Genomic DNA, 116,818 nt, shown 5'->3' with positions numbered 1-116,818 from the left:
TGGACAAATTATTTTAGAACCTGATAAAGACCACATCAGGCTTTAGATGGAGCCCACTGGTGGTAAATTCAGATGATTGGACTTGATTTAGAAAGGCACGCACCTTTCTAGACAATGTTCCACATTTTATAAAACATGTCAGAGGTCAAACACCAGGCATGAAATCGAAGGAATTATCAGAAGACCCCTGAGACAGGATTGTTTTGAAGCACAAGTGTGAGGAAAGATCCAGAAAAAGTTCTGAGGCTTTGACTTGAACTCAATGGTCTCATTCATCAATGAAAGAAATTCAGAACCACCTGGACTCTAGAGCTGGTTGGCCATCTAAACTGAGTGATTGGGGCAAAAGGTCCTAAGTCAGGGGGGTGACCAAGAACCCAATGGTCACTCCAGCATTCCTCTGTGAAGAGAGGAGAGCCTTTCAGGAGGAGAACCATGTCTGCAGCAATCCACCAGTCAGGCCAGCGTGATAGAGCAGCCAGATGAGGGTTAAGAGGATCCTCCTCACCCACAATTCAAAATCGATCAAGCAGATGTCTTAGAGCCAGTTCCTAAATGTGACTGGTGTGTGTCTAACTGCTGGAAAAATACTTACTCTCTATAAAACCTGTGCTTTTATTATTTTAATTGTTTATGAGTATTCTCATAGGTAAAATCTCAGATTTTTACATGTATGTATGAGTCGGAAAACAGGAAAAATATAAAATTTACATTTACGCACATTTGTTAACTTACATTTACAAAATTAGATGTCTATGCATGCATTTTTAATGGACAGTAATCTTATCCCATACATACCTCTTTGTGTTTCCATAGCAACTAAAACAAACAAGAACCTGACACAGATTGTTTGACATCTTTATCATTCCAACTAATTGGAATGATTGATATGTTTTTTTAATAGTGCAAATAACATTTGTTTCTCCTATAAGCCATCTCTGAAGAGATTTGAAAATGGCTGCACAAACACCTCCCATCCACCTGATGAACTGTAAAGAACACTTCAAACTGTAATTGCTCTTAAACGTGGATCAACAAAGTATTAAGCAAAGGTTGTGAATACTACTGTAAATGTGACTTTTTGGTTTTCTATTTTTAATTAATTTGCAAACAACTCAAATGCCACTTTCCACATTGCGGAAACTTATGTGTAGAATTTTGAGGAAAGAGATTAATTTACTACAACTTGGAATATGGCCTAACAATAGAAAATGTGGAAAAAGCAAAACACTGTAAATACTTTCTGAATGCACTCACAATCAGACATGTTTATGCAACAATAAGGACAAAAGGTTTCTAAAATAATAGGTTTTTCCAAAATTGGGGTCAGGACTCCGACTGAGATCCATTGTAGGATCTTGACAAAAGACAAAAGGTATCATGACAAATGCATGATACCATTTGTAAAACAAATTACAACAGATAAAATAAAGCAGTGTTGATTGTAATTATAATCTTGTTCAACTAATTTAGTAATAAATCAGTTGATAGCAGGTGGAACAACTCTCTCATTTTGTAGGTGAGAAGCTGAAAGGTTTGGGAGCCAGTACAACAACACAGGCAGCCCAACACAATTTTTGGAGAAATCCTGTGGAAACCAGTTAATTATCTATAAGTGGTGTTTTAATGCATTACAAGTTCTTGGAATTGTTATGCTTAAATGTGCAAAATAATAATAATAATAATAATTAAAGCTGCAAGCAGCCTCGGGCGGCCCTCGCAGCAAGCGCCGCTCCGGCCTATTGGCCACCGCGGGGGTTCCGGCCACCGCAGAAGCTCTCGCGCGTTTTCCAGAGCCGCAGCCCGCTCCCCACCGCAGAAGCTCTGCCGCAGTTTCCAGCACTGCCGCCCGCTAGCCGCTGCAGAAGCTGTCGCGCATTTTCCCCAAATTACATCTCAAACCCGTTGGGCTCTTTAGAGCAGAACAAAGGTCATACATATCCAGTTTGGCGCCAATCGGATGATCTATGCGTGAATAAGAGCCAAACGTATGCATATGGCGAGGGACTGATGTTCGCCGTTTGGCCACGCCCACACGGTTCAGCCAGAAGCGAGCATTGACAGAGCTCATCATCCAAATTACCTTGATTAGGTCAAGAGAGCCATAAACAGAGCTTTCCAAGGAAAAAAACGGCACTTCCGGTTCCGAGGGGGCGGGGCTTAGATGACGTCATAATGTGATGACGTAGGATTGACGGGCAAGCCTCCAGGATCACTCAGGCCAAGTTTGATGCAGCTCGGTCAAAATATGTGGAATGTAGAGGCAAACGTATAGGAACGGCGTTGCCGCCATTGAAAACTCTTGGCACTTTAAAGCAAGCGAGACCAACTTCCTATCTGTCATCCAACACATAATCACCTTGATTAGGTCAAGAGAGCCATAAACAGAGCTTTCCAAGGAAAAAAACGGCACTTCCGGTTCCCAGGGGGCGGGGCTTAGATGACGTCATAATGTGATGATTTAGGATTGACGGGCAAGCCTCCAGGATCACTCAGGCCAAGTTTGATGCAGCTCGGTCAAAATATGTGGAATGTAGAGGCAAACGTATACGAACGGCGTTGCCGCCATTGAAAACTCTTGGCACTTTAAAGCAAGCGAGACCAACTTCCTATCTGTCATCCAACACAGAATCACCTTGATTAGGTCAAGAGAGCCATAGATGAAAGTTTCCAAGGAAAAAAATAGCACTTCCTGTTCTGAGGGGGCGGGGCTTAGATGACGTCATAATCTGATGACATAGAATTTTCAGGTATCACACCAGCATCACTCAAGCCAAGTTTGGTTCAGCTCGGTCGAAACATGTGGAATCTAGAAGCAAACGTATGGCATCGGCGTTACAGGTCACTTCGCCATGCCGCCGCACCCAGCTGCTTCATCGCAGCCGGTCAGGGCTTGAATCCACAACACACCAACATGTCTTCTGTCTCTGGACACAGTTTCATGTTGATGAGGTCAAAGGGCTAAGATAGCGACCGTTCACAGTAAAACATGACATTTCCTGTTCTCAGGGGGCGTGGCCTAAGTGATGTCATCATTTCACCACAGGGTATTTTAGGACACCTATTGATGATCAATAACTGAAAGTTTGGTGTCTCTGTGAGTTTCTGTGCAGGATATATAAGAGTTTCGTGTTTCATGGCGAGTAGGTGAACTTTGACCCCTGGTAACCCCCCTTCAGCAATCTCAGACAGTCACCAATTTGATAACTTTAAATCAGACATGCCTTATGATCAGACTGACCGAGTTTGAAGCCGATCAATCGAAATCCCTAGGAGGAGTTCGATCAAATGCAAAGGCTGTAAACGTCAAAATCGAGGTCAAATGAACTTCAATCTAAAATGGCCGACTTCCTGTTGGGTTTCGACCATGGCTGTAATAGACTTTTTTGTACGTCCTGACAAGATACACATGTGTACCAAGTTTCGTAATTCTAGGTTAAAGCATGGCTTAGGGCTGTTCATTTAAAATACTCTAGGGGTCGCTATAGAGAAATTAGGCCACGCCCACCACATTTTGTTATGAATTCCTGTCGGTGGGTGGATAAGGATCCATCCTAGTGAGTTTGGAGCAGCTGGGCCTGAAATTGTGGAATTCAGAGCCAAACGTATGGCAACGGCGTTACAGGTCACTTCGCCACGCCGCCACGCCCACCTGCTATGTCAAAGCCGGTCAGGGTTGGAATCCACAACACACCAACATGTCTTCTGTCTCTGGACACAGTTTCATGTTGATTAGGTCAAAGGGCTAAGATAGCGACCGTTCACAGTAAAACATGACACTTCCTGTTCTCAGGGGGCGTGGCCTAAGTGATGTCATCATTTCACCATAGGGTATTGTAGGGCACCCGATGCCGATCAATCAATGAAAGTTTGGTCCCTCTATGTGTTTTTATATAGGAAATATAAGAGTTTCGTGTTTCATGGCGAGTAGGTGAACTTTGACCCCTGCTAACCCCCCTTCAACATGCTCCAAAACTCACCAATTTGATAACTTTAAATCAAACATGCCTTATGATCAGACTGACCGAGTTTGAAGTCGATCAATCGAAATCCCTAGGAGGAGTTCGATCAAATACGAAGGCTGTAAACGTCAAAATCGAGGTAAAAAATGGACGTTCAATACAAAATGGCCGACTTTCTGTGATAGTTGGCTTATAACATTAAATGTAAGTTCTGAGTCTTTTGGTGAGCTCTACAAGTGTACCAAATTTCATGTCTCTACGATGAAGTACGTTCATACCATTGTGTCAACAGAAAATTGCTAGTTGCCGCCGTTCAGCAATTTTTTTTGCGATTTTTGCGACGACCTTAAAATTCAAAATTTTTAAATTTTCTAGTTGCGACCGCCAAGTTTGGTGAGTTTTTGAATATGATAAAGCCCCCAAAAAGGCACACGAAGAGGTGGGAAGAATCGTAATAATAATAATAATAATAAACAGTACAGATACAATAGGCCTTCGCAGCGCTTTGCTGCTCGGGCCTAATAATAATAATAATAATAATAATAATAATAATAATAATAATAATTTATTTGAAAAGTCTAAGTCAGCATAAATTTGCATATTATTGCTGGGTTTAAAGTTGTTTGGTTTTTAATATCCAACTTTTTTTGGTTCTATTTTGATTTTTTTTATTTTTTTTATCACTTTTCTCTGAAAATTAGATTAAGAACGTTATTTTGTTGAAGGGAAAAAAATCAGTCTGATATATTTTCATTTTTATTGTACGTCTTCCCACTTGTTGGTGATAAAATAATTTTAAAAGCAAATATTACTGGAACACCAGCATATTTGATATCTTTCGTATTTGAATAGCGCTCCCATGTAGACAGTCTGGTAGACTTTCCCATTTTTGGCCCCTGCTCCTTCACAGATCCATTTTCCAGAGTTTTCAATCATCTTGTTCTTTCTATGTTTATAAACAGAGAGTAGAGATAAAAAATGAAAAGAAAAAAAAGATGTGGGTAAACCAGGTCCTGTGCTTTAACATCATGTAAAATGAGCTAGATGTAATCTAAATGTCTAATATTTCACCAGAGATCTAAAAAATATACTTCTTTTATTCACCGCTCAAACTGCATACATTTGCTAAGACTTTTTTTGCAGAAAAAATAACTATATTCTAATTTGCAGGCAGAAAGTGGCTTGGAAGAGATTAAGTTAATAATCAGTAGTAATGCTTTTAGAGCTTTTATAAAAATCTCAACAAACCACTGAAGAAAAACATGAGTTTCCTGAAGTGAAAACATGAACTGTAGCTGAACTACAGGCCCAGATGTGACGTTCATGAAAGAAAGGATGTCATGAATCTGTAGTCTTGCTACAAAAATACTACATGATATATTTGTTATTGGGACTATCCTAACATGTCCACTTTATTCACTTCTGCTCCTAGCATCACTGTGAAGAACTGAGAGGTTCCTCCGCAAGGCAAGAGCAGAATAGACTGAATCAAACTAAGCTGATCTGTAAATCATTAAATGTTATAGGCCTTTCTCTTGAACAGTGCACTACATGTAAGACAGTTTAACTCATTATAGTCAAAGTTCTGCCTTTGCCCTGCTCTTTATTCATATTATGACATGATTTGTTCCTATTTAAAAGAAATTGTATGGTAGTAAAAAACATGAATATTTTCTCAAAATTATCAAATTAGTTTTCTTGTTTCAATGGACTTTTTTGAAAACACATTTCTGTCGTGGATGTTTCAGTGGGTTTTTTTCCCTTTAAGGTGACTGATTTAGATGGATAAATAAGTTTTTGGTTCTAACTGGCTCCAAAATGAATAATGCAGGACTTACATGTCAAAAAAGAAGCACAGTACCCAAAATAATACACAAAAATAAATTACCGGTAATGCAATGTTCCATACAGTCATAGGGTATCTCTCATTGCTGTCACTGCTTGGACCAAATTTATCTTTACAAGCTGAACTTCGACGTAAATCATACACAAGCACCTAAAATATAGAAGAAGAAAAAAATTAAGATCTCCCTTGTAAATGAGTCTCAAAAGACCTTTATGTATAAATATAGGAATAAAATGAACTGTGTTCACTATGCTTTTCAAAACATAATTACAAAAAGCAATATCTGAGCGAAGTCCAGACAAATATGTATAATTTTGTGATTTTCATTCGCTAAAGAGTAAAAGTCATTAAGATGTCAAAGAACCTATTGAAATACACTGCTCACAAATTAAAGGAAACACTAAAAATAACATCCTACATCTTAATTAAATATTATCAAAACTTTATTATTAACACAGTGAAATTGATTTGAGAAGGAAAAACAAAAATTATCAATGTACTACCTAACTGCTAATGACATTGATTCCACAAAGGTGTGACTGACTGGGAGTTACATTGTTCTGTTTAGGTGTCCCCTTTATTTTTTGAGCAGTGTATTACACTATGTAAAAATATGCAAAAGTATTTTTTGGTTATAATTTCTTAGTTTATTACGTTTTTATTATTTGTTACATATTCATTCACATACACGTTCACAAGCGGACAGTGGCAAGCCAGTAGCCTAAAGCCTAAAGTCTGACAAGAGAAGCTGTCATGCAGGGGCACCACCAGGCTCTCTGACCACCACCTGCAGGGAAGAGGATGAAGTGTCTTGCCCATGGACACAACAATAAAGGTGGATGGAGTGGGAATCAAGATATTATTTGATCCCTGAATTAAATGAAATTACTCATCTAATACAAGTGAGGTAGCTATAACATGTAACATGTAAGATATAATATTTTCACAAAATCACAGTTCATGAAATCCAAACAATCCCTTTATGTGTGTGGTCAGCCGTATTGGATTTTGGAGTCCTGAAATCACGCCAAATCCTTAAATTAAACATTTCAAAATGTGTGTCCATGTTTATGACAAAACACAATAAACTGAAAAATTTAAAAACCTGTTTTGTTCTTTTTTCAAAGCAGTGGAAGTCGTTTTTCTTTGGAAACGTAGTATTTACAGAGGTGGCAGTTGTCACGAATCTTTTGAAAACCACTACACATTATAGGTCTCAAAAAGGGTCTTTGAACGCAACAGCACTCCGATTCCTGGAAAATCCGCTCCGGGTCTTCCTATGATCCGACCGGACTCCATGTTGTTCTGTCAGCTTCAGAGCGAGCAAGTGCACTGGCCGAAAACTCTCACGTTGCAGCTTTCGGTGCCTGACAAGAAAAAGTTGTTGCAGACTCTCCCCGAGTGTGTAGCCCCTTCAGAAAAATATGGCAGACTACCGGGACGACAACGGAGCTCGGGCTCTGCTTGCATTACAGTCGGCGCCGTGTAGCCCCGTGCGCGTCGCGGTGACCTCTCACTCCTATCACCAGCCCTCGATCTCCGTCTTGGGTCCTCCAATAATGGAAGCTCGCTGCGATGCCGGAGGTTTTCCTGCAAGGCTCTCTTCGACGCCTCCGCAGGCCCTTGCGAGGCTCGAGGGCCGGGACTTTGAGTTTGTCATGCGCCAGAGGACGGTCACCATAGGCCGGAACTCGTCCCACGGCTCGGTGGACATCAACATGGGTCACTCGAGCTTTATTTCAAGGCGACACCTGCAGATAACTTACGACGAGGCGGGCGGCTTCTCTCTGCGGTGTCTGGGGAAGAACGGCGTGTTTGTTGACGGAGTGTTCCAGCGGAGAGGAGCTCCGCCGCTACCGCTGCCCAGAGAGTGAGTGTAGTTAGCTTAACTGTTAGCAGCGCCTTGCAAAGTTTTAATATGCCATAAATACTTACCCAACAATGAACACATCATGGTTTATGACGTCTCTAATCAGTTTGCACACTTTGCGCTTAAATTAAAAACTATGTGTGTATTTTAAGAAGTTTACTGCACGTTTATTTTTCTGGTAAAATAAAATTGAAGCCTAGCATACAACTTTCTAATGTTCACATTTACACGGTCAAATGGGGGGGGAGCGTTTTTTGTTTGATCGTACAAAGTTCGTCCCATTGTTTACTATAAATTACATTTCAATTTCATTTATAAATGGGCTCTTCCTGATAATATATGCTCTATAGCTATTGTGTTTTAGTTCTGAGCAGATTTTGCTTCATTCGTTCTGGCCTACTGGCTCAGTACCCAAAGTATGTGGATACTGTTTTCAACAATGTGTGCAGATTGTTCAATGATTTTTTAAATTATTCGTGCAATCCCATCCAAAACTATTTTATCAACGTTTAATGGCCCGTGTCGGCTTTAAAAAAAACAAAACAAAAAAAAAACATTAGCCTATCACGTTAGCTTCATATTAGCTGCGTGGCTCTAAGTCAACGTGTCACCGTCACGTAAACATTAATGTAAACAAACGCACCCCTGACAACTCCTCTCACGTGTTAAGTGGAAACAGTTCGAGTTTCTATCTGAAACCTGGGTTACGTATGCTTCTAATGAAATCACCTACTTAGTGAGTGTACTTTGGTCTTTACTATAAATATCTTTGCATTATGTTTTAGGTTTTTAAAAAAAATCCTGACCAGTTTTGGTAAATAAACAAAGGTAACCTGCAGAACTGATAGGTGTATCAGTTCTGCAAATCACTGAAAAGGTTAGTTGTTCTGTTTGATTGGCTCCTTTGACTGTTTAGGGGCGTGTCCGCTGCTGAACCGGAAATGTTGCCTGGAAGACCCACATGGAGAAACTATAGCACCTTATCCACCAGAGCCATGTTTGCATGTGGTTTTCCAAGTAGTACATGATTTGACAATAATCTGGGTGATCTTTTGTGTAGTAGAAGAAACCTATGTTTATTAAAAAATATTAACTGACATGCAGCTGAGTTTATAGTAATTTTACATTTAGATTTTAGGGTTATTTAAAATTATATGTACACATGTACACTTCATTGTGCTGTAGTTGTTCTGAAGCAGGATAAATTGGAAATTCTGCCAATGAAGCAGAACTGTAAACAGAATTGCTATTTAGTTTTACATTTAGTTGTAGCAGTCATAAAAGTTAAATGAACAAAGTCCTTTATTGTGAAATTAACAATTACCAAGAAACTGAGCAAACCTCATGTGTTATGTTTAATGCTAGCTGTGCTGCAAGCATGTTAAAAAGTTTAGAATTACATTTTTCCCCTATGACATTAGATACAACTTCTCTGTAAAAGAAACATTCTAATAAATTAGGTTGGGGAGTTGTTGACATCAGTCTTTTTTTGACAATTGTACTAGTTATTTAATCCATAGTTATTCATCTATTCAAAGGATCTTTTCTGTTTCTGAATTTGCCTATTATTTTTCCAGGATCAACAGTTGAGTGTTACTCAGACACGTGCCAGCTGAATAGTGTAATTTACATCTGATCAGTTTAACAGGATTTTGTTCATGAATGCTGACTCAGGTAGAGTCTTTACTTAATCTTTGGGTAACTGGATTCTAAGAGGTCCCAGCAGATTTCCCATGCAGTCCTTTCATTATTCCCTTCTCAAGTCATTTTATGAAGTCAAGTCAAAAAATGACTTGCAGTGGCCACAGGTCAACACAGCACAACGGTGTTCTGCAAATTCGTGTTTCATGTGATGCTACATTAGATCACATGGACTGATTAGACTACTAAACCTTTGACCTTTTGTCTCAGAGCTGCCTGTGCCCATTTCATTTATTTGTTGGATTTTCTCTTGATTTAAGTTTTTGCTACTTCAGCAAAAAAAAAACAAAAAGCCTCCACTTCCTTTATATGATGAGGAAAATAAAACCAGCCATCATCCTCTTACTGTAAAATATTTAACACATCATTTAGATATCGTTTCTAAAGGTTTCTTTAGGTTTGAACTGGGATGGCCTGGTGGCGATTCTCTGTTATTCAGGCATTTGTTCAGACCTGCTAAAAGTATAAAAGAAGAGAGAGATTTAGGAAAACAGGTTTTTCTGTAAACTTAACACCAGTGCAGTGTGTTTGCCCACAAACCGCTTGGTTATTATATAAACACACTTTTGAGGTAACTTTAACATGTAGCCATCTTTTATTTGTATGTTGTGTGACATATTTGGTAGATTTATATTTTGTGTTTCCAGTTGCAGTAAATTCTAAATGTTTCGAACTTCTTGCAGACCTAACATCTTCAAAAGTTTGCAATGCTTTGCTTTTCAGGTGATATTTGATGTTTTTCTGGGAGTTGACTTGTGTTGATCTGAATGTTGTTAAAGGATCTGTTTTCTACTGATCATGTGATAGCTAAGCTATGTTTCTGTAAGCTAACTCAAGCTTTTGATCACTGAAGGTCTTTGTTGAGGAGAGAATGAACTAAGTTCCTGGCTTTTTAAAATTTTTTATTTATTTATTTTTTTCCCCTCATGCCTTTCCCCTCACTGCTGTCCTTCTTTCTTCTAGGTGTGTGTTTCGGTTTCCCAGTACCGTCATCAAGATCCAGTTCACGTCACTCCTGGAAGTGGAGGAGCACAGGGAGAAGGAGCAGCCCTCTCCCCCGCCCCGCCCGCTGCTGCCCCACATCTCCCCTCTTAAGATCAGCATTCCCACCGTGCAGCAGCATGAAGAGCACATCAGGGCGTTTGGCTCACCGCTGCCGTCACCCACCGGCACAATCAGGTGAGCCGCCAATACATGTGGGGAACATTTGGCTGACAAGTTTGCATTCAGCTTTGATCCCAGTTAAGTGTTTTCATAGTTGGTTCATTTCTTAATTGCTTCCATTCTCCTGCTTAAAGACTTCTCTCTGTGTCTTATGGTGCACATTTGTTAGACATTTTGGTGATATGAGACTTTGAAAATTGATTATAAATTGACAAAGCACATGCAGATATTGTTACTTTTCACTTGAACCTAATTGTTGCACTTGACTGACTTGTGTTTTAATCTGAATACATGACTGCATTAAATGTAATTTATTTCAAAAATATAATGTAGCAATTATTTTACTCAACTCATGATTTTTAGGAATTTGTTTATTATCTTAAAATATTCAACAGAAGTTTCAACTGTTTAAAAAAATGAAGTTTTTCAGGTTAGGCTTCTGTAAACGGCGACACTGTGAGGTTTTGTTGCAGCATAGGGTTGGTGATGAGCAGCTGACCTGATGACAGCCATGAGCTACTGAAGGAAACACACAACCTGCAGACAGTTTGTTTTTTTTAATTTTTAATTTTAATTTTATTTTTTAGCTGCCTTATGCGTTCTATGAAGCTAAACATGTCTACATTGTGACTGATTACCTTGAAGCCTGTGGGTTCAAGGATTTATGCAGCATCTGTAACGGCCTTTACCGAGAAGACCCAGTGTATGATTGATCAGTATAATGAGTACTACTGGGAAGAACTACTGGGAAGAACTTCCCAGTAGATCTAGATAGATCTTTATCTAGATCTATCTAGATATAGATAGATAGATAGATAGATAGATAGATAGATAGATAGATAGATAGATAGATAGATAGATAGATAGATAGATAGATAGATAGATAGATAGATAGATAGATAGATAGATAGATAGATAGATCGATCATAACTGAGCAACCAGTTTGATTTCTGTTCAGTGCCCTCTGGTGGTGGATGCTTGCCTGTACAACAATCATACCCACCAATGTGGGCCTGTGTGTCCATGCCTTATATGGGGTGGCTGCAGCTATGGGGCATGTGATTGGTTATTGGGCAGAGAGTTTTGCCTGTAAGCCACTTTTCAGTCCATTCTGGTTTCCCTTACACCCCTGCCTCACCTCCCCCACTCGGGTCCTCGGGTAATGTTTCCTCACATGTGGAGTCAAAACAAACCAAATATAAATATGATTGCTCATGCTTCTTTGCTCCACTTCCCTTGTGGCCTTTTTTAGGTTCATACTCATAGCAACATGCAGCTCAGAGAGAAACTTCTGCTTCCTCCTGAAACACCAACATGGTCTCATTCAGGCAGATTGCTTACTTTTGTTGTCTGGCAGCTTCAGTGAATGACACAATACTAAACATTGTTCCTCTCTTTACGGACACACAGGAGGGCTGGAGAGTTTTTTTTTTAAGATACAGAATTGACTCTTGTTCAGTTATTATCCACTTTATTCTTAAGAAGTTTCTTTTCAAAATTTTATTTGTTTTCCTTTCCTCGTTTTTTTTAAGCTCTAAACTTTGAGCGGTTGTGAAAAACGAATCCTGCAGCCACTTCCCCCTGCAAAGAAATGTAAACAAACCATATTCTGTCCCTCTTGTGAGTCTTGATGGAACTGTGTCCATGGCTCTCTGTTGTCAGAAGCAAATCAGAGCTTATGGACTCCCAGAAACTCCTGTTTACTTTCCCCACAGAGGCAGGTGTGTGTAATACCTTGTGGGGACCATTTTCCTGACACATAGTACGTTGTGGGGACCAACTGCTCCTTGTGGGGACAGAAGTCTGATCCCCACAAGGGGAAATGCTGTTTTTTGGTCAGGGGTTAGATTTAGGGATAAGGTGTTAATTTTGGTTAGGGATAAGTATGTAATGGTTAGGGTTAGGATAAGGGTAAGGTTTAGTCTGTAGAAATGAATGGAAGTCAATCAAAAGTCCCTACAGCGATTGTCACGCAAACGTACGTGTGTGTGTGTGGGGCGGGGGTGCACGTGTGTGTAATAGAAGCTACAGGACTTGCTGGTGCAGCAGATCAAATCCAGTTAATAGTTAACTTGGTTCTCAGTATCGTTGGCTCATTGTTGGATCGTTTTAGTTGTGATTGTGTTGATCTGTCCAGATTGTTAAATCGGTATAAAAAGACTGGATGAGGATGTGAACAATACTAATTTTGGATTCCCTGCTCTTTTCTGTTATTTTTTTGTTTTTTTTATGCTTCCTTTGGGCTTCATTATTTTAAACAGGGGAATATTTTATTTGCTTCACACATTAAATAAATCTTTTTTGCATTTTGTCCCATTATATCTAAAAACATCCATGTTGTTATGGTTCCACTTGACAGACCAACAAAGATAAATGATGCATGGATTTTAAAATGTTATTTACAAATATAAATGGCATGTATTTGTTTTCATCCTTCTTGAGTCAGTATCTTGTAGGACCACTGTTTTACTGCTGGACACGTTCGTCAACCAAAACAAGAGCAGAGACGGTTAGCCAAAGTGAGATCAGGTCCTCAGGGGCCCTAAATCAGTAAGCAGTTTAGCATCTGAATCCCAAACTCCCACTAGGGTGGTTACAATGGTTCTGGTGTGTTCAGGATGATGCTCAAGGTTAGTTTTCCATTTAGACCAGAAATAGCCAGAACACCTTTTGTTAGATAACCCCAAACGAGATGACCTGAGGCTCTTTCTCACAGTTTTTCCATAAATTCCAGCTTCATTCTTTTTTTTCCTTTTATTTAACCAGATAAAACCCCATTGAGATCCATATCTAATTTTTCTCTGGGCAGAAATCTGCAATGCTAACACCCTGGTTACACAAACGTAAAATAAAACATATGCACAAGTTTAAACCAAATTACAAAGCAGTTTACAAGCAATGACACCGATTGATAGAATCACGTTGCTCAAAAAAAAGTCCATTGAAATTAGATCCAAATCAACTCCAGTCTTTAGTTCGGACTGAAGCTGATTCCGTGCTATAGGAGCCATTTATGGAGTAAAAATGAATTATGCAATTCTTTCACCTAGACTTTGACTGCAGTTGCTGCAGAGTAACCAGGACTCACACAGCCATGTTTCAGCAGGTTTAGCTTCCAATTCCAGATAGTGAATTGAACAGTTTCATGAGATTTTCAAAGCTAATCCTCCTTTAAACTTCTCCAGTTCCTCCCAGCACCCCTTTCTTTTAATGACAGCAATCGGTCTGATTGGTGTAATCTATGTAACGACCATTAATACAAACAAAATGAAAATATTTTGGAAACTTGAAAATATTCTCTATTAATGTTCCATAAAATATATGTATATATCTCTTAAATAAATCTATATTTATCTACTGGAGGAGAATATTTCATCCTGAAATATTCACCCTGACCAGGTCACACTTTTTATCTGGTGACCAGTGGATTTTTGCTGCATGTCAAGAGCAGAGCCATCAGGCCTTTCTACTCTTACCTCCTCCGGATGAACCAGGAGTAGGAGAGTTACTCCAGCTGTTACTTGCAGAGAGCAAGCTGCTACCATCGAAGCAAAATTATTTGGGACATTTAAAAAAAATGCAGATATCCCGGCTGCTGGTTTTTTGCGACTGTTTTTTTCTGTACGCTCTCTGTTTGCTGGTTGGTTTGTGGGTTCACCCGCTTGCATGTGCAGCTGACTCAGCGCGTGTGAGCGTTGGACACACAGTAGAAGTGCCTGTTTTCATCCAGCTTTTGTCAACTTTGACGTTGGTGCTTTTGAAAATTCAGATGACGTCGTGCAAGCGGTGTGGTTTGGTGCTCACACCCTGGGGCTATGTTAGCTGTGTTAATGAGACGAGCGACCACATGTGGACACAAATCACTCAAGGTGTGGCTTTACTTTGACAGGCTAATAAGATCAATAACTTTACCCGTGAAGATCTTGAATTACTATATGTCGTGATTTTGGTGGGGATCTTGGAGGACAGGTGATGGTAGAGGAAACACTGCAGTCTCCATGATGCTGTTTGTTTCTTCTTCCTTACCAACCTCTGAAACTTTGACAGAACAGTTGAATTTACTGTGACATTAATAGGGTTTTGCTGTAAACCCTGTTTACTTATTAGGTGTCTATTCAAATATTAGGTGTCTAGTTTTCTTCTACTTTACACACATGTAACTATTTGATGGCCTATCACATCCTGGAGTGATTGTTGATTAGTAAGCCACTGCAAGTATTCAGATCTCTCAATGATGTGAAAAATCTTTAAGGATTTAAAAATCTTTCATCAGTAACTGTTTTAATTTTCCTTTTTTTATCCATTTAAAAGCTACAGACCATATGAAAATGCTGCAGTCAAACAAATTACTGCTTCCCTGTGTGTCTCTGTTGACACATTCTCCAGGTTATATTCACTTATCCATGGTTACATAACTTTTGCTGTCTATCAAGTCATAAAATATTGACTTCATATGCAGTGAAAGTGAACAGTTTACATTGCTCAAATCAGCATTAATCATGATAACCATTGTTGACTATCATGTTTGTATGTCAGTTTCTCTTTGCATATTTACTCCTTGTTGTTTTGGTGGCAGAGTTTCTGTGAGGAAGTTGAAGCTGGAGATCAGCTGAACATTTAGTGGAAGTGTGAAACCTCCGTGGTTTGTTCTGCTCCGCTTCCATGAGCCTGCAGGAAGCTGTGTGTGAACGTAGCACTGCACAGCTCATCTGGAGCATTACGCAAACGCAGCGAGAGGAAACTGATCCAAACAACCTCACGCTGCCATTGGCTGATATATACACACCCTCTGCAAAATAACCTAGGAAAACATAAGCACACAACTTTCTCTTCTCCACAGCGTTCCCAACTCCTGTCCTGCTAGCCCTCGAGGGGCGGGGTCATCGGGGTATCGCTATGGACGCAATGTGACCTCCGACCTCCAGTTAGCTGCAGAATACGCTGCGAAGGCTGTATCTGAGCAGAGGCGAAGTCTTGCTGAGCACAGAGGTGGGGGAAGTGAGCAGCGTGTGGAGTCGGTGGGCGGAGACAGCCCCAAGGTACAAATAATGTCTGTCCCACACAGACCTGTCCTTTTTCTAGCAGGGGACAGGTTTGTGATGCATATTCATAGGTCCTTTATTTGAACAGGAGAAATCTCTTGAGACTCATTTACAAGAGATTGTTGCTCTGTTTGTCCAGGATGAGTCCAAGCCTCCGTATTCCTATGCACAACTGATTGTCCAGGCCATCTCTTCAGCTCCAGACAAACAGCTCACCCTCAGCGGGATTTATGCCCACATCACCAAACACTACCCCTACTACCGCACTGCAGACAAGGGCTGGCAGGTACAGTGCTCCTCATCCGTCTGGGAGGCTGTGAGCCAAACCTAGGGTGCTTCCTGGTGAACTGGAACATTGTCAAAAATAGAATAAATTTCAGTAATTCACTTTAGAAAGTGAAACTTACAGATTCATTACAGAGTGAGATAATTTTATTCCCAAAATTCAAGACCAATGAAAGACCAACAAACCAGGTTTTGTAGATCTTTTTAATATAATGTTTAGTGGAAGGAAAATATGGTGATAGGAAAAGCTGGACAAGCATCAAAATGACCAGAACATCCAAATCTTCATACTTTCAATGGGATTACAGAGAGAAATGGACTTCTCCATAATGCACCTATGCTGTGTGTCTACAAAAACTAATGGTGGAGAGTAGAACATTATTGACTTTAATGTCTTTCCTCCTCATTAGCCAGTTTTTCTCTTATCTCCATGGGAGGAATGTGTTTTTACAACGGCTTTCTGTGTTTTGTCCAGAACTCAATCAGACACAACTTGTCTCTGAACCGCTACTTCCTGAAAGTAGCCCGTTCTCAGGACGAGCCTGGGAAGGGAAGCTTCTGGCGCATCGACTCGGCCTCTGAGAGCAAGCTGGTGGAACAAGCCTTCAGGAAGAGACGACAGAGAGGCGTGGCCTGCTTCAGGACTCCGTTCGGACCTTTGTCGTCACGGTACAATCCTAAATGATTAATTTTTAGTTGTCAGTGGCGCCAACATGAACACTGAACTGAGTGGGGTTAACCTTTATCCCCTTTGTCTGCTTCTGTCACTTGCTGTCATGTGATTGGACAGAACCAAGTAAGTGTTGTGTTTTGGTGAAAGATGGCCGCAGCAACTGTGCGCCTCATGACATCACAGCTGTTTGTCAGTAATGTGGCTGAGTTTTCTTCTCCTTGTCTTTCTGATTCAGGAGTGCACCGGCGTCTCCCACCCATCAGGGCCTGCTGTCCCCTTCGTCCAGTGGGCTGCAGACTCCCGAGTGTCTGAGCAGAGAGGGCTCTCCCATCCCTCAGGACCACCATGAGCAGCTGGCCAGCAAACTGGCGTCTGTGCCGGAGTACAGGTACTCCCAGAGCGCCCCAGGTAAGCCCAGATAAACAAACTCCAAGCATTCTGCCCACTCTAAGGCAGTGTGAGAAATGAATGAAAATGTGTGTGAACAGGCTCTCCAGTCAGTGCTCAGCATGTCATCATGGCTGCCCCCCACCACCCAACCGTCCTGAAGCCCATCCATATGCTTCAGAGCGCACCGCAGCCTTCTGTCACCATGGTGCGCGTGGTCACCAGCGCCCCTCCAATCTCCGCCCCCCCTAATGGCTACAGCACTTTGACTGTTGGTGGACTGGAGAGCAACAGCGACATCAGAGGTGAGGACAGGAACTGCTGAAGCTTGTAGTCTGCAGGTGATATTAGCCTGGTAAGAACCACAGCCTTGTTTCCTCAAGAGGGTCTGGGCTCTCTGCTGTTGAGAAACCATTGCTTCCTGGAGGTGTGGCCTGTGTTCAGGTTTTAAATTTCTCCCAGTTGCTAATGCTTCCATGTGCCGAATGTAACTGTAAGCATCCATCCTACATAGAGAACTGATCTGAACTAGGCAGCTGTTAATGTTAATTTAATATTTAGAGTGTGACCAACACAGACTGACCGCTTCATTCACTTCCTCTGCTGCCATTGCTAAAACTACAGACTGACAAATGTAAAGCAGCGCATCATTCTCAACTTCTCCTTCTGTTCACTGATTGGCCAGCATAAACTCTCCCAGAGACTGTGCTGGAAACATTTTTCTTTTCTATCAGAATTGCACAGGAAGGCAACGGTCAGGCTAGGTGGACATACAGCATTCCTTCTTAGTTATCTCTCAAACTGTGTGAAAAGACTGAGAATGAGTGTGCATGTTATTGAGTTAGCATGTTGTGAATTCACACCTGACATTTGGTCCGCTTTAAATGGACCACAGCTCATTCCCCAGTCTCCTAGGACTTTGTGTGCAGGTGTGAATTCACTAATGACATCAACTGATGTTAACGAAGAGAATCAATTTTCCGTCACTTTTCTGAAAGCTAAATGCATCCAGGTGGGATGTTGACGTGAGTCGTTTATTTCCTCTTCAGATGCCCAGCAGAACAGAGAGTTGGTGATCCAGACGCTGGACAGCGTGGTGCAGGCTGGAGAGGGACGCCATGTCACACCGGGGTTACACCAACTTCCTGTCCGTCCTGTTACCCAGAATGGCAAACACATCACTGCTGCTGTTTCCACAGTAACCAGCTTTGCTAATTCATCTGGTAAGCTTTTCAATTTCTCTAGGTACAGCTGTTCTGATCTGTGTAGATCAGAATGTCAATAAAAAGTTAATTTAATTCAAGATGGTCATGGAAAACCTGGAAAGTCATGAAATTTCGGTAATAAGCTATAAGCATTAGTGAGTCATTTCTCACGATGGCTGACAACAGAAAATACGACAGCGGAGCACAGGACAGAAAAAGAAGAGCGAGACAAAGAGGTGATAAAGAAAATATCCAAGCTAACAGGGTTAGGGGATAATCCCTGCTGATCTTCGGGTAAATATTGATGAGTTCGTGTTACTGGGCTGACCAAAAAGCAAGGTGCTGTCAAAATATGGATGTTAATTTTAAAGCATCGGAACAGGTTCACAAGTTCACCTGGTGCTCTGCTTGCGTGCGCACCACGCAAACTTAAAAAAGCAGAACTAACTTCATGGTGCATTCACAATAAAACGCACTTTGAACATCCAACGTGTCTGACTCTCCACAGAGACTTTGAGTATAAACCAGAGGCGCCTGACGCTCAAAACGCGTTTGGTGTGAATGCTTTTCTAGCCTCCAGCTAGGAGCAGCAGGAGGAAGAACTGTCCTACTGCTACAGGCGAAGGTCCAAAGTTATCAAAATAACTAAAGTGCCTCCTGCCCAGCCCTGACACAGCTAAAATCCAGTCATCAGAATAAAAGTTTGGACCAGGTTTGACTGTCAGAGGGGAAATACTCACTCTGGCTATCTGAGCTTGGTAAGGAAAAAAAACTGATAATTAGAGAGAAAGATACAACTGATTAAAATTGAAAGAGAATTGAGACAGATATAGAAAAAAGATAGATATAAAGGATAAATAAATACATAGAAGATGAATAAAGAACATTGTCAAGTTTTTCTTAGGAATCTTCTGTCAAATATGTAGACATATTCAAGACGCTCAAGTACTTCTTTAATAACCACTAAATATATTTTGTTTGCAGTAATGGTCTTTACATTAATTACATTAATCAACTGTTCTGTAGACAGATGAAAAAGAAAGCAGCGGTGCACTGGTTGGAATTTTCTGGCCGATCACCGATCTTTAAAAAACCTGACTTGATGATTTTTTTTGTGTGCACAAAATATAGTGAAAAAGTCATTAACTTGAGGTGATTATTGTAAACCGTGAAAATGGAGAGTTGACCTGGTGGGTGGGATTGTCCATTAGCCCTCTCTCATGGCAGAGCAGTAGGAGACAGTGGCTGATTACTGTATAGGGCCCACACATTGGCTCAAGCCCAGGGGCCATTGTGCGGGCCCAGGGGCCCACACCCTCCTAAGTCCGGCCCTGTGGACGTTTGGCAATACTGTCTACAATATAGTGGTGTGACATTCACGATCGAGCCGATTCTTCTGAACGGCTCTTTACATCAATAATAGTAAAGAACGGTTCTCTGTGCACTCTGCAGTAGCACAGAGAACTATGAACAATAGTTTATATTGTTCATAAAATATTCTATTTTATGAACAATATATATTTATTTAATCATTGAATAAGCCTCCAATTAAAAACTAGTGGTGTTTCGGTGTGTGTGCCTGTCTGTTCTGAACTTTTGTAGAAACATTAGTTCTACATACATATACAATCTTGTGTTTTGCATTACTGTCAATATGTTTTTGTTTATGACATTATCATCAGATGATTCCTCAGTTAATTGATATTTTTCAATTCATACCTGTCTGTGTGGGCTTCATTTCCACATTTTTGTCATTTATGTTTCCTTCCTATCTGCCTGCACCTTTACATGTTTGCTATAGTTCAACTTGGTGGGGTTAGGTCTTTCAGTCTTATACTTTTCTTTATGGACCTGTTGTATGTGGGTCATGGAAAATTATACTGAAGGTCCTGGAATAGTCATGGAATAATTTTTTCTTAATGCCAATGGGAACCTTGAGAAGGGGACGCTCATACAGTAGATTGACTTTATACACAGCGCCATATTTCAATTAGTTATTACTGTCAGTTTAGCTGATTGTCTTACAGCTGATTAAAAACACAGTTTCTCTAAAATCCGAAGATCCTTTCAGAATGTTAAAGGGCTTTTAATCTAGACATGTTAGCCTGCTGAAATGTTTGTAAAGTGTTTGCACTCAGTACTCAATCTGGACTCCTTTTGTATTAATGAGTATAACATGGCATGGAGGATGTCAGTCTGTGGTTCTTCATTGTTAAGTCTGGTGTTGCTCATTTTTCTCTGGTTTTTACGAATATAATTCAGTTCAGTTTATTTCTAAAACATGTTCTCTCAAGACACTTTACAAAAACATCCAATTCAAGCTAAGGTAATATTTTTATTTTCTGAGACATTTTTAATCTGTTGGTTATTTAATTGTTCTGAATTATCCATAAGCAATGACAGATAAAAAAAAAAAAAATCTGTATTTTTCCTACTGTGAAACATTCCATGTGTTTTAATTGGAGTTGCAACATTTTGGCCCAGAACTGATGAGAGATGCTGTTCTGCTGCTCCTAGCACCATCCATAAGAGCTAAACTCTGCTTTCTGCCCCCCAGGCCTGAGCAGCCCCCTGCAGATCCTGGCTGCCCAGGCATCCAGCTCCCCCCCGGTGCTGGTGGGCCGGCAGCCCGGCGGCGACGCCTCCTCTGGATCAGCAGGTGAGCCGCTGGCCAAGCGGCCAAAGATGGAGGATGAAGGAGAGACTGAATCTGCTCAGCACCAAGCTACATCTGCCCCGCAGCCTGTTATTGTTGCTATGACGTCACAAACCCACGAGCCCCGTCAATGAAGCCTGGGGTCTCTCACCAGGTGTCCAGCGGGCATCCTCTGTCATCTCCTGAATGTTTTGCCTTTTGACATAAATACAACTGTATTTGTTGAAGGGAATGAATTTGGTCAAAATGACATAAAATGTAGATTTGTTCTACATTTTAGAGGTGAGTGACTCTGGCTTCAGTTTGTTTCATCTTACGTTAATCAAAGGAAACTGAAGATACTTTGGCCTGATGAGCAGAATGGTTTAGCACTGCTTTAACTTTCTAAACAATTGAGATGTGAGGAATGTGGTGGAACTAGAGCCAAAGACCCATCCTTGACTGCTGCATTGGTTAGTTAGTTTAAATATGGAGACTCAGTGCAGCCTGTGGAAGCTGGCAGTACATTAACCAGGTTTATGTCACCTGGGAGACCAGGATCATGACTGTAGTTTTATAAAAGAAGCGATATTCCTAGACAGTAAATGAGACTGAACCCCCCCAAAAACAAACAGGCTCAGAGAAATAAAAGTATGAATATTAACCTTAAGAATAGAATGTAATACCTCTTGCCTTCTCACAGAAGCAGAAAAAAAACTGATGTTGAGGAAATGCAGGAAAGACAAAAAGACAAGCCAGCTGTTTCAGAGTGAAGCTCCTCACATTCAGGCCCAACAGACTGATGATGGAGGACAGAGAGGCAGCTACTGGAGGCTGACTGAAGTGGAGGGCTAACCCAATGCTGACAAACTGATTGTTTTTCATTTGTTTAGTTTGTGTAGTGGTGTGAGGAGAGGTGAAATGGCCTCTGCGCAGATTTGTTTTAGCACAAAGAGGAGCTATTGTAGTAATCCTTAAAGCCTTAAAATATTTCTACTTATCTGAAATTTTATTTTAGCAGCTTTACTGTTTTAGACTAGTATAGCGCTTAAACAGTACACAATCAGCAACACTACGGCAGCAGCAGTTACGTTGCGTCAATTAACTTGTTTCAGTTTTCTTAAGAGAATAAAAGGACGGGACCAACATGTGACCAGAAATTTTACCTGTTCTCAGCTTTCTTTCCAGAACTTTCTGCATATTCTTTTCTTTCAGCTTGCTTTTCTCGCACTCTTCATTGACTGTTCTTCCTTCGTGATTAATCTCTCCTTGCAATCTCTGCAGAGGCATCAAGCTGTCGCAGATGCTGCTTTAATTAGATTTGTTCTAGCACTTTCTCCCCTGTTCTTTTGTCTCCTCACTCTGCCTTTAGCACCTCAGAATGTCCTCACACAGGCTTCATGCTCAAGATTTTACCAATTGTTGTTGCACAACAGATGGATGCATTATGATTGTATGCTGCTCTGCTAAGTAACAAAGCTAATTAAAGTCCTTATTTTGGAAAAAAAAAAACAAAAAGCATTTGTGTAAGAGCAGCTGTCATCAACAGGTAAACATGGGAATAGAGGTATAGGTATTTTTTAATGTCCCTGTTTCTGTGATTTGTTAAAATGTGTAGCACAAATTAAAATTCTTATTGACATAACTCCTTGTCTTCTCTTACATAAGACAAAACATATTTAAACAAGTTGATTTATTGTCAAAGAATCCAACAATATCTTGTTTCCTTGTGTACCATCGTTCTTAATATAAATACTGATCAGATTACATGCATGAGGTGATGCACCATACAAACTAGATACAAAATTGAAATATTTCCAAAAAATAAATAAAAAGCAGATGAATAAAGTTCGCAAGGAAAAAAGTAACTTTGTGTTTAATGGGGAAAAAGATGGTCTAAAATCCCACATTTTTAAATTCCAACATGTAATACTTTCCAAATTTGACTCAAATTTGGTTTTGGACCTAAATTTCTCCTATAATGAACTTTTCTAGAGTGAGAGCAGATGGTGTGGTGTTCCATGCAGGAGGTGAAGCTCTGGGTCTAGTTGTCACTTTGGTCAGTTCATGACCTCGTCTCCGTCCCTACGGACATTTCGTCATCCCACTCTGAATTCTAAAATGCTGAACATATCGTTTAGTTGGACATTTTATAACTTTGTATTTCACCCTTTGTTTCTTGATTATACATCTGATCGTTGTTTGTCAGATGACTGATCAGAATTCTGATCAATTAGGAACCCTGATCAAACCAAAATAACTCTAAAGTAACCTTCTGCTAGGTGTTATTTATTGAACTCATAGCTTCATATTTATGACAACTGAGTAGATTATAGAAAATGACCAGTTGGTATAAGACATCTCACAGGTTAGTACAAATTGACAGTCTGAAATCTCCCACAGCAAAGGGTTTACATAACCAGCCCCCAGTTTGGCCCCTTGTCAGTTTTTTTAACAACCTTGTTACGATGTGTTGCCCTATCAGGCACAGAATGATGAAATATCTAACATAGCGCTTTTAATTCTCACATTTATCCAGCTTCTTTACGTATGAAAGGCAGCGTTGATGCAGTGCTGTCAGGTGTTTGGACTGAACGTCTCCATGACCTGCAGAGCCAATAAGACGGCGCTGATGGAGCAGCGAAGTCATGACTTATAGTGGAGAAAAAAAGTTTTTATCATTTGTAGATTTACAAATATGTTTGCAAGTTTACTTGCTTCACTTAATTTTTATGGTCATTTTTTTTGGTCAACAAATCCAAGCACAACAGATTACATAAGTTCAACTGGGGAACGCACCAATGTGAGAATTTGATATTATTGACAATCGATATTTTCCCTACCGTAAATCTTATCTGGAATTATTATTTTGACTCCACATTAAAATCAAGTAACCATAAATATTATGCTTTGTTGATTTCTGCATGAGCAAACTTACATAAGTATGGGATTGAATACTTATTTACCCAACTGTGTCTAGGTTTTTTTTGATAAGCATCGATAGTTTTATCTTTAGAATGGCAGAAACAAACACATGATGCTCTTTAATGACCCAACTGAGTGGTTCCATAATGCTGCTTTGTTTCTGGACGCTCACATTTCTGAGATATGGCTGCCAATAGAAGAGCAGATTCAGTTTGCTCTTCTATTGAAGTCTTGGAATACCAGAAGTCTTGGAAGCTTCCAGGAATGTGCTAAAAGGTAACAGGCTAAGATAGTGTTACTGCCATGAAATGGTTCTAGACTGGACAAGGAGGCAATCCTTCCTTCAAATTGTGTATACTGCAACTCCAATGTGCAGCAAGACACCAAAACATTGCTAAGGGAACTTATGCAGGCATCTCTCACCCAACAGGGTCACCCCGAGATTAATGTTTTTTTTCCCCTTTCCAAAAAGTCTTTTCAAGTTAATAAACAGCATTCGCTCACCTTCCTTCAGATCCAGTTAAAATGTATTTGTCTATCAAAGGCAACTGGTTTCAGCAGAAGATTCCTCCACGTGGATTCTATTTAAAAGTTTTTGTTCTGTTCTAAACATGAACACTCAAGTGTTTTGTGTAATTGTACATGTTGTAGCAGCATGTAAAAAAATGCTGTACTGCACAAACCAGAATAAAGAAGTGGAAATAAATACAGAAGTTTAAAAAAAGGACACAAATAATTAAAGTCCCATCATTCCATAAAACATTTTCCATCAATAGGTCTTTGTTTTTTTTCTCCTCACAAACAGGAATAAATCCCAAATTGCTTTCTGTTCATCTGGCTGATAAAATATTTACAACTATTTACAGTGTGAACAGAGCGGCACTGAGGACCTGAAGCTCAATGTTTCCACCAAGACTCAGCTTCCTCAGCCAAAACCTTCAGGTGTTTTACATCCAAAGCCTGGTACAAAAAGTAAACATTCAATCACAAAAGTTTGATGGTGTCAAGAACTCCTAACAAACAACTTTATAAAACATTCCTTTCCAAAAGCACGTCATCAAATGCTTTGACATAAACAGAAGGATGTCTCTCCAGTTTTACAAACTGCTGCTTCAGAGCGACAGCTGAGCAATGAATCAAACTATTTCCATCTGGATTTAGAGCTGGAAATATTCCACAGATTGAGGAGAATCTCCTGTGCTTTAAACACCAGGCTGCCTGGAAATGATTAATGAACATCCCTCTCATGCTATTTACAAACTCAGGATTCCCAACCTGATATTTACATGTAAGCCATAGCTGTGTGAACCCTGCTGAGCTTTGCACATGTGTCAGCGTCATGGTGCTAGCGGGGCTGTGGTCAGCAGGACGAGGCACTGATCTTCTCTGAGACCTCGGGGTCCGACTTGGCTACCAGGAAACGCAGTCGACCCCCTCCCAGACGAATCAGGTCCACAGCGCTGTCGGGGTGAGCAAACGGAAGTAAGAGAGGGAGGAGAGGAAGAGTCTGGTTACATGGAGCTCAGCAGAGACGGAGTAACAATAAACAGCACTGTTTATTGCTCACTGTGTGAGCTTGAACCAATCAATCAGCTTAAGAGGTCAACAGCAGAGAGTATGAGGAACACTGAGGGAAGACTGCTCTCTCCACCGCTTCTTTACCTCTGGTAGTCGGCTCCGATCAGACTGGTCCCATTCACTGCCAGGATGCGGTCGCCGATTCTCAGCCTGCCGTCGGATGCAGCCGGCCCGTCGGGGATCAGGGTTCGGATGTAAATACCGGGAGCGTTAAGGGGGGTGTGCTGCCAAATGGAGAGTTAGTTACTGCAGGTCAAGAGGATATAAGTGGGTTTAAAAGGCAGTTTGGCTAAAATACACACTGGTTACTAAAATAAGATCAGATTTAGTTTTGATTCTTTGATTGTTTATAATTGATAATTTATCTAAAAATGTACATTTTAGACATTTTTTACTTGGTAAGATTAGAACTGTGAAATTTCAAATTCCTGCCTGCTGCTTTTAATTTACAGTCAGTCCCAATGTTCAATCAGAAATGAGTAATAACTTCCATACTGCACCGCTTACATATAGTGACACACCTGGCTTAAAATACATTCACATTTTATTGCAGCAGTATAATCTCACGACAACAAAATCAGAACAATACAACCCTTTAACTTGAAAAGATTTATCCAGGAAGTAAAAAAAAGCAACTGGATCTTGCAGTCACCAAGTCTCCATAACAACCAATAGACGCCTACTTGCCTACCCATGTTCTACCATCACAGTTGTAATCATATGACTTTAACTTGTTCTACAGTTGCAGTATTGTGGTTGTGAACCTCTAAGTAACAAGCAGTCCAGCTGAGCTTGGTGTAAAACAAAATAATTATATGGAAAAGTACAATATGTCCACAGTTTGTGACATTAATCACACTTCTTCCAGTATGTAGCGTCCTGAAGAAGCTCATTTCAAATCACAATATTTTTCAAGAGAAGAATTTATGTTTGTGATGCTATGAATTCTGTGCCATGCAGTCACCTGAAAAAGTAATACTTAATTTTTTTTAATCATAATTTTGTATTATCATCACAATAGTACTAAAACATTTTGTGATAAAATTCTGAATCTATATCGCTCACTCCTAAGTGTCGCTTGGTCCTACAGTTGGACTGTGATCCAAAACTCATGACCAGATCAACACAAATTGATCCAGAAGGTAAAGAAGTGAGCCGTCTTCCAGAGTGAGGGAGGCAGGACTCAAAGCTCCGACTCTGCTCCAACTTAACACTAAATGCCTTCCTGTTGGTAAAGAGAGGCTTCATGAAGAATTGACAGCAGTGGTAACAATAATGTAGCACCACTGGTTTTATCAGTCATTTCTCATATTTTGTCCACTGAAGAAGCATACACATTTAAAGGTTATACTTTTCAGTGTGAGATTCTGAAAAAAAAATGATTTTAAGGGTTTCTGTACATCATTTATATGCTGTAAATGCCTTTGCCTTGTAGCTCTGCAGCACTTTCACAAAATCAACTGTATCTTATACTAATATGATGCTCTAAAATTTTAAAATGTTTAAAAATCAGATATCAGATACTTCCTAACAGTAACAGACCACAGGAGATTTGATCTGGAAACTTACCAGGCCGTCTATGAGTCCCATTCCCAGTCCGTAGGGTCCCTTGTCGAGTTCCACTACAAACACCACACACAAATCATCAGCAAGGGAAGGAGCGCCGGGGGAGGAGACAGGGAAAGGAAACTCACAGCCACTAATACATCCTGCAGAGGATACACACACACACACCCGCACGCACGCGCGCACACAGACATACACACACAACCAAAGGCACAAAAACACACAGAGCAGTTTGCTGTGGGGTTTGACAAACATCAGACAACTCATCAGAAGGGTTGCTGTTGACCTAGAACAACACAAATGAGAGTCTACAGCCATCACTACTGTAGCACAATTCACACAGTCGACCTCTCCACACCCTGCAGCACAACCTGACAGCTGAGATCAGAAGAGTGACGGATTCTATTGGCTCGTTTTGACTCTGAGGTTTAACACAAACACACAGCTATCAAAGTCCAGGTTCCAGAGTGCAACTAACGCCCTACCCATGATTTCAATAGAACATACAAATATCTGATTAATTTATATAACGGATTTAAATAGTGAGGGTAGTGGCTGATCACTTCACCCAATGGTAATTAGGGTTAAGTTTCTGCTGCTGTTAGTGTGTCAGCTGCCAGTTGGGGGAAATTTAGGAAAAACTTCCAAGTACAAAACAGTTCAGTTGCACTGAGAAGGCACAAATCCAAAATCAAGCTCTACCAGTAAAAATAATTGGCCAGTAGGGGGAGACAAACCCTAAAAGTAGTGATGAAAATCCAATTTCATTCCGAATATGGCCAGGCACCAATTTATTGGCAACGAGAAAAATAAAATGTGGCAAAAAAGCAAAGAATTCAAATCTAAAAGTACTTTCTTGACCCCCAAAGGGAAATTAAAAGCTACCAAACCTAATCAAACACATTTTCCTTAATTTATTACATACAAACATTTGATCTAGCTTCAACTCAATTCAGAAAATAAGTTACAAAATATTTGAACACAGTAAAAATAAACTGCATTGTCTGTCTGATGTGTTATTCTGTAGCAGATAATGTTCTGAAACCAGTGAAATGTGAAGACTCACATTTCCATCCAAATCTAAACGGTTTCTTTCAGCATCTCTAATTAGCCTGCAGCTGTTCAAGTGTGACATTTTGTTCCATTTTTTCCTTCATTACCTGACTTGTCTGTTACTGCAATTTTAATTTTGTTATTAGAATTTCAACACTAATATGAATGATTTTCAAAAATCTGAATATAGGGTAGCTGAGCATCAGCACCCTATATTCAGCTATTAACCCTGAAAAACATCCAGTACAGCCAACTGTCCTCACAGGTCACATAATAAATATTGCCCAGCTGTGTGTTTTTATCTCTGCTCTGTGATGAGTTCTGTAATAAAACAAAGCAATATTCTAACCTCTGAACATCTCATGGATCACTGCTGAATCCATCACCAACAGTGATGGAAGAGTTTTCATGAATTCTGATTCACTAAACTTTCAGGCCAGCCAAGCAGAGTTTTAAGGAGGAAACCAAGAGACCCAGGGCAACTCTGTAGGAGCTGCAGAGATCTACGACTCGGGCAGAAATTTCAGTCTCTAAATGTGCAAACCTGATTGAGATGGGAGACAATCACTTGCAGCTTTAATTATTCCAAATGTGGTTCTGCAAAGTATTGTCTCAAAAGGGCTGTATACAAATATATGCTGCACTTATTAGTTTACTTGTTCAAAGTTTTGAAAACCATTTATTTTCCTTACATTTGTTTATTATGTTGTACTGAATGTATCACTTTACATTCAAATAAAATATGTCAAACTCTGAAAACATTCCAAGGGTATGAATAATTTTGCATGGAAGTGTGAATGGTCAGTGTGAAAGAATGGCTTCTACTGTATGTTATGTTTTTATTCACCCTGGACTTTGTGCTTGGTCCTACCTTCCAGTCCATTTGTGAGGAGTCCGTTTGTCTTTTTACATTCTGCTAGAGTTCTGGCTGAGCAGCCATTAGCCTGAATGCTGGTGCAGAGAATGGGCCCCGCTACACCTCCCCCCTCTGGGTACAGGGGGGTGTTGGGTGGGGTCAGGAGGCAGGATGGGTCCGAATTGGCTGCACGAGGATGGTGAATGGTTCCGTTCCTTCTGAGGCTGTGGGTTTGTGTCTGGCCCGGGGGCCGGTCTCGTCCCCTCTCCTCTGCTGCCGTCTCATCCCCGGCGCCCCCCCCAGAGCGGGGGCTGCTGTGGGCCGGAGGGAGCAGCTCCCTCTGGGTTGTCAAAGCAATGACAGACTTTAGAGGACAAACTTAATGATATGACAGATGGAATTGAGTTTGTCTCTCACCACTGATACAGGATGCACTTTGTTTCTAAAAATAAGACGTCAGTTGATATGATTAAAGTTTCAATTTATAATCCTTTTATTTACAAACCTTCCTCTTAGTGCATCAGGGACTGTATGATTCTCTGGTGTACATAGAAGGTGTTCTAACACCGAAGATTATGGTCTAGTCAGCTGTTCCCAATAATTAGACATCCTAAAGTCTAATCAGATTAACCATGATTTAACCATGTCTAGGTTTGTGTGAGTGCATGTGTATGTGAGCCGGAGAAAAAGGTTTTGTCTTTTGATTGAGAAGTTCTTTATAATCCCACAACTACTGCAGCTGCTGGGTCACATGACCTGGATTAGTGGGAGGCGTTCTTACACATGGATTTTTCTGACCTGGATGTCCGGCCAGTCGGCCGTGTTGGTTCCATTGGACTGTGTGTGCACACTGGGAGTGGTGGTGTGAGTTTGAGTCTTGGTCCTCAGACCCCACAGGTAGTGTCGGACATAGAGCAGCTGTCTGTAGATGCTGTCCTCCACACACTCGCTGTCCAGGTCCACTCTGAACCCTGAGCTGGGCAGGACGATGGGCGGGTGGTTCTCAAAGCTTTCCAGGAGGTCAACTGAACACGCAACAAAAACATACAGTTAAGCACAAAATGATTCATACCTCTTTACAATATTTTTGTTCTGATGGAAGATATTTTAGAGAGACCCAGTCAGAGTCCTAACTTAAATCTCAGAGTGGTCAGAATACTTCGAAGACCTCCTCAATCCCACCAACATGCCTTCCTGTGAGGAAGCGGAGCCTGGGGTCTCTGGTGTTGAAGTCACTGAGGTGGTTAAAGATCTCCTCAGTGGCAAGGCCTCAAAGGGGGATGAGATTCTACCTTAAAGCTCTGGATGTTGTACGGTTGAGTACAACACTCTAGAGAGGAGTGTCCGTCAGATAGTCAAACCTCTGATCCAGGAAGAGCAGTGTGGTTTTCGTCCTGGTCATGGAACACTGGACCAGCTCTACAGGGTCTTGCAGGGTACCTGGGAGTTCGCTCAACTGGCTACATGTGCTTTGTGGACTTGAAGAAGGAATTTGACCGTGCCCTTCAGGGACGTTCCTACGTTCCTACACTCATTTATAGTCACAAGTTTTGTGTTATGATCGTACAAACAAGATCACTGACACAAAAGGCCAAGCCAGTTGAGGTGCCTCGGTCATCTGGTCAGGATGCTTCCTGACCACCTGGTGAGGTGTTCAGGGTACGCTCCACTGGGAAGAGACCCAGAGGAAGACCCAGGACACACTAGAGGGAACGCCTTGTGATTCCCTGTAGAAGCTGGAGCTGTGGCTGGACAGAGAGTAGTGTGGACTTCCCTTCTTAGGCTGCTGCTTCTGTGACCAGACACCAGATCAGCAGAAACAAATGGATGGATTTAATTCTATATAAATATATATGAAGAGCTAACACTTATTTTATTGTATTGATTATTCTGGCGTTGAATCATAAAAAAATTGGCACGTTCTTTCAACCACTTGAGTCCTTTTTTTACACAGTATTAGAAATATAAAAAAGGAACTGAAGCATTTATTTGAATGTATAAGAAAATGGATTGACGCCATTTTATTGGCGACAATCCAATAATAGCATTACTTTAGTAAATGGCTTGGTCGTTTGAAGCAAAAGATGCATCTTCTGCTAAAAATTACTTCTAACATTGATAACATCAACATGTGAAAAACTCAGCCCTTTCTGCTCGACTTAACATCAGTACAGTAGTCTGCTGACAATTTTATTTGATTAACCACTTAATAATTGGATAGCAAAAAGTGCCTAAGAGGCGTTTTTTTCTCAGAACCGGAACCAGAAGAAGCTAAAACTATGCCACTTGAAGAGTTCTGGGTAAAACATATTATGAAGAGTAAATGGTTCTTTTTTTAAATCTACACGCAGAATGTTAAGATTTTTTATACACTTTTGGTTTATTACTACTCTGAGTATGTTGGTTTTTCAGCAATGGACGTTTTGAGTATATACTTCAGTTAACGATTAATCTATTACTAATTTAGTTGATGATTATTTCAATAATTAATTCATCATGTTTTATTTTTTCAAGCCCTAACATATACAAATATATACAGTGCAGACCAAAAGTTTGGACACACCTTCTAATTCAATGGGTTTTCTTTATTTTCATGACTATTTATAAGGCAAGAAATCCCACTTATTAACCTGACAGGGCAGGTTGACCTATGAAGTGAAAACCATTTCAGGTGACTACCTCTTGTAGCTCATCAAGAAAATGCAGAGTGTGTGCAAAGCAGTAATCACAGCTAAAGGTTGCTACTTTGAAGAAACTAGAATATAAGGGGTATTTTCAGTTGTTTTACACTTTTTTGTTTAGTGCATATTTCCACATGTGTTATTCATAGTTTTGATGCCTTCAGTGTGAATCTACAATGTCAATAGTCATGAAAATAAAGGAAACTCATTGAATTAAAAGGTGTGTCCAAACCTTTGGTCTGTACTGTAGATAATGTAAGTATGGCTATCAGCTTCTTCAACCTGTTATCCAAAAAATAAAGCCAACCGCCATCATTCAGAAATGATGAGCGCAATCATTTAACAATAATGGGCCTTTATGTCATCGTTACTTGGTGGAGTCACACTTGTACCTGATCTATAGATATAAGCTTCGTCCTCACTGCTGGGCTGCCATACTGGGACAGGACCTATCTCTGCTGTCAGCTGGTACTGGGTGAGGATCCTGTGGAGCTGGACTGGTTTCAGAGATGGGTGCTCACTGGACAACACTCGCCAACTCAACTGCAGACAAAGCAGGGAAAAAAATAATCTGACTTTATTCAGATTAAAGTCAGATTATTTAATCTGAACCTTTTGTTTACCTTAAACAAAAAGTTTAAGATAAACTTTATGTGTACCTTAAAGATGACAAACATGAGGTTCTTGAGATGCTGCCTGACTTGTTTAGGACTAATAATGATGTGGTACGTTTCTTCAAACAATACCTCGATTAAGTATGAGCATGCTTTTGTGTGGGTCACCTGTGTGAGCTGCTGTGGGGGCGTGGCCACTATGGACACAGTACTGTTGAGTTTGGTGAAGAACTTTTCAGCCAGATGTCCCAGACCGGACTTGGTTGCCCATTCCATCAGCATTCGCAAACACGCCTGGATTTGCAGTGACTTTGAACGCTGGAACCAACCCCGGGCTGGACCTGTTCACACGCACGCACGCACGCACGCACGCACGCACACACACACACACACAGTTGGACACTACATCAAATTCTGTGCACCAGAAAAAGGCAGAATAAAACACAAACTTGTGCTTATGTAAATTTCTGTCTTGGCGTGTTGCTCTGTATCACAATAGACATAAGTTTTCAATTAAGCTTTGATTGAAGAAAGTGAAACAATAGCAACACCCACTAACCACTTACAGCCTTAAATGTGGTGTTGCACAAGGCCTCAGCTGGCTGCAGAGAAGACCAGCTCCAGTCTGCAGCTCTGCTGTACTGGTGCTATCAAACACTGATAGCAGCCAATAGACTTTTTGTTTCACCACAAAGTGAAATAGATGGCTAACTTTGCAGTAACAATAACACATTTATGGTATCTGGGCTAATCATTGTGAAGCTGCATGACAGAGGGTTCCCGTTCCTCTAGGAAAGCTTGCAGTGTTCTGTAAGAGAAGAAAAACCATGCAACAAAAGCATCTCCCTGAAAAAAATTCCAGGCTTCAAATTTTGTGGATGCAACAAAAAAACAGAACAATACACTGTGCAATGTAAATAAAAATAGCTTGGACTGAAACACATGGTCAGCTATGATTCCCCAACTTCAATGCGTTCAACCACTGAAAGCAGCCAATAGACTTTTTTGAGATAAATGATGTCCTCTGTGCTTGGTGCTCATACTCAGAAGAAGTGATAGCTACTGTACTGTACTTTAGCAATTACAAAAAGCAGGTTTTACACAATTAGCCAGAATATATATGCCACACAGAATGATCTCCTTACAACAGCTTTGGATGAAGGAGATGAAAATCAGGGATAGGAGATGGAGACCAGTCCTGATCTGTTTTTTTCCTGGTATTGGGCTCAGTCTTGGAATGTTATGCCTCGGTTTTGTTCTTGTTTTGTCAGGCTTTGAGAAATTAGGTTCAGCTCTTCCTCCACTTGTTTCTCCTCATCTTTGTCACCTCTTATGATTTCTACATTCCGATCGATTTCAACATGTTCTGGTTCAAAAATAAAAAGGCTTAATGACATTACTCATAGCTGTTTTGGCAGGAGAAAGGTAGTTCAGTTAGACCTATAGATGTCACTTACCCAGAATGCATCGCAGCACGAACAACATGGCAATGTTTGTGTGACAATATTTTATTGAAATTCATAAAAACTAAACAACCTACAGTATTATTACTGTGTTGATTTTACATCCAAGATAAATATTTCTCAACTAAATTCTATTGTAACAACTAATTATGGATCCCTTTAAGATGCAAACAAAGATTTGAAAGAATAATATTTCTGTTTTGACTTTGGTATAAATTATTGGGCACAAACAAACATGATCTAAACTCCTCTAAGCCTAAGGACATCTCAGCGGCATGACTTCTGTGTGTGATGGGCAAAGACACAGAACAGAACCATCACAGAAGAGGCCCATTCAAATGTATTAAATTGGGCTCAACTTGGTTAAAATTTGAACTCAGGGCTTGTATTGACTGTAACTTTCTGTTTTTGTTCACCTTCTAATCTTAATTTCAGCCAGATATATTTTGCCTGCTGTAAAGAATTCAGCTTCTCCAGAAAGCTTGACATTTGAGAGGAATTGTCCAGAGTGTGCCACAAAACCAACAGTCTCCTCCTCATAGTGACCTCTCTGTAACCAAATCAGACACTTCCTCCATCTTAGGTTTCTGAAGTAACCCAAACTCAAGACAAAGTAAACTGACATCTCACCCAACAGGTTAGTCTTTTCTGTTTCTAGCACCATAACAATTTCTCAAGACCCCACTTCTGTTTTTATTTCCTTATATTTTCTCTCCAAACTTGGAGCTGGGCCAGGAAATTAGATTCCACCTATGCACAGAAACCTTGAGTTTACCTTTCAGAGAGAAGAACAGGCAAACATACTTTGTGAATGTTTATGAATGAAACTCTGAATGTTCATTTTCAATTAATTTAGGAATTTCCTTTCAAGTAGTTAGACTTCATGATTGTTTGTGTAGATTTATGTTCTGCTTCTTAATCATTGAACTATGTGATTACTAACAAAATATTTATTACACCGTTTATAGAGTACACAGCTAATTTAAAGACCCGATATTGTGCCAGTTTTATGCAAATACCAATGATGCTTATAGTGCCACACAGCCCTAGGCAGATTACATCACAATTTGGTTTTCATCCAACCCACTACACTCCCAGAGTAGTATTACTGCCTGTAACAACCCGTTCCTCTAGGAAATTGACCAGAGTCTAGTAGGGCTTTACACTGGAGAACAATACAGACGAGGACATGGAGAAGAAGGCGGACATCATAAGTTACATCAACTTCTGCAGGAATGTTGGGATACCAGTGAGGATTGCACATTGTTTTCCAAAAAATAATCCATGGATCACCCATGGCATAAAGGAGCTTCTCAATCATGAAAAGCGGCTTTTGAGAAAAAGGAGAAGCTGAATTTTGTTCTATAAGACCTGAAGAAGAGACAGAAACAGTCAAATATAGATAATAAAAAATGGGTATTGACTTCTCCCTGATTTTGTGGATAACAGCTTACCTTACTAAGAGACCGCAGATTGTCCAACTGCAAAAATGTCTGGGGAATCATTTAGAGCAACACATTAGCCTGCGGTACAATCTGGACCCATTTCTGTTCACTCTATACCCAGGAAATTGTAAATATATCTCAGAGACCTGTCACATTGAAAACTATTCTGACAGCAACTATTGTTCTGGTGTTTCACACTGTCGATGCAAACCTCCGACCAAATGCTGACCGTTGCTGCACCGTTTCTCTCTTCCTTATTGCTGTTCATTCTTCATGGAGATGAGCTGCTAAATCACAGCTGTCAATCAAATCACTTCCGTGCAATACTTGGCTCAGTACTGAAGAACAATACAGAACAATATAGAGTACTACCCCTGAATACTACTACCCCTGAAGTAGGTACAAAAATCTAAGAACAGTCAGGCAGAGCCACTCCAGATTTGCTAATGGAAATGAATCTGGCAGTGGTGGACCGGGACCGAACCGGTTAGAGTAGAACTAGTGGAGAAGTACCTTTACTGTTGCAGAAAAACTGTTTATCTGCCATTATTAGCAGACATACTGACTAGCTTGAGCAATCATGGACGGTTCCGTTACGCTTCGCTCTGCTGTAACGTAGCAGAGATAAAGAGGGAGGGCAAGCAGCATGTACACAAGGGAGACTGGCAGCACTAAGACCCTCCTCCTGGTTCTGATTGCTTGTTTCTGACAGTGATGGATTTCTTCTGCAGTTAAAACTGGGAGCACTGGGAGAGCAGAAGAGCTTGATTTTTTTTTTCACAGATTATCTTATACTGTCGAGACATAATGATAATTTGAACAAATATATATATATATATAAAGTTTTTTTTAGTAAAGGTTACATACTGCAGCTTAATACTTCCAAAGCACAAGAAATATTGTTGGACTTCTGAAGATAGAGATTCCCCACCCTCTGCTTTCCCTCCTTGAAGTAGTGCAGAACAAGTGATTGGTGAAATACTTGCAACTGGATAAGCTAATGAGAAAAGCTAGCTCAGCGCTTGGCAATAGACTGATGTCAATGCATATGCTACAATATGTAATGACACCTGCTTCACAGCTTCCTGGTCAGCCAGAAAATCAGCTGTAGCAAAGCCTGGTGCTTATGCCGACTGCTCTTCAGAACTGAGAGCAGATCTTTTGTTCCCAGAACACTTAGACTTTTTAATACTCTCTGATACTACATGTATGGCATGGTATTTAATATGTTTTTCTTTTTATATCTTTTAAAAAAACCTATTATTTATTACATATCTGTAGGTGCATTTGTGGTTGGTGCTACTGGATATGTAAATTTCCCTTTTCTGCATTAATAAAGTATCTATATGTGCATCTATCTAGAACGCAGACATGTCTGTGCAGAAACTGCACATGACAGGAAGCTGCAAGCAGACAATGAACTGTGAGTATTATCTGCTGACTGCACACACATTACCCTTTACAATACTCCACCATATGTTCTGGATGCACACACACAGAGACACCCACATCGAAGTAATAGGCTTATGTCTGGGCATACAGTAATCTATGTTGGGATGAAGGATCTTATACAGACAAGACATCACATAGCATCTTGTGAAGGTGGGATAATGCTTTAGAACAGCTGTTTACACTCAGACCCACATGCACACATTTAGATAACCCAATCAAGCAAGTCAAACTAAACACACACTATCCTGATCTGGAATGTAACATAATGTGAGCTGTGTTTATGGGGCCTCTGAAGTGATGTGATGGAGTTATTGTGTGAGTGTGAGCCTTGTGGAGTGCCTGGTGCAAACGTCAGCTATACCTGCCATAAACTCACTCCCTTGTTTCCATGGACACCATCAGCAGTGAAATATCAATGAGTGACGGAAGAGGGTATGAAGGAGGGAGGAGGTAGGGAGAAAAGCTGCCAGCAAAATGGGGAGTGATGAGATGGAGTTGGGGAGGAGATGGAAGACTGTGTAAAGGCATTTCTCCTTTTGCCAGACTTTAACTCTGTCTCACCAGTTAATGAAGACATATGGCATAATTCAGAGTGTGCTTGTGTGTGTGACAAAAGATATAAGGTGAGTTGTCCGGAAATGTTGAAAATTGCTGGTGGTAAATACTGTTTCTGTACTTGAAGCCAGTAATACACAATTAGTAAGGTCATCATAACAACTCAACCAACCAAACCCTCACCCTGCCACTTTTTCAACTCTATCTCTGCTCTTCTTTGTCAAACCCCCTGATGACCAGATGGAAAGAACGAGGGAGGAGGGGGAGAAAGCCGAGGAGGAGGGGAAACAGAATGCAGATCGGAGAAGGGCACAGAGGACAAATCTTTGATAGTCCCTGTCAAAATGCTGGCAAGGACGAAAGGGCACACACTCACATATACTAAACAACTATGTACACTAGTAAGGATATTTAATAGACAGGAGTGTGAAACTGTGGATGTTATTTTTTTGTCTTACCTTTGTCCAGTAACTGGTTAAGCAGTGAAACATTGGAGAAGAAGAAGAGGTAAGCAAACATCTGAGCATGGATCTCCGGGTGAACCAGGTAACCGTGCAGAAGCTCCTGTGCACTCTGAAAAACCTGCAGACACAAAGAAATCTACTTTTTAGAACAGAAATGTCAATACCACTGATGCTTTGTGACATACAGTATTCTACAATATACTGTATATTCAGTCTGTTCTATGATCGCTGATCTGAAGACACTTGTAGCAGTTTTACTTGAATTTGATGAGTAAAACTACCACAAGCACCCAACAATATTGATCATTAACCAATTTTCAGTTTGAAAGAAAATAGGCACAGTTGTGTGCTGTGCTTCTTTAGAATATGTTTATTTGTTTAATTTGTATCATTTCCTCAGAGTTCAAGAGTGCACACTTCTACATTTATGACATTTTGTTGCAAAATTCAATGTGGTTTCTGTGCAATGACAATAAAGTAAGTCTAAGTCTGCTGTATAACTCAGATGCTTACCTGCAGGACTCTGCGGACAGGTTCAGGAAACCCGACACCTCCTTTCCAGCAGGGCTCAGAGCTGTCGACTGGGAATGGATTACAGTCTAATAAACCAGGCAACACCACATAAAGAGCCTACACACAAACACAAACATGTGCCATGATCAAGATGATCTCAATCTACAGATGCACCACTTTTATATCAGGAATGTTCAATACAAGGATAATATAGACAATTTATGTTTGCAACCAGCTCAGTTTTTAAAACGTAAAGAATATAGTGCCAAAGCAATAGTGACAGAGAACCTTAGTGATATAATAGACACACTGCTGGAATGTGTACATGATAACTTCCTCCAAGATAGCCATAGCCTCTTCATTGGCTGTTATGGTCGCCGATAACAACGACTCCTTTGACCCTGGACAGAGATGACAAGAGACACAGGGACCTTTAAGAGGTTGCAGGAAAAAGGAAAGTGATGCGTACAGATGTGTCATTTCTGCTGCATGTCTGTGAGTAATGACTCCTCAGCTAGGCCATTTCCACTCATCATTCAGACTGAGTGTGTGGTGTGTTACCTTGCAGCGTCTCTATGCTGTGTGTGTAGGCTGGCGCCCTTTGCTGGATAAAGTAGAGGATCTCAATTGAGTTTGACATCCAGAAGAAGATGGTCTGCAAGTCTGGGATCAGGTCTGAGATGCTGAGTAAAGACAAGGAGGCTGGGTCCTGACTACACACACGCAAGGTGACGCGTTACGTTGTTATGAAGACACAGTGACACAAACAGCATACAGACAGTAACACATTAGTACACATTAGTTCTTTCTATGCAGCATAAGTTAGAAAGCGATACTCACTGCTGAGCTTGCTTCTGAGCCAGCTCCTTTGTCTTCTCCTGCAAGCCACACACACACACACACACACACACACACACACACACACACACACACACACACACACACACACACACACACACACACACACACACACACACACACACACACACACACAGAAACCCACACCAATTAAGTTCCCATTAAACTTGCAGGATCTGCGTAGGTGAATTACACTTCTTTTAATGCCTTAGCAAGCTTTCTAAAGAAACATCATTGACATTTACAAAAGCCTGGCAGACTCAGAATACTGAATTTACATAATTTAATTCTTCATAAATGCCTTTGAAAGCCTGTATGACACTTTTGCTATGTTTAACTAGTAACTCTAAAATCTGATCATCAAATTTCCAAAAGAATATTTGTTTGAATTTGATGCTGTAGAAACATATGAAAAACAATTAGCTTTTATTCTGAATACAAACTCTGTAGCTTTATATTTCCCAGTTGAATCATTGTACTACAAACACAAAGATTTGCTTTGTAACCAATAGCTAAATCCGTTTTTGCCATTACAGCAACTTAATGGCCTTTATAACTGCTTAGTAACCTAATGTGTGTTCTCACTAAGATTTGAAAGACTCCTTCAATGATTTCTATATGAAAACATACATCCTAAAATTAAAACCTCAATTAATCTAGGTCTCACATAACATTGGCCACTTTCTGTCTCATCTCTACCAGCGGTTCTGAGTGGAGGCATGGCCTTAACCAGAGTCAGTGAATGCTCAACAACAACTTCATTTAATGAAATAACTACGGTGCAAATAAGAGGAAACATCTCAGAGGAGAATATGTGTATGTAAACTTCTGGTTTCAACTACAATGATCAGTTAAGGTACAGAGAAATTTCTATGGGGAAAAAAGTAATAAACAAAAACACACTAGGATCTAGTATAGTTTGAATTCTAGATCAAACTATACTAGTATTCAAACTATGCTCATATAAAGCATGTTGAATGCAAGCCCTATCAGGGTATTCCTCTAATCTGGGATAAAAATGTACAATTTCACCAAAAGAATAGTCCATGTACTGACACCAACCCATGCAATGGTTTGGATTCGACGGACGATCTTCAGCAGCAGTTTGCCGAAGCTGCCAGGAGGGAAGGTCAATGCAGAGTGTTGTATACACAGACACAATAGGTAGGCAGGCGTCAGCTTATGGTCGTCTCCTGGGGGGCAGAAATTTAAAAAAGAAAAGAATACTATTGACTTATTTTCATGTTGAGGTGTATATCCAATCTACACATTCATAATGTAATCATCACAATATTTATAGACACATGCAAACTCTTCCTACATGAGAATAAGGTGATGTAGTTGACAAAATGGGAGCATATAGTTAACTGTCATGGATGAAGACAAATACTGTGTGACTCCTGTCTTTTTTAGGTAGGAAGACGTCAACCAAGCTGACACTAGAGAGATGTCACTTGTGTATTTGACTTTCTGTAACTTTCTTTGCTGGAGCCCGTTTTAGCATAAAACAGAACTAATTGTTTAAAAATCAGAGGTTTGCTTTTTCTATTCTGCAGGGCAGGAAAACATAGGCACCAACTTGAAAGGCATGATTACCAAGTTCCTGATGCAAAAAGTACATTTTTATGTTTTGTCAAAGTAATTGCTGCCATCATTGATTATCAAAATTAGTATCAATATTGATATCAAATATAGACTGATTTAGAATTCCTCTGGGGAAACAGTCTATATTTGATATATGAAACAATTAATACAAATATTTTGCAATAAATAAATAAGCTAAGCCAGATGTTGTGCTTACACAAAATAAAATAAATAAAATTCTAAAAAATAGTTTCTAATCTGTGTTTAAAGGGTTACATAAAACAATACAGCAATAATTCAACACTGTGCTGCAGTCTCCAAACTATCCAAATCTCAGAGTAGAATTCTTCGAAAAAAATTACACATTTTCATATTAGACATGATCTCAGATTCCACTAATCACTGGATTCATTAATAGCATCAGACATTTCTTTCCACATCATGGTGCCAGTATTGTGATAATTATCTTGTAATAATTTTTGAAAATCTGTTTAATACAACAGAACTAAAAAATATATAATCTAGGATTTCTTAACACATATACTTGAACCATTTAAAGCAACATGTTAATAATCTAATTAGACATAATACCATTTAATCATTATAATTGTATTAATGTCATCATTATTATCAATAGTAATACATGAATGATAAATTCTAGAATTGTGCTGCTCAGGGTGGCAGCACACTGGAGTAGCTCTGCACTTATATTGAGATTATTTTTTTAAAGGTACTGACCTCCAGGTTCAATGAGAGAGACGATTCTATTCAACAGCTGGTCCTCATGAGCTTGGTCAAACTCCAGCTGTAGCTTTCTTTTTTGACCTCCTCCTCCTCGTCCTGCTGTTTCACCTCCTGACACCATCCCAACACCGCGAGGTTTCACCAGCTGTGGCTTGAAGCTACGTCTAACTGCCGGGACACTAACCACTTGTGCGGTTTTGTCCTTCAGTACAGAACCGCACATTTTACAAGTCTGAGTCCCATCCTCCCCCTCATCTACCCCTGAATCATAAAGCTGCCCCAATGTGCGCAGCCGTGCCAAGGTTTGAGCAGGCAGGGGCTTGGCGCCCGTGGGGTCCTTGTAGAGGAAGATGTAATGTGCTCCAAAGGAGAGAAGGTCGCCGTGTCGCAGCGTCGTTGTGCGCTCACAGCGGGAAAAGTTCACCAGCACAGTGGCGTTGAGTACAGGCTCAACAGCTACACAGAAACGGTGACTCTCTGTCAAATCGTCTCCCTTGTTGCTGTTGGTATGATGATGTGGTGCAGGGACTCGGCGCAACCGGCAGTGGAGGGGAAGGATGTCAGGTGAGAAGAGGCATATGTTGGGGCGGGCTGATGGGGTCTCCTGACCCACTGTGTGCTGCTCCCTGTTCAGAAGATAAACCAGGCAGTCCTGCAAAACACAGAATAATCATTGGTACATTTAGGCCTGAAAAACAACTCAAATCCCCTGAACCTTTTTATATTTTGTAAAAGTAAAACCATAAACCTCAATGTATTATATTGGAATTTGTATATGATAGACCAACACAAAGTAGTGCTTTGAGGTGGAGGGAAACTTGTAAATTTTTCACCATTAAATCTGAAGTGTTACTTCTTTACTTTGGTATCCCTGAATAAAATCAAGTGCAACCAGTCGAGTTTTACACATTTAAACAAACAGCGGACACTGTTCATTATCCAAAAGTGTAAAAGAGTAAAACCCAACTACAGCATTAATCAGAGAGGCAGGATCTCTGGAGGAGCTGCAGAGACTCACGTCTCTGGTGGGACAATCTCTTGAAAGGATCACTATGACTCATCCACTTCACCAGTCAGGCCTCTTAAAAAAGGCAGCAAGAAGAAAGGCATAACCCATAAAAAGCCCCTTTTGCAGATTCCCATAAACCATGTAGGGATCACAGTAAAGATTTTGAAGAACATGATCAAATCAGACTGAACTGGAACTTTTTTGGTCTAAATGCACTTTATATGAGGCAGAAAAACAGCACTGCACATCACTCTGAACACAGTTCACGATAAACTGTGTTCAGTTTGGATGCAAAAAGCAGGTGGAACCATCATGCAGAGTGGATTCTTTACTTCCACAGAACTGAATGCTGATCAGCATTGAGTTGGGAGAGTTAGAAGCAGAAGACTTGAGACTTGGGAAAAAGTTCACTTTCCAGCAGGACAATGACCCTCCACATGGAATAGTTTAAACCCATCCAATCTGACTGAGCTTTACCAAGTTTGCAAAGAAAAATTAGCAAACATTTCAGTCACTATAAGATCAAAGGTGGTAGGCGAGAACCCCACTAGACTGACAACTGAAATAAGAGCAAAATGTAGTTCTGCTAAATGTTGACTTGACTTGGGCTTAATACAAATGTTTAATATAAATGCTCGTCACACCTTTATAAAAACTGAGAAGAGAATGTTTTATTTTCCTTCCACTTCACAATTATGGTTTATTTTGTGTCTGTCTATAACAGGGGTCTCAAACTCCAGTCCTCGAGGGCCGCTGCCTACAGATTTTACATGTGCCACAGGTACAAAACACTGGAATGAAATGGCTTAATTATCTCCTCCTTGTGTAGATCAGTTCTCCCAGTCTTGCTAATGACCTAATTATTCTATTCAGGTGTGGTGCAGCAGAGGCACATCTAAAAGTTGCAGGACTGCAGCCCTCGAGGACTGGAGTTTGAGACCCCTGGTCTACAACATAAAATCCCAGTAAAATACATTGAAGTTTGTTGCTATAATGTGGCAAAATGGAAAAGAATCATGGTATTATGAACATTTTCATTATCTTCACCTGCCGATTGAATCCTTGTAGCAGAAGAAGATGGGGGGACTGGTAGAGAGAGTGCCTCACCCCTCCTGCTCCCTGACTGCCCTCTTCTTTCCTCCGGTTGCTGGAGGGTCCGTCACGTTCTCGACCCCTCAGTGGCCCTGGCAAGGTGGAATAATATCGTTTGGGCTCTTCTCCCACTCCAAGCTGAACATACAGAGAAACATGTATGCATTTATGTTGTTTGGTGAATAACAGATAATCCATCATCCAAACTGGGTGTGAGCAAGGGCCCTACCTGATTAAGGCTTGTTTCGCTGAGGCTGCGGCAGAAGGATGAATTGCTGGAGCGGGGCAGGGTCAGTGTCCCCTTAGCCCTGTTCCTCTGGAGCTTCCGGGCCTGGGCATTAATATCTGTGAGGCAGCAGAGAGGAATAACAAGCATGAGAACAAGGAGGGAAGGGAAGGACAAGGAGGAAAACATGTAGAGAATAAAGTGAAAGGAAGACAAAAGGATGGGAAGAGCAAAGAGGAAGCTTTCTTTGATTTGGGGTATTTTGTTATTAACATAAATGCTGAACACATGCGTGAACCGACCAGATTTAAAATACTTTCCTAGGTATTAGTGGCACATGTATAATAACTTATATGTAAATAAAATAAAAGCATAGGTGAGTAAGTGGTAAAAGATGAAGAATCACAAGAAGCAGACAATGGTGAAGAATGTGCAAAGGTGAACAACTCCCCGTGAATCGAATACAGAAAATCTATGGCCAGGCTATGTAACACCCACACGCATCCTAACACACTCTACAGTGGCTTGCTAAAGTATTCATACCCCTTGAACTTTTCCATACTTTGTCGCATCACAACCACAAACATATATTTAATGTAAAAGACCACATTAAATTGGTATACAGTTGTGAAGTAGAAAGAAAATTAAACATTCTTCAAAAATTTTTTTACAAATAAAAAACTGAAAAGTGTGGTGCGCAAAAGTATTCAGCCCCTCTGAGTCAATACTTTGTGGAACCATGTTTTACTGTAATTCCATCTGCAAGTCTTTAAGTGTTTGTCTGCCAGCTTTACACATCTAATGACCTGAAATTTTTGCCCATTCTTTGCAAAACACCTCAAGCTCAGTCAGATTAGATGGAGAGAATTTGTGAACAGCAGAATACAGATCCCCCTCCATGGGCTGCCACCTTATGGTGGAGGAGTTTTAAGTGTCCCAATGATCCTGGGAGCTTTGCTGTCAGGGGCTTCATGCCCTGGTAGAGTGACCCAAGGCAGATGGGTCTTAGGTGAGGAATGACCCTCCACATGGAAAACACCAGGTTCAGGCATAAATTCAATGATTGACTTTGTCGTCGTCTCATCGGATATCTTGGACACTCAGGTGAAGAGAGGTGCGGAGCTGTCCAGTGACCACTACCTAGTGGTGAGTTGGCTCCGGTGGTGGGGGAGGATGCCGGTCACACCCCAACGTATTATGAGGGTCTGCTGGGAACGTCTGGCAGAGTCTCCCATGAGACTGAACTTTAACTCCCACTTGTTCTGGTGTTCACATGTTCCGGTGGAGGTGGACATTGAATCTGAGTCAAACCTGCTTTAAACACTTCTCCACATCTTTCTTAATGACCTCTGCTGTGTTACTTGGACTTCATGATGCTATTTGCTCCCCAATATTCTCTTAATCAACCTCTGAGGTGTCACAGAGCCGATGGATTTCTACTAACATTAGATTACACACAGGTGGACTCTATTTAGTCATTTGAAGAGAAAATAGGCTGAATACTTTTGCACACCACATTTTTATATTTGTAAGAAATGTTGACCTTTATATTTCATAGGAATGTAAATCGATTTATGTTTGTGGTTGAAATGTGATGAAATATGGAAAAGTTCAAGGGGTATGAAAACTTTTGCAAGCCACTGTATGTCACTGACTTATGGGGGGTGACAACGCAGGTAGAGGTGGTCTTCATGGAAATGACTGACAGCCACCCTACCTGAGGCCAGTCCCCACCTTTAGAGCTGGACTGTACCACCCGACCAGACCGCAGGGGGGAGCTCCTGTGTTTGCCCAGCCCAGACCGACCCATTAGAGCCGCCAAGAATTGAGGGGTTCTGGGCCCTACAGCAAGGTGGAAGGGGTTAGGAGGGAAGTGGGGGGCTGAGAAAACAACCCCACACCCAAACACCAAGAACAGAATTTACCCCCAAACACACAAAACCTTTCACACAGCACATGCCACAAGACGTACATGCAGAAAGAAGTGAGACACATCAGCAGTTACTACAGAGAGATCATGTAAGGTGTGGCAGAATTTTACTCTTGACATAGAAATGCCAAATTAATTTAAGCAAAAACAAAAATCACAAAGTTAATTTGTGCCAAATCTATGTGAGTGTGTTTAATGAATGGCTACAGGGTCAGAGGAGCTGGACTCGTTCTTTCAAAGTTGCAGTCCACATGGCAAACTGGCCATGACTGTTCAACTGCAAGTCTAAAAGTCATAAATGAAACTTGTGCTGCAATTTTTATTAATTTAGCCAAGGCTTTTAATAACATGAAACACATGGGTTTCATTGACAAGCTTGGTTGCATTGCAGTTTCTGGTAAATGTATTTTCTGGATCTCCAAATATCTCACTACCCATGTTTGTGAAATTACAGCATTTTTTTCTCTCAGCTACTCATGTTGTTTTACATGGATCAATCCTTAGTACCACCATATTTTCCATCAACATCATTAACAATGGAGTCATTAGTGCATCTCTATGTGGACAACATAGTTGTCCACAACAGTGGTTGATCCCCAGATGCAGACAACTTCAGCTAAGTTTTAGTGGGCTCCAAGAGGACGTCTCCAAGTAGAACTATAGTTAAACATCTAGGAGATGAAAGTCATGGGGTTTGATAAGATAGGCTGATAGCCATAAAAAAATGCTATTATTTTAACTTTTTTTAATAAAAAAAAGACAAGAAAAAAAGAAGTTTTATCAACTTTAGTGGCGTTTATTGGAGAGTAGATTAACCCAAACCACAGCATCCCTCAGAATTCCCTAACCCCCCCTGTCCCTCCTCAGCTTGGAAATGATTTCCATTAATGCACAGTGTCAGCTTGCATTTCAACACCATCAAAGTGACAAGTAAAGCTGAAACCTAAACATTCACAGAAAAATTGCTCAGTTAACAGCAGAAGTCCCTGTGTGAGCATCTCTTTGGCACAAATTAACTTTCACAGAACAAAACTACTGAAGGATGACCATAGCTCAGGTTGGCAATGAAAGTTCTACAGTATCTTTAAATTGTGATTTATTTTATTAAAGTGTAAGTGAGAACAAACAATTCACACATGAACATGCACACTCCCACATACACCAAAGGGAAAAAAAAAAGAAGATAAAAACTGCTAACAGAACAAGAAAAAAGTCCAGGCTGGGTGAGTTTTCTAAAAGCTAAAACATAGAGAAAAGGTTAGTGTGAAAATAAAAACATCAAAATGTGATAAGTGAACAGATGTTTTTTCATAGGAAGCAATATTTGTTGTTATGTTATCATTTGCTCTTTTCTTTGACAGCATTTTAAAAAATCAGATCACGTTTCAGAATGTTAAACCAACATCTCACCTTAGAACAACAAAGGATTTTACATGATAATACTAATCATAGGATAAATGTTTTGAATGAATCCAGCAACTACTGAATACAGCCTACCAAATAAGATGTTTCAGTTTCACCCAGAAACAAACACAACTTTGTTCATACATAACAAAAATAATTCTAAATGGTAGAGGGAAAATCAATAAAAATAAAAAATAAAAATGTATACATTTTGAAAACACTGATAATATAATCTACAGATAGCTATTTAGGAAATTAACTTCTTTCAGTCATTTTTTAAATTCTTGTATTCGTTCTTAACTATGGCAAGTTTAGTTGTATGAGCTCATTTTCTTCTATTTGACTTGTTTATTAATACAAATATTTTAGTAAATGGTGAAGGTTGGTGTTTTAATACGTTGTGCCTTAAAAATTCATGAATCTGCCACTTTAAAATAGACAGTTTAAAACATTGCCTTCATTGTTTATGCAGTGTTCTAAAAGCACCAGAGCAGCACAGTTCCACAAATCAGCATTTAGCAGAAGGTCATTAAAAACTTCTAAAACAGCTGATTCAGAACAATGAAATTGTTTCAAACTGAACTGAAACTTTGCATAGATGCTATGTTCAAAGTAGACTGAAAAATAAACTGTACCCAATAGCTCTATTAATGGAAGAGCACATGGAGACACCTTTGCCCTCATAAATAACTTTGCTGAGCTCAGCTTAAAAAAAAAACCCAAAACAAAAACGCACACACACCCGCACACGTCCACGCCCTCATGCACACACACACACCAAAAGATCTGTTCAAACAACACTCTGGAGGCTGCATAGAGAAATCAAGCAAAGTAGGACTAGGTCATCAAGCCCCTTTTTTAACATTATTTATATCTTACTTTTCTAAAAGAGATCAAAGAGAAAGTTGTCCCTCCTCTCAGTCACCTTAGTATCCGCATTACTCTGTAATCTGATTTGTATTTATTTTTAGAAATTAGCTGCAAAATGTATAAACTTTCATCTCACTGCATTCAACTCATTACTCAATTTGCTTCGATTTATAAAGTTTTAAGTTTTATGAGAAACTAAATCATAGTGTTGTGATGACAGCCTGACATCCACAAGCACTTAACAGTAGCTTATAATCAAAATTAATATAACATTACTGACTGAGCATATATTTTTTATGCATTTTAATACAGCCAATATCAAAACTATTTTTACAGTAAATGCAGTCTAATTCTGACAGCAAATAGCATATAAAGCATGTTTTGTGCTTTAAAGCACCACTATCAAAACTGTTGAACATATAGGACAGGCCTCAAAACACAATGCCTGGAAAAAAAATCTATGAGCAACCTTGTATATTTATTTTGTTTATTACTTTTTAAAATCACATTTGAAGAAAAAGAAAACCCAAGTAAAGACCAAAATAAGCTTCCAGATGAAAATTTCATTTATTAAAAAGAGAAGAAAGCGATTCTTTTCCACACAACCTGGCTCTGTGTGGAAAAGGAATAACCCCTGATAACCTGCATGCTGGGCACAACAGCTGTCAGAGTGTTTGCAATGACTGTCTTCAACATCACTGTGGAGACACATTAGCCCATTCTTCTTTGCAGAATTGTCTTAACTCTCCAACGGTCGCGCTCAGACTGTCAATTTCCAAAACCACACAAAAAAACCTTGTGAAAGCACACACGGGGTCAGCATGATCCTACTGCAACGTGCACAAAAAAAACTTGTGGGGTCTTAATGACCCCGTCTCTCAAGAGCATGGGAGGGCTAAACTACATTGAAGTGTTTCAATCATTCATTTTGTTTATTTCTGCCATTCCAAGGTGGGCTTGCTTGTATGCTTTGCATCTTTGTCCTGTTTAAGATCAGGAAGTGATAGCATGACATTCTCATTCAGGAGAGCAGGAGTCACAATTTTATCAAGTGTTTCAGGTTCAGTCAAACAAGACCATCACACAGCCAAAACTATGAATGTGACTTCCTATATCAGTCATTGTTTCACTAATGAATCTTAATAGGCCACCTACTGGCAAGCTTCCTTTCTTGTTCCTTGATTTTTTTACCCATTTGTAGATAATGGCTCTCACAGGAATGGCTTTGCAATCATTCATTTTTAGTCTGTTTTAGTGCTGCAAACATTTTTTTCTGCCTTAAAGTGCCTAAAACATATCTGAAAAACTGGCAAGTTGAAGCCATATTTTTTCAAAAGTAGTTTTTTTCATTACTCCGATCACACACACTCCGATCACAGTGCAGACCATTTTTTTTGGATGTTTCTACTGGTATTTTGATGATCCATCTTTGGTTAGAAGAGGTTCGAAATTGTAAGGCCTCACTAAAATGGGACTAATTGTCATCTCTTCTGCTTTATAGATTCTTCCTCAGATTCTGACTGAAGCCAGGACACTGGCTAGGCTACTCCAAAATGCTATTACTACTTTCAGCCAAAAGTAGCAATAGCTAATGGTAGTTTTCACTGACATCTCAGAAGAGAGATACAGTATTAGTGAAAATAGTAAAAAAGAGAAGAACCCCCAGCTCCAAATCGGACTGTGGGTATGAAAAATTTTGGATTTAGGTATACAGTATGTACTGTATATGTATACAACAAATGACAACTTGACATGAAAGTCATTCTGTTTTCTGAAATTGCATTTTTCTGTATGGCCTCAAAAATATTCAGCTTTACCAGACAAACAAAAACAGTTAATCTGATTGCAGACTGACTCTCTGGCTGGCGCAGAAGTTGACATAGCAACCAGTACACCCTGGCAGCTTCTTAAGAAATGTCGGTGTTGCTGGAAAGCATAACGTGTGACTGCGGCTAAAAATACTTGTCCTCCATCACAGAAAACCACCAGAACCATGTTTCTTGAATTCTTTTAAAGGGATCCAGCCAGGTGAGTGTCAGCATGTGCTCATACAAGAAGCAAACTTTAAAAGAACTGAAAACAATTAGAAATAAAAGGTCAAATCCCAGTTACAGAAAAGACATGCATTTGCAAACATAGCATGCCTGTTGACTTTGTTGTATTACATACTGAAAAGTCAGTCTGTTTTCATTTAGTTTTTAGGACAAAAATGAAAAAGGTACATTTTACTAAAATGGTAGATTTTCAGATATAATTAAAAGAATTTAAAAAATCGGAGTACTGAAGCAAGACTTAAGCTAACAGTTAAGTTGACACATGATTCTAAAAAGACATCGACCAATGGGATGGTAGGATTTCAGAGCTCTACCTCGGTGTATACGTGCGCGTGTGTGTGTTTTGTGTTTTGATATGTCAAAACACACACACTACTCTGACCCTGATTAAATATTCTCCTCACAGCACCTTTCTACAAAATTTGCACACACACACACACACACACATGCTGACTGCAGAAGAGTTAACGAGCTGTGCTTTTCTGCTGAGTTTGACATGTAAGAGAGAAGAGAATTAGACCAGCTGCTCTTGGTGTGTGTGTGCACGCGCGTGTGTGTGTGTGTGTTTACTTACCAGCAGTGACGGTATCCTTCTCTTTGGCATTGAGTTCGTCCACCTCAGCTCTCCTGCGCAGCTCAAACCTGCGAGCATGTCCTTCTCGGGGCTTCCACAGCTCCTGGAGCAGCAGCGGCTTCTCGTTGTCCCCAAGCGCTCGCAGGCACTCAGTCCTCCATGCCCCGCCCCCCTCAAGACGTCCGATCACATCACACAGCACATAGACGCGAGCTGCATCCTTGTTGAGCGAGTACCGCTCCAGCGCTTCCTTCACGAGTTCCTGAGCACTAGAGCGGGGCGTGGCTAGGACACTCTTGTAGTTGGCACCGGCACAGATCTCATCTCCAAAGATCTTCAGCACCCCTGGGGCCGAGCTCTGAGTGGAGAGTTCGGCAGGGTCATCCGCTGGCCGCTCTGGGGGTTCAGTAGTGGAGCGCCGATCCCCTCGGGTGTTTGTCCCTGTCTCTGCTGGGACACGGTCTCTGTAGCTCAGAGTGCGGTACAGGACCTAAAGAAGCATGTATTCAGTGAAGTACACATCATGAACTTGAAAGAACAAAATCACAAAACAAATATTGCAGTAATAAGAAAACTTTTGGTATCATGAAACATTCAATAGGAAAAATCAACAGATGCCTATATTTTTTCACACTAATGAATAATTGTGAGTTTATTGCTAATTTTCAGCAAAAATTTTCAAAAACATCGGGTTGTACATCAAATCCTGGAGGGACTGCTTTAATAATTTCCATCTGTCATAGACATTTTAGTACATTACTATGACTCTGTCAGACCCCTGATTTCTGTGTTTTAGTGGATTTTGTATTTTGTTGTTTTTTTTAACCACTGCTGTCTGTGTGAAGAGGAGAGCTGAGGTAAGCCAGGTTAGCCTTTCCAGGTCAGAACATCTACAGCAAGGGCAGCGAACAAAATACCACAGAAACTACTTTGTAGACTTCCCGCTTGTCAATATCATTGAATGTTGTAAGATTTTGCATTTTGTTGTGGATTCTATTTTGTTAAATTCTACAATTCCATCTACGTTTTACGTATGGTGAAAATGATAGGATCCTACTTTTTTTTAGTTTTTTCCTCAAAACAACAGAATTTTTTTTATTTGCAGCATTGAGAAATTAGGTTTTCTTGATGGAATTCGGTCGCACTCTAGTTTTGGGTTTGCCAATATTATCAGTTAGAGAATGTCTAACTGATAATAGACATTCTCGTTATCACAGCATGACTTAACCTGATGACAAATTTTTTTATGGCAATGATAAACAATATTTACCCATTCATAGCATAGATGGACTCAAAATGCTTTGCAAGTAGTTTTCCTAACACAACTTTCACAGATGGTGTGAGACACTTTTATCTGAATTACTTTAGACACAATTAATTACCATTAAGTGACATCATGCAACCCCTCTCAAGTAACTATAAAGTTATTAGATGGATAACTCTTTTTGCTGAATATTGTCTAATTAAAATAAATTGAATCCTGACATTTATCAAAGCTTTAAAGAACTTTGTAGTCTTTGACCAATGGAAAGCTAATTAAACCTAAACTGTATGAAAGTAGAAGTAACTGTACCTTATTTATTTATTTTATCACAGTTATTTAGCTTTCTAGCAAGAAATCAGATTATATGGGAGAAGCGATGTTTACATACCTGTGTAAAGGTTCTGCTCTGGCGCTTCAGGCGGCTCTTGGATGGCAGGGACATGCTGGCCCCAGAGGAAGAACCGTAGAACATGATGATGTTGTTGGCCTCACAGACTCCAAATCTGACAGACAAAAGAGGAGCTGATGGATGCAGGGGGTTATCACAGCTATCTTCACTAGTTGTGAAGATATTTATTGTATAGTAAGCCCTGTACTGTGCAAAATGAATTCATCCTGATGGTAATGTGATAAACAACAAAAAAGTATTTGTAAGATGAGAAATGTACCTTGACGTTAAGAATTATCACGTCTTTTGTAGCAGGAAGAAGGTCAGACGATTTGCATTTCATTTCACTGTCACCTTTCACTCTGAAAAAAAAATTCAAGTATATGGCATAGTTACATCAAAGTATCCCAGCAGTAATTCCAAACATTAAGGTGTTCTTCAGGTCCCTTCAGAGTCACATAAGTACCAATTGAATTTCTGCTATTTTAAATAGCTATTTTAAAAGCTGGAGTATTCTGACACTTATGCACTGGGGATAGATGATTTTATCAAGGTTAAGTTTATAACTCAAAGATTAACAAAATTGAGTAAATATTAATAACGAAACTATGGGAATTTTGGGGTTTGACACAAAAACTATAAAAACATCAACATGGAATGGAACTTTATGTTCAACTCCTCTCCAGATCATAGAGATGTCACTGTGGCTGCAAAACGTGATGGCCAGAGGTTATACAGTGGGGTCAAAGAGCAACAGACAGAGAGCAGGGCCGAATCTGACTCATCATTAGTATTTACGTGGCCTTCTTGACCAGTGGTTCCCAACCCTGACAGCAGAAGAATGATTTGGGTTTCTCCTTGCTGCCACACACCTCATTTAAATGAATGGGTGATTAGCAGGCTTTTGCAGCACTTGATATCATATGGAGAAAGTCATACAATCATTGGAATCAGGTGTTCATTTAAAACTTGATGAACAGCAGATTTTTAATCACCCTGCATTAAAATGCCACAACTTTCTTTTGGTTTTCATACAAGTACTATTATCATAGCATTATGATGGTAGAAAACCATTGTCAATTTTAAAATGATCCATGTGGTCTATGTTACTATTATATTGTGTTTCTGAAGACCTCTGTTCTAGTTTGACAGAAAGGCCTTTATTAGACCATTGCAGTGTTGAGGGGATTAGAGAAATGACTGATAAAGAAACAAAGATATTGTAAACAAGTCCATATTAGCTTACTTTACTCATTAATTTTAACTTAACATAATGTTTAGAACATAAATTAACTTCAGTTTTGGCATATATTTAAATCACACAATATTCAAAACATGTACATCATAAAAAACATTTTGTCTGTTAAAGGGGGCTGCTCTATTTTTTTAAAATCTAGTCCAAGTCAGGACTTAAATTAAATTGAGATGCAGTGCTGATGCTTAGAAAGTCTCTTAATTGTGTCTAAAATAAAAACAATTCTGAAAAGAATTGCAAGAAAAAATTAATCCAGAGCCATGTTAAAGAATCTCTATGTGTAATTAATAATAGCATAATGGCTGTTCTTGTCATTAAGGGTGATACAACAATTATTAGGTTTAGGGGCAATAGTGTCTTCTACAATTACACGTTTTAGATGTCCTCCTGATTTAGCACACCTGAAATCTAATCACTGATATATAACAAGATCCTTGTAGAACTTTATAACATGCTGAGGAGGTAATTCAGCTGTGTTGGAGAACGGACAAAAATATATAGGACATCTTTTTTGCAGCTCTTTATTTATCAAGTTGCCACACGATCTATTTGCACCATAATGTTTCACCTCCTGCAAACACTTGAACTGCATGAAATTCTTTTTTTCCCCCCCAGTATTAGTAGGTCAGCCTAAATAGATGATGTATCAGACTTAAGAAGTGCTGGGATAACGTGACTATTTTAAATGCCGCCTAATCCACAATAATCTGGCCACTTGGCTGCGGTTAAATCAATCCCAGGAAACCCCTCCTTCGTCTACACACAATAAGAAAAACTAGTGAGTAGGCTCTATGTTTTACAATGACATATTTGAGACCCACTTGGTAACAATGTCTCACAGGCTATTGACCTGCTGCCTGCCCTTGTATTCACCACCAGAAGGTCAGGATTTAACCGTGCACACACCCACCACTATCAGGGAGAGACAAAACTGTGGAGCTCGACTTGTGTCTGCCCCGATATTCAGTGTTAGTCCGTCTGTTTACCACTTCGGAGTCGCTGGTCGTCAGTAGCAACCGCCTTAGCAACAAAAGGCAGGAGAAAATCCTCGGAAATTAATCCACTGAGGAGTCGGCAGGCGCGGCCTCTGACCGTCAGCAGGTGTGCTTAATGACTGTACTCCGGCTCATTTTATACAATTATTATGTAATTAGTATAAATACCACCCCACAAATAGAAACGCATATGAATGATTTATCTTTTTAAATTAATTAGGTTAGCTGGTGATAAAGTTGAGTGCTTCAGCAGCGCACTCCCCTGGGAGCTCTGTGTGTCTGTTGCCTCAAAGTACTCACGTTGTCTGCAGTGCGTGGCTCCATGGTGCTGCCGGGGAATCCTTGGCTTCTCTCGCAATCCCTCTCTCCCCCCCACAAAGACAGAAAATCCCCAGAAAAAATGGATGGGGGATATACAGACGCTGCTGCCCCGTTCCCACCGTCGCCTCTCCGTCTCGAGTTCCCTTCCACATTCCCGAGACGGCCCCGCTAAGTTGGACAACAGACAGACGCGGTGGGTCCCCGTTCCCTTCCGTACATCTCCGCCGCGCCGAGTGCCCAGCAATGCCCACAGCCCTATGGTAACCGCATTCCTACATCCACAACGCCTCGCGGCCGAAACGAGACGGAAAGAACCGAGCTCTGCTCGTCACCAAAATACACCTGCTTCGGTTTAAAGCGACGAAAAGGGCTCCCTCTGGCGGACACTTCATTACTATCTCCGTCTTCAGTGCAACAAGCAGGTTGAAAACCCCTCAACAGGGTAGAAATTAATGAAAATTATTATCGAGTAGGTTTACTGGAGAGACTGTTTAGTATTCGGAAAGAACAGATAATGTTAAAAGTAATCTAAGTCATAGCCTACCAATTTACAGTGATCTTAAACTTTGCCTAAGTGTTAAATCTTCAATTTCTGTCTAGAGCCATCTTCGGTGAAAGAGAGAGTAAGTGCTTTACTCGAGCTAATCATTAATTATCTGAGACACAAATAAAATCAAATTCTTTGTTTATGATCGACAGATTTCGGTGGCATTGCTGTTGCTCTATATTTGGCTAATGGCCCTTTGATGCACATGTCTCAAATTGTATTTATTTATGGATATTAAAGACTTCCTTTACTTTGAAGTTAATTTTGATACAATTTCAGACTACAGAAGTTTTAGTCTGAAATGACTAGAACTCCAGGTTTTAATCCCAAACAGACACCTCTTGGCTTGACCTCTTGGACTCTAAACACAATCCATCGTTGTGTGATTTCATGTCAATATAAATTCAGCTAACCTGTGAAGGCATCTGAGATATGTTGGTGAATATTACTGACCAAACAGGTTTGTGGAGATCAAAACACACACAAGACGATTCAGGAGTAAAGTTGTGGAAAAGTTCAAAGCTGTTTTGAATTGTAAGACAGTATCCTATCTTGGAATATGTTGCAGACAACTGAAAACGGAAAGGATATGGCACATCTATAAACCTGCCAAGCCATGACTGTCCAAAAACCGACTGTCCAAAATCCAGGACAGAAAACCATGGTTGACATTGAAGATCAACACTAAAGCATTGAAAATGTATGTTTACGGATGCTCTCCAAACAATCTACCTGAGCTATTTGACAAAGAAGAACAGGCAAATCTTTTCAGTATGTAAATGTGCAAAGCTGGTAAAAGGCATAGCCTGTCTCCAAAGTCCTGCGGCTTTAAATACAGTACAAGTTTAAAAAATACACACAAAGAAAGAGACAAACAAAGGTTTCACATCAAAGTGCAGCAAAGGAGAAAAAATGTTTTAAAGCATGTAAAGGAAGAGTTCAACAATGGAGTGCATGAAAAAGCATTTTTATTATAACAGAGATAGAAAAGATAAAAGCATTGTTAGCATCAAATCGGCTTATCACAGCACAGAAAAGCACCAGATACAATAACCAAACTGAAAACTATAGAACCATGAATGTGGGAAAATACTTTAGCTTTCCTGGAACAGGAAGAGATCAGCAGCAGGACTAAAAACACTAAGCAGCTTCATAATCACAAAGAGTCTATAAATAATACTAATAGATATGCCGTTTGTAAAGATTTCGGAATTTATACAAAGTCATATGTCCACTACATCTCTAAAAGAGACAAATACTGTAAGCAGGATAAAAACACAAAAATAAAATAATTAAACCGCTTATGGAAGTAGTGTTAATACTGGATATGATAAAGTACAATACAACACTCAGTTGTTCGATGTATCTTGAATAAACAGAATACAAATACAAGCTGTTTGGTATTCATGAATATGGCTCAAATTAGCATCAGTTAAGTATCTTTGCTTCATTTAGACATATTCAGATCTACAATAAACATTAATGTCCCACTCATCTGTGGTGATACATTTGTAATCATGAAAATTTGTTGTTAATTTTAGATCGGTTCATCTTTCTGAAATATCTACAGCTCAAAAAAGGAAAAAACTATTGTTTGAGATTTACAGTTAGAAGTTGCTCAATCTTCTTTCAAATAATTCAATTCACATTATTTTCTTGTAAATTGCATTTTTTTTTATCAAAAAGGGAGGTAACTGTTTGAACACAGAGATCCGCTTTAATTAAACTTGTAGGGTAAGATTTATTTAGTATTTGGCTTGGCTTCATGCATTACTTAATGTTGTCAGAATGATTTACTTTGCTATAAACAGGTTATGCATCATACGGTACACAATTTGAGATTCTTTATGACCGTCTGTAAAAGCAATGGTAATATCCATACTTTAAAATTAAAAAATAATGTGACTAATGGATGTCAGCAGGGTTGATCACAGTGTATCCTTGTACAAACTAAAACATTTTCAAGAACCATATTTTGATTCACAGAGTCTTCCACATATATTGGCATCCCTGGTAAAGATACATTAATGAGATTAAAAAATAAGTAAGCAGTAGCATAACCTCACACTGAAAAATCATGTGGAGATTTTTTACCTATTCACTGAGTGTGGTTCTAATAACCCAATACACACTTTTCTACTTTCTGTCTCAGTAGAATAGAAAAATGTAATGCCATGGAAAACGAATGCTCAGGCAACATGTTGCATTTGACACTGGAGTGCGCACAATGAGATTACCAGGCTACCACAGATACATGTGGACGTGTCGCTTCACATGAGCACCACAGCTCCCAAACACCATGCATCCTGTATCTGAGGGGTGAACCGATCACATTTTTCTGGCCAATCATGATTACCGATATTTAAAAAAGCCTGACTTGCCAAATCCAACTTTGTCCAATACCAATTTCTTATTGGGAGAAAAAATCTGTCTGAAAAGCCATTAAATATAGCAAGAAAGTACCTATGCTGGCAACAAGGAGTGACTATTGTTAACAGCACACATGCAGATCTGAACTGTTGATCAGACCTTTCAGTCCTTCCTCTCTTACAGCAGGTGATTATTTCCACTTTTGCCAAGGTAGATAAGATTAATGGATATGACCAGTTTTTCACTTAGGTTTTAGTCGATCATTTCCCAAAATTAAGGAAATTGAAGACAATTTATCAGTGCACCCTATTTGAAACACAATGTAATTGACATCTTCATATACTTTCTGATTAATTTGGCCAATAATTATTTGACTACTCATAGATTATTGAAAATTAAATTTTGTCTCGTTTAGCTGATCTATACATTTGAGAAATTGCAACATATGACATCACAATGCAGCAGAACCAACTGTATTCCCCACCATTAATCATCCCTAATGCACATGCACTACTTATAACAGCAGTGCATCAAATGCAACACCCAAACTTCAAATACGTGACAGCCAGGACTTGATGTTTCATAAAAAGCTCCTTCATTTTTTCACATTAAGACTTTCATACCATGCATTTCTAATACACCACCATAGGGAACAATGTGACTGCAGTTTAAGGTAAACCTAGATCTTCATCCAGGATTGTAATCCAGGATATTAACGTTATTCTTTTTTATTACTGCCCAGACTGTAGATATGAGCAAGAATCACATAACTTAGCAGAATGACATGTTACCCTGCTTTTGCATCATCTTCCGAAGAGAAATTTGTATCACATTTATACCACAGAGAAAAGGAAGTCATGGACGTCTACTTCAAATTTTAACACTCTTTGCTTAATAAAGTAAGTATACATTCTAACCTTACTTATTCCTCGCTGAATGTGTTTGATCACATTCAAATTTAGATTTTTCTGAATATAATGATGTGAGATTATGCTACTAAGACGAAACATTAATTTATTTTAAGGCTTTTTACACATTTTTTCCAGAGGTAACATTGTGTTGAAACTTGATTTTAGCTGTTTGATACCAAGCTTCCTGGCTCCTTTATATCATACCTCAGTTATTGTCTGAACAGTAACCATCATGTAAAACTTGTAGAAAACATTTGGGAGTAAGCAAGTGGAGCTGTGGTGACAACCAGACAGAATACAAACAATTGACGCAGGTTGGTGGTCCTTTAAATTGGCTGTAAAATCCTGAGTGACAAGCAACTGTTGAAACATGACCCACATCAGTTGCTTTTTTTAATACCTTTAAATGTTAGATTTCTTTACGTCCTCCTGCCACATTCATCAAAGTGTATAAGCTTGTTTGGCAAGCAGAGTTAAAGACTCTTGGCAAATATAGTTACTTATGTATTCAAGCTATTTATATGTAAACACTGACAACCATGGGTTTTGTATTAATGGGTGTAAGATAGTAAAAGATACAAACAACTGCACCTGGTAAGTAATACACACACGCACACACTCCTGAGATGCCTTAATATTGGGGCAGATTGTTCAAGAGTACTATAGCTTCAGTTTCCTTTCAGATAAGACGTATTGTTTAATCATGGTAGCATGTGCTAGCAGTTACGGCAGTAATTCAGCCTTCTGGCAGTGCTGATTCATTGTGGTTTCAGACAAAGTATGTCACTAGTTTTCACGTATTTTCAACACTACAATCACATCACAGGAAAATATAATCTCTGTATAAATGATACTGATGACATTCGTCTCTGCAAAATCTAACCAACAACACAAAACTATCAGTATTCAGTAAATATACTACATAATTAGGTACCAAGTAATTGTGGATGTATACAGGTCTGTAAGGCTGCAACCACAAATGTATGCTTTATATACATTAATAAATTTGTCTATTCATGCTTATTTTGATAATTACAGTAAGTCACTAAAAAAAGATTGGAAGTAAGAACTACTCATGTTTATCAGGTGTAAATTATGATTACAATAATTGCTAAATCTACGATGATAGTCAAGGCAGCTAATTGTAAACATTGTCTTCCTCTTGACATTAAGACAATGTCGTGAATTCAGCCTCTGAACACTGAATCTGGACGCGCATCACAGAGAGAAAAACCTCCAATACTAGTAACTAACCCCTGATCACTGGAATAAAATCAAATTACTGGAAAATACAGTGATAAATAACCTTAAAATGAACCAAAGTCTGGATTCTAGCTGTGTCCAAGTTTACAAAGCTGCCTCAGATTAATCACAACACGGTATCTCTGCTATTGCTTTTTTTTCATGAAAGACCTCATTTGTTGTATAAACTAATGCAGGTTAGTGGTATCTGACATCTTTTATCATTATTCCAGGCTGTGACATTGTTGTAAGGTTTACCCAACTTTTAATTAACATTGTCTCAACATTGTATCCTTGGGAGACAGCAGGGATAAATCTCAAATGAAGGAATCCTTCAGAAGAGCATAAGGCATTCCAAGCAGCTGGAAACCAAATCCAGTGACCAATTTGTGTTTTTACCCAAGGCTTCACCTCTGATTTTGTAGCAGGGTCGTCAGCAAAATTGGGCTGAGTTGTGTCATCTCCAACATCATTTGAACTTTACTGGAATGTTTTAATCCTACTTTTAAGGTTATTATGATCCTACTGCCCTATTACCTTTTAGCAATGAGTCTTTCTCTGCTGTTTTCTTAACCAATCAACAGCATGAAAGAATATAAGTATTCCCCATTGGGTTAATTGCTGAGAATACAGCGTATTGTCAGGTGTGATATTCTGCACTCTATATTTCTTGGTGGCGACATTGGTGCTCAAAAGTATAAAACATTTTCTATTGGTGACTGTGAGCAGGTCAGACTGAGGTTCTGAAGCATATAGATTTTCCAGTAATATGTGTAGTTTGGAGGTGTATGTACTTCTCTCTAGCTGGGAACTTTATTCCATAAAGAGTCTAGCAAATGCAGATTTTAATGTGCAAAGCACATTTGTTTGTATTTTCTAGCTGCCTGATAGGACTGCTTTTGTTGCAGCAGTAGAAAGTCGTCCTGTCAGATGAAACAAGATGGCACCAGAGTGGGAGGCTTGCTGTCTGCCGCTGCCTGTGATTTGCTCCTTTGTGCTGCTTGTGCACCCACAAACAGTCAAAGCAAGACTGCCTACAATTGAAGGTGATTTCTTGATAATATATGAGCTTTGACTTTGTGAGTTTATCAGAAAGGCCCAAATGTACTGGTAGTTTTGCAATCAAGTTCACCCTTATTTTAAGCAAGCCTTGAACTTGGACACAGCTCTCCAGAGCAGCTTAATCACAGGAGTCCATTCCTGTGAAGTCATCACTGATGTCATCTGGAGGTCTGGACCTGCCTTGGAGTCTGGGCGTAGAGGTACTTCCAGATGGCGTAGTAATGTATGGCTGCTCCCACAGCTACAAAAAGATGCCAGATGGCATGGGCGAATGGGACGATGCCATCACTTTTGAAGAAGACTATACCAAGACAGTAGCAGGCTCCACCGACCAGCAGCTCACACAACCCGGACTGCTCCGGCTAGCGGGAAGCATGAGGGATTAAGGTGTTGATACTGGAAATACAGCACAACGCGATGCATACATTACATGAGTGAACTCACCATTGAGAAAATAACCAGAGCAGGAAAAACTCCCATCACTGTATAGCAGATCAACTCCATGAGTTTATACCTGAAAGAGAAAACAAATATAAAAACAGATTTTTATTCTTACTTATTGAATGATTATGTGAAGTTTGAAACAAAAAAGCAGTAGTTTTGTAATGGTTTAAGCAATTGCTTATCAAAAATTGTGTCAGGACTTCCTATGGGTTAGGATTAATCAATTAATCAATACACTGGTATAGATTATAAATCATCCAGAACATGGTAATCTAAAGTGCACACATAGAAGCCAACTGGTCTTCTTCTTAAAGATGTTCAATTAAATGTAATCTTTCTAACATTTACTCTTCAGCTCTGACTTGCTTGTCATCTTAAGTGTTTTTTTGTGTGTTTTTTTTGTAATTCACACCTCTAGCCTGCCTGTTTTGGACATGTGACCAAAACAGGCAGGCCCAGTAGCTCACATGTTCCAACTGTCCCATAAGTGACTTAAATTTGCAATGTCTACGTTTATATAATGAAAGAACTGATGCAGCATTAATTATTATTACTAGCTGTGGTAATATTGTCCACATTTAAAGCATGACCGGTCAGTTGTGTGGACAGAAAGCCAGTCTGAATTAAGTAAAGGTGTCAGTGTGGGAACAGACCTCTCATGATAGAAGAAGACATAGGTGGTTCCAAAAGACGCCATGACCCAAACCAGCCAGCGCATGTGACATGCCCACGGACCCAGCTCCCGAAGGTTTAGCCTATAGGAGAGAAGCACCAACAGCTGCAAACTGGGTTCCTATGTTATCATATTTACATTCTCTCACACATAAACAGCAAGCCAGTATGTTTACCATGGAGCATAAGAGGCTGCGATGAAGAAGTAGATCACCATCCTGTCACACATGTGGAAACACTGCTCCATAGAACTGAAAAACAGAATGTTTTGTATTTATATTTTTTATGCAATCTCAGGCATAATATCACTTTAATATGTGTCTTGTAAAAGTATTCAACATTGTCTTATAGATAGATAGATAGATAGATAGATAGATAGATAGATAGATAGATAGATAGATAGATAGATAGATAGATAGATAGATAGATAGATAGATAGATAGATAGATAGATAGATAGATAGATAGATAGATAGATAGATAGATAGATAGATAGATAGATAGATAGATAGATAGATAGATAGATAGATAGATAGATAGATAGATAGAAACTTTATAAAAGAATATTTGTTTGTTTAAAAAACATTGACACCTTCTTCAGTTATTACCACATCCTCATCAGGATGTGTAGTGACAGACCAACACAAAGTAATGCATATATAATTGTGAAGTCCATTGAAAATCATGCATAGTTTTTAAATTTTTTTAAACAAAAAGCTACTGTATAAAAGTTGGTGTGATATTTCGCCAGTGCTGTGTAAATGTGTCTTGGTACCGAAGGTGGCTTTTCTTCCAGGCCACAGTGTGGAACAGAGTGGAGATGATGAAGAGTGAACTGAGCCCCGCCCCATATACCCAGGCTGACAGCCGCTCCCATTGGTCCTCTGACTCGTAGTGCAACAGTGAGCTGCCCAGCAGGCTGGGGATTATCCACATCTAAACCAATTTAGAACATAAATAACACATTAGATTACAGAGGGTAATACATAAACTATCAGGATGAAAGCACAATTGTACATGCAATAATGGCACAACTTTTAAAACTAATTACAGTATGAGTGTCCTGCTTTATCTTTAAGATCTTACAGATCAGTTTATATGTTGTGTGTGTGTGTGTGTGTGTGTGTGTGTGTGTGTGTGTGTGTGTGTGTGTGTGTGTGTGTGTGTGTGTGTGTGTGTGTGTGTGTGTGTGTGGGCGTGTGTGCATACTGACCGCATGCGTGGCACAGTTGGCAGCATGCTCATAGTCTGTGGGCTGATATCGCTTGTTAGGAGGAACACGGTTGTTCATAAACCTGTAAATGATCACATATCAACAAATTTAAATACATTTTATTAGAATAAAACATTGTATTTCTTGTTTAAGCTAAAATCTAAGACATTTGCTTCTATAAAAATAAAAAAGTAAAAAATAAAAACAAGTAAGCAAGAATCTTTGGATTTATGGATATCATGAATCACAAGATTCATGATGTCCAAAAACTAATAGAACACACAGTAAACAAGTCAAAATAAAAGTAATAATAGAAATTAAATGCAATTAAAGAAACATCAAATAAAATGAAAGGCTACCCAAAGACAGGCACAAATAGATGAGACTTACAATCAGATTTATTAACTTAGCAAAATTATTTCTTTTTGCTAAATACCAAAATGATGAGGGAAGATCTTAAAATCAAGTTTACATTAGTATCTGGAAGAATGGCCTGTATTACTTGGGCTAGATGCTTTGGGTATCCCTCTACAAGTTAATGATTGATTTAGACCATGAAAATATCTGGCTTCCACTGCAGAAGCTCTGATTTTAGATGAGAAACTGTCAGTAATTATGAACATAAACTAATTTATGTTTAATATGTGTGAGCTGAAGGTTGACCTGCTTCTCATGAATGCTGAACCTGTAAAATGCTGCATGTATCTCATAGCTGTCCATAAGTCCCCACCTCCACTCTTTCCTATTGCTTAGCAACGCTACATCATGCTTCAACTTGTTGTCATGGCTGCAGTTGCATGGCAACAGTGGGTATCCACGGTCCCGTCTGGACCAGACGTTTGACCCTATGATTCCTTTTATAAATAGTTCACACGGAGAAGCTTCCGCATGTCCACACGTCCACTGCAGACACACACATTAACACTGATTGGTGTCTCTGAGCACAACTGCAAAGAAGAAAAGGAGGTAACCCTCAGTGATGTCACTGTTGTCATGGTAACTGCAGAACAGGGATTGTCTCTTTCTTTAACAACAGAGAACTCCTCGTTTATTTCTTCTCCCTCGCCAGTTTTTGTCGTGTCTTGACTTTCTTCCTGTGATTAAATAACATGCATAACCTAATGCACATAAATCAAAATCACACATATACACAAGCACACACACACACACACACACGCCCATGCTCTTATGTTGCATCTTCCAGAAGCAGATTTCGTAAGAGACCTAGATTTGTCATTTTCTCACACAAACACCCACCTATAAGAGCGGTGGGAACCAAAACACAAGCTGCTGTCAAAAGAAGAACATCCTCGGCTTTAGAGCGTTTGTCTCATATGGGCACTGGAAAAACTTCAGTCAAAGAAAGAGTCTAGAGTTAAAGGTCTCACATCAGTTTTCTTTAAAAAGAACACAAAACATTATCCGTATTTAGTATATTTCGGGGAAGGAGCATCTCTTCTGCCAATCTCCCATGTTTGTGATATCTATTTTAAGACATTTTGGACACAGCAGCTAGTTTGAGCTTTCTGTCCTGAGGCTCGCTTTGTTTTCCTTTAACCAAATTATCATTTAAAATTTTCCTGTGTAATTTGGAGACCCTGAAACAAACAAACAATGTGATGAAAACAGGTGAACCTTTGGAGAAGTCCAGGGTGCATCAACAATGTTTATAGAGCCAAAAGGGAAAATCATTCACTTTCACCCTATCCCTTTGTAAAGGAAAGCATTTTTTAGCAGCTTGCTCAAATAAAGAAAAAACACCCAATATCAGCATTTAAAATAGAATCAGAAAGAAAATTTGCATCATCCCTTCATCTGGTAACCATGTAGGCGAGCCCACTTGACAGGACCAGTATCAGCTTACTTGTTCTTCAGCAAGGCCATTTTTAAATGATTCAAACAATGACTGTACCAATGAAAATCTACTAAAATAAATAGTTACAATGTTTAAGTCGAAATTACAAAATGTTTTCCTACTCTATACGTGCACTCAATATTAGAATATTAAAAATAAAAATGTTTTGTTCATTCAAAAATGTTAGCTAAATTAATCAGGACTCCCTTTTGCATGACTAATTGCATCTATGCAAGGTGGTATGGAGACCCTGCTGAGGTATTTAGAAATTCTAGGACCTTCTGCTCTCATGCGCCACCACACTTTTTCCTTCCACTCAACTTTCATTTACTATGCTTGCACTCTGTGAACAGCCAGCTTCTTTAGCGTTGGTCTTGATAGTGTCAAACCGTGGTATTTTTACTTAGCGTCATGATGTGTCAAAAAGGACATCTTCACAATATCTCTTCACTTCTGCCATATTTCTTCTGAATAATTCATACATTGCACAACATATTCAATAAATTTGAATATTTGTTCCAGTGAGCCTTGTTTGTCTAATTAAAGGTAGCTTTTGAAAAATAACAACCTTTAAGCATGTATTAAACACACTTTTCATAAAATCTTCACTTCCTTTTTCCATCCATCCACTTTCTAACATCCTTGTCCCTATCGGGGTTGGGAGGGGTGCTGGTGCCTATCTCTAGCGAATGTTTCGGGCGAGAGGCGGGCTCACTGGACAGGTAGACAGTCTGTCGCAGGGCAACACAGAGACAGACAGGACACACAACCATCCACACACACACTCACACCTAGGGAGAATTTAGAGAGACCAATTAAGGAAGCCGGAGAACCCGGCGAGAACCCAGCATGCACAGGAAGAATATGCAAACTCCATGCAGAAAGACCCAGGCTGGGTGTGATGGAGACCACGGGTTCCATCCCATGTTGATTATTGATATTATGTTGTTTTCAGTTCAAATGTGTTTGTATTAGTTCTTTGTTTAGTTATATTGTGACATTTGGTGAGGATTTATATTTAGTTATATTTACTTTTGATTGACTTTAGATTAGTTTAATTTTAATAATTTGCATGCATGTAAATATTTGTTGGATCATTTATTGTTAGGTTTGTGTAAGTAGTGTTTGTTTGTCTTTTCTTTTTGGATCACCCCTTTACCTGGTGTAAGTGTTGGAACTTGCCTCAGGTATAAATGTCAGCTTCTTTGTTTCACTAAGAGAGGGTGCTGGTGTAATGAAGATTTGGAGCTCCCAAATAAATCCACCTCAAAGACATTTGTTGCCTCACTTCCTTCTTGAAACGCAGAGCCTCCGCCGGTCAAAGTGACACTGGGAATCGCACCCAGGACCTTTTTGCTGCAAGGCAACAGTGCTACCAACTGTGCCACTGTGCAGCCCCACTTCCTTCTTATAAATGATTTTTTAAATTGGTTTGGTGTAATATTTCAATATTAAATGTACATTTTTTTCATTAGCTATATGCAGAAAATCATCATCATCAACAGAAATAAGGTATTGAAAACATCTTTGTGTAATTAATCCATTCAATGTGTTTTACTTAATGAATTGAGTACCATTATACCAGTTTACCATCTTGTTGCTTCTCTCCTAGATGGTAAATGATCTGCACTTGTATAGTTCTATATCAAGTCTGAGGATTCCAAAGCCCTTTAGGTTACTATCAGTCATTCACCCGTTTACCGTACCCGTATACACTGATGGTTGTAAGCTACACTGTAGCCACAGCTGCACTGGAGCAGACCAACAGAGGTGAGGCTGCCATTCAGTTGGCAACAGGTCATCTGACCACCACCAGCAAGAAGAGAGGGTGAAGTCTCTTGTCCAAGGACACAACAGCAAAGTGACCCAGATAGAGGAAACAGGGTAACAAACCTGGCAACCCACCAGATGAACCCCCACCACCCGAGCCACTGCCACCCCAAAATATGCTAAATATAAAGTTCCATGTCTGCTTTAAATTTACAGTATGTACATGTTTGGACTGTTGTACAATAGTGAGATGCAAAGTGGAAGTGCTTTCCTCCCACACAATGGAGACTTAAACTGCTCGGAGACAGACAACTGCAGGATAGAAATGGAAAAATTTACCTATGGTATTACAAATATGTAAAAGAGGTGAATCATCCCATCTTTTTTGTTTCCTCTCTATTGGGCTCTCTTTTGTCGAGCTGCTGTTTTTAGAGTGGCACTCATTCAGAGATATTAATAATAACTGACCCAGCCCAGAAACTCACCGTCCTGTCCCAAATAAAGAGATTTCTCTATCCAGAGGGCATCTCTCTCTTTACTGTCAGTCTGTATTGTGTGTTCCTGTTCTCAGCCCAGTAGGCCTGGCTGGGTTATAGTAACTTTATTACATTTGCTGACAATTAGCAGACTACAGGCTATGGGCCAGGCATAAAGACTCAGTGAGTGGATAGAGAGGAACAGCAGGGAAAAGCTGATCAAAAACATCCAGATTCAAATGTTTATTAGACTGAGAAATATTCACTAGATGTAAAATGCATAAAAATATTTGACCAAATACATTACTACCTTTGTTGACTGTCTCTTACAAAACGAAAATTAGTAAAAGATTCACAAAGATGAATTTTAAGAATCTAAAATTATCTTTTGCAGTATCTTTATTAATGTTTAATTTACATCATTCTGTTTTGTAGTGTCTGTTTCTCAGGTTTTGTCTCAGGCTCCTGCCTGCTGAGGCTGATGGTCAATTAGTCTATCTGGTTCTGGTGGAAGTTTTGTTCTGCTGAAGGGGAGTTGTTTCTTTCCACTTTCAACATATGCTTGCTCAGGATGCAGAAACTCATCAGAGATAGAAACATAGTTATCTTGTTAATTGATTGTATTGTAATTTATTGAGATGCATCTGTGTCTGGGTTTTTAAAGAGAAAAAAAAGAGATTGATCGGTAAAGCTTTGTGAATGGATATTTACAGATTGAAAATATGAATCAGTTATTAGAAAATGTTACCAGCAGTGCTGACAACACTGAAGCTAATGTTTGCCTTAATTTTGTGTCAAACAATAAATACAATACAGAACATTGTGAAACAGTGCTGTGTAGTACAACAACTGCCTTCTTACAGATTTCTTCTGTTTTAGCTGCTTTTTTCTGGTCTTCATTTTTTTTTATTAAATACAAAATGCAAATTTTGAATAATTTTGTTTTTATAAAAGCTATCCTGACCCCATGTGAAAAACTAAATTATCCTTATACCTAATAAATGGTTAATCCACCCCTGGTGTCAACAGCCTGTTAAGGTCATGCCTGTCAGAGGTGGACTTTCTGGTTTGTTTTGGATTATTGTCCTGGAGTATGATCTTAGCATTTGAGTTTAAAGGGTTACCTCCCAGGTCTCTGCCTTGTTTGAAAATTAACCAGACAGACTCACCTTCAGCTGATTAGTATAATCAGCCAATGAGGCAGCACAAGCTAGATGACCTCGTTAACTTCCTCCACCTTTGAGGATGTACTTAATTTTCATACAAATTGAGATAACATATTTATTTCTATGGGATTAAAGGAACTATTACAAACTGATCACATTCCTATTCAGGATTTTCAGGGCAATGCAGCCCCAGACGAAAACTCTTCTACCACTATACTTGATGTTCTTTTCCTAAAGTGTTTTATTACTTCACACCAGAGGTAACATACACACACATTCCAAAACATTATACATTTGTCTCCTTAGTCCACACTATATTTTCCCAGTCTTAGGGGTTTTCAAGGTATTATTTGACAATGTGTTTTTTTTTTCTTTTATTTAGGGGTGGGGGAAGGCCCTCCCCTGGATGCTAGTTTTACCAAGTCTCCTTATTGTTGAATCATAAACAGCCGTGACAGAGGCATGTGAGGCCTGCAGAGCTTTAGATGTTGTTCTGGATTCTTTCATAATTTATGGTGTTTGGTGCAGCTTTGGAGTAGTTTAGTGGGCTGGCAAGGCCTAAGAAAGTTCACCTCTTTTTCATGTTTTCTCCAAGTCCAAACGCCTTAGAAATGGCTTTATAATTCATTCCAGATTAATAGATGTCAGACACGTTGTTTCTCATCTGTTCTTTGCTTTCTTCAGATAGCGGCATGATGTATTGCCTTTTGTGATGTTTTAGCCTACTTCTGATTTAAGTTTTTAATGCCTGTCCTTTTACCTGGCTGGCTTGGATAGCTTTTATCCCATCCATCCAACCATTTTCAAACACGTTTATCCCTACTGGGGTCGTGAGGGGTACTGGGGCCTATCTCCAGCGGTCAATGACCCTGGACAGGTCATCAGTCCATCACAGGGCAGCTTTTACCCTTTCTTATATTAGCAAATAACTTCAAATCTGTGTTTTGTATTTACTCTGGGTATTTTTTTTATGAAAATTAGTCTGATTATCTGAAACATGCAGGTCTGGCAACAAACCAAAACCTTAATTAATCTAAAAGAGGAAAATACTTTCTCACAGAACTACATGGTGAGTGAAGTCTGTAAATACATCTGGTTTCAGAGAGAATGGTTCTGAGATCAAATATTGAGTTGTTCGCTCATCCTAGTATCCTCATCATCATCACCAACAGGAAACAATTAGCTGTACACATGCAATACTCAAGCATTTGTTTAAATAAAATTGAATTCATACTGCCAGTAGGTTATAATGATACGCAAAGCTTCCTACCTACCTTACAAGATTCATTTACAGTGAAAATAAGCAACAGTTGACGGCAGACAGTAGGATTAAAAGCCTGTATCCCCGCTGAGTGTCGGTCGATAGAAAAACTGCTGCTGATGTGATGCAATCTCTTCAGCTGAGATTGCAAAAGCGAGATTTAACGCAGCGCAACGCAACCAGCCGCCGCGTTTCACTGGCACCGTCCTCCCGTCAAATCAGACGGACGCATCCCGACCCGCAGATGCCTGTAACAGGGTCTGCTCCGGAAGTGTGGGCGGCGGGAAGCGGCTGCACGAGACCCGCTCTGTCCGGGGTATTTCTGCTGCTGCTGCTGAGCCTCTAATGTGTCTGCAAATCACCGCTTCACATCGTCATCACGACTCAATGAGGAAGTCTGTTTTAAAAAAATATATATATCTCAAGGCTGCCACATCATTTTCAGAGGCTCTGATTCATAGCTGAGGAAATTCTGAATGCAGTTCCTGGTCGCGCCACTAGATGGATGTGCAGGCACATAGAGCGGGATTAGATTTTTGTCAAATTCAAAATTATGTTTATACGATTTTCATGAATTTTTACAATGTATAATTTATGTAAAACTTACGTGTTTGTTAAATGAACAGTTTTATCAGTTTTGATTGGTATCTCTACACACAGTAGTGCGAAATAGTGAAGAGAAAGAGTTTCCAAAATTTAAGTGTGGCATTTACTTTTATGGTAATACCCCTAAATGAAATCCAGTGCAACAAGCTGCCTTCTGATTCAGAAGTCATCAAATCAGTAAATATAGAGTTGTGTGTAATTTAAGTTTAATGTAAAATATAACTGATTTATGCATGGAGTCTGCAAATTCTCCTCATCAAATCCTCGGTTCTAAACAGGTTCTCCAACTTCCTTCAACTTAGATGCAACTTGCCCAACATGGAACCCACCTCTTACCCAATGACTGCTGGAGAGGGACACCACACTCTCCAGGACCCAGCATAGACAATGGATGGAATTAGGTCTATGCATAATTGAGAGGTTTGTTGGAGAACATTAGTGACCACACAGTCACTAATGTCAACAGACAGGTGAGGAATAAATCTGTGGAAACGTTTAAGTTAATCGCCAAAGCAGTCAAGATGCTCATGATAACTTTGGAGGACCTGCAGAGATTCACATCTCAGGTCACCTGTGTTAACAGGACAACTGTGAGTCAAGCATTCACCTTTATGGCAAAGTGGTCATTAGATTATTATGAAAATAAAACTTAAAGAAGTCTTGACTGTAAATCAGCACAAGGCATGATGGCTGATAAGCCTTTGGAAGAAGCTGCTTAGGTCTGATCAGATCAAAATTAAGCTTTGCAACCTATAGGTAAAACATGTATGGAGAAATACTGACACTGTTCATCAAACAATCAAGTTTAATTGTAAAGCAAATTTGAGCAATAAGGCCATTCAAAGTGATTTACATCATTAAAATACAAAAATATTAACCTAATAAAATTGCATTGACTCTAGATCACTTCTCTTTATGTCCAAACATATTAACTTCAGTTTTGTTTCTGTTCAGCAGATGAAAGTTGTGGCACATCCCCACATTTATCTGTTCTAAGCATCTGTCCAGTGCTTGGATGGGTTCAGAGTCAACTGGTGACATTGTAATGTTGAGATGTGTATCATCTGTGTAGTTTTGATAGCTAATCATATTTTCAGTCCAGAGTCCTGAGTCAGTTGAACTCAGGATGTTTCAGTTGAAACATCTATATGAAACAACCAAGAACTGATCCTTGGGGTACCCCGCATGTGACTTCTGTCCACTTCGATGAGAAATCATCTATTGAAACAAAGAAATCCCTATTCTATATGTAAAATTCATACCAGTTGAGTACTGGACCAGAGTGCACTGGTCCAGTACTGAAATGAGCTCTCCAGTGATTTCAGTAATATGTCATGGTCAACAGTGTCAAATGCTGTTCTGAGTGAGGTCCAATACAACCAGCACTGTGGTTCTTCCACAGTCTGTTTATTTGGACGTCATTGAACACTTTGACTAGGACGGTCTCAGTTGTTGAAATTTAGTATTTTTTTCTGTAGTTATGTCTGGTCATAGCACTGATATTGGATTTAGTGTGGATGTGAAGACTAACCCTCTAATTTGTTTTAATTTTCTCTGCTAAAAAAGTTGACAAATTCATTGCAGTCTGTGTTTGATTGGAATTCAGGTGGTACAATCAGAGGAGGATTTGTGAGCCTGTCATTTGTGGAAAATAAAGCCTGAGCATTATTATTTTTTTATGATTTCCGCAAAGAACATTTTCCTTTCCCTTTAGTGTAGAGTGATAGCTTTCTGTGTATATTGTTAAATAAACGTTAAATTGAGTTTTAGATAATTTATGTTTGGCTCTATGAGAAAGTTTCTTGCAACTATTTGCACATATCTCCACAGAGACTTGTTCCTACCGGACACAACCTTTACACTGGCATCAATGATACCTGGAAGTTCAGAATGAAAATGATCTACCAACACATCTATTGGGTCACAACATGCAGGCGAACTGGAAGAATAAATTTGATTAAACGTTTCGGCTGTGTTGTCTGTGAAAGAATGCTTTCTAATAGTAGCTGTTTTGCCAAGTGAGTACACTAAAACAGATTGTACTTTAAAACATAACATAGAAATGATCAGGCAGAGCAACATCAGACCTTGGAAGTATTCACACCCTTACTGATAATTGAATCCAGAATGTGTCCTTGATTGTGGGTTGGCTGTGTAACATGTTGAAAAAAACTACCTGTCAGTCATGATGAGAAGTTAGATGGCCATGCAAAGTCAAAAGACATTCAAGAATTTTTAATAATGTATGAAAAAAGATTTAAGTTAATTTCCGTATGTTTTTGACCTGTTATATAAAATATGAAAAGAGTGGACAAAGGAAAAAGTTATCAAAAAGGTCAAATTTGAGCATCAAATAATTGTAGCCCTTACAATTCACAATGTTCTATTTTATCATGCAACCCTTCAAAACATGAAAACTAGACCAACAAGAAACTCATTTCATTTAATCTCTAATGATATCTAAAATACTGAACACAACTGATACCATAACCTCAAAGTTATATGGTGGAATAGAATGAAATATAAATGAAAAGCTGTAAAAGCGTTCATACACAGAGACACACACTAGTTTTGGCCCACTTCTACAGCAATCATTTATTAAATGCATGTTATGTCCAGCATAAGCTTTTAATATAAGCAGTGAAGCCGCTCTCTGTGGTTAAAGCGTGTAAAAGCTGCTTAAAGCATTCAGCTCACATTGAGCTCTTTTAAAAATATTAATAGAACTCATTGAGTACCATTTGCAGACCTGAGGTCAGCCCCTCCTATAAAGCAACAAATCAAATGAGCCAGCAAAATGCCTAGGAGAGACTACACACATTGTTGGAACAGAACTGATGGTTTTACTTTGTGTGTAAAGAAATACTTGAATAAAATACAGCCAAAAAGCTTTTTGTAATATAGAAGCAGATTCCTTCATGTTCCTATAGGAACGTTGGTGTACAGCTCAGCTCACACGATCTTCAAATTCTTCATAGCAGACTCCAGGCTCTGGAAAGATATCATTGAGGATGCAAATGTGTCTGATAATCAGAAATAAAATCTGACAATATGGCTGAGGCTTGAATGTGTGTTACCTTCACATCCCAGATGCCCATTCCTCCATCCATGCCAGTGGTACAGAATTTGGTGCACTGGTTTCTTCCTCCCTCCAGCACTGACATTTGGCTGAAATGGAGGTTTAGAAAAATCAAAGACTGTACACTAAAACATGATGTGATCACAACCTGCAGTTTGAATCAAAGAGTTTTTAAACAGAAAATTTAGGAGATTTACAGATAATTGCACTGGAGCCTCATTAGAGCCAATCACTCTGTGAATAAGACATTGAGAATGAGAAGAAGGAGGGTGCAAAATGTTATTTAATTAGGAACTCTGTGTTTTACTTTATGCACAATTGTTTCTTGTTTCCCTATCACAGGTGTCCCTTGCTTATTAAGCCCCCTCCAGGTTTTCCCTCCTCAGAATCTGAACACTTGTGTCTTCTGACCTGATGCTGTTCTTGTGGAGCGTGTTCAGGTCCTTGTCAGTGCTCTGAGTCTCAGAGGCTCGACGGTCCAGGTTCTTAAAGCGTTCCCTGGCACTGATGTCCTTCGAAGCTGCCTGCTTGGGAACATCCAACTTGCCACCAAATGTCAAGCTGGCATTTGCACCATCATATACATACAGCATCGGGTAACAGTCATGACCCTGAAGAAACAAAAGAATGCAAGTTTTGCAACATTCTAAGAGGGACTTTGGTTGTTCAAACAACTTCAAATATTTTGAAGCTGGTGGTTGTAACATGACAAAGTGCGGAAAAGTTCAAGACATATGAATACTTTTTTGAATTGCTGTAACCCAATTTAAATTGAGATAATGAACTGTGCTTAAAACAAGTGCCAGGTGTGTGTTGTGTTGAATACTCACAGCAGCAACTAAGCTGTTCTCAGTGATGAAGGTAACACACAGGAGAGGAAGAGTTTCCGAGCTCAGGCTGCTCACCCTATGAAAGTCAGGACAAAAAGTTAAAAGCCTAACACTGAAACAAGTGCTAGCTCCCCAGGTATACCGTCCCTCCATCTCTTACGTGCCCGTCTTTCCTCCCTCAGCTACTGACACTGTGGAATCGTGGGACGTCCAGGCCAAACGGTTGCCAGAATGAGAAAAGCACACGCTGTGCACCCAGCCGCCACCTCCACTCGATGACGGAGCAGCACCTCCGGTACCTCCAGACTCGAACAGCACCTCCCCAAATGGCATCTTGCTGCCCCAAGGAGTGGGGCCAGGCTTCTCCTCCACCTCCTTTATGTAGGCTGAGAACACCCTGCAGAAGACAAGTTGCATTGCTCCCATCAACTCCTACAGTGCTCTCCACATTTCATGGCATCCCTGGTGGAAGGTGTGTAAAGGCCTTACAAAACATTATTTACTATTACAGTACCATAAACTTCAAATTAATTGTTGATTTTTTCTCATTCTAAAAGACTCAACCATTAATTTGAATATTTTTTGTAGCTCCCTTGTGTGTCTATGACATGTTATGTGCTTGTGTTGTGCTCAGACAGTCATCATGTGAACACGAAGAGCAGCTGAAACACTAGTCATTAAATTAGTGACTAGGAGAGGCTCAGCTTCCTGAACATCATTGGTGAAATATGTGGGACGAAGTCACAGTAATGCAGATAATATAATTTTACTGAGATGCAGCATATTTTAGTGCACTTCACTACTAACGAATAAAAAACTTTTATATGGATCTTATTTTATTATATATATATACTGTATATATACTGTACATATCTAAGGTTTGGGTCTGAGAACCTGAGCATGAATAAACTTAAGCAATTCTGATTGAGACATCCCTGTTAGCTTTATTTAAATATAGTTTAGCTCGTTTTACATTTTGCTTGTAGAATAATGAGAAAAGCCAGCAATACCTGCATTTGAAATCACAGGATCCAGCAGCCAGGAGCACGTTATTAGGATGCCAGTCCAGACTCAGAATAGTAGAACGGATCGGCTTCTTGATGTGCTTGCACACCCACCTAATGTAGAAACACTTAGTCCTATGTTATGCTGACTTGTATTTTTCAAATGAATAGAAATTAATTCCATGCAACCTCACCAGTCATTTTCCTGCTCAAAGTAGCAGATTGAAATGAGCCTCGAACTGCTGCCAACGGCAAACTTGTTCTCCTTTGGTGACCACTTCACACAGCGAGCAGCCCGGTTGATCCTCAAGATGACCAAGGTGGGCTTCCATGATCCCTCCTTCAGGGTCCACACGTAAGCGTTACGATCAGCACCACAAGTGACAATGCGGTTACTGTCTGGAGCCCAGTCAATACCTTGAGGGAAAAGAAACTATTCACATTCTGCACTTATGACAAGGTGTGCAGTTCTAATCAGAAGTTAATCAGCACAAATATATTTATTTTTACTGACCACACAACAGCACACACTCAAATATATACATACTCTCCACCAACAATTTGTTAGTGTTATTTTTAGTCACATATTCAATGTCAATATGTTAAAGGCATCTTTAAAAGATGATGATGATGAGTAGAGGTGTATGTGAAAGATTTAGTTTAGTACATGAGGAACACAGATGGTCTCACCTGTTACCTGTCCATTGTGCTCCTTCAGCTCGTGGATTTTGGTCCACTTGGTTCCATCTTTCTTGTAAATGTGAACTTCATGGTTATTGGGGCACAGGGCAATCTCTAGAACACAAAACAAAGCATTTAAATGAACTATGACAACATATACTAACTGGCCATTTTATTAGGTATACCTGTTTACTTGTGTTCTAACACAACTAGATAACTGGTTAATTATGTGTCTGCAATTCATGGCAGTTTGGCATCTGGATGTGGTGAAAACGACTTACTGAAGTTTAAACTAAGCATCAAAATTGGGAAGAAATATGGTTCAAGTGACTTTGAAAGTGGCATGGTTGTTGTTAGATGGTCTTGTCTGAGTACTTCAAAATCTGCTAATAGACTGTTGGTTGGTTGTATTTACAAACAGCTATCTCCCAGACAACAGAAAATACTTTTAAAAATCCACTGAGCAGCATTTGTTAGGATAAAAATGTCTGGTTAGTGTCAAAGGTCAGAAGAAAAGTGAACAGACTGGTTCAGAATGAACAGCATCTTAAATAATCTCTTATTAATATTAAGGTATGGCAAATACTGTAACTCAGGGGTCCCCAAACTTTCTCCTGTGAGGGTCACATAACTTGTCCCTTCTCTGATGGGGGGCCGGGGTCAGTTTGTAACAGAAAAAGTGTGACGATTGTAAGAGTGCTAAACATAAAAATGTATTGTTTTTCAGAAAGCACAATCAAATAACCTTTTCTGGATTCTTCAGAGAACAAAAGTCAGGAAATAACACTATTTATGAAATAAATAATAACCAAATAACACTGGGTTCTCCACATAAAAAAAAGGGTTAGGGTCAATTATATGCATGTATAAAATAGTTACTAACTAGTAGTTAATAATAAATAAAGTTCATTACTAAGGAACATTTATTTTATTGCAAAAGTCCAACTTATCAAATAAAAATGCACATATATGAAAATACTCTGGTATTGTTCAGGGGGCCGGACCAAATGTGGAGGCGGGCCGCATCTGGCCCACGGGCCGTAGTTTGGGGACCACTGCTGTAACTGAACAATAAATCATATCCCTATCATCTTTGCAACATCAATTTGTTCTAATGGTAAAGAACTGCTTTCAGGCTATTTTTTAATAGGCTTCAAAATTGCATCATACGTTTATGGTCTGATTTTAATTATTAATTTGGCTCATTGGATAGGCCTTTCTGCCTCTGTACCCCACACCTGCTATAGATGCACTGATTGATATGCTAATTGAGAATGATAGCAACACTTAAGATCAAGGAAAAAGTAATGAAAAGTGTAACTGTACTTCAAAGCCATCACATCTCAATTCAATGCAGCATCCTGGAGAAGTAGATGAAATGGGAGATTTACATCATAGATGTGCAGCCAACAAATGTGTAGCAACTGTGTATGTTATTATGGGAATATCTCGTATCTACCTTCTCCTAGCAGGAGTACCCCTAGGCTCGGTACTGGGACCTCTTCTCTTTCCAATATACACCAACTCACTGGGTCAGTTTATCCGATCACATGGCTGCTCATAACACCGCTATACTGACAATACTCAGCTTTATTAATCATTTTCACCTGATGACCACATGGCCTCAGGACTGTCTCCCTGGCATAACGACATGAATGAAAGCCCATCATCTTCAACTAAAACTCTCTAAAACTACATGCTTGTGTTCCCAGGCAAGCACACCACATACCAAAATACCAGCATCAAAAATGAATCCCTATCACTTGCTCAATCAAAGGTGCCAAGAAACCAGTCGTCCTGATCAGTGACCAGCTTGGTCTTTAAAGATCATGTTACCTCCACTGATCAGTTATGCTGTTTCACAGTGTTAAACCTAAGAGAAGTCTATCTGTATCTAATATAACATGTCAGGTAACTTGTGTCATTCCATGATGGTGAAATGACCTGCTGAGCGCTACTACAACAGCTACCTTGTTTGTCTTCAAGGAACCGTTGATGACCCAGAGATTGTCTCCTATTCCAGTATCTACCCTGTAAGTCCCTACGATCTTTACTGCATTTTTTCCTCTTTCTGCATTCCTCCCTGTGTTTTCACTATTTTTACACAGTCACCTCTGACGGAACCTGGACTCGTCCTTCTAGTAGCTTATTGTTAGCTTTGATATTAACTGCACTGCTATGCAAATATTCATTTGTAAGTTTCTTTGGATAAAAGTGTTAGCCAAGAAGCATAAACATAAAGATAGAGAGGATGTGCAGTGGAATAATAAGTGAGCAGCAGATTGAATGCCTACAACAGAAAAACTACCGGAACACAATGTGTCTCTTCCTGGGGGCAGCCCACACGGCAGCTTGTGAGAACACAATGTCTTTTCCTTTAAACTGTGGCAAAACCCACATGTTTTAGTCTGCAGATGAGTCAGAAGTGTTTGTCTCAGAAGGGGAGTATGAGTGCTTTGTGTGCATTTTTCTTCTCCAGATGAACCAGTCCCAGGGTTAATTTTTGCAAGGTATGTGTAAAACTAAATATACACAAGTATGACTCGATCACGAATGTCTGTTACATCCGCTTTGCTCAGAAAGCAAAGCACTGGTCAAAATAGCCAAATAAGGCTTTGGTTTCCTCTAGCTAACGGTGCACAAAAGCCTCTCAGAAGTTCTCTGGCACCACCCTCACTGCTACAGGAAACAGGAAATACCTTCTCCCACCTGGGAGCCAATCACAGGCCTTGGCTGATAGCACCAAGAGACTTTAGTCAGAGGAAGATGTACCGTTGGGTTTAACCAGTTGAACGATAAGACAGTTTAAGGAGTTTTTAAAGCAGTCTTACGGGTCCGATCTTTGTTCCACGCATGGCAGCTAATTGGTTCCAGAAGGAAGCTATGGTACGCCATGGCCAATCAGATGCCAGAATCAGATCAGGAAGTGGGGAGAGGAACCTTGCGAACTGAAAGATTAACAGAAAAAGAGAAGTGACAATATACTCGCCTAAAAGAGGAAGCAAAGTAGTGGGAGAAAAATGTTTAAATGTCAATAATTAACAGGGATATTTGTAGTTTCCTGCGACAGACTGGCGACCTGTCCAGGGTGACCCCACCTCTCACACGAAACGTTAGCTGGAGATAGACACCAGCACCCCTCCCGACCCCGCTAGGGACAAGGGAGTTAGAAAATGGATGGATGGATGGATTTGTAGTCTCACACCGTGTGATGATCCAAAATGTAAAATAAATAAAACTAATCCAGCTTTTTATCATGGTATTGGAAACTTAGCTTGATAACCTGTTTTAATGGAATTCAGACTTTCAGAGAAATGTAAAGAACTGTACAGGTCAAGGGTATCATACATCCCTAAAGCAGATCACTTTGAGTAGAAAAGCACTAAAATAGCAATAAGACTATTCAAAATTCAACCATTTCTTTAAAAGCAACAGCAAAAAGATAATGTTACATAATATAATTTCTCTGAGTACACTTATTTTTCCTTAATCTGTGCTGTCCTTTCAAAATTTGCATGTGAGTGTGTGAGCATGATATATGAACTGGGTTAAAAAAAAAGAAAATCACGGCTTACTTACCTAGAGGGAAGGACGGTGATGAATAGAGTTGCAGAGATGGGAGACAGAGGGTGAAAAAGGCAGAGGGTGCTCGGCTCGCGGACTCTGGCCAGTCAACGCGAACGCCAACGACAGAGTGAGCTCAGGAAGAGCAGAGCAGAAGCTGAAGAGAGGGGTGGAGAAGTTCAAAGGGGGAAGTGGAGGAGGGTGCAGTCAAACTCAGACATGCAGGAAGTTTGTAATTTAGGGTTCTGGGTTCAGCGATAGGAAGAAGAGAGCAGGTTTAATGGGAGTAAACTTCTTTTCCTTTGAAAGAATGAAGTTGAAACAGCTAGTGTGAAAGCCAAAAGTAAAAAGTAAAGGCAGGAGCATGAAAACAGTTTAATTTTACACAAAATGGAGGAGGTGCAGAATGAAATGAGAGGCAAAACAGCATGAAGAAAAGGGGAGGGGCGTGTGGGCACTCTACATAAAGAAAGAATTTGAAAAGGAGGAGGACTTCAATATAGAAGAAAAGAAGAAAGCATGGGGTCATTCCAACAAATAGACGGAAACAGCACACTTTGATCACCATTTTAAATTTATGCAGATACCCAAGAACTTTCTCTTTCCCACCTGAATGAAGCTGTTTATGTTGTTGTTTTATTATTTAAAAATAAAAATACAAATAGAAATGTGAGAGATAACATATCTATTAAGGCACATTTTCCCCCTGTTTCAGCTACATTTCATATTGATTCTAGAGTTAAAATGATCAAATATATAAAAATGTATATATGTTTATATATAAATATTCATCACTTGGACACAATTATTTGTCAATGACAAAAAATATCAACAATGAAATTAATTGAAACTGACGAATAATATTAAATAAAACTTTATGGAAATGCTTTTAAAATGTAGTTCAACAGAATCATTTTAAAGAACCAACAAATGAAACAATTCTCCACGACCAATACTTCCTCAAAGAGTGCTGAGAATAAAGGGACTAAGTTCTTTTACAAATTTCTTATAAAGCTCACTTGACAGCCCATCACTACCAGGCGATTTGTTGTTTTTAAGACTTAAAATAGCCTCTTCTACTTCCTGTAGAGTGAGGTTAGCATCACACATTTTGTTATCAGCCTCAGATGAAACTTTACAATGTTTAATCAGTAAAGAAGCTTTTTCATCTGAGTATTTAGAGGAATAGAGATTGTTGTAAAAATTGGAACAAAATGAACCGAGGGTTTATACAATCTTGTCATTAACTTTAAGTGTGTCTAAAGCATTATGAAGTTTAGATTTTTCTAAACCAAAAGTAGGAAGAACACTGCTCCCCTTCCTCCAACCATCTCTCTCTAAACCTGACAAACGCGCCTCGAGCTTCTGTTTATATATTTCATCAAGTTTAGTTTGACATTCACTAAGGAGAGATAGGTCATCATCATTAAGGTTATCATGGCTAATCCTGGATAAAGAAGCTATCTGAGAGCAAAGACTTTATTCCTCTTGCCTTCTCTTCTTTGGAAGGTTACTACTGAAGGATCTCATAATTTTTTCTGTCATATTTTAACAGTTCGAGAGTGAAAGGCTTAAAGTGATTATTTTATGGTCAGAGAAAGGAGCAGGGTGCGTATCAATATTAACACCAGCAGAATCGACTTGCTTTGATACCAGCCAGAATACTGGACTTTTTAGAAAGGTCTTTGGTACGCCATGTAAATAATTTATGTGTAGGAAATGTTTCCCTAAAAATGTCTAAGACATCAAATTTATCCATAAAATCTTTCAGGTAGCCATTGGATGAGGTAGAGTGGTTAGGAGGGTATCTATCTATATTATTATCATAAACCACGTAGAAATCACCAACGAAAATTAGAAGGGCTTCAGGAAATTTTGATAACCAAGATGAGACTTTTTCAACCCATAACTCAAAAAGCTCTCATTGTTTGAATGAGAGTTGTAGCCATATATGTTGGTTATTATTATAATAGTCTGTGAGAAAGCAAGAACCATAACAATGAGATGCCCCTTGGGGTCCCTGTAGTAACTCATTACTTCCCCTGGAAATGTATCTTTTAGAATCAAAACCCCAGCAGTTTTCTCTGAGACATGTGCTGCCCATATTTCCTGTCCCCACTGACTTTTCCAGAATGTCATGTCATCTATAGTGCTGTGAGACTCCTGAATAAAACAAAAATCACATTTAAATGTTTTAATAAATAAAAAGACTGCTTTGCACTTCAGATTGTTTATTAACCTGATGGCATTGAACGAAAAAAACGAGAGAGACATGAACAAAAGAACAAATCCTCAACAGAGAACAATAAAGAACAATATTAGTGGGATAGCAAATTACGCTATCAAAAAACGAGTTAGAGCTCAAGCTCCGCAAACAGAAGATATTGATAATGAATGAGCCATTTTACTATTGGCTTTATTCTAGCAACATATTCCTGTTAATGACAGAAAACTTATTATAACAGAACAACAAACTGTAAACCCAACAGGATCGGGATGAACTTAAAACCAGCAGGTGGAGCATCATGTGGAGGAGGGAGGGAAGATCTCACTGTGGTTGATGAAGGCTCGTCCAGCGGTGAAACAGGCCGTTTTGCTCTCCGCCCGCTCCTCCTGTACTGACGGCCAAAGGAGGCGTCGTTTCTCCCGGTCCTCTGCGAAGCGCATGTTGTTGTCTGTTTCACCTCCATTTGATAGAAACAAATGAATTTACCAGCAAGTCTTTAACTGTGTTTATTCCTCTCATAATCAAAAATAAATCCTGAAAGTTTGAAAATATTTGCTATTATTTGCCAAAGTTAAGAGGGGGGAAACCAAATTAACCACCTGAAATAATCTGTTCCCCCTCCAAAGAGCGTTGAACAGGGGAACAGATTATTTCAGAAAGGAAATAACAGGATTTGTTGTTCAGACAGGAATAAACACAGTTAAAGATGTGAAAAAATAATTAGCTCCCATGTCATAGAGGAAGAACAGATTATTTCAGGCAACTAAAATGTTCCCCCCTCATAACTTTGGGAAATAAAGAACTGTTTCCAAATTCTCAAAGATTGTTATGTGTGATAGCATAGTATGCTAGAAATGTCCTTAATCCAGTATTCTGTCATATTTTACATTAGAACAGGATTTCCCAGAAAGCCCACACTCTTAACTTTTCAAAAAGTGACTTACTTTTATTTGTCTTACTTTTATTTGTCAGGCTTAAGTGACAAAAGTTGAAAAAAGACCGATTTTCTCGGCAATTAAAAAACAACACAAAACAGTGTAATAAGTATACGGAGCCCTCTAGTGGACATGGGGGAATATTTTCTTTTGCGTTACCTCGCAATACTTTTGTTACTTTGCAATATGCTTACTGCAACATGTGCTGGTCTACTACACAGTCACAAAAGTCAATTTAAAATTTGAAATCTATACACATTTAAAGAGTCTCTGGTGCAAAAAACTGATTGAGAATCGATTTATTCACTGCATGTCTATTTGTGTAAGATTGCGACGGAACTGCACATGAAAACATCCCACAATCAAAACTGTCAGATAACTTATTACCCCGCGATAATAACTCAGAAATAGTCCAAATAGTTTGGATGTATTTTTTTCTTTTTCCCTTCTTACAGAAAGTTTCTGTTTATAACATATGTAGTGCATTTCTATCCTAAAGAAAAAGCTATAAAATGTCAGATATTTCACGAGATATTAAGGTACACGGAAAAACCTTACGAAAACCTTAATAGCAGAAAGTACAATGGCCACCGCACGAAAGGCTTACAGTATTCAACTACGCCGGATGAATTGATTAGTACATTATGAAGAGAACGCAAAAGTATTGCGAGGTAACGCAAAAGAAAAATAAATCGCCATGTCCCCTAGAGGGCTCCGTAGAAATCAGATCAAAAAATGTTTTACTAGGTGAACTCAGTTACTTCAAAAATACTCAAAATAATTATGACTGTACCTTTGATGCAAAAATGAACATATTTTCTTTCCAGATATGTTATGAAATAAAACATATAAAAAGTTTTAAAAAATTGTTTTAGAACATCTGGTTTCAAGTCGTTACACTGTGCCCAGCACAGGGGGCGCTCATTCCCTGTTCTCTGCCAAGAAGCATCACTTGTTTTAACTGACGCGAGTGTTTTGAGAGTTTATTGTGCCCAAATATTCTACATACTTTCAAGTAAAGTGAGAATACACAAAAAGTACCTGCTGTCAGAAAATGTACACAAATAACGAGTGCAGTCACTTAGTTGTGTAGTGTAAATGTACTTCATCTTTATTTCATGTCAACCTCATGAGTTACATAGAAATCCTCCATTGACGGTTTTAGTGTGGTAGTTCAGAGCGTAGTGCTGGCCAGGCCTGACACTGCAGCTTCAACAGCTGCTCCCCTCAATCCTCCAACATCAGATCTTGTACAGGTTTTGATCAGACAACCATCAACATTTGCTCAGCATTTTAATAACCCCTGGTCTGAAGTCTAAATTGTTTCACCTTCTGCTCAGTGAGGACAAACACCTGTACAGGAGATCATGTTCAGATTGGAGTGAGATAAAATACAGTCTGAGTGTTTTGGATAAAACATACCTTTTAGCGTTCATCTTTTGGTACTGGAGGTTAGAGAACATAAAAACACACATTTCACATCACGTTTAGTACGTGTCAGAGGACCTTCCCACTTTTACACCTGGTTAACCTTTATTTAAAAGCAAAGAAAAAGAAAAAAATATCAGTGATCTCACACCACAGCTCAGTGTGTGTAGTGCGTGTGTGTTTGTGAGTATGTGAAGGACACGCCCAACAAGAGTGTTTAATGGTCTGATCAGTGCTTCAGCAAACACTCAATAGGGTGGTCAGTTATGTACTTTGCTGGCTGCGCCACACGGGTGGGGGAGGGGGAAAGGGACAGGGAAGAGGGTTGATGACTGGGGGAGAGGGGACAATAGGGGTGAAGCTGCAGCGACTTCATTCATTCAAAACATTTCTTCACATGATGCGGAGACCCTGGATAGAAGCTTCTAGGCTCTGAGGAGGAAAAACATAGGAGGTGGTGAGCGCTGCATCATGAGAGGACCCACACTCAATACAGGAACGATTTTACCTTGAAGTCCCAAATTGTCATTGCTCCATCAATGCCCGTGGTGCAGAACTTGCGACAGTCCCTTTTGTCTCCCTCATAGATAGACACTTGGCTATACAAGAACAAAGATGTGAAGACATGTTAAATGAGAAGAATGCTAAAGAAATGCTGTAAAAAGTTCAGACCACTGAAACAGAATTGGGTTCTGTGGAGCTGTCATTACACCAGAGTTGTGGAGCCCCAGCGGCGGTGGCCTACCTACTGACATGAGCGTGGCAGCCTGTTTCAGCAGTTCTCACCATTAAATAAATCCTTATAGCATTGTCATTCTCAATAAATGCTCACTTCTGACTTTATCTTCTATTCTAAATAAATGTGGAAAAGTAAAAAAAAAAAAACAAAACAAAAAAAACTTCTAGTTGTTTCCAATTTTACAATCACTGTACTAATCACTGCTATCAGGCTAAAACTGTCTCCTAAAACTGCATTTTTCCAGAAATGGAAGGGAAAAAAGGCTTTATTGTAGATTTATATTTATATCATTTGGTCAGTCACATGATGTTTTTAATACTTTCAAATGAATATTTCTCAATGAATGTACATAGATCTGATTTTCGCAACATACAAAAAGGAAAAGAATGAAGAAATTAGGTTTCTGCAGGAGACTGACAAATAGCAAAATCTGTTTAAAAATTAAAATCTACATATTTGCATACATTCATCATTCACCTTCACTTATTTGCTAATTTTTTGACATCTGACAAAAAACTAATATTGTTTTCTTACCAAAACCGTACATTGTGCTGAATTTGTGAAATTTTTCTGCATCTTTTGTGTCTCTTGCCTCAGGTCTCTCCTGTTTGACCCCAGTTCATTGAAAGTAAATATGAAAGTGCTGGTTTTGACTGCAAACTTAGTATGTTGTGTGTTTGGTTCCAGACGTACGTGATGCTGTTCTGGTGCAGTGTGTCCAGGGTAGTGTTGCGGTCCTCGGTGGTGGCCCTCTTGTCCATGTTCCTGAAGCGTTCCATGGCAGACATGTTCCTCTGGATGCTCTGCTTGGGGAGGTCAAGCTTCGACACAAACGCCAGTGCTCCGCTGTCATCACAGCGGAAGAGCATGGGGCAACAGTCGTGCCCCTGAAGACACACACAACACATTTTAATATTATGGTTCATGTCTGGATGGTTAAAGTGTGAATGTTTGTTTTAAACTCACCGCAGCTACTAGACAGTTCTCGGAAACAAAAATGACGCTGAGTAGAGGCAGGAACTCTGTCTTCTGCTGTGAGGGACTAAACACATACAAATTTGCTTACATTAATTTTATTTTATCAAAAACAATGACGTGCTGCCCTAAAAAGGAGACATCTCCGACCTCATAACTGAAACATGCATTTTTATACCTAACTCAATATTTTACCCTGACCCGCGTTAGCGTAGATACATCCTCATGATTTATTAGCAATGAACACATTTTTCTCAAGACTGCAATACCTGGAATAATGATGGCTGATATATCAAATATACTTGTAGTAAACTAATGCAGGTTTCTCACATGTAATCTTTTTACTCTTACTCTATTCTGCCTAAAGATTTTCTGCAAATCATATCACTCCCACCACCATCATTGGAAAGACTGCGAAACGTGCAGAAGGCTGATACCAGGTGAGAGCGTGGCAACAGTAAAACAAAAAAACACTGATGTCAACAGACTGATGAGAGTATTGAAGGGTTCACAAAAGGTAAATCAATCAACAAAGAACTTGCTTGCGAAAGAAAACAGATACAGAACAAGGCCAGATCAGGACTTAAAGACAAAGTAACTTTTTCCACCTAATCCTGGATTGCTCTTGTTGCAATCAAAACTGCTTAAGATGTGCAAAAGCTAAGGTCTCACAGTAACATTTCAAGATAAGACATGTTTGATATGGTTTTAAAAACTGCAGATCAGAGCTCAGTTGAGAGACTCATGGAGACGTCAACGCGCCTTCCACAGCATGCTACAACAAGCAAGCAGAGTCGGTTTTTATCTACATACAAATTTACTTCACAATGAACTATGTTACATGTAATACAGTTGTCCAAAAGCACATAACTTGGCTTCTGTGTTCTTATCTCATAACAGGGACGTGGGGCCTCTTGTATAAAGTGTCCGAACGCACAAAAAATGTGTGGAACCATATTTTACGTGCAAGTCGGCATGTATAAAAATTAACGTGGCGTTAATTGACCTGCCGTGAAAATGTGTGGCAGCCATGCAAACTTTTTCTGTGGACAATAATAAACTACAAAGTGTCAAAACTCACCTAAATACAATGAAATCTGACGATATTCAGTGTTATTTAGACCAAGAGGCATCAAACCCAATGATTTTTCATGATTTTAATATTTTATTGTTTAATTGTAAAGTATAAAACTGAACAACATTTATCCTCAGACAATAAGCTAACACGCACACAAAATAAAGACAATAAAATAAAAAGATGTGTAAACCTCACTCAAATGTAAATAGTACATTTCCTCAGGTTTTGCCTCGTAAATATATAATTGTTCTGTGCGCTGAAGCGCATAAAACGCATCTGTGGAGTAATTTCATTTTCACTAAAAAAAGAAAGCAAGGTTGGATCAGCAGATTAACTCCCAACAGGTTTGATTATTTTTAAGGTGATTAAGGTGTGTATAATCACATGTATATAAGTAGCTGTGCAAAGGTGAGCTGTGTAATTGAAGAGCACTTTGGCTCTGATGGGGAACATGACCAGTGGACGAATTCAGAGGGAGCCTGTGTTCAGAGATCATATTGATCTGCTGGGAAATGTTGATGATGTTTATTAGCATTTAGATTAACCCAGACTGATCATCCTGGAGCTCCGAGCAAAACTTAAAGAAAGAGCCGTGGGTTACTGGTGCAACTGCAGTCATCCTTCAGCCGAGCCACGCCCACTTTGTGAATGTGCCTTTATGGATAGAAAGCATCTGTATTCTGTAAATGTTCAACTTATGCACGATTTCTCTAGCTAGATTAAATGTCCACATTCCCACTCAAACACTCAATAGGGTGGTCAGTTATGTACTTTGCTGGCTGCGTCACACAGGTGGGGGAGGGGGAAAGGGACAGGGAAGAGGGTTCATGACCCTCTTCCCTGTCCCTGTCCAGGGAAGAGGGTTCATGACTGGGGGAGACTCCGACAAGCTGTGTGTTTCTAAATCCCGGCTGAACGCTCTGTTATTCAAACAGGAATTTGCACGTTTTTAATTTGGACTTTAAATTAAAATGTATTATTTAAATTTTTTGTGACGTGACCTTATGTGCCCTGAAAGCACCTTTTAAATGAAATACATAATTATTATTATTATAAATACTTATACTGCTACAAACAAGGACATTGTCATGGTATTACTTCACGTGGTGGCAGACTTCCGGGTATATTTATGGGGGGCAATAGGACGGACCAGCAGCTGCGCTCTATTTCCCGCAAATTAGGATGTATAAAGGAGAGATGCGCAGGTATGTGCGTGCGCACGGCTTTATACATCCAATTTTTTTTTTGTGTGCCGCACTTTTCTAAATTTGTCCGTACGCCAAGTTTTAGTGTGAAAACTGCAAACTCTTTTATACATGAGGCCCCAGATGTTTCAATGTGCAACAAGCAAGTGTGCTCTTGTTGATCATTGCAAAATATGAAATTAAACCCTACCTCTGTCAGAAACATGTGACTTTAACATTGCATTAAAAAAAACATCATATAATTGTTAGAAATGAAACAGTACATAAAAATGTACAGCTACAGCAAAGTAGTCCCATTTCCTCTTTAAAGACTTATATAGACCTGTGAAAATATTTTATTCCAAATTTTGACTGCACAGAAATAAGGATCCGATTACGAGTTAAAAAAAACAAACAAAACAGAGCCAAGTAATTCTCTCTGTTTTTAACTTTTAGAAATAGTTTTGAGAGAGACATAGCTACACACACTTATACTTTTATTTACTCATGGGGCTTAATGAACAAATGGGATTATTAAAAAAAATATTTAGCCTACTGATAGTATACATTCAGATTTCTGAAGATGTATGTTAATTTATTTTACATTTCAAAACTACTTTTTTAAATTATTAAGATATTTAGGGAGTTTTAGAGAAACTCTCATTTCATGGCATTGTGAAATTCTTTAGGTACAGAAACCAACAAACCTGGCAGTCTTAGAGCTGTCTACCACAGTGACAGTGCTGTCATGGCTGACCCAGGCCAGACGGTTCCCAGAGGCAGAGAAAGAGACAGAGTGGACCCATCCTCCTCCACCTGCAGGAAACGAATGCATAAAAACCTGCTGATGTGTTTTTAGTTCAACAAACAACTGAATTAGCCTGAAGTAGGACATAAATACTGACCTGCTCCTCCAAACTCTGCTAGCACGGCCCCAAATGGCATTTTGCTGCCCCAGGGTGTGGGGCCCGGCTTTTCTTCTACCTCCTTAATGTAGGCTGAGAAGACCCTGAGGCCCGAGAAAGAGCACAGAAAAGACAGTTGAGAGGAAAAAACATTTAAAAAAAGCAAAAAAGGCTGGACAATTTTTACTTACTATAGCTTTATTTCTGAATATACATTTTTTTTTACACAAATTGTACCTGCATTTGAAGTCACATGAGCCAGCAGCCAGGAGGATATTGTTGGGATGCCAATCTAGACTGAGGATGGTGGAGCGAATTGGCTTCTTTATGTGTTTGCTCACCCACCTGAGAGGAAGACAGTATTTACAGCAGGATTGGTAGCAGTGTGCAACAGAACCTAAGTAAATGTTGGTTCATTACTGTTATTGCTCACGAAATGTCACATTACACAGTTACATTGTTGCTCACAGGGATCCTAAACCTTTTCATTTTAAAATTCAATACTTTTCCCAACTCCATTATTTTTGCCATTTTAAAAATACTCTTAAAATTTATATGCAAATATTTTACATCAAGTTCTAGAAGTCATAAAACAATAAATGATAGCCAATAATTTGCCAGTGTGATGGATATTTCATGGAGTTATTCTGACCAAGTTGGAACAGTTGTCTAAAAATCTCAACAACTCAAAATATGGTCTGGCTTATTATAAACTAAAATAAATAAATACATATATTTTTTAAGTCTAGTCAACTGGTGACACCTTTATTCTTAAATACAAAGTGATAAAAATTTTAATTAAGTGAATGTGACCTGGTTTAAGAATCCCAAATTCATCATAAAATATTGATCCAACAGAATCTGAAGGCTTAATTTTGAACTTTTTTAATTTTTTGCCTAAGTAAACATTACAGCGTGTTTTCTGTTTTGTTTTTTTAACTAGAGCAGTCAGTGAAAATGGACATAATCTCCAGTTGTCATGCAGCAAATTAATGACAATGGAAATAAGTTCAATATTATGGTAATCATTTTAAAAGTTCGCTTTTGAAAAGAGGTAAAGAAGAAAGCATTTTCTAGAAACATACATGTTTATATGCTCCTTTTTAAAAAAAAAATCCAGACATGAAAATAACAATCAAATTCCATATTTTCTAGATTGCATAAACATGGTAGGCAAATTTATCCATATATTAAAAAAAACATATTTGGAGAATGTGAAAGGTGCTGCACTGCTACTTCAATCTCACCAGTCATTCTCAGACTCAAAGTAGCAGACAGAGATGAGTCGAGCTCCACTGCCGACTGCAAACTTGTTCTCCAGCGGAGACCACTTGACGAAGGTGGCCGCCCGGTTGATCCTGAGGATGACCAGCGTGGGTTTCCAAACTCCTTCCTTCTGAGACCACACATAGGCATTTCGGTCTGCTCCACACGTCACTATACGGTCACTTTTGGGAGCCCAATCAATACCTAAGGAATAACCAATCAATGACAAATGTAAAACAAAAAAACTTTCAAACTGCTGGTTTTGGAAAAGGATAATATGTAAATTAAAAAAAGGTTGATAATTTATTTAAGAATACATTATGACTGTAAATATAACCAAAGCCATGTGCACTCAGTATGTAGAATGCATAGTACATTTTGTTAATTTGCATCTTCCAGAATGCATCTATGACTATTAAGGATGAATTTGAGAAATTGTCTAAAAATCAACAAATTATATCAATCTACCGTATTTTCCACACTATAAGGGCACACTATTAAAAACCTTCAATTTTCTCAAAAGCTGACAGTGCGCCTTATAATCCGGTGCGCCTTATATATGGACCAATATTGAGCCACAACAGGTCTCGCAACTACGGTAAGCAGCCGCCGACTTCATTTTTCCTAATTTTGGGAGCTGGGTGATCAGCTAATACTTACATGTGAAGCCAATCTTATCCACTGATCTTACTGACCTCATCAAAGGTCAAAAAATCAGCCACTGTCCTCTTTAGTCTGCTGTGAGAGAGACTGACTAACAGCCCTGCCCACCAGGTCATGTCTGCACATTTGGTGTTAATAATAGTCACCACTGTTACCAACTCTGCAACTTTCTTGCTTCATTATATCCATATATTAAGACAAAAAAAAATTGTATCAGCCAAAATTGGACTTGACAGGTCAGGCTTTTTTAAAGATCGGTGATCAGTGCAATCAGTGGAATCCTAATGCTACTGCTGAACAACACAAAGTCAATTGTAAAGATTAACTCTGGACTGTCAACAAGGTGTTCAATCACCCTCCAAATGTGCTTATGTATAAAATAAGAAATGATAAAAACAACAATTAAAAACATAATAGTTGGTGTGTTATATTAGTTTAGCAGCCAAAGAAAAACTGGTTGCTTTTCTCTTAAATAAAAGCAATTCCTTGATTTTCTAATTTCACATGATCAACAATATCATCTCATATGTATAATCAATGGCAGGAAAAACTTTGATTTAAAATACTTCCAAGAAATAAAAAAATTTTATTAAGAAAATCCACAAGGAAAAAATCTAAAATGCCCTTTTTTAAAATAAAATCCAGACACTGAAAGTAAAATTTTATATCTCCCTTACTGCATTGATGCCCTAAATATATCCAGAAAGGAATCAAATACAAGTCAAAAATCTCTAGCAAACTAAATACAAGTTAAAGAATGTGTAAAAGAACCTACCTGTAATGTGTCCATTGTGTTCCTTCAGTTCATGGGTCTTCAACCACTGGTTGCCACTTTTCTTGTAGATATGAACTTCGTGGTTATTTGGACTGATAGCAATTTCTGAAAACAAAAAAATAGAAAATTAAATAAGAACAAAAAAAACAAACAGGTTACCTTGATGAAAATATAGAAACCCAACCAGTTAGACCAGATTCCATTGACTACTGAAGACTGAAACCAAGCTTGTCCTTGTTTACCTGCAGTTACTCATTCACGCATGAAAGAGCTTTTATGATGTGGAATTTGATACACAACCTAAGACAGGTGTTGGAACTAACCAAGACTTCTTTGTTAGTAGTTGCTATTTTTTAATTCAATTATATTTTCAGCCTTACGTGTCCTGTCGCGATTCCACGCGTGGCAGGTGATGGGTTCCAACAGAAACTGATGAAGTGACATCTTGTCTGGGTGTGGTCCTTAAGTGCAACTCTGCACAGTCACAAAGCAACAACTTAGTTAGCATCCAGCGACAACAATTTCCAAGCGAACAGTTGTCCTGAACATCGCCTTTTGGTAACACTCCTCATATAAAGCTAAAAAGCTGTTAGAAAATTATTACCTGTGGCTTACTTTGATTATATTTACTAGCACGTAGCTTGAATTCATTGGCTAAACATAACTTGGAGCATTGGAAGGACTGAACTTATTAATGGCCTGTTAAAAAACGCAGAGTAACGTTAGCATTCAAAATTTCCCTCATATATATATATATATATATATATATATATATATATATATATATATATATATATATAAGGGTTAAAGGGTAAGTATTGGACCAAATACATCTAAACACCTGAACCCGGTTAGCTAGCCACGGCAGGGTTCGCTGGTTCTGTCCAGCGAAATGCCATTAACGTTACAGGCAGTTTACTATAAGCTTAGCTCAAAATTCCCTTGTTCTATAAAACCTCGCTGGGCAGTCGAGGCTTGTTTCAGTTTGCTCTCTTGTACACGTTTACTGTTAGGCCTACCTTCTATGGGTTTTCAAGCACCGGTGTTTGCTTAAAGAGAGCCGCCTCGCTACAACATTACATCTCGCAAGCGCGGAGGCTAACTTACCTCGTCGGTCCGGTTCTGCCTGAGTGTGCAGTCTCGATAGCCAGTGAGCTAAGTCACATAAGCTAAGGGGTAAAGGAACTAGGTTAAATCAGGAGTGGACTTGAATTCGCGGACTCTGGGCAGTCGACACGAATTCGTCCAGGAATGTTGAGGGAATGTCAAGAAGGTACGACTGGGAGCATCCGGTGGCTAACTCAGCAGCAAAACCCCTGGATACCTGGCTGACAGCTAGCTTAGCATCGTCACGCTAATGGTTACATTCAAAGTGAACAAACCCGTTTACGACAAACGTCTTTACAACACTGAGTACAGCTAACACGAAAGAGCTCCTCTTGTGGCTCGAACGGAAACATGCAAAGCGACATTTGAGGTTACCCTACACCTGAGGGCGATTTTCCTTGTATAGTTTCCCAAGATAGGTAGATATATAGATGGAACCACAGGAATGTGGTTTTAAAGCAGAAAGTCAAAAGTTAGGCCGCACAATATGTCGCAAATTTACAGTCAAAGCAGCATCCGTGCATGAGGTATTGATATCACAAAGAATTCCTTTATCATTATCAACCAGCCTTATGGAATATCATAACAGGCAACAGTTCTACCAACTACGCCCTCATAACACATAAAAAATAATAATCAAATGTGAAAAAAAACATGGACAAACCATTACATTACAATGGCAAAATATAGAGAAGTAATAAAAGCTGCAGTCCAGACTAAAGTTATTTTATGTTCCATTATTAGTAAAGGCAGAGGTAGGTCGAAGGCCCAAAAATTCTACTCAAGTAAGAGTTGTGCTACTTCAACATATTTTTGCTCTAGTAAAAGTAAAAAGTGGCCATCCAAAAATACTCAACTTTGAGTAAAACATATTTGGTAAAAAACGATATTCAAATACTTTTCATTGCATATTTCCTTGACCTCCAAATGGCACCTCCTATCTGCTGAGCAGATAGACCAAGTTTGTGTACAAATAGGAATTTTGTGCACATTAACAAAAGCTACAGTTGTGTGTCAGTGGTCAGGTTTCCACAGAAGCTGACTGTTCCTTAATAGTCAGCTGATGGATCTCTTGGGTATAAGTGATAATAAAGCAGGGTTGGAGGAGGTTTCATCCTAACATGAGGGCAAAATATGTAACGTCCGGACAACCTCAGAAATGTCTTGTCAGAGACATTAGTTGTAACAATGAAAAAGGATCAGTCATGAATTTTAAAGTTTTCTGCCGCCACATCTAGGCAAATAAAAAGCCTGGAATTCATAATTTTCTGCAGATTGATCAACTTTATTTATCGTTAAGACAACAGTTCAGTGACATGGTCTGAGGAGTTGCAACCTCTCTCATTCAGATCCACAGCTGATGCACCGGTTCAAATGTTCAACAAACAGCACCTTACCTCACACACTGTTTCCTTACTGGCAGTTAAACGGTACACACCCCTGCTTTAAACCAATCTGAAGAAATTTCAATTAGTTCCACCTGGTGGGACTTTAGGTCTGACCCTTCTACTAGGCAAAAACATTGAAACACATTGCAGCCTTTTATTCTTTGTAGTGCTTGACCAAGTGTCCATAATGGAGTCTTTCTCAAAAGTGAACAAGTCTCTTCCTACTTCTCCACCTTACTGTGTATCAGGTAAAATGAAAAAAGTAAATCTGTGCTAAAGATTAAATAGAAGTAGTCCCTCGAGGACCGTCTCTGGGCACCGCTGATTTACGATTTAAATCTGTTTCCATGGTACAGATTTCGTCAATAGGTCTGTTTTTAAATCGGCTACATGACTTCACATCAATTCACTTTGAGCTGCATTCAGGCTCAGATGATTGTGGCACAGAGGTAGGAGAGAATCCGAACAAGCCACTGCTGCTGAGCACATAAGATACCAGCGAACATACATCCATTAGTGCAGCCGGTTCTGGTCCTCTAAGGGGAAAACAAACCGACCCTGGCCTGATCCCCAGAACCTAACATGGATAAGCAGCATTCAACTTCTATGCACCACACATCTGGAACAAATTTAAAGAAAACTGCAAAACACCCGAAACACTGAGTGCCCTTAACTAAAGACTAAAAAGCCACCTGTTTACAGTTACCTTTGATTTGTAGTAAATGGAACATTGATCAATATATTTGATGTGTACTGATGATTTTGATGGTATTTGACAAAATGTCACATTTGTTTTTTTCATACTTGGGGACTGTATTTTGAAGCCTAGGCATAAATTCAAACTGGAAGACTCTTCATCTCACCTGCCCAGACAGTCACCTCATCATGCTCCGCCTTTACGTGATGAGAAGTCCAATGGCATCGGTCATATCTCCTCCAATCATCAGGCTTCGCTTCCTTCATAAAGTCTGGCGTCCTCTCTACACCTGCTCCTTGGTCGAGCTTCAACCCACCTCCATCCCTTCTCCACCTTCAACTCTCGAATTCTTCAGTACCTTTGACATCCTCTCCATCACCAGTGTCCGGATAGACATCTCTAATCCTCCTCCTCTCTGAAAGCAGTTACCAGCACCACTTTTTCTGCCGGGGATCTGAGTGCCAAAGATTATTTGTCAAATAATCTTTCTAATGCCTACTGTCTCTGTGTGAATCTTTTCAGGTTGAAATGTTTTTATGATGTGAAGCTCTTTGACTACTTTGTTGCTGAAATGTGCTATATAAATAAACTTGACTTGACCTGCCTCTATAAATATGTCCTCTGAAATTCTGTTGAGAAAAAAAACCCTTTGAGTCATCCTGGGTTAATGCCTACATGTGCACTGTGTGTTGTAAATGTGCTCTCCCCGATCAGACTGGAGGATTACAACTCCAGGTTTATTTTAGATCCCTGAGCCTGACAGTAATAAGACGTTTTTCTCCTTTACCTCCTCTGAGGCCACGCTCATCCCATGAGGCATGCAGCGCCACGCCCTCTGTGCCGCTCAGATATAAAATGCCAGGATGTTTTTATTCTCAGGTAGATGAGCACTGGCTGATCCCAACACGGATGCACTAGCTGCCAACTGAGCCCTGCATGGCTGAGGATGTTTCAAGGTTTCCTGCTTTCTTCAGTGAGCTGGTTTCCTCCTTGGTGCCCTCTTTCTTTTTCCACCAGCAGTTTTACAGCAAATCTGAGCTTCTGTCCTACTTGCTTTTGTGTGTTGCCAAAATGCCGTTCATTCCACAAGTTTCAATCACACGCTCTGAGATGACTGGAGATGCATCGTCTAGAAGCAGTAGAGCCACGACAAAAGTTGCAAGAGAAGGCAAAGGGAGTTCAGTCAAGGAGAGACTAGCTTTAAATTTGAAACAACTGGGCAGAAAGAGTCAGCCAAAGACCACAGCCAGAAGAATTTCTTCAGGGGAGCTGCAGACAAACAAAAGAGATCGATTGTTGCAGTCGTCTCAAACTGATAGCCCTCTTACATCAAGCTCAGGGAAGTCTCTTTCAAAGATGGAGAAGCTCAACCTTGTGAACCAAAGCTCGAAAAAGATTGAATCGGTGGTAAAGACCAGATCTAGGAATAACGAGGAGGCGCATTTTACTCTAACACTCACACCTGAAGCTGTTCTGCTGCTGCAGCGGAGAAACAGCGAGAGATACCATCGTTCTGCTGCCAGAAATGCTGCAGGTGGTTTTGGTGCTTCTGGAAGCACCACTGATTCTAGAAGACGGAGGCAGCAGTCAGTACCTCAGAGGAACAGCAGAGCAGCCGGTAAGAACAATCCTGATGCTCCACTGGGAGATATAAGCTCAATTGTAAAAATCTCCCTCCTTAATGAGAAACACAAGTATGACGATGTGGAGTATGAGGTCGTGGAGGACTTGGGCGTTGATGAGCGGGTGGTACTGAAGTGCACCGAATGGCTGCGTGGGTTGGAGAACACACCCGTAACTGTGGCAAAGACCTTAAACAGGACTGTGAGCAGTTTGAAAAGTTTCTAAAGGGGAATTTAAATAGAGGTCTTCAAATCTACAAATCATCTCTGTGTTGATAAATGTCTGTTAAATGTTTTTTTTTTTCTTTACTTTTTGCACATATGTAACATATTTAATTTACCGGATGCAAAATTTTATGTCTGTTTGAAATTAACATCCTGTGGCAGAGGTCAGCAACCTGTACAATCCAAGAGATATTTTTGCTTTCAAACAATAGAACAGTAAAAACATTTGTACAGCCTCAGTAGACATTATAGTATCAAATTGTAAAAATACATGGCATCTAAACATACTTACACATAATTACATAAATAATTTTAAAAACTATGTTTGACAGTAACAAGAAGGAATTAATTTACTTGAACCATTGTTGTCTCTTCCTGTAATATATCTCTAATTAAAACATTGATCATTTCTGGATTTATTTTGATAAAGCTCTAAGGACCCTAAGAGAAGGCAATGGTTGCTTACTTCTGTCCTATTGGTTGCCTGGAAACTGGGCTGAAATTAAGTTATGACTTTAAAATTGTAGCAGGTTCTTGGAATAAAAGTTGTGGGTTATTGAGGTATGTTATTGCATATATTGCAGGTTTTTGACCTTAGCAGAAATATGGCATTATGACTAGAAAGGCCTTTTCCATGGAAACCAAATAATTTGCTGTAAATACTTGATACCTTCTGTGTTTATATGAGCCAGTTACCACTACAAGCCACAGTTCTCTGAGAAAATAATCAGACAAAATGTATGTACAGTGTAGTTTGTAATTAATCAGGTCATTTTTCTATTTATTTAGTTATTTTGTTGTAAAGTGCTTTGTAAACAAAATAAAATCTATCCTTCACAATGATATGTCTTTGGTGTCATCATACAAAGCAGCTGTTAGTTTGAATATCTTTTTTCTTTGCTTTTAATTGAGATACTCTCAATCAAATTCAGCTTCAAATGCCTTTACTTGTTTTCTCCCCATGACGTTTACCAATGCCAGCTGATCAAGTTGATTCATGCACCTCTTGTGATGTCAGTGACTTAAATATACACAATGGAAAAAGTTTTTTTTTCACCGCACCATTGTATTGTGTAAAATTCATTCTCCATTGCCCCTCTGCATTTTTTCTGACAATGTAAATAAATAATAATAAAAAAAGACTGATTCAAAGATAAGTGTTAGGGTCAACAATGCTCTCAAAGGGGTGCTGTGGTGTCCTTAGTCCTAGATGTGGCTGTCGCAGGTTTGATTCCTGACCTGGTGACCTTTGCCTTATGTCTTCCTCCTTCTCTCATTACCCACTTTCCTGTCAATTCACTATCAAATAAAGACAACTAGAGCCAATGAAACCTTAAAAAAATGCTCTCAAAAGTAGTGGAGGAGTAAAGGCAAAAGAAAATGTCTAGTTTTTGTACAGCTTGGACAAAAAAGTCAAGTGAAGATATTATGTGTAAATCAATACAAACAGCATAAACATTTTTGCATTTAATAACAGTATAAATATAATGACAGGTTTCAAGCAGAGATTTCAGACAAGGCAAAGAGAAAAAGATAATTATTGTAATTATTTAAAGTTTAAATAAATTGCAACTGTTATGTTGCTCTCTTTTCTCCTTACTCCAGAATTTGCAATTAGGAATTTCAAAATACAGACCTCAATATTTCATGGAGTAGAATCTTGGAAAGAAGATTCCACATGATTAATAAATCTAGGAAGTCACAAAAATGCAGTGATGTTTTCTTTTCAAATGAAAGTTTCAGAATAAACATTAAAATAAACATGTCCATATTTCATTGAATAGACTGTAGATGTATTCACAAATAGAGCTGCACCAATTATGAAAAGTGGATAGTCATTCTTTCAAAATAAAGCTTAGGCAATCCTTTAAAAAATAACGGGTTTCAGTATTTCATTGTTTAGAATAGATTATTAAAAACGAAGGTCACAAAGTTAATTGAGCCAGTGACGAAAAAGAGATTAAATAAATTCATACAATGTCTTCCACATAAAAATTACCCAAGAACTTCAATCAGGTATGAAAAGATGTTCTATGTATGCCAAAAAAAAAAAAAAAAAAAAAATATTTTTAAATCATTTTCCAGATAAGTTCCAGCTGAAAATAGATTTCAATCATCCAAACATTTCCAAACAAGCCAGACAAAAAAATATTCATTATGCTTTTGGGCATAGTGAATGTTTGTCAATTTTTTTTAGGAATGTTTCTAGTATTTTAATGTTTCTAGTATTTTAAAACATGAAATGTTTTTTCAAGACAGCGGAAGTTATTCAATCACAGTCATATTCTGATTTTAAAGACATTTAAAGAACATTCAAACTTTCTCAAAAGGTTTTTGTGAGTATATATGCAAATAATACCATTTTTAAATCTGTTCTGTGTGAATTCAAGTTTTCATGGGATCTCAAAGCCTGAAGCAAGTTCTAAGAAACCAATACAGTTTGTTTGTACCACGTGTTTCACTAAAATTTGCAAATAGCTCATCACATGGATTTCCAAACTATTATTTTAAAGAGCATTATGCAGTTTTCATATTAAAAAGAAAAGCAGGGAAAGTGGATTATGCACATATTTCCTTCTTTGCTGCTAATGTTAGCTCACTCCCTGTAATCAGCTTTGTGAGGAATTAGATGCTGGCTTGCCTCTTGTCAGACACTCCCTTGTTCCCCTATCAGGTGTGCTAAGCATCAGCTTATCAGCCAAAGAGTCAAATGTTACAACACGTGTGTTTGATGTGAGTGCGTCACTCAGTGTGAGATACCACGTGAGCTGTTAAACAAATGTTGTTGTTTTTTTTCCTTTCCAAATCTTTAACAACTAAAGACAAAAGAAAGAAATACATTATAAAATAAACTTAAAACATTTTTCTCTATCTGGTAAAATACCCAATAAACATAAGCGAACAGACAGGTTGGCATCACTTCCATCGGTTGATTCGCAGCAGCTGCACATAAGCCAGCGTCATGCAGACAGTAATGATTCCCAGCAGAGCCACCTGGTTCTGCCAGAAGCCCCACACAGAGTAGTCAATGTCCATGCTTTTCAGAAATACCTCTCCTGGGATTCTGCAGCACAGGGAAGATAATATTGTTTTCACTGAGAGGATGTTACTGTGGGATGCAATCGAACCATTGCATTCACACTCACATGGTATTGTTGCTGTAGAAAGTCTGGCCTTTCATCTCGTTGATGTATACAGCCTAGGAAAGAAAAACAGCTTTTTTTTGTTTAGTATCTTTATTGCATACGGTTAAAGTGTGATTTTTCACATTTTCAGAAATTGTAACAACAAGCTTCAAAGTATATTGTTGTTATTTAGTGATATAGACCTACACAAAGTAATGCATCATTGTAAAGTGAAAGGAAATGGATGCATTTTTTAACTGCTGTATGCATCTGTCCTCAGCCCCCATTCCCATTTAGGAAGTTGCCTGATGAGTAAGTTGAGTGTGTCTGTGCATAGTTCACTTTCAGTCTCTGTTTAACTATAGACTGCCTGAAGTCTTGCAGAGTGTTTATGGATATCAGTGGTTCGGTGGAGAAAGTAGCTGTTCTGTAAATGGGAAGTTGGGGTTTCGATTCCAGTGTTCTCCCGTCATGTCACTGTGTCTGTGGGAAAGACACTTCACTCTAAGATATCCACAGATCTCTGTATCGCCGTAGGAAGGTGTGTGTTTGTGAGAGTGACTGGGTAAATGGAGCTCTACAATAAAGCTTTGAGTCGTCAACGTGAGCAGAAAAGTGGTTAGTCTTGTAAAGAAGAATGTTCTTTGTTCACAACATGTGAACAAGAAAAGAGCCCCTCCACGCTGCTAAGGCTAATCATCTGGCACCTTCATCCTGAACAATCTCCACTGTAAAACATAGTGGTGGCAGCTTCACACATCATATTCATTTGATTAAAAGTCTAGATAGATATCAAATTGATAATTTGGGGCAAGATTGTACATTTTTGTTTTGACTGAGTTTTTGAATGTCAGTATTTAAACTGGTAGCGATTCACTCTAAATGCTGTACTTGCAGGAAAACGTGATTCTACTAAGTATTGACTGGGTGGCTCGCTGCTATGCATACGCGGGACACACTTTTCAGATTTTCTATTTGTTAAAACAGTTTGAAACAATTTGTTTTTCTTATGCGTTACAGCTATGCATTATTTGGTGCTAGTCTAATACATTAAATCAATAAAATGCACCAAAGTCCATAGCTGTAACAAATGAAAAATGTCAAGGAGTAGGAATACTTTTGAAAAGCACTGTCTTACATTTAGTCCATAACTGAAAATACTGATCCATTTCAACCAAGACAACCAACTCAGCATGGAGTTGAGATTGACGAGAAAACCACCAAAGACCTACAACAGAAAAAGGACGAGATAAGATCAGGAGTGCCAAAGAAGAAAAATCAATCGTACTATGTTCAGAAATCAATGTTAATATGTATTCTGAACGTTTCAGTGCATATGTCATGGAATTTTACCATCATGAAGACAAACGGGAGGGCAATCAGGATGTTAGCCATTGCGAATGTAGATACGCTGGCGGAGACGAGGAAAGCGAGGCCGACTCCTGCCAAGCTGACCAGAGACATGGTCAGGGCAAAGCAGAGGAAGGCCACAAAAGCTGGGTTCAACCCTGAAAACGGACAAGAGCAGGTAAACAGGCAGGTTCTGCTACAAGCCAAACAGAATTTTAGAAATGGCAGCAAAACGTGATTAGATCTATTTATTGTAAAGAACTACACCTAAGTATCTTATCTCATATAAAAAAATATTTTATCTTACCCTGGTTCAAAATGAACAGTTAATTGCATTTTTGTGTAGTCATATGAAATGTATGGATGACTCTGTGACAGAGTCCAGATGAAGTCATACAAAATGAAATTTGCAAACTGATTGCAGTCACAGAGGGACATGTGCCTACATCACTCTTCTTGTGTTAATGGGGGTTACATTGACAGAAAGGTGCCTGCAACAAACAGGTTCATATCTATTCTGTTCAACACAATGTGAGAAGTTTAGATGCAGTGAAAAGATCTCAAGACATTCAAGATTGTTCAGCAGATCCTGGAGCATGTCCCTCTGAGGACTGTTTCAGAGTTCCCACCAGCGCAGGGCTGAACGTTTTGAAAGCAGGTGAGTGAGGGTGTGAGATGATCCATGAACAGAGGCTTTTAGCACACCGGCCTCTAAAAGGAAAGTGTCATGTTCTGTGTTGTCTGTGTATTTATTTATTGTTTTCTGTGTCCTTGAGTCTCTTCGTTGTCCTGTCCTCCCCTTGATTGTTCCCAGGTGTGTCTCGTTTCTGTGATTACCCTCCCGTGTATTTAATGCCACCTGTGTGTCTGCGTCGCTGTCGGATCCTTGTCGTTTGTTCGCGTCATACTGTCTAGCTGTCGTCTCATTGTGGCGTCTAGTCCCTTCGTGTAACCGGTTGCTACCGGCGTCGAGCCCTGGCTTCCGCTCGGCTGTGCTGCCCCGTGTTTGTGGACTGTTTGGATTTTATGTTCATTAAATCATCATCATTCATCTACCTGGTTCCATCTGCGTCCACCTCACCACCAACACTGCACCAATTCTTGACAGAAAGACAACAAAGAAACCACCTCTCTGCTAGACAGACACTTAAAGGACAAACTGAAATTCTCCAGGAGCAGTAGGAAGAGTCAACAGATGACTGGTGAAATGTAAATTCTCCAATGATCTCTTCTTCTATTCTTTTAGACACCTGGAAAATCATTTTGTTTGAAGAAAAGAATATGAACTCTGCTAAAAGTTTTGAACAAGAAGGATCTACAGTAAAACACTGAGTACTTTGATCATTTTCTAACAAAAAGTTTTTTTTAAAAATAAACATAAATGCTAAAACAACAGCACAAAACATTTGGTAAAATGTTTTGCTATGACTGTGAATCCATATAAATAAGGATTTAAATGTAGAATAAAACAACTACATTCAATAACCCTAAACATTTAATTTAAAACTCAAAGTTTCAAATTTGAGCCTTTGTCTATTCTAAATAACTTGCAGAAGTAAATTTTTAACATGAATTCTTACTCTAAATATTCACGATTTCAAGAATGTGAAAAGATTAATAACTGGTGTATGTACTCGGTGTGTATGCGTGCTCAGATGTGAATACGTTACCCATCATGTAGTAGGCGATGGCTGAAAACACAAAGATGGGGATGATGCGGTTGGGGATGAGATCAGCAAAGATCTTGGACAGGAAGTAGACAGAGGTTCTGTAATATCCACTGGAGTTCTCATGACTGTAGATTAATAATAATAATAAAAATAAATATAAAATAAATTAAAGAGTTTTGATTAAAATGACCTAAATCCTATTTTATGACATCTTTTCCAAGTCTTTTGTAAACTAAAGTGTGAGTTTGTTTATGTTTTTAGCTTGTTTTGTCAATGAATGAAAATGTTAACGATAATAAAATTGTTTGCAGATGTGGTAACAAGACAGCATATTTTACAAAATTATTGATTGAATGAATGGAATCTTCATTCTTAGCATTATAAACAACAAAAGTCTGAAGAAAAAAAAATAAAAAGAACAACTAAAAATAAAATGAAACCTTCATTCTCAGTTGGAAAAGGAGCAGGAAGAAGATAATGCTCATCAAATCCTGCCCCATGTGACTCACCCAGAATACACACATTATGCATTTCAGTCTAGAATATTACAGACACACCACTGTTGCCCTGGAGAATATCACTGGACAGCATCAACTAATTGTGTGGCAAAAAAAAGAAACAAAAGCTACAAATAATATCCCTAAGCATTACTAAGACATAGCAGGTTTATTTTGAAGAACATGTTTTCATGCTGTGGCTTCAGTGGGAAACCAGACTGAGGAGAAAATTATACCCTGATCTCAATGTCCTGAAACAATTCACATTAAACATTTTATTGCTGCTTACATGAAGATTGCTCTTTCGTTGATAAAGAGTTCGACAGCAGAAAGATTCCCAAACACCATGTTTATGATGAGGAAGAAGAATGCTCCACTCCTGATTAACGAGAGAGATAAAAAAAAACTTAACACTGACACATCACTTCAACATGATGGTTTATTATTTATTCAATTAAATGTTTAATTTTCTACTATGTGTTCATAATCTTTAAACTATGCAATTTTACTTCATAAACCTGTGAGGCATTATCTCAATTTGATTCTTTCCTGTTTATTTATTTACTACCAATGCCCAAAACATTCAAGAAACTTATTTCATAGTCACAATAAAATTAATATAAAACCCTGCCATGTTTATTTTCATACCATGCAAGTTAAAATGGATCCTTCAGAAGTTCAGGTTGCACATTGTTTATACCTGTTCTGCAAACCCTCTGGCAGAGTCTGAGGCATCTGGTAGTAAATAAGTCCCACCAGAATGGCAAAAAATATATTGAGAGCCAGCTGGGCGTACGAGGTCTGCGGATTCCTGAGAAGGTTCAGCACTGTTCTTCCACACACCACACGCATCTGTCTCACACACACAACAGCGTTATCTTTTTATGGCCATGACTGGGTTCAATCAGCAGATAAGCAATCACAATCATATAACAGGTAAATGACCTGTCCTTGTTTGTGTCATAACTCTGTTTTCATAACATCTTAATTGATCTGAACAGAACATCTGTCAATCATTAGACTGAGGTTGTGGGTCTTTTGAATAAAACAAAAAGAAAGATCCTGTTGTGCATCGGTGAATTTCTCAAACACAGATCTGCTGACCTGATAGAGGAAGGATGTGTTGTAGTTGGCTGCCTCTTCTTTTCTGTTGTCCATATCAGTAATGCTCTCGTTCATCTGATCCAGTTCCTGCATTACGTTCTGGTACAGGCCAGACTCACGATACTCCATCGCCAACCAGTTCTTGCCCTCCTCTTAGAAATTAAAGAAATGAGTGCCAAGTTAAAGACAAATATATACATACATCCTTTAATTTACAAGAAATGTCTTATTTGGCACACTTCCTGTACATATATTTACATATACATTCTGTTCTGCATTTTGAATCCTTGCAAGGACTGCTCTAAGCTGCTTTTTATATTGACAGCATTTCATATTTTATTCTTATTTTATCTTGTCTACATTGCTACTCAGTGGTGGATGTTGTGTGTCTTGTCTCTATGCTGCTGTAACTGCGAAATAATTTCCCTGCTGGGATGAATAAAGTAATTCTATTCTATTCTATTATTTAGAGTCATTTTATCTTTTGCAAGAGTCCTCGTACGAAAACACAACACCAATGCTAAATACAATGGCGAGCTATTAACAAGATAGAAGACGTATAGAAAATATTAAAAATTATACATGTCCAAAAAAACTCATTTAATGAGGCAATCAGGAGCAGAGACACAGTCCTATTAAAGTCGGAGTACCCGGAGAGAACCCATGCATACACAGAGAGAACATACAAACTCCATGCAGAAAGACCCCAGGCCGGGAATCGAACGCAGGACGTTCTTGCTGCAAGGCAACAGCTCTACCACTGTGCATAAACTAGTGTTTTATGAACTGATCAACTCACATGATTTGCAATGATTTGTCCTTGTTTTTGTACCTATAGAAAACATGGGGACATTGATATATCCAATACTAGTGCATGCATTTAAAGTTAAAAACTGTTCCATATGCTCTGGACTAATCTTCACCTCACATAATTAGTCTAAGCATTTTTCAGGAGATTATCAATATTGTCTGCAGAAGGTTAAGATGTGACGAGACTCGTGTGACAGCCACATAGAGAAATAAGGAATCCATATGTGATTTGTGTTTTAATCTCTGTGCCACCACCGCACCCCAACTTTTAACATTTTATAACACAAAAACACAGTGGGGCAACTGGTGGTTTAAAATACAGTAATTAGTTTGATTTGCCTATTTTCTTGCTCACAATTGCATATGATTTGAGCATAATATGACTTTGCTGTTTGGAATAAATTACCTGCAGTCTGTGATTGCTTTTTGCATGTTGCCTCCCCGTTCGTGATATCCAGGAAGAAATCAGCAGGGTTGTTAAAAGGCTCAATTTGATACCCTGTCCAAAAACAAGGCAGGGTTTTTAAATTACATGATATTCTTGTGCAACTTTGTTTTTTTTGCGCAGCTTGTTTGTGTTTATGTTACATACCAATGTCTGTAAAATATTCCAGGGCATGGTCTGCTGCCCCTGCGTACACAATCTCTCCTTTATGCATCAGAGTGAGGTGGTCAAACTGCTTGAAGATGGAGTAGCGTGGTTGGTGGATGGAGAAGATTACAGTTTTACCTCTTCTGGACAGTCTGAAGTGTTGCCACAAAATCAAAACAGGAGACGTATGGACATTTGCTTTGTAGCAGGTACAAATAGCAGAAAATGGTTTCTGCACTTTAGCATATTTCTACATGCTGCTTCAGAGTCTCATTGGTTTTATAGCATAAGAGGATGTGTTATAACTGGGTCATACTTGTGCAGCAGACCGGTGATGCAGTTTGCAGTGTTGGAATCCAGCCCTGTTGTTGGCTCGTCCAGAAACAACAGAGAGGGAGAAGTTATGAGCTCCATCCCGATGCTGCACCTTTTCCTCTCCCCTCCTGACACGCCTCGCAGGAACTCAGTTCCTATCTGTGTTCATAGGTACACACACATGCACATGCACACACTCAAAAACTGTCAGTAGATAAGGAGCAACATAAAATGTTTCCGTGATCTTTATTTTTTCATTTTTTGTCAAACTTGAACTTATTTGGATTTTATGTGTCAGACTAACACAAAGTATGACAAAATTATGTAAAGGATGAAAATGAACTGTATTTTAAAAATAAACATCTGAAAATGAAGCTAGAATTGTATTCAGACCACCTGAATACAAATATATTATACCCACACCACCTGCTACAGCTACAGGTGGTGTGGGTATGTTTTTTTTTACCAGATTAGCAAATCTAGAGACTCAAATTTGACTCATTCCATGCAAGATCAGCTCAAGCTCAGCTAGATTGGATGGCATCTGAAAATCTTTGGCAATATTTGAAAATTGATAATGAATTATATTTAGTTGTATGCCACTCCATAACTGGTGCATAACATGTTTTAAATGTTTCCTACTTGAGCACAACATCATTAGCAGGTTTCAGCAGATATTGGTGCTTAATGAGCTAATGAAATGCTGTAAGGTGAAACTCCTAAGTGTTTGGTCTTATGCTGCCACTGACATGTTTAGATCCAACATTGTCTTCTGTCTACACCAACTTCTCTATTTCTGCAAAAGAACACCATCCCCACAGCATGATACTGCCATCATGTTTCATGGGATGGAAAATGCCAGCTGGACTTAAAACAGTTTGCAGTAAACTTGAGGTTTGTTGAAACGTTTTAGCTAACTTTTAAGCCTGTGTTTTCACACGTCAATTGCTCATTTCCATAACTAAAAATCTGTTAGTTTACAAAGCTGCAAATGATGAAGTACCACGTAAACTCTGGAGCATTAGAATGGTCATATTAGCAACATGTGAGTTTCTCAGCCAGTGCACATCTCAAAAAAAAAAGGTCAAAGGGAGACAAAATTAATGCACAAATGTAGAACTGGATTCAACTTCTCTACAGAAGTTCTCAAAACTTCTCAAACTGAATACAATGGTTTGGTCATTAGCAGGAATTTTCCAGAGTTTGACCATTTGCTGAAAAGTTAATTTGGCCATTTAATTTGGATCGATAATTTTTCAACTAAAGAGTTTTAACATTTTCAAATAAGATTCATAGCACCCTTAGAAGTGCTTTCCAAAGCAATACAAATTGTGTTGTTTTTACGTAACAATTTTAGCATGATTCCATTGTATTGAAAAATGAATAAAGGTCACTGACACGCAGAACTGATCAAAGTACTGTTACTAGATAGCTAAACAACTTTTGCAAGAGCTGTATTCTGGTTTCATGGCCTCATTAAAAATCACAAATCATAGACCAATCATGTTAAATGCCAAACAACACCTAGGTTAGGAAGTGCCTAAGAACATTGTTTATCCACTCATGAAGATATGTGACTTCTGGCAGTTTGTTATACCACTCTGCATAAATCATTTCATTCCTATTAAAGCCTTCAGGGAGCAATAAGATGTTGAAGTATTATTTCAAATGCTAATTTAAAGTGAGCTACATGTTGCAAAATCTGCTTGTGCATAGAGCTCAGTACCTTAGTGTTAGCACAGTCCACAAGGCCCAGGTCTTGCAGGATGGAGTTCACTCTTTCCTGTTTATCAGCAGAGGAGTAATGCTTTGGGTTGAGACGCAGGTTGGCACTGAAGAGGAGGTTCTCCCTCACACTTAGAGTGCCCATCAGGATGTCATCCTAAAACAAAATAAAAAAGATAAAGTAGGAAAACAAGCGTTATTAGGTAGGGAACTTTGCAAGTGTCTTTTCCTACCTGTACCACATAAGCAGAGCTGAGCCTGAGTTCAGAAGTGACAGCTTTGCCGTTCACTCGGACTGTTCCTTGGCGCAGTCCAGCTGGATCTTTTCTACCTGCTATCACATCTAGAAGTCTGTGCACAGAACATAAAACTTATTTTTAGAATTCATGCTCAACTGAAATACATTTGTACCAATGTACTTGAATGAAAACGTCTTACGATGTTTTACCACTTCCTGTGGCTCCCATTATAGCATTCATCCCTGGTCTCATGATGCCACTACAAAAACATATGCAAGTTCTACTTTTTTAAAGTATACACCTTAACGTACACTTTATTGATATTATTACAATTTCACAGACAACAATCAGAAAATATTTGGTGATATTACCTAGTTTTATATAATACATATGAATGTAACCCAACCATTTTACCCCTTCCTTGAAAATATTTAACACATCAAGTGAAGAGAAATAGAATATAATATATTTTTAGCTCATTTAAAAAAAAAAATGGCTTGATAATCTACAGTATGTTTAAATATTAGATAATTTTGTGATGATTTCTACTTTTTGTATTTCTTAGAAAAAAATATATTTCAGGCCAATAAATCAATAAAAATGAGCAACATAGAGCTTTTGTTATTTATTTTATAGATAGGAATAAAAAGAGCACTATAATCAACAATGTATAATGTTATCACTGTATTATAATATAATATAATATAATATAATATAATATAATATAATATAATATAATATAATATAATATAATATAATATAATATAATATAATATTATTTTCCTCTGCTTCTCGCCCGTAGACCACTGGAAATATAGGCACCAGCCCCCCCTGACTAAATGGGATAAGGGTGTAAGAAAATGGAAGGATGGATGGATAGTATAATTTTCATATAATTTCCTACTTGCTCTGAATCTGTTTTAGATTTGAGTGTAGAAACCTGACTGACAGCAATGAATGTTGTTGGATTTAACCTGGACCTCATTTTACATGCATTTATTATACATGTCCTAAGGATATTTGTTGTGATTTAAACTAGATGAAATAAACAAGATATACAGTAAAACCAGCAAGCAGGCAATAATAAATATGAAAAAATATATAAAAATGTAAAAACAAGGATAAATTCAAATACATGAGTGACGGTGCTATTAGATTGTAAATGGACATTCTCAAATGTTAAGAATCTGGTCTTACCTTACATCTTTGAGGATATGTTTTTCAGGACCTATCTTTCGGCAGAACTTCTTCTCTTGAACACAATAATGCAGCCTGGTGAAAGTAACAGTCGGCCCAGGTTCCTGGAAGCAAGTTTCAATATCAGAAACTGCCTGCTCGCCCTTGGTCATCTTCACACTCTGCAAAGTTATCAGACAAATATGAAGGAAAAGTGCAAAATGTAGACTTAGGTTTGAAAAAGCAGCTGAAGACCAGTCTGATGCAGAAACTCATGCAGGTCATGCAAGTGTTACTTAGAGAGACTTTTGGACTTCCCCTTTCTTCAGCCTATAAATCTGAGGCCAAACAGGGACATGGCATCGAACTTTTCCCTCTGCATCTCAACAGTAATTAAACCCAGAAGGCAATAAAGGCTGTTAGTAAAACAGTTAACGATTACAATTCACAGTGACTGTACCTGGCTGTCTGCAGCTTAACTAGAAAAGCCTTTCTAACGCATTAAGATATTTTATTGATGATAGAAACATAGTGGATAATCATAATTGAAGCTGTTTGCAAAAATGCAAAGTGCCGTTATGAATAAAACATAATTAAAACAAAATATAAAAATTAGCATAGTAAACATTAAACAAGAACAAAGAAACAAAACTGGAGTTGGTTGAAAAAAGACCAGCATGTTTGGACAGAATATGACAGATAACGATCTGTGGCCATTACTGGTCAAAGGTTTCTTGTATTATAATGTATAATAATGTATTGTAAAGGTATGTGCAATTTTTTAAAAGTTTTCTATATGTACATTTGATTTGTGATAATTTAAAACATTGTGATTTTTTGTGATAGAAAAATCTAATGTACACGTGAAGTGATAAGGATAATCATAACTTTCAAAATGTTTTTAAAAAAGGAAAAGCCTGACAGGCTTTTGTATCCAGCCCCCTTTACACCCTAATTAATTCCTAATTTATTACAATTGTTGGTGACTTTTCAAAAATATTTTCAAAATGGATATTTAACAAGTCATATAAGAAATTACTTATTCATTTATCTCCATCCATCACTCGATAGAGTGGCATGGAGGGCAACACAGAGACAAACAACCATGCACACACACACACACACACACCCACACACGCACGCACACACACACACACACACACCTACACACACACACACACACACACACACACACACACCCACGCACACACCCACACACACACACACACACACACTCACACCTAGGGAGAATTTAGAGAGACCAATTAACCTGACAGTCATGTTTTTGGACTGTGGAAGGAAGCCAGAGTACCTGGAGAGAACCCACGCAGAGGGAGAACATGCAAACTCAATGCAGAAAGATCCCGGGCCCGGAATCGTACCCAGGACCTTCTTGCTGTAAGGCAACAGTGTTACCAACTGCACTAGTGTGCAGTCCTCATTTATCTCCAATGATGATTCATTTTCTATACATTGATATAAACATTTTTTTTATAATTTATGAAATATTATCTCTCCAATTAGTAAAGTGAGTACTTGAATTAACTCTTGTGAAACAGTTGGTTGGCAAAACATTTTCGAAGTGAAATATTAAACAGATGTTATTTTAGAATACTGATGTAAACTTTGAATAATGTTTTCCATATTAACTGCCTATTTATAGATCATTGCTCTAATAATAAAAGCATGAATTCACTTGGATTTGTTTTTAACTTGAAGTCATTTAAGAACTTATTTTCGGTTTTACTGAAATTATGTCATATCTGTAGTTATCTGATAACTTGTTCATTACTGGACTTTGGCATTTAAAGCCTTTGTGTCCTGAATTTTAGTGGTTAGGGTGCCCTCTATCGTACAAAATGCTGATTGGCAGGTTATATGGCTTCTCTTGAGCAAGATCAACTTTGTTTTTCTCTGACCTTTTCGTGTTTTGTCAGTATCCAATCAGAATTCGTCGTAAGCAAAAAAGACCCGCCCGTACCACCCAATTCAGCCAATCGACTTTCAGTACAGTGAGAAATGGGAGGAGCTATTTTCAGAAATTCTAAGGTGTTGTCATCCGCTTTCTTGGGTTTGGTGTTCAACGTTGGGTAGATAATATTGACAATGCGGCTCTAACAGCATTACAATTCCTTGGTTTCTGTAGGTGGTGGAGGGGTGTATTATCTATTTCTCTGATACAACGTCAAAGAGAGATAGCTAAGTCATCCATAAGTCCTAGAAAACTCCACTTTGAAGAGAAAGCTAACCTGTTAGCTATGGAGGAGAGGAAGGAAGAGGGAGAAGCTGAAATCCAAGAACACGGCCCCGAGCACTGGTTCTCAAAATGGGAACGGCAGTGCCTGGCAGAAGCTGAACAGGACAATCCTAATGAAGAGGAAAGGGAGCAAAGTCAACAGAAACTGTGGCACCTCTTTCAGAACTCTGCTACCGCCGTCGCACAGCTTTACAAAGGTGGGCTTCACACTTACCGAAGTTCTGCTTTGGAGCTAATGCTAATCAAAGCTAATCCTAACGGTGTCTTTTGGCTGATAGACACAAAGGGTGCTCTTAATACTAATCGCGGTATCAAATGAATTTTAACATAATATGCTTTCATTGTTGTTTTGTAGCAATGTATTAGGTTGTCTCCCTAAATGAAGTTTAACCGTCAATATTCTGTGGTAATGTTCTCAATATCGTGACCCTGAGGATGACTGAACAGCTGCTAAGGCTAGCCGCTAACAGCCGGTCACCGTGTCAGACCGTCAGACAGCCTCGATAAAATGTGTATCACAGTGACCTCGGCTGGCAGAGCTCCTAAGCGTAACGATTCTAATCCAATCATGTTTTATGTAAAAACAACGTTTAACTTGGAATTTCTAAGGCGTTCGGTCTCTCAGTTCGGACAAATGTTTTAGTCTTCGCGTCAAGTTATCTAGATTGTCAAAATGGCGATACTCAGGGAGAGGGTTGAAAACAACAGCTGTGTTGACGCTCAAATGCTAAGAAAATTGTTGCAGGTTAGGCGGTGGATATTTGTCAGTTGTGACAGAGAGAGGGATTATTCTAAGCGACCAAAATGCAAACCTCCAAACAGTGCAATCAGGTTGTCTAATGACCCCCTTGTTATTCATTGCTACCACAAAATGGCGAAGGGATTAACATAAATGTTTCCGTATTTTAAGTTTATGTACATGTGAAAGTTGTGTTTCTGTCTGGATTAACTGTCAGGTTTCCCGCACAAGTGACAAATAAAGGAATCATTGAAGTAGGTATCTTAGTATAATTTTCTTGGTAGTATGATTTGAAAGAGTATTAAAAATGCTCATATCAAGATTGTGAGTTCAGATAAAAAATAAAGACATCAACATAATTTAAAACAAAAGTTTCTGCAGTAATTTATGTCCCTGAATTAAACAGATTAAAAGCTATGGCCAAAGACAGAATATTCACCACAAAAGTTAAGTTATATATCTTTATGAAACTTAGTTTAATTCTGTAAATGACTCTAGAAAAAGCAAAATAAATGGATGTGAAAACAATTTCTTGCCCAGATGTGATGAGAATTTGTTTGAAAATAATTTTTCTATAAGAATTTTGAATACAACCTCACTCTTTCATCACCTATTTGACCTCGATGTATGAATGTGTTTGTGTTGTGATTAGAAAAGTGTGTTCTCTCGTATCAAATTAATGACATTTGTCTAGAAGAGCATGAAAATATTACATAGCAGACTTTTTTTAAACAGGTCTGTCCACTTTCTGATAAATGAATCATGGTTTTAATTGCCCAAAATCTTATGAAAATTTCAGTTGTGTCCCAAACTAGACTGAAATTGAGACAAAACAAAATTCTGTTTATTAATAATTGTCAAAACGTTATCCCACAAAATTCTTTTTAAAAGACCTTAATTCCAAATCCAAAAACCTAAAACGCAGGCACCTGAATGTCAAATGTCAAAGTTGATTTGATAAGTTTTTTTATGTACCTATTTACATTTATTTATTTTTTATCTCTTCCAAAATTGGTTTGATAGTTTGATTATTTTGTATTGAACAAATCTTCTGGATGAAGTGCTCAACACAACATCTAATTGCACTTTTCTGTAACATTGTTTTAAGGTTCCCATTTGACTCCTGCATTATTATATTACATCTTGATTTTTATGGTACAAAATGTTCCACACGTAGAATTTGAGTTTAAAAATCAGATGAAACTGATTATAAAGTCTGTACATATTTTGTTTATCCATCTCATAGAATAGGCAAGGACATTTTTTTGCATAGCACATTTCACCAGCAGGGCAATTCAGTGTGCGCCAGGTAAAAACAATATGGAGGTGCGGTGGTGCTTAGCAGTGGCTCTTAATTTTGCATGTTGACATGCTCCTTGTCAAGTGGTGAAGTCAATTGAAGCTTGTTATCTTTTGTTGTGACTACATGGTGGAAGGACTTTTAAGTATAAGGTTACGGACTTCTATTAAGGGTGAAGGGCTTCCTGAGGCAGATGCGTTCCTTTTTACAATTGAAAACATGGGCCAGAAAAGTTTGAAATTAATTATGTAACATCAGTCCTGTACAAGAATGACAACAGAATTCTGGCAAGCTGTACACAATATGTTTAGAAAGTAGAGATTTAATTGATGTCATATAAAAGTACTTAAAAATAATTTTTAATATTTTAATGGTAAAACCAAACCTCTCTGGGACATCATCTGTTAAAGGGGCAGTGTTATGTAAAATTGACTTTTTTGGGCTTTACATGATGTTATATTGTTATTCTCTCATCAAAGACATACCTCGAGTGTTGCCTTGATTTTTCTTTTTCATGCATGTTTCATAAATCACTTAATCTCTATGGCAACCATTCAGTTGTGCAAAACACTTGGGTGGACCTAGCCCCGCCTTTAAGACGCAGCCCTCCCTTGTAACTCCCTCACTGAGCTCCTTCAGACAGCAGCAATTAGCAAACCCCTGGTGGATCTGCTGAACCCATTATAGGTGCTACTTCTCTGTGTAACTCTGGTAAAAAGGTTGTTAAAGCGTTAATAAAGGAGCCATGTTGTGATGACTACCTGATGGAAGAGTTTCAGAAAGAGCAGGAGTTTTTAAAGAGACAGAGGACCAATTTCACTGCATTCTTCTTGAAGAGTAATTATTTGTTGCCGTTTCAGGAATATATATCAGAAAATGGGTCTTTGTTTTTTTGAATGTTGATCTTCAGAACCCTTGATATTTTTTGAAAGAAGTACAAGCAGTAAGTCAGTGACTTGAATTAAAACTCAAGCCAATCATGCTTCTATATTTTCATTTTGTTTCTCAGGGCAGTTGGATTTTACTTTCCCTAGATGATAATTGTAATATCTGGATTTGAGGGAAGGGGAAAAGAAAAATCAGCATAAGATACTTGGTGACTCTTTTGAAATGCTCTTCACAGATCGCGTGTGCCAGCAGCAAGGTCTGTCCCTCTGGGTGCCCTTCCAGAATGCAGCCACAGCTGTCACTAACTTGTACAAAGGCAAGTAACAAATGTCTTCTTTTTTAAATTGCCCATCTTGTGTATCATGCCCAGATTTAATAAAGCAGCAACCGTTTTGTTCCATTAGAGAGTGTGGAGGCCCACCAGCGGAGCTACGACCTGGGTGTTCATTTAGGTCACCAGCGAAGGAATAAGGAGGTGATTGCATGGGTTAAAAAGCGACGAAGAACTATTAGACGAGAAGATCTCATCAGCTTCCTCTGTGGTAAAGTTCCACCTCTGCGGACAGCCCGCGCACCGCCTATAGTTGCTATGGTGTCTGCAAGTCGGCCATCACCTCCAGAGACAGACAGCTCTGTGGAAGCAGATCTGCAGCCTTTCAGAGAGGCTATAGCCCTGCATGGTGAGCGAAAATGTCACGCTCAGTGGGAAACTGTTGCAGTATGAAGTCATGTAGAGTTCTGTCTGACATTATTGTATATATTTATTTTTCCAGGTCTGAGTGGTGCTATGGCTAGCATTTCTGTGCGCTCCGGTCCTCCAGGTTCCCCGACACACCCTGCCCAGTCTCTCAGTCGACGTAGGAATGGTCTCCACGACATGGACCTGAACACCTTCATAGCTGAGGAGATGGCGCTTCATTTAGATTCTGCCGCCACTCGTAAACGAGGCTCTACACCCCACAGTGACGTCATCACAGACTCACCCACTCATAAACGGAACAGAATGCTGTGAACTGAACGTCGAATCCTCAGCTGTCCTCTCCTTGGTGGCCGGTCGGACAGATGATGAGGACTGATGCCTTGGCTGACCATCAAACTCTTCCTCTTTAGTTGCAATGTTACGAATAAAGAAAAGCTTGGATATTATCAGTCTGCATATTTATCTCCTTCCTTATTTTTCCACCCCATTTTCTTTTTTTGTAAGAATTGTCACTCATTTGCTCCATTGTAAAGTTCATTTTATGATTTGTTTTGCCCTCAGTATTCTGATACAAGCACTCATTGCTCCTTATATCGTTAAAGTGCAGAATGTTGCATTTGAATATCTCTCGTTGTGCTTATTTTTTCTCTAGATCAGATGAACCCAATTTATGCCTTCTGTTTTCAGCTTGCATCCAACCTCTTCCTGATTCATACTCTTTTCTGCAGTGCAGGTCAGCATCGGGGGTCTTCAGGAGGCTGAACTGCTGCTGCTGTTTGGCTTGACCTGAAAACGCCACACAGATTTTACTCTGCTGCTGTTTTGTGTTAGCCTATTTGACAGCAGAACTGCCACTCTTACTGTATCGTATGTGTCTCTGCCTTTAAGAAAGCTGCTAGAGTATCTGGTTGTGGTGCAACAGTGAGCGTGTGTGCGCACTTGTTTCCTCTGTTATTGGCAACACCCTACTGTTTACTCTTCATTTACTTACTGAAACAAGGGTTTACTGCAGCACATCGGGTGAATTCATACAAACCAGTGGGCTGATGGGATTGATGTGTTCTTAACAAAACATTATTTGACAAAATCCCCTCATTCTGTGTTATTAGCAGTTCTACACATTAACTGCACTACCATCCATCAACAGAAATGGCCATTCAGAGTTTTTAATTCCATGTGGATGCATCTTGGTTCTTGTTGAATTACAAACAGTAACAGTGGTCAAGACTTGCATTTGACTTGCTTAATGTTTACACTTAACCCATAGATAGATCATAGTATTGTCATTATTTTTTGTTCCTTAATTTTCATGATGTGGAACACTTTCACACTCGTGATTTCAGCTTTAAACCTAGAAGGGGCCGGTGGCTGTGAGATTATATTTTGTTTAGCCAGCTCATGGAATAATGGCTGTGTTAGTTTGGCAAAAACGCTTGTTTTTTGCTGATTTCACACGCTGTTTTGTGATACAATCTTGTGTAAGCATGTAAATATGTAGGTGCAGCTATGTGGTACATATTGTAAAAAGAAGTGCTAATCCATTGGGAAGTCCTTGTACAATGATTCTAAAATAAAAGAGAATACAAGTGTTTTTGCTTGTCTATTTTATTATTTTTTTTATCCATGCAAGATAGACTTTGAAATTAATTTATTAATCTTTTTTCTCAGAAAAGGCACAAAGAGAAACTGGCTACAAAAGTGTTTGCAGCTTTTCTTCAATTACATTAGTTTTTAACTAATACCTTCTTTATAAACGTGGCTACTTTATTTCCCGGTTACTCTAAGCAAGAACGTTTAAATAAGTTTGATCACTAGAGAGTTGTACAAAAGAAGTTGTAAACTGTAGTTCAGCTTTTTAACAC

General features: G+C 39.0%; 7 protein-coding genes across 13 annotated transcripts; 2 read left to right on the top strand and 5 right to left on the bottom strand.

Moving 5' to 3' along the window:
• The first annotated feature begins 6,452 nt into the window (after positions 1 to 6,452).
• Positions 6,453 to 22,415, top strand: LOC102229966 (forkhead box protein K1). 2 transcript variants are annotated; one of them, XM_014474482.2, is made up of 10 exons: positions 6,453 to 7,678; positions 10,343 to 10,558; positions 15,384 to 15,582; positions 15,725 to 15,871; positions 16,346 to 16,539; positions 16,661 to 16,666; positions 16,779 to 16,951; positions 17,032 to 17,235; positions 17,980 to 18,153; positions 20,693 to 22,415. In XM_014474482.2, exons 1-10 carry the CDS (start codon positions 7,233 to 7,235, stop codon positions 20,923 to 20,925), a joined length of 1,992 nt encoding a protein of 663 aa, XP_014329968.1. In that variant the 5' UTR covers positions 6,453 to 7,232; the 3' UTR covers positions 20,926 to 22,415. The 2 variants fall into 2 exon arrangements, with proteins under 2 accessions (XP_014329968.1, XP_023190407.1); XM_023334639.1 differs by lacking the exon at positions 16,661 to 16,666 and having other exon boundaries at positions 6,454 to 7,678.
• Positions 22,416 to 24,204: 1,789 nt separating this feature from the next.
• On the bottom strand, positions 24,205 to 54,797 carry radil (Rap associating with DIL domain). Of its 5 annotated transcripts, XM_023334637.1 has the most exons (22): positions 54,483 to 54,797; positions 52,213 to 52,294; positions 51,933 to 52,047; positions 50,281 to 50,770; positions 45,183 to 45,290; positions 43,452 to 43,567; positions 43,178 to 43,360; positions 41,116 to 41,773; positions 39,856 to 39,986; positions 38,776 to 38,813; positions 38,497 to 38,648; positions 38,224 to 38,336; positions 37,936 to 38,052; positions 37,417 to 37,540; positions 32,212 to 32,384; positions 31,822 to 31,972; positions 29,547 to 29,773; positions 28,764 to 29,088; positions 26,968 to 26,982; positions 26,843 to 26,895; positions 25,358 to 25,497; positions 24,205 to 25,155 (listed from the first exon to the last, which is right to left on the bottom strand). In XM_023334637.1, exons 3-22 carry the CDS (start codon positions 52,014 to 52,016, stop codon positions 25,056 to 25,058), a joined length of 3,498 nt encoding a protein of 1,165 aa, XP_023190405.1. In that variant the 5' UTR covers positions 52,017 to 52,047; positions 52,213 to 52,294; positions 54,483 to 54,797; the 3' UTR covers positions 24,205 to 25,055. The 5 variants fall into 5 exon arrangements, with proteins under 5 accessions (XP_023190405.1, XP_005813951.1, XP_005813952.1 ...); XM_005813894.2 differs by having other exon boundaries at positions 26,843 to 26,982; XM_005813895.2 differs by lacking the exon at positions 26,968 to 26,982.
• A 1,204-nt stretch (positions 54,798 to 56,001) lies between these two features.
• LOC102229706 (monocyte to macrophage differentiation factor 2-like) lies at positions 56,002 to 69,939 on the bottom strand. Its single transcript, XM_023334654.1, has 7 exons — positions 69,505 to 69,939; positions 62,964 to 63,045; positions 62,526 to 62,686; positions 61,928 to 62,002; positions 61,733 to 61,834; positions 61,080 to 61,149; positions 56,002 to 60,997 (listed from the first exon to the last, which is right to left on the bottom strand). The coding sequence occupies exons 1-7, from the start codon at positions 69,516 to 69,518 to the stop codon at positions 60,794 to 60,796; spliced, it is 708 nt and encodes a 235-aa protein (XP_023190422.1). The 5' UTR covers positions 69,519 to 69,939; the 3' UTR covers positions 56,002 to 60,793.
• A 2,378-nt stretch (positions 69,940 to 72,317) lies between these two features.
• Positions 72,318 to 79,403, bottom strand: LOC102228761 (actin-related protein 2/3 complex subunit 1B-like). Its single transcript, XM_005813893.2, has 10 exons — positions 79,271 to 79,403; positions 78,523 to 78,639; positions 75,701 to 75,805; positions 75,205 to 75,427; positions 75,017 to 75,124; positions 74,167 to 74,403; positions 74,007 to 74,082; positions 73,588 to 73,787; positions 73,175 to 73,265; positions 72,318 to 73,088 (listed from the first exon to the last, which is right to left on the bottom strand). Exons 2-10 carry the CDS (start codon positions 78,584 to 78,586, stop codon positions 73,050 to 73,052), a joined length of 1,143 nt encoding a protein of 380 aa, XP_005813950.1. The 5' UTR covers positions 78,587 to 78,639; positions 79,271 to 79,403; the 3' UTR covers positions 72,318 to 73,049.
• Positions 79,404 to 83,502: 4,099 nt separating this feature from the next.
• Positions 83,503 to 92,835, bottom strand: LOC102228495 (actin-related protein 2/3 complex subunit 1A). Its single transcript, XM_005813892.2, has 11 exons — positions 92,538 to 92,835; positions 91,811 to 91,904; positions 91,431 to 91,535; positions 89,974 to 90,196; positions 88,964 to 89,071; positions 88,727 to 88,830; positions 88,529 to 88,637; positions 85,551 to 85,626; positions 85,278 to 85,471; positions 84,354 to 84,444; positions 83,503 to 84,277 (listed from the first exon to the last, which is right to left on the bottom strand). The coding sequence occupies exons 2-11, from the start codon at positions 91,872 to 91,874 to the stop codon at positions 84,239 to 84,241; spliced, it is 1,113 nt and encodes a 370-aa protein (XP_005813949.1). The 5' UTR covers positions 91,875 to 91,904; positions 92,538 to 92,835; the 3' UTR covers positions 83,503 to 84,238.
• Positions 92,836 to 97,923: 5,088 nt separating this feature from the next.
• Positions 97,924 to 109,422, bottom strand: LOC102229443 (ATP-binding cassette sub-family G member 2-like). Of its 2 annotated transcripts, none has more exons than XM_005813896.2 (15): positions 109,094 to 109,422; positions 108,096 to 108,155; positions 107,891 to 108,008; positions 107,659 to 107,814; positions 105,934 to 106,091; positions 105,618 to 105,769; positions 105,432 to 105,524; positions 104,216 to 104,367; positions 103,812 to 103,963; positions 103,401 to 103,490; positions 102,615 to 102,739; positions 100,948 to 101,102; positions 100,733 to 100,822; positions 99,616 to 99,668; positions 97,924 to 99,533 (listed from the first exon to the last, which is right to left on the bottom strand). In XM_005813896.2, the coding sequence occupies exons 1-15, from the start codon at positions 109,243 to 109,245 to the stop codon at positions 99,386 to 99,388; spliced, it is 1,854 nt and encodes a 617-aa protein (XP_005813953.1). In that variant the 5' UTR covers positions 109,246 to 109,422; the 3' UTR covers positions 97,924 to 99,385. The 2 variants fall into 2 exon arrangements, with proteins under 2 accessions (XP_005813953.1, XP_023188827.1); XM_023333059.1 differs by having other exon boundaries at positions 108,106 to 108,155; positions 109,094 to 109,110.
• A 1,685-nt stretch (positions 109,423 to 111,107) lies between these two features.
• On the top strand, positions 111,108 to 116,547 carry LOC102228244 (UPF0472 protein C16orf72 homolog). Its single transcript, XM_005813891.3, has 4 exons — positions 111,108 to 111,526; positions 114,492 to 114,572; positions 114,661 to 114,936; positions 115,030 to 116,547. The coding sequence occupies exons 1-4, from the start codon at positions 111,331 to 111,333 to the stop codon at positions 115,266 to 115,268; spliced, it is 792 nt and encodes a 263-aa protein (XP_005813948.1). The 5' UTR covers positions 111,108 to 111,330; the 3' UTR covers positions 115,269 to 116,547.
• Positions 116,548 to 116,818: the final 271 nt, after the last annotated feature.

Source organism: Xiphophorus maculatus, chromosome 5 (assembly GCF_002775205.1).
Source record: "Xiphophorus maculatus strain JP 163 A chromosome 5, X_maculatus-5.0-male, whole genome shotgun sequence".
NCBI lineage: Eukaryota > Metazoa > Chordata > Actinopteri > Cyprinodontiformes > Poeciliidae > Xiphophorus > Xiphophorus maculatus.
This window is presented reverse-complemented; position numbering and strand designations above follow the sequence as displayed.

Bases quoted from the DNA above. Each gene is read 5' to 3' on its own strand.
- LOC102228244 (XM_005813891.3), top strand. From the start codon at position 111,331: ATGGAGGAGAGGAAGGAAGAGGGAGAAGCTGAAATCCAAGAACACGGC. The intron at 111,527-114,491 runs GTGGGCTTCACA...TGCTCTTCACAG, and splicing joins CGTCGCACAGCTTTACAAAG to ATCGCGTGTGCCAGCAGCAA. The intron at 114,573-114,660 runs GCAAGTAACAAA...TTGTTCCATTAG, and splicing joins TGTCACTAACTTGTACAAAG to AGAGTGTGGAGGCCCACCAG.
- radil (XM_005813894.2), bottom strand. From the start codon at position 52,016: ATGTTCTACGGTTCTTCCTCTGGGGCCAGCATGTCCCTGCCATCCAAG. The intron at 41,774-43,177 runs GTGAAGATAATG...TGTGTTTTGCAG, and splicing joins TACAAGGATTCAATCGGCAG to GACTGCCTGGTTTATCTTCT. The intron at 38,337-38,496 runs GTAACACACCAC...ATCTCTGTCCAG, and splicing joins CAGCATAGAGACGCTGCAAG to GGTCAAAGGAGTCGTTGTTA.
- LOC102228495 (XM_005813892.2), bottom strand. From the start codon at position 91,874: ATGTCACTTCATCAGTTTCTGTTGGAACCCATCACCTGCCACGCGTGG. The intron at 89,072-89,973 runs GTGAGATTGAAG...TCTTCCTCTCAG, and splicing joins TTTGAGTCTGAGAATGACTG to GTGGGTGAGCAAACACATAA. The intron at 84,445-85,277 runs GTACGTCTGGAA...GTTCTTGTATAG, and splicing joins CTGCACCAGAACAGCATCAC to CCAAGTGTCTATCTATGAGG.
- LOC102229443 (XM_005813896.2), bottom strand. From the start codon at position 109,245: ATGACCAAGGGCGAGCAGGCAGTTTCTGATATTGAAACTTGCTTCCAG. The intron at 107,815-107,890 runs GTAGGAAAAGAC...ATTTTGTTTTAG, and splicing joins GCTCTGCTTATGTGGTACAG to GATGACATCCTGATGGGCAC. The intron at 103,964-104,215 runs GTCAGCAGATCT...TGTGTGAGACAG, and splicing joins ACACATCCTTCCTCTATCAG to ATGCGTGTGGTGTGTGGAAG.
- LOC102229706 (XM_023334654.1), bottom strand. The intron at 61,150-61,732 runs GTCTGTTCCCAC...TTTCTCTTTCAG, and splicing joins GTCTTCTTCTATCATGAGAG to GTATAAACTCATGGAGTTGA. The intron at 60,998-61,079 runs GTGAGTTCACTC...GCTTCCCGCTAG, and splicing joins CTCTGGTTATTTTCTCAATG to CCGGAGCAGTCCGGGTTGTG.
- LOC102228761 (XM_005813893.2), bottom strand. From the start codon at position 78,586: ATGGCGTACCATAGCTTCCTTCTGGAACCAATTAGCTGCCATGCGTGG. The intron at 75,806-78,522 runs GTAAGACTGCTT...TTTGTGTTCTAG, and splicing joins GTGGAACAAAGATCGGACCC to AGATTGCCCTGTGCCCCAAT. The intron at 73,089-73,174 runs GTAACACACATT...ATATCTTTCCAG, and splicing joins TGGGCATCTGGGATGTGAAG to AGCCTGGAGTCTGCTATGAA.
- LOC102229966 (XM_014474482.2), top strand. From the start codon at position 7,233: ATGGCAGACTACCGGGACGACAACGGAGCTCGGGCTCTGCTTGCATTA. The intron at 16,952-17,031 runs GTAAGCCCAGAT...GTGTGTGAACAG, and splicing joins GTACTCCCAGAGCGCCCCAG to GCTCTCCAGTCAGTGCTCAG. The intron at 18,154-20,692 runs GTAAGCTTTTCA...TCTGCCCCCCAG, and splicing joins CAGCTTTGCTAATTCATCTG to GCCTGAGCAGCCCCCTGCAG.